Raw genomic sequence first — 144,179 nt, 5'->3', positions numbered from 1 at the left:
TGATCTTGTCTCAGCCAATAATCCAGCTTCGACAAGAACAAAGTATTTAATAAGAATATTTCATTCATTCAGATCTAGGATGTGTTATTTTAGTCTTCCCTTTATTTTTTTGAGCAGTGTATATACAGTCAGGTGCATAAATATTGGGACATTGACAGAATTTTCATGTTCTGGCCTCTATTCACCACCACAATTCGCTTTGAAATGAAACAAACAAGATGTGCTTTAACTGCAGACTTTCAGATTTAATTTGAGGGTAATTACATCCAAATCAGGTGAAGGGTGTAGGAATTACAACGGTTTCTATATGTGCCTCCCACTTTTTAAGGGGCCAAAAGTAATGGGACTATCAATTCAAAAGCTATTTCATGGACAGGTATGGGCTATTCCCTCGTTATTTCATTATCAATTAAGCAGGTAAAAGGTCTGGAGTTGATTCTAGGTGTGACATTTGCATTTGGAATCAGTTGCTGTCGACTCTCAATATGATATCTAAAGAGCTGTCACTATCAGTGAAGCAAGCCATCATTAGGCTGAAAAATCAAAACAAACCCATCAGAGAGATAGCAAAAACATTTGGTGTGGCCAAATCAACTGTTTGGAATATTCTTAAAAAAAAAGAATGCACCGGAGAGCTCAGCAACACCAAAAGACTTGGAAGACAACTGTGGTGGATGACCCCTTCACAACAGTTGGCCAAATCAAGAACACTCTCCAGGAGGTAGGTGTATATGTGTCAAAGTTAACAATCAAGAGAAGACTTCACAAGAGTGAATATAGAGGGTTCACCACAAGATGTAAACCATTGGTGAGCCTCAAAAACAGGAAGACCAGATTAGAGTTTGCCAAACAACATCTAAAAAAGCCATTACAGTTCTGGAACAACATCCTATGAACAGATGAGACAAAGATCAACTTGTACCAGAGTGACGGGAAGAGAAGAGTATGGAGAAGGAAAGGAACTGCTCATGATCCAAAACATACCACCTCATCAGTGAAGCATGGTGGTGGTAGTGTCATGGCGTGGGCATGTATGGCTGCCAATGGAACTGGTTCCCTTGTATTTATTGATGATGTGACTGCTGACAACAGCAGCAGAATGAATTCTGAAGTGTTTCGGGCAATATTATATGCTCATATTCAGTCAACTGCTTCAGAACTCATTGGACGGCGCTTCACAGTGCTGATGGACAATGACCCGAAGCATACTGCAAAAGCAACCAAAGAGTTTTTTAAGGCTAAAAACTGTAATGTTATGCAATGGCCAAGTCAATCCCCTGACCTGAATCCAATTGAGCATACATTTCACTTGATGAAGACAAAACTGAAGGGAAAATGCCCCAAGAACAAGCAGGAACTGAAGACATTTGCAGTAGAGGCCTGGCAGAGCATCACCAGGGATGAAACCCAGTGTCTGGTGATGTCTATGCGTTCCAGACTTCAGGCTGTAATTGCCTGCAAAGGATTTGCAACATAGTATTAAAAAGTGAAAGTTAGATTTAGGATTGTTTAGTTTGTCTCATTACTTTTGGTCCCTTAAAAAGTGTGAGGCACATATAGAAACCGTTGTAATTCCTACACCGTTCACCTGATTTGGATGTAATTACCCTCAAATTAAATCTGAAAGTCTGCAGTTAAAGCACATCTTGTTTGTTTCATTTCAAAGCCATTGTGGTGGTGAATAGAGGCCGAAATATGAAAATTCTGTCAATGTCCCAATATTTATGCACCTGACTGTGTATATATAATTATATATATATATATATATATATATATATATATGGAATTTGGGAAAGAGGAGTGCTTAATATTGCATTGTTGCATAAAAACTTTGTAAATGAATAACAATGTGCTTTTCTGCTCTCAATTGGTATCATGATTAAGGGTTGAAATCTAAAGACTCAACGTGTTTTGTCTATTCCATAGACTTTATGTAGACGGATAAGCAATTTTTTACTAATTTCTTCTACGTTTGCTAACTGCATTTCTAGTATTGATTCTTTTTTTTTGTTTTTATTGTTTAATAAATGTTATGTACTGTAGTTACATGCCTGGATGCCAATGAGGCTAAATGATTCAAAATTATGTTCTTTACCTTATGGTAATATCTCAGCAGTACTGGAAAATACACAGTATGTTTGGGTTTTATTTTTGAATTGTATATGGTAACAAGACCGTTGACTGACCCAAATGAGGATCGGTATATGAAGCAAGCACATCAGATAAGCACTTGTTTCATCACATTTTGTTACGCACAATTTATACTTGCACCACTATAAACTTTTCATGTACAGTAATAATGCACTATTAGGTGCTCCTCTTCTCCAGATTGCAGCAATACCATGGCTAATGCTGGGAGCGAGCTGCCACCCAAAAGACTACAGCATTAAGTTTGGAATAGACTCTTTTGATTTACTGGGCCCTGATTGCCATTTCTACAGATAACTTATATGGGACTATGGGCCTGATTCAGACCCGGTCGCAAGCGCTGAGTGCTCGAAACTGGGTCGATGGCGGCCCACAGCGCATGCGCACGACGGAGCCGGCTCCATCGTGCGCATGCGCAAGACCCGGCTAGCGACGGGCACTCCGTCGCTCCGGGTCTCGCACCAAAGGGGGCGAGCTGTCGATATTGAGTGACAGCTCACCCCCTTTGGTGGGCGGGGACAGGGGGTTGGCTGCCCAAACGGAGGTGTTCCCATGAGAACGCCTGCCATTTTGGGGCGACCCCACTGACATCACAAGTGATGTCAGTGGAGAGCTTCCGGCTCTGTTAGAGCCGAAAGCTCTCTGGGGCTTGCGATGAACGCAAGCTGAGGCCGCTTCAAAAAAAAAAAAAGCCTGACCCTGATTCAGAGGGAGCGCTCTTGTCAGAGCGAGCGGCTCTGAATCAGGCCCTATGATTGGTCTTTGTTATTGCCATATATTGAAGCACCACTAAGTTGACTAAATGAATAAGCTATAAATAACATTCACAAGCATGTGAGGAAAATGTCCTAATCCTTGACAGAACCTGAGATACTTCACATTGTACTAACATTTGCTGTGTAGCTGAGTGAAAGGTATTGTATGTTATCTGCCATTTCAGAACCTGGCAGCTGTGCCCTTAATTGGGATTACTGTACAGAGAATCTGTCCACATGTGCATTCCTGTACGAAAAGAGGCACATAACCTTACAAAGTCACATTTGTGATATGGGCACATATTTGTGCAGATTCGTAAATTACTCTTAATATATCTTTTTCCAGTTAGTCCAATTATTGGTGGTGTTACATTAGTAAAATAACATGCAGTTATGCAACAAGATGTATCCTATTGAGAGCTGCCCTGTATTCCATTCACTGTATGTTCTGTTGCTGTGCAACACGGATGGTTAACAGACTTTTTGAGACTCATTCAGAAATCACTTTGCACCTGAAAACTCTCATCAGGCCATGCTTTTCATCAAAGTGTCCTTGAACTGCTCTTTCTCACCTTGTTACCTTTAGCTGACCAGGGCAGCATCGACAGCACATTCCTGCCATAGCCAGATTAGTAGACAAAGACAATGGCTGTTTTGTTCAGAAATAGGAAAACTACACTTAAGACACTTCTGAGAATGCAGTTCTCATTGAGCGAACTGTTGTACTGTATGTAAAAATAGTGCTCTTGTTTAGACCTAGACATACTTTGCATACTTTGGAATGCTTAACTTTTGACATTTTTTTTTAAATATTTAGCATTTTTATCTTCCATCTTTGGGTCTTTTACAGCAACAATCCCATATATGTTTACATGCAGGGGCGTAACTAGGTATTTAAAGGCCCCATAGCAAGAATTTGTAATACCCCTATGTACTACCCAATGATGAAAAATGTATATATAACAAAATAACTTTGACAAGGAAGATGGGCCCCATAGCAGCTGCACCCCTTGAACCTAGTTACGCCATGTTTACATGGTTTCCCTGCTAGATTTACTTTCAAGCTATTATTAAAAGTAACAACATTATTTTGTTAGAGGTCTTGGACTGTTATAGATACTGTTATTTTAGTTTCTATGCAATATTCTGGCTTTCTTTTTCTTTTTCTCTATAGTTGATACACACACAGGTTTATCACTGTTGACCATGTCTTATTCTATTTTATATATACACCTGTTTATATCATGAAAACCTTCAATAAAAAGATCTTTAAAAAAACCAAAAACCTAAACCATATATTACACTTGAGATGGTGTAGGACCAGAGGCCATGGAGAGGGGAGGGACTAGGTTGCGTGCAGGAAAATCCACCCCCTTGTGTAGTGGGTTTCGCCTAACAAGTGCTGCTAGTACCATCTCTTTGGTGACATTTTCAATAGATAGAGCATATGCAAAAGATTAAGCAAAACAAATACAATATTGCAAGATTGCAAAGGCTCCTGTACCACGCCATCTTTTTATATATACATGGGCGAATTGGGCATTATTTAGTGGCTCTGGAAAATTTTACGAGAGTGGCTCCATGGGCAACAGCAAACGTTGGTGAGGTTAGCAGACCATTAGTCCTAGTACTGGCAGCATCCCAGTGAATGCCGTACAGCATACAGCACCTTCCAATGTTCTAGTAGTGGAGATTGGAACCTTTGCACATGCCAAACATGAAAAATGGGGCATGGCCGGGCATGAAATGCAGTACCTATGAGCAGTTTTCATCAGGCTGGGGCATGCCCAGCACTCCAGGAGCTGCTTGGCATGCCCCCAGTCTCTCTTTCCAGTGAATAGATGCCACGTACATGCTCATTGCATCCATTCACTGCTTGCTCTGTTAAACAGTTCAGGAAGTGAGGGGGGGCTCCCAACCCACCATGGGACATCACAGCCCATAGGCAGGTCTACCTGTACTCACTGTAGCCCAGCACACAGTAGTTGGGATAGCAGAGCAGTGCCCAAAAAGTGGGGTTGTTCCATCAAAATTGGGATGGTTGGAAGGTAAGCATACAGTACAAATACTATCCCAGTGACCTCCATAAAGTACAAAGAGCATCCCAGTGACCATCATACAATACAAAGTGCATTTCAATGACTGCTATACAGTACAAAGACTGCTCTAGTAACCATCATACAGCATAAGAGCACTCCAGTGACCTCCATACAGTACATTCATCATCCAATTGAGTAGAGCACAAACCATGATAAAAAAATTTAAATGTAATAAATTAAAGTTCTATGTCAAGGTCAGAAGCTGGATACTGGTTGGGGAGGGGATAGGGCCAGCCTGTGGGACCTGCAATATAAAGCCAGTTCAAAGGGTAGCAGGGACCAGTTAATAAAGCATCCACACAGCACAGCTGTGAGCCACATACAGTACACAGAAATAGACAATGGCATACATAGCATATGGGGAGTGGGTCTGAACTGTACTGGACCGAAGAGCTTACAGTCTGTTACTCTTGGTGACTTTCTAACCACTGTACACACATCTCTCTCTCTCTCTCTCTCTCTCTCTATATATATATATAATAAAGTCCCTCGTTTAGGGGGTCTGCCTGTTCATTTGTGCTAATCTCTTGAACCACCTGTTATGAAAAATCCTACTATTCAGTTTTTTCCACCTCAGCGAAACCTCAACACTCTAAAAAGCAATATAAGCAGAGGAACGGAGTATTCTTTGGATGGTGAACTACCAGGCAGTGTGATTCTCTCTTACCTCCCTACTCCTGTTGCTACTTTAAGTAATGGTGACATGGCCTCACAGTCACCTTCTATTTCCTATTCCGAGGTAGTCCATGCAATAAAAGAGACTATGGAGCTTCTTATGCAAGCTCAAGCTGAAAAGTTTGCTGCCTCCATTAAGGATCTCAAAGACCAAATGTCTCAAACATGTAAACATGTAGCCGCCAACAACCACTGTATTGGAGAGATTATACAGGAGATTTAGGAGCTCTAGGAGCTGGTTACCAAAATGCATAAATCTCACATTTAAATGCGGAGCAAGCTTGACAATCTGGAGAACCGGTCTCAACGTAACAATTTACATTTGATAGGCCTCCTGGAAATATTTAAAGGTTGGACTTTGCTTTCATATCTTCAAAAAGACTTCCTAATTGTACTAGGGGTGGCAGGAGGATTCACAAGCTGTGAGATGGAGAAAGCCCAGAGCTATAATCTCTTGGTGTCTTGATCTCGATCACATGATGATCCCTTTGGTCAGTTGCCCGTCAAGAGGGGAGAATCATATTGAAAGATGGTGTGACCTTCTAATGTTTCAAGACTATTTTATAGAAGTGGCAAGGGACAGGCGGGAAATGGCCCAAGCTAGCTCAGGCACACCATACATTTGCTGTGCTATTCCAGGCTAATCTGCACATCTATGGCAGCAAGGATTTCAGACTTGACTTTGCCAGCCAATGCTCAAGAACTCCTGATAGAAGAGGATATAGAATGCTCCACCTCTGCAGGGCATCTTTCCCCTTGCTGATTATGCTGAGTATATTTATCTTTGTATGGATTACAATGAACACTTGCATTGACTGTTTCATTTTATTTGCCATACCATGTGCCTGATTCAGAGGTGCACGCTAACTGCACACAATGCCAATATTCACGCAGTTTACAGATGTTGGAATCACTGTGCATGCGCCGGGTCACACCGAGCAAGCTTCCCAATGGTTACCGCAGGGGGACGCAGAATAAATTTGGATGCAAGAACTGAGGATGTTATTGGATATTCCTGGAAGGTAACAAGGGGGTGGATAGGAAGACGCAGTAGTGCTGACTCAGGATGCCATATTCAGACAGAAAACTGTATCTTCCACAGGGCTGGTGCAAGCTTCGATGGTGCGACCGATGGTGCAGTGATGATGTGCTAAAGACACAGCGAGACAGATTCAGTGGCAAACGCAGGATTTTTAAAGGGGGGTTTCCAAATGCATGTTTTTATGAGTGTGGTCAGTCCATGAAGAGGGCATAATCAGCACTTATCCAGCTTTAATATGCATCATACAAAGTGTTATGAACTTTTGAGTGTCATAATTCCAGCATATACAGAATCAGTGATCACACCAAACCCTTAAATGCATCAGTAGGGCCATCCTGTCTGAGCTAAATGTTTTTGTTTCAGATGTGGGCACCATTCCAGAGTATGGGAGCAAGTCCTGGAGTCTGGGGGAGCAGCAGAAGAACCTAGCACTGCCCTGGACATAAATACACTAGATAGTGTATTATTATATGGTATTAATAATTAACCCTATGGATGGTCTATAGCAGTGCACCCCTAACATTGCATGTTTTCTAGATCTCCTAGTTGATGCACAGGTGTATTTATTACTGGCTGACACATGTTAAAAGATCCACAGGTGGTGCTAATTATTTAAATTGTGATACTTAGAAGAACATGCATCATCAGTAATATTCTGTTATATTACTATTTTTATTGTGGTCATGGTGTGGGCTGGGGAGGGGGGTTTCCAGGTAACCGGAAACCCCCCCTGCGTTTGCCTATGAGATTAGCACCACTGCAAGTTGGGATCTCAGTAAGCTCAGAATCGGTCATGACTGCATCCACCTCTGAATCAGGACACATATGTTCTATATGTTTAAACATTTTAATTATGGAGCGCTTATCACTCCTTTACTTTTCAGGTGGCAGAAAGGTTCTCCTCTAAAGTTTAATGCCTTAAGGGTATAGTGCATCTTAAAATTGGTTTCTATTTAAAGTCCAAGTTAAACGTTTTCTGATGTGTCTCCTGCTTGTCCCCTTCTCATGCCCCACCTTCCCAAGTCTATAAACATATGTCTTGCCTCTATCTTTCTATGATATTTAGATTCTGTTTATGGGTCTATGATCGTGCTTAAAAGTATACTCATGGAATGTTAGGGTATTAATTCAGCTGTTAAAAGGAAGATAATGATAATTTACCATAATATGTCTCATGTAAAAATTGTTGTAAGAAGCACACTTTAGTGATGCTGAACATGCTAAATTGAACATGCTTTGCCAAAAGGTGTTAGCATTTGTCACGTTTAACTCAAAATCACTAGGAGCGGCTGGCTATATGATTGATAAATCTGGTTGGTTACCATTTTGATGCCAAAATTGAAGCCCACATATATATCATTGGTAATATTTATGCTTCCAATCTGTACCATAAATTCTTTTTTCTGAGTATTGGTAAATTATATCCTTATACTGACTCCCATATTTTGCTACTTGTTGACTTCAACATGGTGGCCTCCAATGACAAACAATCGCCAACGGCTGCCCTCCTCCATAAACATAAGATTGATATTTCATATATTTGTCATCAGTTAGGTTTAACGAAGTGGTTCTCAACCTCAACCCTCAATATTTCCTAACAGGTCATGATTTCAGAATTCCTGTCCACAAAACATGACCTGTTGCGGTTACTGGAGGACTGGAGTTGAGAACCCCTGGATTAATTGATATTTTGAGGTTTAGACACCTGACCTCCAATGAATACACATTCTTCTCTTCTCCTCGTGGGTCTTTTTCTAGGCTTGATTATTGACTACTATTTACTTACGCAGGTCATTGATTCTGGCCTGGATCCCATATTGATCTCATAGACATAAGTTAAAAAACATGTTTCTTTGAGCTTGGGATGCTGATGAACCCATATTATACTGGAAAGCAGCTAAGGCTTCATTTCATGGTGCCATTATTTATATCCTATGCATCTAAATACTGTACAAGATGACCTTATCTAGTTTTTCACTGGAAGCACAAGCCAGCTGAACCAATTCATATCAATCTATGAGTTCAAACCATCTCTGCATAATGTGCAGAATTATAAGGCATGTAAGACCCACTATGGTAATATTCTGAGATCAATATATGTATAGGGGTAGGTTTTTTCCATAAACATGGAAACAATAATAGGTTGTTGCTCTCTAACCTACTTCTTGGCTGTAGACACAGTGCAGATATTAAAGCCACAAGGACCAGTTGGGTAATTTAAAATGCAATGGGGATGAAGAGCCTGAGTCAATTGTACGCAATGCAGATGCTTTCACAAATGGAGCACACTGCTAATGAGGTACATTACCATAGTCTCCTGCTGCAAGTCTTTAGTCGTAGTGTGACAGGCAGGAAGTGTTTGGGGGAGGCAAAGGGGAGTGTCGGCTAAAAACACTGACGTGTCTTGACCATTTCGGGGGCATCACATCCTGCTTCAACCATCTCGCGTATGCAGGAAACAGGGCCCAGGCGTCTCCATTACGGTGGCCATTCCGAGTGACCATAGACTCACTCAAGAATTAAATGTATGCATGATCTGCGTCCAATGTTGCGTATGTGTATGCAGTTGCGAGCAGTTGCAATGGCTCCAATGGGCATCTTAGTACAAGTCCCGGCGGCTGTTCCATTAGCATATTTTTGCAAATCCTCAGCTGATAAAATGGCAGCTGCGGGAGCAATAGCGTACAACTCTGAGTCAGACTCGAAGTTACTGAACTCCTTATATGTTCTTATAGTGACCTATATGTTCAAGACACTCTAAAATTGAATAATAAAATTACAATTTTGGGAATTTCTTACCCTCTTGCAACTGTTTTGTTGTTAGACCCGCTAGTGTGGAACATATTGAGGCAGTGTTTAAGCTTCTAAAACCCCTCTGGTCCAGATGGTCTGACTGGTGATCTTTTTTAATTTTGACAACCAAAAATACTCTCCCTACAATCTTTCCTTAACGTTTTAATTCAAAATGGTTCTCTGCTACTGAATTTCAACACTGCTTTACTCCCCAAGCCTGGAAGAACCTGGATTTGTGTTTCTTCATATCGCCCAATCTCCTGACTGACTTGAAGATTTTTACAAAATTAATGGGTGAGTACCTGACAGTGATTCTCCCTATTGTTATTCACCATGACTAAACAGTGTTGAAATGGGGAATGCACTCATTCACGAAAATCCACGAGGTTTAGCCACCTTTCTCACACTTTATGGGGTCAAGTGGAGGCCATCTATTATAGCTGGATGCTGAAAAACATTTATTTGGCTGTCTGTGATCACCTCTCTGGGACCCACTAAAGTTTTGGATTTCCTACAACATACATTATAATAATACAATCCTTATGTTCTATTCCATTCTTCCTTATGCTGGCAAATGGTTTCTTATGTTCTTTTTGTGTGCAGAGGAAACCAGACAAGGCTGTCCCATCTCGCCTCCCCTCTATCTGTTTTATCCCAGCTACAATTGATACCACTTCACTGTTTGGATCGTTTGCCAGATTTTGGATTAATGTCCAGATATTCTAGATTCTTCCTCTATCCCCCTCTTGCCACTCACCTGCAGTGCTTCCCCTGTTATTGTAATTTAACATATCACCACATTCTTTGAAATATATAGGAATCCAAATCCCGGGCAATTAAATAACCTTAAATGTAATTTCTCTTCCATAATTCCAAATATTTTGACTCAATTAACTGACTGTATATATCTCCCCCTCTCTCTCCTTGGCAGGAATGTTCTGCTTATATGCATCTTATTCCCTAAACTCAAATATTGGGGATGATTCTTAGTCGCACGAATCTCTTTGCATGGGTGCAAGTGGCAAGTTTTTGCATTCAGCACAAATTTATGTATCTTTGCATATGCCATCCTATTCTGAGTTGGACATAACTTGGTCTGTCTCTGTGAGTTTTGGCATTTTGGGTCGGGAAACAGGTGACAACAATGCTGTTGATCATATGAAACCACTCTGACTTTGGTGTGTCCTTGGCATGTATCAAAATTTTTACTGTATATGGTTGTCACTGAGATCATCCTTGACCAGAGACCTGAATGAACTAGGGGACTCATCTGCCCTGTTTTTGCACAATGATACAATTCTGAAGTATTTGTGGTATGCTTGGCTGCAGGAGATCCATTTAAAATCACTGTGTGTGGCATATGTATCTCAAGGTCCCCTAAATCCTCTCAGTCATGGTTTTAGTAGTCAGATCCAAGTCAGGACCCGTGGACTGGGCTGACAAGGTATATAGGAACAGAAGAGACCAGATTAGATGCCTACGTGTGGATAGGACCAATATGGCATGTAGCCTAGTGTCATCAAAGAATTCAGAGATCCTTGGAAGCCTCCCAATCTACCCCTGGAACCAATTGAGTGAAGCTCAACCCCTAGTCCTGAACACAGGAGTAAAGGGCTGGAATCAGTGTTTGAGAACTCAGGGAGTAGAACAGTGAGTAGATTGTAAACTTGCGAGCAGGGTCTTCCTACTTATATATCTGTCTGTTATTACCCAGTTTTGTTCTATTAATGCTTACAATTGTAAAGCGCAACAGAATATGCTGCGTTATATAAGAAACTGTTAATAAATTAAAAATAAATAATAAATAATACAGATAATCAGTTAGCCCATCTGGAATCCACTAAAAGATAGGGCAAGCTGATTACCAGAGCTGAGTGCCTGGAGCCTACCCCCTCAAAGAGAAAAATAGATCCAGTACCCAGTCCCTAGCACCGGAGTGAATACAACCCCCAACACTCAGAGAGAGGACTCTCAGAACAACAACCACCATCAATGGTGATACCAATGATTTGAGGAGCAGAGAGCTCCAGAGACAGGCCTGAAGCTGCGATGCTGAAAACAATAGTGGTACTCACTGAGCAGCAATACAGTCTGGTGTAATTCAACAATAGTCCACTTGAACCAGCAATGAGCAAGCTAGTTATAGTCAGAAGACTTGATTGAAGTCAGGATAATAGCAGACTGAAGACATATATAGGATAAAGTACTATTACAATCTATAGGATAAACAGGATACTTCAGACTACTGCACAGGCTGGAACCAGAATGTAAGAAGCAGGCTGAACTGGATTAGATCCGGAATGGAGGATGCAGGCTGGAGGTATGCATGCTGAACCGGACTGGGACTGGAATGAAGGACACAGGCTGAAGATATGCAAGCTCAACTAGGTCAAGTGGAGAACAGCGCCCTGAACCGGACTGTAAACGAAGGAGAACAGTAGCTTGAACCAGACTATAACCAAAGGAGAACAGTAGCTTAAACCAGACTGGAACCAGAGGAGAACAGTAGCTTGAGCCGGACTATAACCAAAGGAGTACAGTAGCTTGAACTAGACTGGAACTGGAGGAGAACAGTAGCTTGAACTGAACTTGAACCGGAGAACAGTAGATTGAACTGGACTGGAAACGGATGAAAACAGTAGCTTGAACTGGACTGGAACTGGGGGACATCAGTAGCTTAGACTGGACTGGAACTGGAGAAGAACAGTAGATTGAACCGGAATGGAAGCAGAGGAAAACAGTAGCTTGAACCAGACTGGAACTAGACCGGTATAGAGGAGATCAGCAGCTTGAACTGGAATGGTTCTGGAGGAGAACAGCAGCTTGAATCAGACTGGGACCGCTGAAGGTATGCAGACTGGATACTAGCAATAGTAATATTCTGCAGAGTGGATAATATCACCTCACAGGCAGCAGTGAAGAAGCAGCTTGCAGAGGTCCAGTTGACAGGAGTGCAGGTTCAGGCAGTGGATCGGAGATAGGAGGTACACACTGGGGAAGGAGCAAACAGATGAGTTATATTCCACATTCCGACGGTGTGCTAGTGGAAGGTGCAGCTTTAAATAGTGTGCACTTGCAGGAGATAGAAGGCAGTCATGTGAGCACAGCAGGCAGGTAGTAACTGGATACTGGCACTCAGCTGATTAGAACCAATATGGCTGCGGCCATGACCTTCATGAATGCGGTGACAGCGCTCTAAGACAAATTGGCCCACCTTGATGAAGCACCGCCAGACTGAGTATGTATGACTAAGTCCCGGTTTTGTGACACTCTCCCATTGTTATTTGCTAATTTGATATTTGCCAATCCAATTCTAATTTCTTACACTTATTGTTACAGTTGGCAAGCAAATACTTTTACTTCAATGAACTGCACCAAGCTCCCCCTCGGTTAGTGAAGTAGTGGAGTTAAGGTTATACTTTTGGACCTTATTTTGAAAGGCATAAAACTTCTGATATGGAGAAAGGAGTTAAAAATTTCTATCAAAAGTGGAAACCATATACTGTATCTTAACTGTTTAATCTGCTATTTAATCCAGTAAGGTACAGTATTTGATTTAATTACATCATGGTTCTTGTTACTCTGAATCACTTAATATTCACCTTGAAATTCTCTCCCTATTTGCATCATCCAGGCTGTTGGCGATATGTTTTCTACTCGACTGTTATTTGAGGTTCTTGCACCATCCCCAAATATATCATGTGTATTCTATATTCTATCCTCTTTAAGCTCATCTGCCATATTTGATGTGAATTTGGACCTTCATTTCCCTTTTGAATTTCTGTACCCATACTAATGTATGTGGACAGCAAGCCACTTCGGAAGTGAACGGTAAGCAGGAGAAATCTGTGATATCTCCTGTTTTACCTTTTTGATGAATGGCCCAGACACTGAATTTCTCCAAAAGCAGGTGAAAATGTTAATTTTCACCTGCTTTTGTAGAAATTTAGTGATAATGTGACATATATTGATCTAGAAGCCCAAACTTCCTGTCCTAAAAGTTGTGTGGACTTCTGTCCACTCCTGGAAGTATGATGCAATCCTTCCCCCTCCCCCCTTTTGATTGAGAAATCTGACCTCTGACAAAAGAATGTGTGTAGAGGGACCCTTAATTAACACTGGACAAGGTTGGGGTAGGGGCAATCATGCATAGGGATAAAATGGCAGAAGACCTGTAATTTATTGTCCATTTCTGAGAAGAACCTGGCTAGGTTGAGATGCACCACCCCACTTCCAAAGGGAACTTATCTCACCGCAGTTTCCTAACTCATGGGGCTAACTGTAATAGACTGCGAGCCAGCATCGCTACGGAAATGCATGCAAGTATGGCCATATTTTTAAAGCGAGCATGTTAAAGGCTAAACCAACCGTTTAGCCCATAATCTGTAAATTAGAACTTCTGTTATTTTCTCTTTATTTCTTGAAACTATTTGTGTATATTAATCTGTGTCCTTTATTTAATAATTTTTGCATTTGTTACGCATTTGAGGATTTTGTATTCAGATTAAAGTTGAAGTTCTTTCCATGAACATATATGCCTGTAGGATTGCTAAAGTCTATGCCATTTATATGTGCGACATTATTGTTTGAGTAGTAATAATTGTGGTACTGTAATCATCTGGAGAATATAAGGGCTCCAAATGTAACCCTTGTATTGTGTTATTGATGTGCTGACGTAACCAAAATGTACAGCTCAAATTGCTGACAGTTCTTTTTACTGTGATATAATTAAGATAATATTGTGTTGACCTTTACCAGTGTGAATTGCTGGTCAGAGCCAAATCTGGTACACAGGGGATCAGTGTGATTATAAAAACAAATACTGGTAATCACCTAGCACTGAATTCTAGGCCTGACACTGCTTTCCAAGGCTATAGGAGACTGCTGGCTATCCACTCATGCATGGTTTGATTTCCACAATGCCAGGGGCTCATGCTACATAAATCTTCCTTTCTTTTGGCCTGCAAGTTAATTTAATGAAAGTATTTAACCCAAAATAGCCAATCTCTCATAGTGCCACATAAGGATAGGGAAAGTGCTTTGAGCAATAACTATCTGGAGAAACATCAAGGGAAAGGCGGAGGATAATATCCATAATTAAAAAATGTATGGACAAACTGGAGGAAGATTGCATACCAAACAATTCTAAGATGAATTTGAAGACCTTCAAAAAAGCCTTGCAGAGATGGGTTGTAACTGAAACTGGTATGATTCCAATGTAATTTTAAGGAGTTTCTCCTAAAACAATAGATGGCTTCAGGGCAGTAAAATTTATGAAATCTGACATCTGAGGTTTATTAGCACAGATGTGTTCTATTACAACCCATTCAAAACCTATATAAACCACCCACAGGCCAATTCTCTTGTGTGTGGCTGTAGTCATGAAAGTTTTTGGGAAGGCTGTGGAGCTTTTTTTCTGTGTGCTCCTCACTCAAAGTGACCTAAAGATTGCTTTCTATAGGTTCTCAGGACTACCTGGGAGTCATTGATTGATTGTAATCAGGTTGCACTGATAGCACTTAAATTGAAGTTGGAAGTATATATAAATCAGTATCACTTCCACTCCCTTAATCTGCAGGAGGTCTGTAATGCAAACTTCAAAATAATGAGTCTCATATCAGGCTTACCTGGGTCTGGTCATGTTGCCTATATTCTGTGGCAGTTAGCCATGTGGGACAAATTTGAGAGTGGTGAGATGCCTGAAGACTAGCTAATAGATATGTTTTATTTTATGTAACCTCTTAAGAATTACTTTATGTATAAAATTTGCAAGATGCTGGAACTAATGTCATCTTTTTGTTCATCTTTCACTTCAGGTGATTCAGGATATGGTTGTCAAACCTGGCTTATAACACCTCTGTTAAACCCACAGGGTTTGACTCACCATACATACAATAAGGCACATATTTCCATTAGGAAAGTGACAGAATGCACCTTTGGGATATTGAAAAGCAAGGTCAAGTACCTTGATAAATCCAGTGGTGTACTACTTAATGCTTCTGGCAAGGTTGGAGACATTGGAAATGCATGCTTTATGCTTCCCAATATTGCATATAGCCTTACAGTATGATATGACTGATCTGGGCAATATTGAGGCATACAGCAATGGGCCAGGGGCTCTTTTTACATCTGAACATGTGGTGAATACAGAGGCTAGAATGAAGATTAGAGACAGGCTCATCGAACATTACTTTACATGTAAGTCTCAATTTGTAACCAGTCCCCCTATGTAAGATGTTAGCCTCTCTTTTATGTTGGTGAGTTATTTTTTTTGTTTATTTTTTGCTCTGATAAATGGTTGAAGGGAAGTTTAATTTACAAATTTACCAGATGCATTGTAAATCATGTGAAATACCTGTTACCTTTTCAAGTGTTGAACAACATGTTTTATTGTTATGAGAAAAGGGTATGCTAAATTGTAATAAACTTTTACTTATTGCCAAATGTAAAAGTATAAAAAAAAAAGGTCATAATAGAAACTTTTTGGAATGTTCCTCAAGATCTGAATCCGCTTGACATCCTCTCTCCTCATACTCTGTATTGGTGAAATAGTTGCAACAGATGTTGGTGGAGTCTCTGGTTACATGAAGTTGACATACTTGGTTGTGGCAAAAGTTGTGTTTGACCTTGCTGAAGACTTGGAATTGCATGCAAAAAATTGGCTACTAACTAATTGTTGATTTGTGTTTTGTTCACAAATAATCTGTATGAGGTAAAGCATTTGTTTATTTGTTCAATTGATGGTTAGTCTTGTTTTGGTGAACTGAGATGCTGTATTGGCCAGTGCCAGTTTGCGTCTATTTGTGTTATGAATCCCCAAGCCTGCTCCATGTGAACCCCCTAAAACCCAGGCTAGCGAAGTCTTTCACCAATAACAGCCGCCCGTTGTCCCCTTAGAACTATAAAACATTCACGGTACTTAGGCAGCCGCTTGGTCTTATAACTCGGGGTAATATAGGTTCACACCGAAATGCAATGGGATTCAATGGAGAAAGGAACAACAGGAACAATAACTGGTATCCAGGAGACTTGAGAGTCGATGATGTGGCTGGTGAACCGATGGTGCGGCTAGGAGCCGATTGTAGAAGACAGTACTCAGTTGTTACGGCTTTGGTAGCCGGTGTTGCAGCTTGGAGCCAATTGTAAAAGCCTGAACTCAATTTATGTGGCTTTGGGAGCCGATGGTGCGGCCTGGAGCCAGTAACAGAAAAAAGCAATTGATGAGGCTTTGAGAGCCAATGGTGCGGTCTGGAGCCGATTGTAGAAGAAAGAAAGCAATTGATGAGGCTTTGAGAGCCTATGGTGCGGCTTGGAGCCAGTAGTGGAAGGAAGTACACAATTGATGCGGCTTTGAGAGCCGATGGTGCGGCTTGGAGCTGGTAGCAGAAGGAAGAATCCAATTGATGCGGCTCTGAGAGCCAATGGTGCAGCCTGTAGCCGATTGTAGAAGAAAGCCGGTACACAATTTAGTGTACAAGTTTGAGTTCTGAGATTTTGAGCCGATGACTGGTGCTACTGATGCGGCCCAGGAGCTGTGATAGAGACAGGTGAGCCAATGGCAGCACGGAAGCTGCTGGTGTGGCCAGAGAGCCGTAGGAGAGCCAGATGAGCCAATGGCAGTACGGAAGCTGAGCCGAGTGGATCTACAGGAACGCTATAGTCGGCAAGGCGGCAAAACTCCAATGTGTATAAATAGGAAGAACACCCAATCACACAGTGCCATGGATAACATGTGACGTCCTGAGGCGTGCCGATTTCCTAGTAAATTAGGAAACCGGAACAACCTCGTCATGCAACGGTGAACTTCTGTAGGGAGACAAGTCGTGACTGCGACTTGTAACAATGTGTTATTATGCACTTAATTTGCTTTGTGTGCTCATGCTTAAAGTCAAATGGCAGAAAGTCATGAAATGTCCTGTACATACTGCCCATTGATGGTTCTTGCTCTTGTGGCTGATGAATAGCCTGTTATACCTCTATGGCTTCATTTCTTTCTCCTTGGGGTCTCCTTTGAAGGCTGTTCTTTCATAAAAGTGAAGATGTCCTCCTGTTCCTCCTCCGCCTCTACTGGTGTTGGACGTCGCATGTGATGGACATGACAAGACAAGCAAATGTGTATGTATTACACTGCCCAATGTAACATTTTTGTGTTCAAATACTGTACATACAGTATGTACTACTGAGTTTGGTTTTCTTATTACTGACATAACATTCCTCTTTGGTCTGTACTCATAAACAAATCAAGGTTTAAAAAAAATGTCAAGCACAATCTAGAATTACTTTACAAAAACATTTGGACATTGCCTAAGGCTAGTCCTAAAATATAGAAACAAACAGGCATTTGACATTATTGTGATGTAATAACTCAAAATAATGGATTTAAAAGGCCATTTCCCAACCATGCAGGATGGCATATATTATTCAGAAAAAAAAACACAATAAAAAAAGGTTATATATGATTATTTTATATGGTCCTTGCTTTTTTGATATTTAAATTGTAATTTAAATTTTCTATATTTAAGAATTAATTGTATCAACACTATGTAACATATATTTTGCACACATTCATTTTAGGACTGCTTGGTAGACAGTGGTCTATCAGTGTCCAGCACATGAAGGCCAGGGAGGATCTCTGGTGAGAAGATCTGGTGCAGCTCTTCCTCATAAGAGCAGAACTCAATTTAGTGTGGTGGGCTGCTCCCAGTCCCAGCTGCTGTTCCATGCTCTTCTGCCAGCTTCTTTTTTAATCTGCACTTAATGCTGGAGAAATGCTTTTGACATTGCTTACTAAGTTAACAAAATTACAGACAGATGCCCACATGATTTCTTCCTGGGTAAGGATATTTTGTGTGCCAGATTTCCCAGGATCTGATCATAGACTGGCAAAATGCTGCTGACCAGGACACTATTTTCTTTGTAACTGAATCTAGCATTGCACCCTACGTTTGTTTTGCCAGGTGGGTTCTGACTTCTTCCCTCCTACTCTCCCTCTGCCTCCTCAGCTCTCTCTCCATTGTCCTTTACTAACTCTTGGAGGTCTCCCAACCTCATCTTACTTCTCACTAAATTATGTTAAAAGAGAAGCCTGCTACTGCACAGACTCCAGTCTTCCTGTTTTCCAGGGAGGCTTCATGTCCTGTCCCAAAAGTGGTAAATACTGAACATTTGCAGGGGCCATCTTGTCATTTTACTGTGTATAATGACATGGTGGGAGACAGAAGTCTCCTACTTAACTTCTATGAGAGACCTGGTTAATACCTGGATTTAAAGCTGTTCCAGCAGCCTGCACCACTAACCATTTACAGCATACACTCACCGGCTGTATAGAACCCTCCTCCGCTCAAGTCTGCTTAATTACCTGTGTGCATGTAACAGTGACTATAGCTGTACCTGCTATCTCTCAATAACCCAACACTAATGATTAAGTAACTGGGCTGTTCATAGTTTGAGTTATCCACTGGTTTGTGCTTACATAAGTCTGCAATATCAACTCCTGCATATAAATCATTTCCAACAAATTCAGCATCCCTTCTCCTTCCATTTTCAAATTATACACAAAACAAACAACATTTAACACAGAAAAAAACTAAACAGTACAAACAGACACTGGCACTCACACAAAAATAAAACAAAACAGACTAACAGACACAAAAGAAATGGACAAAAAGTAAGTTTAAATCAAACAAAATAACTAAACACACTAATGTACAAGGACAAATCATGCAGTATTTCCAGAGATACAGTATCAAATTGCACTTTCAGTGTTTGCTTCTCTGAATCAACCTACTCTTTGCTAGCTCTATCAGTTGACTTACCGTAAGGCTCAGTGTTAGGTCCTCTGTTTTTCTCAATCTATGCCACATCTCTTGGCAAGCTAATCAGCTCTTTCAGATTTCAGTACCATCTGTATGCGGATGATACGCAAATCTACCTATCCTCCCCAGATTTATCAGCGTCTGAATAGGTCCACATTACTGAATGTCTTTTTGCCAATTCATCACCTCAAATTTAATATTTAAATAATAGAATTATTAATATTTCCACAATAGTAGAAACCAACAGGATATATCCTGTTGGTTTCTACTATTGTGGAAATATTAATAATTCAATTTTTATACATATCACTGTTGATAAGTCGACTTTCAACCCTACCCCACAAGCTTGTTGCCTAGGTGTCATCTTTGACTCTGAAATGTCCTTTGTGTCCCATATTCAACCAGTCTCTAAATCATGTTACACACTGTACATACAAAAAACATATCCACTTTACATATAAAAAACATATCCAGAATATGGCCATATATTACACAAGACTGCAAAAACTAATTCATGCACTCATTATCTCCCACATTGATTATTGCAATATTTTACTTACTGGTCTTCCCCAAAACAAACTCTCACAACTACAATCCATTTTGACTGCAGCTGCGAGGCTGATCTTCCTTGCAAAATGTTTATCGTCTGTTCCTCCGCTCTGTAAGTCCCTTGATTGGTTACCTGTATTCTACACTAATTCAATATAAATTATTTTCCTTACACATAACGTTAATTACCATACTTCCAACCCGACGTCTCCGATCTGCACAAGATCTGTGTTGCTCATCCACATGCTTTACCTGCTCCCAGGACTTTGGGTAGCACCCACTTTGTGGAATGCCCTCCCAAGCACAATAAGACTGTCCTCTAGTCTCCAAACCTTCAAGCATTCAGTGAATACTCACCTCTTCAGACAAGCTTATCAAATTCCAGAATCACCGACAGAACCTCCATAAGCTATCTTATCCAATTAAATCCCCTCCATACAATCCATACATACATTTTCTTTTTTTCACTTTCACATGTCCCTTGGCCAACATTCCTGTGCAATCTGGCTGGGCCAGTATGCAATATGCAACAACTGTCTTGTTTATCAATGCCCTCTTACCTCTTTGTCTGGTATTACCCAGTCTTGTTTTTTAATACTGTTTGTTCCCAAATACAAGCGTAACGAACTATGCTGATGATTATATAAGTAACTGTTAATAAATAAAAAATTGCTGCGTATTACATCCAAAATAACCGAAAACTCATCTTGACTTCCTGCAAATTAGAAATCATCAGAAATGCATACTCTGTTACATTGGGTTGGGTACACGATCCCAACGCACACAATGTCGGCGGTCAGTATCTCAACAGTGTAATCCTGATGTTGGAAATTCCAACGAATGCAGGTAAGTATCATTAACCCTACCCCTAACCCTACGCCTCACCCTAACCCACCTTTACTGCAGCCTTACCCTCCCTTCCACAGCCTAACCCCCTCCCCACAGCCTAACCCTCCCCCTAGTGCCTAACCCATAACCCTAATACTTACCATCTGAATCACAGCCATTGGGATTCTGGACCCGGCATTCTGGACTTACCATCGAGATCATAGCCATCGGGATTCTGGACTCGGGATTCTGGACCCGGGATTCTGGATTTCAAGGTTTTATTTGTTTTTTCTTTAAAGGTTTTGTCAATAGTTCCCTCACTATAAAGTCATCAAAAAACTAACAGGAACATTTTTTGTTAACATAACTTGTGAATTTATAAAAGTTAATGAATTCTGCAAAACATTGATTTTACGCTACTGCTACTGCTATACAGTTCATGTATAAAATTCTATTGCACAGGAGTAGACTCAGAACACATGGCTGTTGAATAATAATGTATAAATGCACATTATAGCCTTAGAATAGTTTCAGAAACAAGACTCAAAACACATTTTATTAGAACTAGGAAAGTTTTCCCTTAAGGTTGTTTTACGTTTCTTACAAAGATGTTATGGTATGATGATATTTGGAACTCTATATTTCTGAGACTCCTCCTGAAAGCCCCTATCAGTCTCCACTTTCTATCATCAACCAGAGTTCCTCAATTTTAGGCACTATCTGCTACTGCCTTCCTGAAACCTGAGCCACACTTTCCCTCAGCCCACCTCAAAGTCTCTTTCTAAGGTTCATTCTCCGCTGTTTTTCTCTTTATTTATCCACACTAGTAAAGTTTAGGTACAGAAACCTTAATCCTCTATTGGAAGCTGCAGATCAAAGGCATAAAGTCATGAATCACTAGAATGACAGTTCTATTATCCACATGACGAATGATAATTATTTTGCTTTTTTTGCAACTTTCATGGTATTACCAAAAGCAGCAAAGCGGGTTTTGAAAATTGATACCGTACTTCCTTTGCTCTTGGGACAGAAATTGAGAAAAATGAGGTATGTATATCTCTGTGTACAGCCATAATACTTCTGCATGTAATTCAATGCAACAGCTAAGCAATGTGCAATATTGTAAAAAGTAATGCCATAAAATTCCCTCTCGGATATATATTAATCTGAGTAATTCTGAGGTAGTTTACTGATTTCAGATATTAATAATTGAAAGTACTTGTGGTTGGCTCTGTATAAGTTTAAACAAATCAGAAATGTTATCGCTTATGTGCTATTTTATGTGTGATATTTCGTTATTTGATCTCCATTTGCTTGTGTACTGTAAATATTTTCAGCCAAATTAAATATCTAATGTAAGCATGATAAATTCATATTGTTGGTCTCCTACAACTCATACAATACAGACAAACTCATACATATAGACAAACAATTGTTGTGTGAAATGCAAAAAAGACCTTCAACTTTTGATCCTAGTGGTAAGACCAAGAGGCCCTGTGACAGTAATTCCACCCATCTTGTTTACACATCATGGGAAGTAATGCAGCTGTAACTATCTATGACAGGTCAGCTATAGGATTTATGTACACACACATGCAAATGTATTCCATTAATAAATAGTGATATAAAACAATTGTTTAATTAACCTTTAAATGAAGCATGGACATTTTACATACAACAGATATATCTAGGTGGGCAACCCAAAACAAAGCATTATCTGTACTTTATAAATTGAGGAGTTTGTTTATTAGGTGTATATATAGGTAGTTTGATTCTGTATCTGAACACAATTAATTAACTGCAAAAGATAAATAAACAATACAATTGATTGAAGGTAGATTTTTAATTGAGTTGTAATGGTATATTTATTAAGTATGTATAAGTTGATAGTTTCATTCTACTGTATATCAGAACTACAATGTGTATATTTAATAGCTATGTTTAGGTTTATAGTTTTAGTCCTGACCCCTTTATCAGAACTACAATGTGTATATTTAATAGCTATGTTTAGGTTTATAGTTTTAGTCCTGACCCCTTTATCAGAACTACAATTAGATAACTGCAAAATATAAATAAACAACACAATTAATTAAAGGTACATTTTTAAATCCATGATATTTGTGAGTTTCTGAAAGGTAGAATTCTTCAGGGGCTTTCCCAGGTTCTTGAGGATGCTATAAAACAACAAAAACCAGCACCCCCTCAATACTCTTCATTAAATGTAACTTACACCCTGCAATGCCTTCATCTGAAGGTCTAAACACACTAGGTTAGGAATTCTCAGTGGCAAATCAGGGACACAAAACAGGACATATTGGAGCACAGCTAGAATTATTTTTATTTTACATTATTATTATTATTATTATTATTATTATTATTATTCCCTGCACATGTATTTCAAATGATAATGGTTTTGTAACAAACTCACAATATTGTTTCTATGTTCGAAAAGGTTTACAATATGTCAAAAATTTCAATGTTACAATTAATCACCATTACAAGCAAAGTATCTATATAGAACTAAGTATTTTGTTTCAAGCATTAAGTATTTATCAAGTGGCTAACTGCATATTTCAGCTCTGTGGCATTATCCACTGCTGGCCCACATCCAAGTATATGATCAGCGACTACTAATATGTAACAAAATGCTGCTCAGGGAATTTAAACAATTGCAATTTATATAATGAACTAAACAGAAATATATTTATATAGGCTACATAGAAATATAAAGCATTCAAAACATACTTGTGCAATTAGATACTGTATTATAAAGTATTATTATGCAATAATAAGGGGTATGGGGTAAGTACAGAGTATCTTGTCCCTAGTCGGTCTGGTGCCACCCCAAGATGTCCAATATATTGACTGCCTTTAATATAATACAGGAGATTTAAACCTAAGCCCGGGATGTATTAACAGAGAAAATGCGGTAAAACCCCCAAAAATGCAGTTTTCAGGGATTTTACTAAATTCCACAAATGTACTATGCACCGGAATGCAATGCATTCAAGTGCTTCGTTACCCAATAGAAGCCTATGGGCTTTTTAACTGAACACTGCCCCTTGGGAGGGATCTGATCGGATCCATCCCATCACACCCGCGCCCTTCTGAACATGCGCACAGGGATGCCAGAGTGACTTCTGGGTGTTAAACTCGGAAGTCACTCTGTCTGGAGCCAATGCAAAGGACAGCTCTTATCGGGAGATGATCTTGCAATATTCTTGGTACATACCGCGGTAATGAAAGTCGGTATGTACCCGAAGTCAGTGGGGATGTACAGCATCACTAATGCGATGCTTTGTACATCCCGCCCTAAGTCTTCAAGTACTTTCAACAGGTCATGTTTTCAGGATATTAAAAATGTTTAGTAGAGAGAAAAATAGATTCTTATAGAGCTAAGATTGACTACTTTTTAAAATAATTTAACTATATAATTTGTGATAGAATTAGACTATACCAAATATCTAGTTTGAACATACCAAATATCTAGTTTGAACCAATTCTTTTTAATAGCTGTTAATAAAAATAGCTATTGGCACATGTCATTACCAAAAGTCCTATTTATAGTGTTATGAATAATTACATATATTTAAATAGATTTAAAAAAAAATAAAATGTAGTGTTATTTGAAAACATTAATTATACTGCTATAAGCAATACTTCCAATTATGGGGCTGATTCATAGTTTGGAGCAAAGGAAAAAAAGAAAATTTGCACCTTGGCAAAACTATGTTGTACTGCAAGTGGGTCAGATTTAAAATGTCTAGAGAGAGGGACGTGTTCTAGCTGTCCAGTATTTGTGGGCTACTGTACATTTAATTGCAGGCAGTATTTACCCTGTATGCAACATGGTTTGTCCAGAACTAAAGTTGTTAATTTTTTTTACTTTGCCCCTAAATTTTAATCTGCCCCATTATATACAACTGAATTTATAGTCCTTGCTCACTATTCTACTAATGTTAAATACTAGAATATTTTTGGACCCATCCCGTACACTGGATCTGCTCAACCCCCGGACTGCTTTTACTGATACTGTATAATGCTCTGGTCTAGTATGTCCAAAGCAATGGAAGCTATTGGAGGAAGGGGGGCTTCCTTGCTTCTTCTGCACAAACAAGTCTCAGGACAGACCATAGTGCATTATTATATGTATTAGTGATTCAAGGAGGAGTGTTGTAAGACAGATACCTACAAATTCATGAAGGTAACAATTTATAAATATGATAATAATTCCACTGTCACACATTGTTGGTATTGGAGCTTTAGGATTTTAATCTATCATAATCACATGGTTATACTATGTTTTCTTATCACTTGAGTTTTAAATAATTCACTATGGATAATATTGTAATATGTGCATATTTATTGGTAAGTAATAAAGTTTTTGTTTTCATCACACAAGTTCAAATCCTGTATTAAGATATACAATGGAGTATAAATCGAAGCGGTACATTTATTAAGCAGGGATTGTGACATTTTTCCTGTGGGATTGCAGTCCAAAGAATTACCAAAGACAAAACTGCCACACTCCAAAAAAACACACTTTTGACCCACTAAAAATTATTCAAAGCCTAAATTTACTAAGTGTCGTGTTTAAAACCTGACACTGGCCCTGATTCAGAGCCGCTCGCGAGTGCTGTGCACCCGCAAGCGGCCTGATGTTGCTGCACTGCACATGCACCGCATCCAGCGTGCGCATGTACGAGCCCCGCTGAGTAGAGCCGTAGCTAGACTTTTTGGTGCCCTGTGCCAGAAAGAGCATTGGCGCCCCCCTCATTTTTCAAAGGGACATAATGCACCCAAGAAAGGGGAATGGCCTCATGGGGAAGGGCCAGGGAAAAGATGGGGAGGCCAGGAGATGCTGGGGACGAAATAAGAGGAAGCTACAAGTGAGAATGATAATTAACAGAAATTTGATAGGCCCAAACAGCGCCCCCTGACCTGTGGTGCCCTGTGAGATGGCACCGGCCGTACTACCTTAGCTACGGCCCTGCCGCTGAGTGACTGAAGTTCAGTTGCTACGGGGCTCGCAATAAGACAGGGTGGCTGTCAATGGTGAGTGACAGCTTTCCCTGTTTTGTGTGGGTAGGGGGGGTGGCTGGACAAATGCAGGTGTTCCCTTAGGAACGCCTGGCATTTGGTGGGAGGACTTACTGACATCACTACTGATGTCAGTAGTGGACTTCCTGCTCTATTAGAGCAGAAAGTCCACTCGGCCTTGCGGCAGCCTAGACCCTACAGTAGGGTCTCATCGCAAGGCCAATGGTCGCGATTTTCGCGATGGTCTCCTGGCCGCTCGCACAAGCTGTGGGTGGTCTCCCACAGCTTTGCGAGCGGTCGGAGAACAAAAAAATACGCCCACAGACCCAGTGAGTGGCCAGCGGCAGCGAGTGAGTCTGAATCAGGGCTACAGTACAGTACAAATCAATGACTTGCTAATGATAGTCAGATATTGGGCCAAAACACTGTACAGATCCCTAGGACCCATGCAGGCTTCTCTTCTGTAAAAATGCGAAAAATCACAAAGATGAAGAAAAAAATGGTGTGCTCCACCACTAATATCTTGCCAGACATAGGCATTGAGGCCTAGACTGGTAGTGGAAAAATTGTGGGTACAAAGAGCAAGGGGTCCTCCTAATTTTCCACTAAGCATCACTAAGCATTACCAGCCAGCAACGTTCTAGGCCAGTTGGTACCAGGGTTGGGTTCCTTATGGATCTCATGCTTGAGAAAAAACATGCACCCCCGCACACACATAACTATAGTGTCAATAGAGGTGTAGCAGTGGGTGGGAGGTAATAATGGTAGAAAAAATGTTTTATAACATTATGTCTGTGGTGCGCTACAGGTACCAGCATGGCTCTTTTCCCAAGGTGGCTGCAAGAGCATGCTGGCACTATAAGAACTGCACCTGTAGTTAACAAAATTTTTTTAATAAAAACACAGACAACTCATTAATACATGATAACACCTGATACACTGGTGTAGCCACGGGCAGTACAGGGGAAGTGACCACTTCCCCAGCTGAAGACAAGAGCCTAATCAGCCCCTCTACTGGTACCAGCTGTACCCACATCCCGAGTTCCTGGCTGCCGTGTACCTGATGTTAAGACAAGACGTTGTGATGCTGCCAGTCAGACAGGAAGATCTCCAAGTGCCAGCACTGCAGAACACTGGAGGGGACCGTGCAGTGGAATCTAACAGGACTGGAGAATTACATGCATGAGGTATGATATCATATGTGTGTGTGTGGGATGGGAGAGGGGTGTGTGTGTGGAAAGCACAGTACAAAACATAGAAATTATGCTCGGGGAGAGTGGGCAAAACAAGCAGGATCGGGGGTCAGCTCAGTACCGGATTACAGATGGGAGATGGTGGGGATACAATACAAAACACAGAAATGGGATGTACGATACATACAGGTGAGGGGAGGGGCACAGGCAAAATACACTGTACATGCATCTCGATGGTTACTGTCGGCGGACGCAGATTGAAATTGCATTGAGTTCCATGCAATTTTGATGGGTGTTTCTGTGTGGTAACTGGAGGGTGGCTAACAGGCAGAGGTGTATTGTGGGCATGTCGACATGATTAGCCTCCTCTAACCAGTGTCTCCAGTCCTCAAAGGCCCACTTGATGGCCAATAGCTCTCGATTGCCCACGTTATAGTTTCTCCGCTAAATCAAATTTCCGGGAGAAAAAGGCGCTCGGGTGAAGCTTGCCATCTTTGACATCTTTCTGCGACAGGATAGCACCTACTCCAACTTCCGATGCATCAACCTCGACAATGAAAGGAAGCTCAGGATTGGGATGCCAGAGACAGGAGCTGACACAAATGCCTCCTTCAAGGTTTTAAAGGTCCGAATAGCCTCAGGAGACCAATTCGCAACCTCTGCTCCTTTCTTCGTTAACTCCACAATGGGTGACACAATCAAGGAGAATTACTTAATGAACCTCCGATAATAATTAGCAAAGCCCAAGAATTGCTGGATGGCTTTCAACGTTGTGGGTTGTTCCCAATCCAAGATGACTTTTACCTTGCCAGGATCCATAGAGAAGCGTTGCGAAGAGATTATATAGCCCAAGAATGACACCTCCTTCACGTCAAATTCGCACTTCTCAAGTATGGCATATAGGTTGTTAGACAAGAGTCTTTGTAAGATCTGTCGTATGTGCCCATGGTGTTCCTCTACAGACTTTGAATAGATGAGGATGTCGTCTAAGTAAACCACTGCAAAGACTCCCAAGAAATCCCTTAGAACCTCATTGATGAAATCTTGGAAGACGGCTGGGGCGTTGGAGAGGTCAAACGGCATGACAAGGTATTCAAAGTGTCCATCTCCTTTTCTGATGCGAATGATGTTGTATGCGCCTCTAAGATCTATTTTAGAAAAGATGGAAGCCTCTTGTAGTTGGTCAAACAGAATGGAGATATGTATTTCTGACTGTGATCTGATTTAGTCCACGGAAGTCAATGCAGGGTCTGAGGGATCCATCTTTCTTCTCCACAAAGAAAGATCCTGCTCCCACTGGGGATTTAGATGGACGAATTAAACCTTTCTCCAGGGCCTCCTGAATATAGTCCTGCATGGCTTTGTCCTCCGGTATGGATAAGGCATATAATCGGCCTTTGGGAAGTCTGGAACCTGGCAGTAAATTAATGGCGCAGTGAAAGGCAGTGAGGAGGCAGGACATCGGCTTTTTTCTTATAAAAAATAGAAGGAGCAACCGCAGCAGCAGCTAGCCAGATAGGCCGAGACAAACATTGGGAGAAGCATGACGTGCCCCATTCCAGAATTTCACTGGTCTGCCACTGGATCACAGGGTTATGCTTCTTCAACCAGGGTAACCCCAAGACCACTGGAGCCATCGGACACTGCAAGAGCAAAAAGAAGAGTTCCTCATGATGGAGAGCCCCGACTGACAGCTGCACATGAGGAGTCCAATAGAGCACTGGGATTTTGGAAAAACTGGACCCATCCAATCCAATTACTAACACAGGCGTGGACAATGACAACTGAGTCAAACCCATGGTTTGGAAAAAAGACAAATCCATAAAATTATCCGCTGCACCACTGTCGACAAATGCTGGGACGGAGACCTGTGTGTTGGACAAATGAATGACCATGAGCAGGTAGAGGGTGAAGGGAATAAGATTTTATAGATGCCGGATAGGAGCTCAGAGAGGACACGTCCGCTTCTAATGCCTACCAGTCCACGCCCCCCATGAAAGCCACTTTTGTTCTAACATCACAGCAGTTCTTTTTACAAACAGGAAACCACAAAAACCCAAGTAAATGTAATTGGGGGACTAATATTCAGATCATGCAGTCTGCTAAAATATTCACGAAAATAGTTAGTCCCTTAGATAAAACTATGCTTTGAAAACTTACATTTGTTTTTTTTTATTTTCCGCAAGTATTCAAAATGTAAGAATTTATTTTGTTTAAAAAGGATATTTTAGAAATAAGACAATAAAGGTCACTTATAAGATGTCAAAATCGCATGCCTGCTGCACAATCGCATGCCTGCTGCACAATCCTGACGGCAGAATGCCAGCTAGAGATTTATGACTGACATCGAGATACCGACGCCTGTCATAATCCCGACACCGGAATCCAGGACGACACTGGCCCAAACGAGGTAAGTACTGTGCCCTCTTCCTCTTAGCCATGGGAGGGGAAGGCAGTTAGGTTTAGGGCACCCCGGGGGGACTTAGGCTTAGTCACCCCCCTGGGAGGGTTAGGCTAGGGGAAGGGGAGGTTAGGTTTAGGCACCCCCCGGTGGGGAGGTTAGAGTTAGGTTTAGGGTGCGGGAGGGAGGGATAGGTTTAGGCACCCCTGGGGGGAGGTTAGGGTTAGGCACTAGGGAGGGAGGTTAGGCACCCCTAAAGAAGGGTTAAGGGGGGAGAGGGAAGGGTTAGGTTACTTAACTCACGCTGTTGGGATTTCCTCCTGTCTGGCTCACAGTGTCAGGATTTACAATCCCATTCCTTTGACACATCAGGGTTGATTTTGAATTGCGAGCAGATAACAAAAAGCATGTAATACCCCTTTCAGAACAAGCTACTGAACCCGGGTACTTTCTCTGTGTGAAAGGTATACCTGGGTCCAAATTGCTGGGCCTCGACCCTGGTTCCTACCAGGGTTATCTCGGGTCCGACTCAGGTCGCCTGCAGTCTGAAAGGGTGTGACCCAGGTTATACCACCCAGGGTACAGTAAAAGTATATCATTGGCGGTCAGGAATGTTGACACTCACTTTTCATGACTCATCTTTGTGAGCCTGTAACAAAACGTCCACTTCTAATGACTCACACAATTGGCAGGGCTGACACGGGTTCTGTGTGAAAGGGGTCTATCCATGAATAACTCGGGCCAAGGTGCAGTGTGAAGGGGTTTTGGAGGTGTGACCTGGGTCCAACCCATGTTCAAAACCCCAGGAAAAAAAGCAGAGTTGAAGCCCTGACTTTGGTCTAATGGTGATATAACTTGTTGCACTGAAAGGGGAACAAATACATTTATGTATTTATTTATTACATGTAGGGTAAATATTGGCTGCTTTTGCATGTAGCCCACAACTGCTGGGCAGCTTTATTGTAACAATGCATTTTAGATTATAGTTTGAACACGCTTCACTGAAATCTAAATCTCTCTGCACATTTTACATCTACCCCACCCACCTACAGTGCAACATGGTTTTGTCAAGATTCAAAGTTAACTGCTTGTTTTGCTTTGTTCCTATTGCAGAATCAGCCCCATCATGCAGCTATTGTATTTATCCACAAATGTATCATTTTTTTTAAGATTTGCAGGCAAAGTTGACTACGACTGTGAGGGCTTAAAGTTTTGCATCTTCTGATGGAAGGAGCTAATGCTGGGTACACACTAGGAAGACGGATCGGTCAGCAGACCCATCCAGGGTCCCAGGGGCTGATTAGTAAGCTATATACACTTACCAACTGACCGCTCGATATGTCTAAACTGACATCACAACTGGGTGGGCATTTAAATTTGCCTTCCCAGTTGAGCTGTCAATGTCGGTGGTCCCTGCAGCAAGTGCGGTCAGTTTGTCGCTCGTATACACATATCCAGATATTGGCTGTGCTGCCGGGCCAGCCCAATATGTCTGTGAATGACTTAATTTATAGACATGTCAGGTGTACACACTCGCCGATGCACGCAATATATAATTTGTCAATTGAACTAACGATATATTGACAAGTGTGTACCCTGATTTTTCACTGTACAACAAATTTTATTAACGCATTGGTGGTGACCAGACCTTGACCTATACTTTCTATGAGATGCCTTTAACACCTTCCAGCCACACTTTTTATGGGAAAGTGCTTTTCACAACACACTTTAAGCAATAAAATAAATAGGCATTTTTCTATCAAACATTTAAATTAAAAACAATTCATGTTGGCAAGTGCACTTATATTTAAAGTGGTGTAAGGTCCTCATTCAGCGTGCACTGCTGAACGCAGATTCCCGATGATCGGGTATCTGCGCAGGCACCTGACCCGTTCTGTGAATGTGCAGAACAGGTTTGCGATCCCGCACGTATACTGGCAGCAGACTGTCATTGATTGACAGTCTGCTGCTGTTTGTGGGTGGGTAGGGGGCTGTGATGGCCTCAGTTTCCCGAAACAGAGGTGTGTCGCCGACATTGGGGAGGATGGAAGAGGTAAGGATCTCCGTCGGCTGATGGAGATTGACTGGTTTCTTCCTCTCATCTGCGGCACACGGCTGAATGACCCCATGGGTCACCTTAGCTGGCCGATGTTCCACAGAGTATCCGATGCTGCGTTAGGCTCGGATACGTAATGCAGCAGGAGCCGTGATGCCTCCTGTACTTTACCATATCTGCACAGACGGAATTGGAAAGCTGCTTGCGATCAGCTTTTGCAATTCCGTCCAAAGCTGAATCAGGCCCTAAATTCACAACTTCAATAGTAAAACTGACACTTTGTCACTAAAATGTAACTGCGATTACATCCTATTATTTAAGTATTATCTCATATGGAGAAAAGAGATCTAATTGTTTAATATATTTTTATGTCTGTATCTGCCTTCCTAAAATCTACATGTATCTAATATCTAGGCTATTTTCCATTATGTTGTTAAATTACATTTCCTTGAGTGAAAATAATTCTGTCAATTACCTATGAATGCCAAAATCAACTGTACTTGTCATTTGATAAAGTCTAGATAAGCTAATAAACATATTATATTAATATACGGTATAAAGCTTTCTAAACATAACTGGCAGCAACATGAGTATGGCATAAAACACAATGGTCAGTTTTACAGATAGTTGACATTCTTCTCTGTTTGGTAAGCAGTGATGTTTTCTCTCTAGATGGCCTTCGGATGGTTATATTACTTAGCCTTAGCCACCATCATTCAACCATATTTCAGAGTAAGCAGGACAGGTTCCCACTGGAGACAAAATACAACATTATTCCACATGAATCACAGTACAATTTAAATAAATGAAGTATTGAATCACATATAATTAGGCAATAGATTGCTTTCCATCCCATTTTAAATTCAATATTTGTCAAATTTACAAATACATTATATACAGATATGCCACACACAGTGGCGTAACTAGGGTATTTAGAGCCCAGGGCAAATTTGAAAAGGGAGCCTCCCCCCCCAACAGTACGATATGTGCGCGCGGGAAAAAATGGGCGTGGTCACTTAAAAATGGGGCATGTCAACATGACACACCCCTTTATTTTCACGCTGAACATTCCTATCCATATGCACCTTAACCCCAGTAGTACCCCTTATACAGTACCCCCAGTATGCAGTTGTGGTCCCTCTTATGCAGGCCCATAGTAGTGCCCTTTATACAGTATCCCCAGTAGTGGTCCCCCTTATACAGCCCCCAATTAGTTCCCCTTACTCAGTGCCCCCAGTAGTGGTCCCCCCAAATGCAGTGCCCTATGTAGTGTTCCCCCTTATGCAGTGCCCCCAGTAGCAGTCCCCACAATGCAGTGCACCCAGTAGTGGTATCCCCTTATGCAGTGCCCTTTATATAGTGCCCCCAGTAGTAGTCCCCCCCCCTATGCAGTGCCCTTTATATAGTGCCCCCAGCAGTAGTCCCCCCATGCAGGTTTCCCAGTAGTGGTCCCCCTTATGCAGGCACCCAGTAGTGATCCCCCCTATCTAGTGCCCCCTGTAGTGGTCCCCGCAGTGCCCCTAGCATAAAGCCCCTTATATAGTGCCCCCAGCAGTAGTCCCCCCCCTCCCATGCAGTGCCCCCAGTAGTGGTCCCCCTGATGCAGGCTCCCAGTAGTGACCCCCCCTATCCAGTGGTCCCTGTAGTGGTCCTTCCTCTTATTGCCCCCAGTTGTGGTCCCCCCAGTGCAGTGCCCCTAGTAGTAGGCCCCTTTTATAATGCCCCCAGTAGTAGTTCCCCCCAAGTAGTAGTCCTCAGTTGAGGTTCCCCCTCCCGATTAAGTGCCCCCTGTAATAGCACCCCCCAGTAGAGGTCCTCCCAATAATGGTGTCCCCAGTAATAGCCCCCCCCAGTAGAGGTCCTCCTAATAATGGTGCCCCCAGTAATAGCCCCCCCCCAGTAGAGGTCCTCCTAATAATGGTGCCCCCAGTAATAGCCCCCCCCCCAGTAGAGGTCCTCCTAATAATGGTGCCCCCAGTAGTAGCCACCCCCCCATTGTGCCCCCACCCCAGTAGAGGTCCCCCCAGTGGTAGCCACCCCCGTTGTGCCCCCAGTAGTGCTGACAGGTTTTTAAAAATATATATATAAAAAGTTACTTACCTGAATCAACGCTGCTGCTCCTCCAGTCCGCGACGCCGCTCCCGCCGCCGCCCGCCAGTCCTCCCGGGCTGGCGTGCTCAGCATAATGGGACAGACGTCATGACGTCATAACGTCTGTCCCATTACCCACTGCAGGAGCCGGACGGAAGTCCGGCTCTTGCAGTGGGTGCTGCAGCAGTTAATGAGAGTCTATCTGACTCTCATTGGCTGCTGTTTAACTCATGCATCGCCGCCAGCGCTGGCGGCGATGCGTGTGTTATGCACAGCCTGAGCCCGCCTCCTGGCGCTATTGGGCAAGTGCTCAGGGGGAGGGAACGGGCTCAGGTGTGCAGCACAGGACCGGCGTTGGAAGCCTAGCGCCGGTCCTGTGTAAATGTGTAGCGCTGACCGAACTCATTGCGGTCGGCGCTACACTGGCTAACTAGGGCGGGCAGGCCGGTACCGTGGCCAGCGGCGCCCCCCCGCGCCGCCGATCCAACGGCGCTCAGGGCACGACCCCCGCCCGCCCCCCCTAGTTACGCCACTGGCCACACAGCATCTATATACACCCCTTTTTTTTGTTGAAGTATTTAATACTAGTGAACAGGAAAACAAGGTACAGAATAGTGCAATACCTAAATTTATGAGTCTAATCAGTGAATGGTGAATTTTTATGGATATTATTCTGATAACACTATTAAATCCATTGCTTGGCTGGCCTTAATAACTCAACTAACAAATACATGTTGCAATTTTAAAAGATATGACATTTATGCTGGCATACACGGCCAGATAAAATGTCTGTCAGACCGACAGACATTTTATCTGGCAGCCTGCCAGCCGCAGATGTTGCCGTCATACACTGTGAGATTTCTCTCACAGTGTATCAGCCCGACAACTTTGCTCCGCCCCCGGGGGAAGAGACATTTCCCTGTTCCTTCCGTAGGAAGGAACACAGGAAATGTCTGTCTGTCGGCGCGGCTGGGCATACACTGCCCGATGCGGCCGACAGTTTACCGGGCATGCTGGACAATCCGGCATGCCCGACCGAGCAATATTTAACCCTCGGTCTCCCCCCCACATGCTACAATTATCGGGGCGATCTGCCGATATCAGGCGGATTGCCCCGATCATTGTAGCGTGTATGGCCAGCATTACTGTTGTTGGACAGGATCCAGATTGAAACAGAAACATTCTTACAGTTTCCCAAGGCTCCTGAGAAGACAAGATGTTTGTGCCTCCTGGCTGTCAGCTGGAGGTCCTGCAATGGGGACATAAGTCACAGTTGCCAGGGCATGCCAACTTCAGGAAAATAACTGATTTGGTTGTATGAGAGTTCTGTTGGACAACTGTAAGGAAGGCTGTTGCCTCCTTTGTTCGATCCTGTATTACTTTCACTACCAGCCCTCTACCTTTACAATGTGATAAGGAACCATCTTTCAACTTGAAACTGGTCCATCACCAGCAGTTTCATAATGCACTAAAGTACCATTGACCATGTAGTCCTTTAGTACATTGCCCATTGTACAGAGACCATTGAACAATATCTACATGGATTTAATCACCAACTTCCAAAGATACCAAGGTAACACCACAAATCCTTTTGGTAGTGAATTGCTTCCTCAACCAAGTCTCAATCACAGCCTTACAAAAAAACTGCAGAACTCTTCAATATCTGTAGCAAAGACTTCCTTAGGAAATCATCTCCAATTTAGGTGTCTAGATCATGTATGATACCGCTTTTATACCTAAATTCTGGGTCTGACCCGGAGGTTGGAACAGGGTTCCAAACCGGATCAGACCAGGAATTTAGCCGGCGCCGAACCAGGATATACCCGAGTCAGCGCCGTTCACACCGGAGCCGGGTCTGCAGTGACCCGGCTCTTCTGGCGTGGAAGTGGACGCTTGGAGAAGATGTCATCTCCAAGCGCCACTGGAGCCGGCCAATCGGCTGGCAAGCGACGTGCTCCAGGTCATCGTGACCCGAAACGCGCCGTTTACACTGCAGGGTTTCACGGGTCATTCCTGTGCTAACCCTGCAAGTTAACTGGGTTGGATTGCTGGGTCACTCGACCCGGAAATCCAACCCTGTCCCCTTTTACACCAAGGAGCTACCCGGGTTAACCCTGCAATAACCCGGGTTTTAGCAGTGGTGTAAAAGGGGTATAAGTTGTTGACAGCCTTCTTAAAGTGTCTGGGAATTTTACTTCACCTTTCATTAAGATAATAACTCCAGACAAATGGGCAGATGAAGCATGCAAGCCAATCCCTCAAGCAGTTTCTAATGTGCTTTTTCTCAGATGCTCAGCCCATACGCAGCACATGCTGACCATACCCTACCGCAAGCACTGCAAGCACTTCAGTGTAATATACAACCAAGTGACGTGTACTATGACGCTGCCTCTTAATTATGCACGCCTCTGAAATGGCGTTGAGACGCTCAGGCACGCCTGCGTTTGCACATCCACTCCCCCGTTTTTAATAGCCAGCCCCTGTCACCACCCACAAACGGCTTCTCCTGTCACTCATTCAGCCGGGCTGTCTATGCGCGACGAGCGAACGCTTCCCGATCGCTCAGACTGGTTGGCACACGCGCACTGCTATGTGTACGCATGTGCACAATGCAAAAATCGTCTGGCTGCGTGCTAACACTTCCTAGCGAGCGGGTCTGAATCGGGCCCTTAACCCCTTAACTGCTGAGGGATTTTTCACTTTTGTGCTGAGGTCATTTTTTCCCATTTGTGCTCGTCACATTCCAACGGCAATATCAATGATTTTTTTATGCAAAAAAAATTAAAAAATTAACCCAAATGGGCAAAAAAAATTATTATTGAAACGTCAAGAAAAGGAACTAAAACCAAATGTGATTTTTTTTTTCTGTCTTATAAACACCTTAAAGAAATAATTTGTGGTTCTTGTTTCGCCAGCAATCCACCTTTCCAAAATAGTAAAAAGCAGGATTCTCTGTGTAGGTTTTGACAAATAAAACCTGCACTTGAAATGAAAATGTAGGAATGCTAGTTGATTAAATAAACAATCTCTCGCATTAAATGAGGGATCACGTTTTTAATTTGATACAAGATGGGGGAGATATGGCCTTTATGTGCGGGAGTCAGTATAAGGGCCATCTTTCAAAATGTAATTTTTACCGTAGCGCTGGGCAATATTGTTTGGCGATCACAGATTTCCCTTTGTTCATATGTTGGTGAACTCACATTTTCAGATGTAATTATGGGTGTGATAGAAGTGAACACATATTGCCCCTCCCCTTTCCTATATATGGAAATGTCTGTTTTCCATCCTGCAGTGTAATATTGTCTGGTGATCACAGACAGTGGGCCATATATTTAAAATATTGGTGCTCACACAGATGCTGGTGTAATTATGGGGGTGATAGGGTACATAATGCCCACACCCTATAAACGGATAGTGTATGTTTTCTGTAGCACAAAGTAACATTGTCCAGTAATCACATGTGATCACCAGACAATACCTTGTATGGGGCCACATCATCCCTGGACTTCAACATTTTTTTGTAGTGCAGGGGGCTTTGCCTGGTGATCACACTGATTATCAGGCATATATTTCTATGATGGCACATAGGGCCTGATTCAGACCTTCTCGCTAGCAGCCGTCAGCTGCCAAAGTATGCAAATCCCGTGATCGCATGGCAAGGCATTAGCACGCCACTATGTCCTGGCATGCGATCGTGGTGTGTATTTAGATGCCCACCAGCCTGTCTTAAGACATCCAGTTTCTCTTAGTAACACACGTCATTCCAGGAAGTGTATGCAACAATTGGTAACATCGAGTAACAATGGACTCATACGCAGTACTTGTGGCAGACCATACCCTACCACAAGCACTGCATATACTTCAGTGTGTAAATCTGCCATGTGACGTGTACTATGATGCTGCATCTTAATTATGCACGCCTCTGAAATGGCTTTAAGACGCTCAGACACGCCTGCGTTCTCCCCACCACTCCCCCGTTTCCATCGACCAACCCCTGTCAACACCCACAAACGGCTCATCCTGTCACTCAACCTAGCAAGGCGTCTATGTACAAGGGGCGATCGCTTTGTGATCGCATGGACTGGTTCGCACATGCACACATTTCAAACATTGGCAGGCTACATGCGAATGCATCCTAGCGAACGGGTCTGAATCATTCCCATAGTTTGAAAGAGAGGACTCCTCTATTTCAAACAAGGATGCCCCCATCTTTGTAACATACAGTGGGGGTATAGAGGAACTTAACTCTCCCCCCATCGACGCACTTCAAGAAGGTCCCGGTGACTGTAAATTTGTCCTGTATGGTCATTCGGACGGATGGGGAAGATACATTTTGTTTAATTTTTTTTTTTTACCCCCCTCCCTGAAAGCAGATGACTAGTCCCGCCCATCATCCGCAGTTTTTGCATACATGCGAATGATGAGTGGGACTCATCATTTGCAGCAGAAGGGTTAAATAATGCTCATTTGGTATTAAATGACCTAATGTGTGCCCTTCCCCATTAATTCACAACCAACACCTGCCATAACCATTTATAAAGACAAAATGGATCCATAGTTTCATGATGTTTCTCTCTTAGATTTTTGTTTTTGCTAACAGTAATGGCCTGATTTGGAGATGGATGAAGTGTTGATGTTGGACACAGCGGAGAGATTTTTGGCAACTGCGCATGCGCCAAACCCACACTGCACACGCGCGGCAATGGGTTTGATATGGTGGTCACACTGAAGATTTTTTTGCAAAGTGAGTGACAGTTAGCGTTTGGGGGAGGTAACAGTGACTGGCTGCAAAAACGCAGACATGTCAGGACCATTTTCTGTGCGTGCCCTAATGAGCCTCTGCAAATTCAAACGCAGCTGCAGTAAGCTCCGACATTTTACGTGAGATGAGCATTATAAGACAGAATAGGATTGCTCAGATGCAGGGCAGTTTCTAGGGTTTGAGGCTCCCAGTGCGAGCAGTCAAAATGCGCCCCCCCCCTCAAAGCAGTAATATTGTGGAGTGCGCGTGGCCTCATCGTGAGGGGGTGTGGTATCACAGTAAGGGAGTGTGATCTCAAAAGACCACAGAATGACAGCCACTGTGACTACTGAGTACAGGGGTGGCTAACATGTCAGAAGCAAAGCGCTGAAAAATATATGTAGCTAAACAAAAGGAAGACAACATGCGCGCGCCATAGGCGCGCGCTCAAAAAATGGGGTGTGGCCTAGCTATCACAAGCCCACGCCGAATTTCTGTGTGCATGCCTTTGGTGTGACATTTGCAGAAGTATGACCTTGCATCACACTCGTTTTTAGTGCGTTGGGAGCGAATCCAGCACATTGAAAATACAAGCCAGATCCACATATAATACACTGCAACAAACCACTTCCACATAATAGATTGGAAAAGCCAGAGGCACATAAACTATGTTTTGAAACCACATCCACCTCAAATACATTATTAAATCCAGAACCACATAAAACACATTGAAAAAACTAGGGGTGTGCACCGGCCACTTTTCGTGTTTTGTGTTTTGGTTTTGGATCTGGATCTTTCTTCGTGTTTTGGATCTGGATTGGTTTTGCCAAAACCACCCTTCCGTGTTTTGGGTTCTGGGTTTTGTGTTTTGGATCTGTATTTTTTTTAAAAAAAGCATAAAAACAGCTAAAATCACAGAATTTGTTGGTTTCTCTGCTCCTATGCTATTATTAACCTCAATAACCTTAATTTCCACTCATTTCCAGTCTATTCTGAACACCTCACACCTCACAATAGTGTTTTCATGTCCAAAAGGTTGCACCGAGGTAGCTGGATGACTATGCTAAGCGACACGAGTGGGCGGCACAAACACGTGACCCATCTAGGAGTGACACTGCAGTGGCAGACAGGATGGCAGTTAGAAAAACTAGGCCCCAAACTGTACATAATGCAAAGAAAAAACAGAAGTGCAAGATGGAATTGTCCTTGGGCCCTCCCACCCACCCTTATGTTGTATAAACAGGACATGCACACTTTAACAAATCAATCATTTCAGCGCCAGGGTCTGCCACACAACTGTGGCTGAAATGATTGGTTCGTTTGGGCCCCCACAAAACAAGCTGGCAATTAATGTGTCCCTGCACAAACTGGCTCTACGGAGGCAAGATGTCATCCTCATCCTCCTCATCCACCGATTCCTCACCCTCTTCAGTGTGTACATCCTCATCCTCACAAAGTATTAACTCGTCCCCACTTGAATCCACCACCACAGGTCCCTCTGTACCTTCTGGAGGCTGGTCTCCCTGGAACAGCTGATAATTTATTTTGATGAACATCATCTTCTCCACATTCTGTGGAAGCAACCTCCTACGCCTTTCGCTGACAAGGTTCCCGGCTGCACTAAACACTCTTTCGGAGTACACACTGGAGGGGGGGCAACTCAGGTAAAATAGAGCCAGCTTGTACAGGGGCCTCCAAATTGCCTTTTTCCTGCCAGTACAGGTATGGACTGTCTGACATGCCTACTTGGATGCTGTCACCGATGTAATCCTCCACCATTCTGTCAATGGTGACAGTATCATATGCAGTGACAGTAGACATGTCAGAAATTGTTGCCAGGTCCTTCAGTCCGGACCAGATGTCCAAACTTGGTCCTGCCTGCCCTGCATCACCGCCAGCGGGTTGCTTAGGATACCTAAGTTTTTTCCTGGCAGCCCCAGTTGCGGGAGAAAATGAAGAAGGAGCCGTTGACGTGTCACGTTCCGCTTCAGCTGACAGTGTGTTCACCAGGAGGTCTTTGCACCTCTGCAGGCTTGTGTCGGCCGGAAAGAGAGACACCACATAGGCTTTAAACCTAGGATCAAGCACGGTGGCCAAAATGTAGTGGTCTGATTTCAACAGATTGACCACCCTGGAATCCTGGCAAAGCGAATGAAGGGCTTCATCCACAAGTCCCACATGCCGAGCGGAATCGCTCCGTCTTAGCTCCTCCTTCACTTTCTCCAGCTGCTTCTGCAAAAGCCTGATGAGGGGAATGACCTGACTCAAGCTGGCTGTGTCTGAACTGACTTCACGTGTGGCAAGTTCGAAGGGCTGGAGAACCTTGCACAACACGGAAATCATTCTCCACTGCGCTTGAGTCAGGTGCATACCCCCTCCTTTGCCTATGTCATAGGTGGATGTATAGGCTTGTATGGCCTTTTGCTGCTCCTCCATCCTCTGAAGCATATAGAGGGTTGAGTTCCACCGCGTCACAACCTCTTGCTTCAGGTGATGGCGGGGCAGGTTCAAGAGTGTTTGCTGGCGGTCCAGTCTTCGGCACGCAGTCGCTGAATGGCGAAAGTGGCCAGAAATTTTTCGGGCCACCCAAAGCGTCTCCTGCACGCCCCTGTCGCTTTTCAGAAAATTCTGCACCACCAAGTTTATTGTGTGAGCAAAACATGGGACGTGCTGGAATTTGCCCAGATGTAATGCCCGCACAATATTGGTGGCGTTGTCAGATATCACAAATCCCCAGGAGAGTCTAAGTGGGGTAAGCCACTGGGCGATGATTTCCCTCAGTTTCTCTAAGAGGTTGTCGGCGGTGTGCCTCTTACTGAAACCGGTGATACACAGCGTAGCCTGCCTTGTAACGAGCTGGCGTTTCTGAGATGCTGCTACTGGTGACGCTGCTGCTGTTGCTGCGTAAGGTGATACATCTACCCAGTGGGCTGTCACAGTCATATAGTCCTTAGTCTGCCCTGTTCCACTTGTCCACATGTCCGTGGTTAAGTGGACATTGTGTACAACGGCATTTTTCAGGACACTGAGGACACTTTTTCTGACGATTCTGTACAGTCTCGGTATCGCCTGCCTAGTGAAGTGGAATCTAGACGGGATTTGGAACCGGGGACACACTACCTCCATCAATTGTCTAAATCCCACTGCACTAATGGCGGATACCGGACGCACGTCTAACACCAACATAGCAGTCAAGGCCTCAGTTATACGTTTTGCTTTAGGATGACTGCTGTCGTACTTCATCCTCCTCGCTAAGGACTGTTGGAGGGTCAATTGTTTAGTAAAAGTAGTGGTGTTCCTACTTCCTCTCTGGGATGATGAACGACTCCCAGCAGCAGCAACAGCAGCAGCGGCAGCAGTAGGCGTAGCAATGCAGGATCCTCCAGAGGAATCCCGGATAGGAGAGTCAGTCATGCCAGTGACATGGCCTGCAGGACTACTTCCGATCCTGACTAAGGAGGAAATTGACGAGGAGGGAGTTGACGGTGTGGTTTGCAGGCGCTTGGATACAACAGGACAACGGGATTTAGGTGTCCCTGGACTGCTTACGGTCTTAGCCAAAGTTTCTGAACTTGACAGTAACTTTTTATGAACGCGCTGCAGGTGCCGTACAAGGGATGATGTTCCTAGGTGGTTGACGTCCCTACCCCTACTTATTTCACCTTTACATATGGTACATATGGCAAGACAGTTGTTGTCCGGATTTGGATAGAAATATTGCCAGACCAAAGAGGTGGAATGTTTGGTCTTCTGCCCAGGCATGACCGTGATGGGCTTTTTCATCCCACGGACAACAACTGTCTCCCACGGAGCCTGATTTAAACAAACCACATCACCATCAGAATCCTCCTCGCCAACTTCCTCCTCAGCGCCAGCTACACCAGTATCCTCATCCTGTTGTACTTCAACAGTGACATCTTCAATTTGCATATCAGCAAGTGGACTGTGGGTGCTCCTTTCAGCACTTGCAGGGGGCGTGCAAATGGTGGAAAGAGCCACCTCTTCCCGTCCAGTGCTGGGAAGGTCAGGCATCGCAACCACCACCACACTTGGACTCTCCTTGGGGATTTGTGATATCTTCTTAGAAAGCACAGTTCTTCGCTGTGCTTTTGCCAGCTTAACTCTTTTGATTTTTTTAGTGGGAGGAGGGCTTCCATCGTCATGTGAAGCTGAACCACTAGTCATGAACATACTAGGGATCGACCTTAGCCGTTCCTTGCCACTCCGTGTCGTAAATGGCATATTGGCAAGTTTACGTTTCTCTTCAGCTGATTTAAATGTCTTTTTCAAGGTCATTTTCCTGAACTTTGCCATTTGGGATTGTATGTGCCCTCTACTATGACATTGGGCATCGGCCTTGGCAGACGACGTTGATGGCATGTTATCGTCTATGTCATGACTAGTGGCAGCAGCTTCAGCACTAGGAGGAAGTGGTTCTTGATCTTTCTCTATTTTATTTTTATCGGAGAAAGTTTGGTCCTCCATTTATGTTATATCGATTTGATATATACGTGCGGCTAAACACAGAAAATAATTTTTTTTTTGGTTTGGACTGGAGTGTACTTTGGGGGTTACAGCACCCTTTAACGGTCAAGCCAGCCGGCCCTTTACTTATGACACAGGCGCACTCTTGGCACTACTTTGTTGATGCACGTGCGGCTACTGCGCACACAATTCACAAACACAGAAAATAATTTTTTTTTGGGTTTGGACTGGAGTGTACTTTCGGGGGTTACAGCACCCTTTAACGGTCAAGCCAGCCGGCCCTTTACTTATGACACAGGCGCACGCTTGGCACTACTTTGTTGATGCACGTGCGGCTACTGCGCACACAATTCACAAACACAGAAAATAATTTTTTTTTTGGTTTGGACTGGAGTGTACTTTGGGGGTTACAGCACCCTTTAACGGTCAAGCCAGCCGGCCCTTTACTTATGACACAGGCGCACTCTTGGCACTACTTTGTTGATGCACGTGCGGCTACTGCGCACACAATTCACAAACACAGAAAATATATTATTTTTTTAGCACTTGGGGGGAGCACCCCTGATGGACAGAGCACCCCCTGGACAACACTACAGCACTCCTTTAGGACTGGGACACTGCACAGGACTTTGGAGTGGACACAGCCCCTATGGAGAACTGACTGCACAACACAGTCCAGCCAGCCCCTATGGACTTTGAAGTAGTGGACACAGCCCCTATTAACAACAGCAGCACAGCACAACACAGCCAGCCCCTATGGACTTTGAAGTAGTGGACAACAGCAGCACTACACTACACTACACTACACAGCCCTAACTCCCACCCTCCCTCTTCACTGTCCACAGCCGAGTGAGAAAATGGCGCCGACGCGGGTACCTTATATAGGATCCAAAACCCGCGAGACTCGGAAGGCGGGATGATGACGTTTTGCCTCGATTTCAGATCCGAGTCAGGCGGGAAAAGTCGAGCCTGACTCGGATCAGACTCGGATCGGGGGGGCTCGGGGGGGTTCGGATTTCAGAAATCCGAACCCGCTCACCCCTAGAAAAAACAAGATTCACATAATACACACTTCATTCCAGCCCCCTCCCTTACCATTCCATGCCGACAGGTCTTAGGCTTCCCCCCCCACTGGCTCTCAGGCAAAAGTGCCCATTATGCAGTGCCCCCTGTAGTTGTCCCCATATGCAGTGATCCCTGTATATATGCCCCTTATGCAGTGCCCACAGTGGTAGTGCAACTTATGCAGAGCCCACAGTAGTGGTGCCCTTTATGCAGTGCACCCAGTAGTAGTGCCCCCAGGAGTGGTGCCCCCTATGCCATGCCACCATTAGTAGTGCCCCCATCAGTAATGCCCCCAATAGTAATGGTCCCTGCTGTAGTGCCCCAGTAGTATTGCCCGAAATATTAATGCCCCCTGTATTAGTGCCCCCAATAGTAATGCTCCCTTTGTAGTAGTGCCCAAAGTAGTAAAGCCCCAAATAGTAGTGCCCCCAGTAGTAGTGCCCCTGGGCCCTGAGTAATGCCCTCAGTAGTGGCACCTCCTAAGCAATGCCCCCAGCAGAAGTGCCCCCAGAGTATTGTCCAGGCTGCCTGCACATAAAAAAAAAACACTAATACTTACCTTCAGCCCCGCTCCAGCGTCCGCTCCGCTCAGCTGCTCCTTTGCACTATGGGAAAGACGTCATGACGTCCTCCCATAGTGCACACTGGGGGAGCCGGGAGCCGGAAGCCGGAGGCTCAGTCTCTCCGGCTGCTCTGCTCTGCCGGGCGCCCGCTGGTAACTGAATCTCAGCGGGCACCTGGCAGTTAACAGGCTGTTTCTGCTGGGCGGCGCGCCCCGTGCGATTGCACAGGTCGCCTACCCCTAGAAACGGCCCTGCGATGTTCCATGTGCGACCAATGTTCCTGATGTTTCATCTTCTGTAAACAAGCTGCAGATATGAGACAACAGAGGTGGCCATCTCTGTGCATATAGAATATGAAAATTACAGGCAATTTGCAGGTTCTGAGATACTCAAACCACCATGTCTGGCACCTACAATAATTCCACGGTCTGGTCAACTGAATCGCTTGACCATGTCTGCACCGGGTGTCACCAAAATGCTGCCTCCTCCTCAGTGACCGGGAGCCTGATTCTGCACTGTGATGTTATTGTGCAGCGCCCGGCTCCCAATCACTAAGGAGGAGCCGGAAGTGCGGGGAAAGTGTCTGGGAGCAGCCCAGCATCTCTTGGAGTGCTGGGCATGCCCCTAGAGTGATGAAATGGGGGTGCCATGAGGCCACGGCCTTTGTCTGCATGGTTACGCCTCCTTTTTGGGAATGCGCAGGGGGTCTATTGGCTGCATTGGGTGTCAACAACCACAGTGATGACACTGGATCAGTCTGCTAGGAAGAAGTGTCCTGACCTTTTTATTGCATTAAATACTATGATAGCATTCTGTCTTTGTGTCTATTAAATATCGAATAGGCTTGACTTTGAGTAATATGTTTGGTTTACAGTAACTCTAAATAAATGAGGTCGTGAGTGCAGTGTGGGATTATTCGGGGAGTAAATTAAAACTTTTTAAAATCTTAGCCAGCCAGTCAGGAGTTTGTACTTAGTATAGTGTGAGATAGCTATTATTTGAAATGGGGGGGTGGGGTGTAACAGTCTTTTTAAAAACTGTTGACTTTATGGCAAGTTTTCAAATTGCCATATGTAATAAAATGAAATTAGAGATAAAATTGTCAGAAATGTTTCCAGCTTTCCTTCAGATTCACAGTATGACCAATGTTGTTAGTAGACCTTTTATCCATAAAGGCTGAGCTTTTAATTTTTTAAATAATTGATATTTATACACTAATTTAAATCCAATTGTTAGGGCAATATCTTTCATCTGTGTACAGCACATAGGTTGAATATTAATGCAAGCAGAATTTTTTTTTTCTTTTCATATCTGCAGAAAAATAATGAATTATGAGTTTTTAAAATGTACTTTAAGAGCCTTTCAATGTTCATAATAAAAATACTTCCTGGAACAGTCGGTGTGTCATTTGCAATAGAGACAAATCTGTTCACTTTTTAGGGGGTTGAATACTTTTGCAAGCAGCTTTTTCAAATTCCAAGTTTTCTTTAATATCTATGCTCGAAATTCATATCTCTGAATTGTATAGTTTTTGTTAGTACATTTTTGCTTTTGCACAATATTTTCCCACCTATACAGTTGTGTGAGTCTTGACTCATTCTTTTAGGATCCTTTCTGGATAAACTGAAATATCCTCACACCATTATAGATGTGCCTGCTGTGGAGGAAACACAGAACAAATGCCTTAGGAAAAGCAGAACACATTTTGAAGTAAGTTTATCTTGAAAACTAAACCATTAAATATATGAAGCATTTAATGCAGGCACAAAATAGATGAAACATCTGAAATTAAGAGAAATTCACCTGATTCCACTTGTTTTCTACATGGACTTACCCTTTCTACAGGTATGGGTACAGGCGGTCAAAATCCTGACGCCGGCATCCTGGCAGGGTTAGGATACCGACTCCCGTCAGAGTATCCTAACCCTCCCCCTCTCCATACCCTAACCCTCCCTCCCCCCTAGTGCCTAAACCTAACCTCCCCCTCCCCGCACCTTAAACCTAACCCTCCCCCTCTCCATACCCTAATCCTCCCTCCCCGGTGCCTGAACCTAGCCCCCCTAGTGCCTAAACTTAACCTCCCCCCTCCCCGCACCCTAATCGTAACTCTCCCGCCTTAGTGCCTAACACTAACCCCTAACGCTCCCCCTAACCCCACTGCTTACCTTTGAAATGCCGGCGGTCGGGATGCTGGCGCCGGGATTCTGACAGGTGTTGTGATTTTGGCGCCGGTATTTTAACCGCCGGAATCCCATGTGCCGAGATACTGAACGTATCCCCTTTCTACAGTATATGAGGAACATATAGGGCTTTATTTAAAGTTGGTCTTGTGCACGTTGAGACTTTTTTCAGTCTCAACCTGTGTTGTTGTTTTTTGTTTTACTGCACATGTGCTTCTTTTCTCAATCCACCTCATTTTCTGCCACATGTTTGACTTGAGAGACTCTGAGCTTGATTCAGAGGTGGATGCAATGTCGATGTCAGGTGCAGTGGAGCTATTTTTCTCTACTGTGCATCATACTTGCCAACACTCCCGATTCCCGCGGGAGGCTCCCGTTTTATTGACCAGTCTCCCGCTGCCCCACAAACTTTATTAAATCCCCCGGATTCCCACTGCCCTGTTTTAATTCTGGACTGCGCATGCGCTAGTCCGGACGTGACAGGGGCGGGGCCTGATGTCATGATGCAAATTAGCCTGTCCCTGCACCGCAGGGTTGTGGGTAGTGTCAGCTGCCTCTCCCAGCAGAGCCTGCGAGTCATTAGTGCAGGCAGAGCCGAGTGACTGTGCAGTGTGCTTCTCATTCTCTACTGCATCAGCGGCTGGTACTTCTCCCTCCCCCTGCCATCCAGCCCAAACACATGTAAGTACTGTAGTTAATAGCAGTGCTCAGGGTGTGTGATTGGCTGTGTACCTTGTGGTTGAAGGTGCACTACGTGTAGCAAGATAAACGGGAGGGATAGGGAGAAGAGCAGGAGAGCAGAGTTGTTGGATTTGGACCTTACAAACAGAGAGCATTTTACACGCTATTACATCCTCTTTCTCCATACCCCTATACCCTGCCCATACCAGGGGTCACCTCAGGAGGCTATGCTTGCACCTCTGTAATTCCCATGTGCTATTTATCATGTGTCAGACAAGTGGAGTCCTACACTCCTGCCAGACATAGACTATACTCATCCTCCCACACACATCTATTGTGTACAAAAGTGGCACATCTCACTCTCGCACACAGATATTACATATACATATACTACAGGCTAAAGGTATGCCCAATGCAGGTACATTTCCTGAAGCAGCCCGTTCTGACAGCATGCCATGTTGCTCTTAGTGCGCACTACAGTTTTCAATTGCCACCGTAGGAAACACCCCCGAATGGCAATAAATACGCCCATAGGCGGAGCTTGACACGCCCCCTCAGCGGCAGCACATTCTGCTATCACCTATAATCTCCCTGAAACTGTTTTTTAAAAGTTGGCAAGTATGCTGTGCATGCCCCAAAGCCACGTCACTGCTCACGCGCAGTGATTAGTTAGTGCAGCCGGTTGTAGAGACTGACAGGTTGTGAGTGACAGGTATTCAGCATTTGGGGAAGATAATGGTGGGTGACTAGAAAAAAGCAGACGTGTCACCACCATTTTCTGGGTGTATCCTAGAGAGCCTCTGTTAGTAGTTGGAGAAGCCCAGGCAACTTAGGTAAGATGCTCATTCTGAGACAGCATAGGCTTGCTTAGAGATTCAATGTACGATCAATGTTTCTGATGTTTTAGCTTTTGTACATAAGTGGCAGGTGTGAGATGCTGGCAGTGGATGACAGCTAGGTCATTAGCATAATTTCGCATATCCACTGTGTTTGGGATTGCAGCAACGACGGGCATTGCATGCATCTCTAGAGGGCTGATTGAGGCTGGTTATGTGATCGTGGAAGAGGGCATGAATGTAACTGTAGTGCGGTGTGGTATGTCACAATGTCGACATTCATATTGTCAATACTGATGTAACCCCCCTTTTACCCTCTCTAGGGTCACCAAGTTACTAACGCCCTTGTTATCCAATGTACCCACCCTTCTCATTCCTCTTAGTGGTGTACATCCTTTTATCAGTGCCTCCACCCAAGTATTATAAGTCAGTCTGGGCCTACTTGGGAAAACCCAAATGTTAATAGGAATTAAGTAATTTGGGGTTGATAACCCAGTAAATAAATGATAATAGTAGTCTTGTTCAAATCCTGTCCATTTTAGGTTTGGTGTTCACCAATAACTCTCGGTGCTCTTCCAGCTAATTAACACACAAAGAGGGGTATTCAGTATGAAACGTTAACCTCGCCAGCGAGGTTTTCGCCGCACATCGGAGGTTTTGCCAGCGAAAAAGTATCGCGCGCGCTCCCGATTATCCCCGTATTCAATTTGAAATCGTCGAAAACGGGACCCGGCGATACTTGGATTGGCGAAAAAAAACTTGAATTTTCAGGAATTAATATTAGGAGCCCCCTTAAGATGTTCAGACCTCGGGGATCACTATGGGTACCCCCGTTTTTGCCTGCAGAAGAAAGTCGGGGTTTTTAAATAGCCGTGCAGGTGTTTTTTTTCCCGACATTGAAGAAGTGATGCAGAAGAGCACTTAGGTTTTTTTTTTCGTTTTGTAAGTGGTCTCATCAAATTTGGGGTACATGAAAATGGGTACTAGCATATTTTTAAGTCCCTAAAGGTAATTTTTAAAAATTCTGCAAAAATGCACCTGCCGTTACTTTGCGCAATGAAAAAAACACCAGCCCCATACTTGGGGACCCCACCAGAAATAATTTTTTACTTTGTTTTTTTTTTTACTTAATTTTTTTTTTTAAACCCAAATTTTTTTAAAATTTTTTTAGGGGTGTCCCGATTTTTTTTAGGAATTTTTTTTTGAACATTTCCTTTTAAGGGAACATTACCAAAACTACAGGCTATTTTTTATAAGCCTACACCCCCAAACCCCTATTTTGCATTTTTTTTCACTTGCTATAGTGCTTAGAATAATTAAGGAATAAAACGGGAATTATCGGGAAATATGCCTGGGACCCCCCTAAGGATGTCCAGACATGGGGGATCACTATGGGTAACCCCGTTTTTGCCTGCAAAAGAAAGTTGGGTTTTTAAATAGCTTGGCAAGGTGTTTTTTCCTGCCGCGGCTATTAGAATCCCCGACTTCCTTCAGTAGTTAAAAATGGGGGTACCCATAGTGATCCCCCATGTCTAGACATCTTTAGGGGGGTCCCTAGAATATTTCCCCAAAATTCCCGTTTTAGTTAACCTATAAAAAAGATTAGTAAAAAATTTAAAAAAAAATTACATAAGGTCCTCCCCCCAAAAGCCAAACCAGCCCCAGGCTTGCAGCCAGTGGTGGTTTCTAAAAATACGGGGAACAAAATGTGTAGGGTTCCACCGTATTTTAGAAACCAACACCAGGCTGCAGGGACTAGTGCTGGTTTTAAATATAGGGGCAAAAATGACATGGGGTACTCCCTATATTTAAGACCAGTACCAGACCCAACCGACCGGGGTGTAATGCCACAGCCCGGAGACCCAATCACCGGGGCTCCAGGTCCAAAGCATTACACCCCAAGTCGGTCAGCGCAAGCCAGTGATCTCGGGGGAGTTGGGGACCCCCAAAAAAGGGTCCCCCCTCTCCCGAGTACCGCAGGCTTATGCTGAAGCCTGGGACTCATCCCCATACCCCTGCAGCGGTGGGTATGGGGGTAATAGGGGGCCAAATAATGTAACACTATTGTACTTTACAGTGGAACTACAAGTGCCAGCATGCCTGCCATTTTGCATTTCTGGAACTACAAGTGCCAACAGACATGCGGCACCTGTAATTTCACTGTAAAATAAATAGTTAAAAAAAGACAAAACAAACACACCGTGCCCAGTATAAGTTTATTACATACACCTACCCATTCACACATACTTACCTATACCAGAAGTTTCTGTCCCCTTCTCCAGTAGAGCATACTTACCTACCTTTAATAATCTCTTCCCGGGAGAAGCCCGGGTAAGAGAAGCAGCAGGGGGCTGATGGGGGCGGGGCCTAATGATTTGCGTCATTAAGCCCCGCCCCTCGTGGCAAAACTGCAGCGATTGGGTAAAATTTACATGCAGAATCACATCTTAAGCCCCGCCCCTTCACGGTGACCCACGATCGCCGCGGGTATTCTCCTCATTCTGCCCACTTCACTAGGAAGTGGGCAGAATGCGGGAGAAATGCCTACCCTTCCGGTGGTGCGGGGGGTTACCTGAAAAATCGTGAGCCTCCCGCGAAAACCGGGAGGGTAGGCATGTATGCAGTAGAGATCCTTAAAACTTGGCCCTGTAAGGAAGATTTCATACTCACCTACATCCAGCGCTGGTCTCCGCAGTAATCCATGGGATTTAAAAAAAAAAAAAACGCATTTAGCCAAGCCACGCAACACAGCTATCTGTATGTGTGTTGTCACACATACATCTAGCTCCCGAATGGACGCAGCCGGCACTTCATGGGGCATTGCAGGCCCGTCGGCCAATCAGCGGCAGCGCTGACTGTAGAGCGCCCGCTGATTGGCTCCAGCAACTGACAGTTCCCACGTGGGTGAGTCAGCCATGTCGTTTTTACCCCCTATATTTAAAACCAGCACTAGTCCCTGCAACCTGGTGTTGGTTTCTAAAATACGGTCATAAATGCGACTTTGAAGAAAGTGGTGCAGAAGAGCATTTAGATTTTTTTTTGGGGAAAAATAACTATGCCCAGCAAATTTGGGGTACTTGAAAATGGGGGTCAGCATATTTTAAAGTTGCTAAAGAGATTTGAAAAAATCGTGAAAAACCCACCTGCCGCAAGGAGCTGCAATGAAAAAAACACCTGGAGCATACTTGGGGACCCCCCCAGAGTCAAGTTAGCTATTTTTTAGCTTTGTTCCCCAACATTTTTTTTTTTGGCACCCAAAATTCAAAGTGTTTTTTTTGGGGTGATTTCAAGGGGTCATTCTGAAGGGTGCAGGCTATTTTTTTAAGCCTGCACCCCTAAACCCCAATTCTGCACTTTTTTTCGCCACCTATTCAGTGGTGAAAAGTTAACCCCGTTTTTTTTTTCATAGACTTTTCGAACCTGTGAAAAGTCTTTGAAATTGAATACAGTGTAAAAGCAAAACCTGCGATAATGACGTCATAGGTGCGAAAACATCGCAAAAACTGAGTTTTCACTCCCATATTGAATACCTCTAAAAGATTATAAATCATATATCTTTATATGAATAAGTAATACCTAGGCAATAACAAATGTTTGCTATATACCTTAACTTTGAAATACAGATATATTCATACATTTTAACTGAACATTACATTTATTCCACATCAGAATAATCTATATAAAGATATATTGATCCGTAAATAGAAACTATGCAGAAATCTAGAATCTTACAGCAAATCCGACATCCCTGGAAATATGACAGTCATATACAGTTATCCATTTCCACTTGTGTGAATAGTCTCATACAGTAAAGTAGTTGGATCAGAGTAATAATGACGTTTCATAAAAGCAGCAGAGGAAGTAACCATAGAGTAAACTTATGCGCTGACCTATGGCTGTGACATCCTCTATACTATATCTGCAACTGTAGTAATATACTTATTTATCCCAACGAAAGTGTATATCCTGTAATTGGTAGTATTTCTAGTTGGAGCTGCTGCAAAGTTTAAAGTTGAATTGCTCTAACGCCTGGAATTAGCAGTTTTCCCAATGGCAGAATACCTGAAGGCCTGTCACTAAATTACCTCACAAAGTTGTTATATAGATGATACCTGAGTGAGGGGAAGATAGATTTCAATATATGCAATCCTCTGGCACAATTAATACTCCTAATATGCTCCCCCAGCTCTCCTCTCAAACTGAAGATTTCTTGGAAGTGCTGAGTGTAATATTGTGCTCCTATCACTCACTGCCTGTTCTCCTATCACTCACTGCCTGTTCTCCTATCACTCACTGCCTGTTCTCCTATCACTCACTGCCTGTTCTCCTATCACTCACTGCCTGTTCTCCTATCACTCACTGCCTGTTCTCCTATCACTCACTGCCTGTTCTCCTATCACTCACTGCCTGTTCTCCTATCACTCACTGCCTGTTCTCCTATCACTCACTGCCTGTTCTCCTATCTAGCTGACAGCTATAGTGAGCATTTATACAGTAGGTGAATGATATATCTCCTATGTCTGCCATTGGTGCTATGTGGGTGCTCACCACCTCCTATAGTAGCGGGGACTTCTGCTATCCAGGCTCTGCTCAGCTGTCAGACCCTTGAATTTTGCTAAATGCACTGTGGCCTCCCAGATGGCTAAATAGTCCAGCCCCTTAGGTGCTGCATTGTCTCCTATTACAGCCAAGCCCCCTCAGCTGACTGACTCATCTCAGCTGCTGCTGACCTCAACTGCTGCCTGCTCGCCTCCTAAACTGCAGGTGCACCCCCTCTCCTGGAACGCTGCCTCTTAGCAGTGAAGATGTGTTGCAACTCCACCTTCAATGTCAGCGGGGCACCTCTTGTCACCGTCAGTTCCCACCTCTGCTACCACACAGCTGTTGGCCACCACAATCACCTCTCTGGGCAGGGCAGGGTGAGTACCACTTCTCCCACCAGCTTCCCTGCTCCCTCTCTGACTCCACCCCCTTGCGCCCGAAACTGCTCGGGACACGGGGGGGGGTGACACTGTAGTGAGAGATCTGCAGACCCTGTCAGCTGTGCTGAGAGCTGTTCTCTATCTCCTGAAAACTGGACTCTCTTACTCTGACAGGAACCAACTTACTCCCAGCGGTATCACTCCACCCCCTTCCTCCACAGTGCATGTACATCCCACACACTGGAGCACATCCTCACCACAGAAAAAAGTACCACATCAACCCATATATAAATACATGAATCACATATACCTATTATACAGGAGTTAAATCATATATATGGTTTACATATTTGTATTTCTTTTACATATTTGTAGCAACACATACATGTTTACTAATATATGCAACATACTTTTACCAATTTTAACTAGTTAAATTCCCTCAAGTGTAAATATATGAAATATACATCCATATATACATTCTTATTAATTCAGTATATTTCTCTAACCCGTAACCTGGGTTACACTGATGTAATGTCGACGTTGTTTAAATATCAACACTGTGCTTTTGGTCTAATCTTTGCCTTACGCTAACCCTAACCCTAATGGAAATGTCAACATTATGACAATATTGACATTTCCAGTGTTGATATTCTGTAGATGTTGACATCATCAATGTCAACCTTATGCTGTCGACATTGTGAATGTCAGCATTCTCACTGGAGATTTTCTGACTGCAAATCCTGCAGTGGTCACAATGAAAGTACAGTAAGGGCGTGTTCTGGGCATGTAGTCTGAAGTTAAAACAAAATTGCTGCTGAAGTCTGAAACTGAGCCTCCTGGAGGGATATATATCTGATTAGCTACATATTGCAGATGCACCAATACACTTGGGTACTTTTTTTTGCTCTATCCGGCTATTAAGTGTAATGTGTTTTCATTGTGTACAGCATTTATGTATTGGCAGCGATGTCATGCCTACAGTCGCAATCCAGACTCACCAGGTATTACAAGGTTAGTGATCTGCAGCCATTGGGAGGAAGTTGTAACTTGAGATTTGCGTCTGAGACTGACTGTGAATAGAGATGTGATTTTTTTCAGATGGATTTTGAGAGTCTGCTTGCGTCCAACGCTGAATAAAGCCCACAGTGTACACGTGAAACTTAAAAAGAGCACATTCCAAGATGTATTATATGGCATACTACTTCTACTTATATCCCCATCCATGGCTTCTCGAACAACAGCTTAAACAAGCCAATTACATCCCTCATTCATAGCAGAGGCGTCACTAGGGTTGGTGTCACCCGGTGCTGTAACTCATGGTGACACCCACCTCCACCAAAAAAAAAAAACAGGATCAAGGTGCGCAGCTCTGTGCTCTCTCCCCCTTACCAGTCCAGCAGTCCAGTACTCACACTGCAGTGCTTCTCCCAGAATGCCAGGCGCACACGGCAGGCATGATGATGTCACACTTCATTCTGAGTAGAGAAGAGAGGAGGACGGTCTGACGGACTGGACCAACATACTGCCGCCGCCAGTCCGCCCACACCTTCCCACCCACACGGTTGGGATGGTAGTGGAGAGCGGACTGGTGGGTGCGGGCAGAAGTGTGGTGGTGGCAGCGCATGTGGGAGGGTGCGGGCACGCAGGGCTCACAAAAGAAATCTTGGACCCTGGTACAGCAACCTCCCGGGGATCCCCCGGAGAGGGTGTGGCCCTAGCATGTTGGCCCTAGCATGTTGAGAGAATGGCTGCACCTTTTAGGGGTTGTGTCTAGCATGTGAGAAGCACCCACTCATAGGAACATGACAGGTCAGCATTTTTTAAGAGCTGACCATATACTGCCCACTTGCTTTTTGGAAACTAATAGATTTTCTAACAGTGCCCAGAAACTGCCCCCTTTTTTTTGGGGATGCAGTTAGCAGCCCAGAAACTGCACCACTTACTGGCTACACAGAGGGCCCCGTAACAAACCACATGGCCCCTGACACAGAGAGTGGTCGCAGGCATCCCACTGTTCACTGCTGTCTGTTCCTGCCGGCAACAATGCGCCCTTCCTTTTACATTGAGGTAGGAATCTGCTCTGACCCGCCTGCCATTGTGACAATAAGTCTTAATAATAAGACGCGTGTTTTCTCAGTGCCCATTTCTCGGCCACATCAAAGTGCCAGATGGCAGAGGGATTTTGCTGGGCAAAACACCAGAGAAATTAAGTGTAGGGGGAATGCTGATATACATATAAATATCTTTATTTATCCATCTATAATATATATATATATATATATATATATATATACACTACCGTTCAAAAGTTTGGAATCACCCAGACAATTTCTTGTTTTACATGAAAACTGACTTTTATTTATCAAATGAGTTGCAAAATGAATAGTCACGACATTGGCAAGGTTAGAAATAATGATTTTTATTTGAAATAATAAATTTTGTCCTTCAACTTTGCTTTCTTCAAAGAATGCTCCTTTTGCAGCAATTACAGCATTGCAGGCCTTTGGCATTCTATCTGTTAATTGTTGAGGTAATCTGAATAAATTTCAACCCCACACTTCCTGAAGCACCTCCCACAAGTTGGATTGGCTTGATGGGCACTTCTTGCGTACCATATGGTCAAGCTGCTCCCACAACAGCTCAATGGGGTTGTGATCTGGTGACTGCACTGGACACTCCATTACAGACAGAATACCAGCTGCCTGCTTCTTCCCTAAATAGTTCTTGCATAATTTGGAGGTGTGCTTTGGGTCATTGTCCTGTTGAAGGAGAAAAGTGGCTCCAATCAAGTGCTGTCCACAGGATATGGCATGGCATTGCAAAATGGAGTGCTAGCCTTCCTTATTCAAAATCCCTTTTACCTTGTACAAATCTCCCACTTTACCAGCACCAAAGCTGCCCCAGACCACCACATTACCTCCACCATGCTTGACAGATGGCATCAGGCACTCTTCCAGCATGTTTTCACTTGTTCTGCATCTCACAAATGTTCTTCTGTGTGATACAAACACCTCAAACTTCGATTCGTCTATCCATAACACTTTTTTCCAATCTTGCTCTCTCTGTCCAATGTCTGTGTTCTTTTGCCCATATTAATCTTTTCCTTTTATTGGCCAGTCTCAGATATGGCTTTTTCTTTGCCACTCTGCCTAGAAGGCCAGCATCCTGGAGTCGCCTCTTCACTGTAGACGTTGACACTGGCATTTTGTGTGTACCATTTAGTGAAGCTGCCATTTGAGGACTTGTGAGGCATTTAGTTCTCAAACTAGAAACTCGAATGTACTTTTCTTCTTGTACAGTTGTGCACCGGGGCCTCCCACTTCTCTTTCTACTCTGGTTAGAGCCTGTTTGTGCTGTTCTCTGAAGGGAGCAGTACACACTGTTGTAGGAAATGTTCAGTTTCTTGGCAAATCCTCGCATGGAATAGCCTTCATTTCTAAGAACAAGAATAGACTGTCGAGTTTCACATGAAAGTTCTATTTTTCTAGCCATTTGGAGAGTATAATTGAACCCACAAATGTGATGGTCCAGATACTCAACTATCTCAAAGGAAGGCCAGTTTTATAGCTTCTCTAATGAGCAAACCCATTTTCAGCTGTGCTAACATAATTGCACAAGGGTTTTCAAGGGTTTTCTAATCATCCATTAGTATTCTAATGCACTTAGCAAACACAATGAACCATTAGAACACTAGAGTGATGGTTGCTAGAAATGGGCCTCTATACACCTATGTAGATATTCCTTTAAAAACCAGACATTTGCAGCTAGTATAGTCATTTACCACATTAACAATGTATAGAGTGTATTTCTGATTAATTTAATGTTATCTACATTGAAAAAAACAGTGCTTTTCTTTCAAAAATAAGGAAATTTCTATGTGACCACAAACTTTTGAACGGTAGTGTATGTACAGTATATATATTTATATTCACTCACACACACACTACACTTGCTGCACTAGTAACCCAGAATACACTGCAGAATAGCAATGACTAACAAAATGTTTTGCTATAGTATCTATAACCACAGTGTTACTCACTTATCCAACCAGCTACTGCCGTGGCCACCACCCAGGAAGAATATACCCACCCCCATGGCCTGCTGCCTGTCACTTGGCTCCCAGCAGTCGCAGCCACAGCCAGGAGCAGAGAGAGAGGGGACTCACGAGATGATGACATCATCATCTCGCGGACCTCACATCGGCGAGGTACAGCGTGCACTAACTATGATGGCATAGCCGCACAACACAACAGTAACAGTCCAGACCGGACATTGGACTGGCCCAGAGAGCATCCCCCCTGTGTGTAGCCACTGTGGCAGGGCTGTTTCTAGGGCCAGAGCTCCCAGTGCAAACATCCAAAATGCGCCTCCCCCCCACAAAAAAAGCTTAAGATAGTAAATTTGGTCTAACAATACGGGCCGTGGTCTCAAATCAAAAGACTACCTTACGAATAAATAACGTTAACATAACCATAGGATTAGGGACAGCAAGACCTGTTAAAATTTCCAAGGTACACCATCAGTCATCCCCTTCAAAAAACTACATTGCTCCCCAATAGAAGAAATAACATTGCTCAACCATGGAGATACATAACATTGTTCCCCCACAGAGATAAATAACATTGTTCCCCCACAGAGATAAATAAAATTGCTCCCCACAGAGATAAATAAAATTGCTCCCCACAGAGATAAATAACATTGCTCCCCACAGAGATAAATAACATTGTTCCCCACAGAGATAAATAACAGTACCCCCCCCACAGAGATAAATAACATTGTTCCCCCACAGATATAAATAACATTGCTCCCCCACAGAGATAAATAACATTGTTCTCCCAGAGATAAATAACATTACTCCCCCACAGAGATAAATAACATTGCTCCCCCACAGAGCAGAGATAAATAACATTGCTTCCCCAAAGAGCAGAGATAAATAACATTGCTCCCCCCCAGAGCAGAGATAAATAACATTGCTCTCTTGCAGAGATAAAAAACATTGCTCTCCCAAAGAGATAAATAACATTGCTCCCACACAGAGATAAATAACATTGCTCCCCCACAGACATAAATAACATTGCTCCCCACAGAGATAAATAACATTGCTCCCCCACAGAGATAAATAAAATTGTTCTCCCACAGATAAATACCATTGCTCCCCCACAGAGATAAATAACATTGCTCCCCCACAGAGATAAATAACATTGCTCTCCCACAGAGATAAATACCATTGCTCCCCCACAGAGATAAATAACATTCCTCCCCCACAGACATAAATAACATTGCTCCCCACAGAGATAAATAACATTGCTCCCCACAGAGATAAATAACATTGCTCCCCCACAGAGATAAATAACATTGTTCTCCCACAGATAAATACCATTGCTCCCCCACAGAGATAAATAACATTGCTCCCCCACAGAGATAAATAACATTGCTCTCCCACAAATAAATAACATTGCTCCCCCACAGAGATAAACAACATTGCTCCCCCACAGAGATAAATAACATTGCTCCCCCACAGACATAAATAACATTGCTCCCCACATAGATAAATAGCATTGCTCCCCCACAGAGATAAATACCATTGCTCCCCAACAGAGATAAATAACATTGCTCCCCCACAGACATAAATAACATTGCTCCCCACAGAGGAAAACTCCCACACAGAAATAAGTATGTGCCCCCAGCCATCCAGCATCCCCTTCTGTGTCCTCAGCAAGCCAGCACCCCCTTCTGTGTCCTCAGCCAGCCAGCACCCTCTTCTGTGTCCCCAGCCAGCATGCCCCATTCTGTATCCAGCCTGCCCCCACTTCTGTGTTGCCAGCCAGCACCCTTTCCTTATCCAGCCAGCCCCCACTTCTGTGTCCCCAGCCAGCCTGCTCCCCCTTTAGTGTCCCCAGAGAGCCAGCCTGCCCCCTACTGTGTCCCTAGAGAGCCAGCCTGCCCCCTTCTGTGTCCCCTGACAACCTGCTGCCTCTTCTGTGTCCCCAGAGAGCCTGCCTGCCCCCACTTCTGTGTCCCCAGCCAACACCCCCTTCTGTGTCCCCAGCTCGTCCCCTGTTGTGTCCCCAGACAGCCAGAACCTCCTTCTGTATACAGCCAGCCAGCCCAACTTTTGTGTCCCCAGCCAGCACCCCCTTCTGTGTCCCCAGACAGCCTGCCCCCCTCCTGTACCCAGCCACCCAGCCCTCACTTCTGTGTCCCCAGCCAACCTGCCCCTTCTGTGTCTCCAGAGAGCCAGCCTGCCCCCTTCTGTGTCCCCATGGAGCCAGCCTGTCCCCTTATTTGTCCTCAGAGAGCCAGCCTTTCCCCTTCTGTGTCCCCAGAGAGCCAGCCTGCCCCCTTCTGTGTCCCCAGAGAGCCAGCCTGCTCCCTTCTGTCCCTAGAGAATGAAAATTGTCTTTTACTGGGGACTACAGGTCCCAGCAGTCTGTCCTGCTTACCGTTACTCAGAGAACCACAAGTACCGACAATACCGGGCATTAAGGGCCTGCTGGTAACTGTAGTCCTCCTATAAAAGAAATAGTCGAAAAAAGACATTACACAGACACCGAATATTGTATGCTTTTATTACACATTCAAACACTCACAGTAAATGCTTACAGATTTTTTCAAAGGATGCACCTATTTCTTTTGAAAAAAAAATCAGTTTTATCAGAAGAAACGCGTCAGGAGGTTTGCTTGGGATATTTACAACCTATGCTGCTTCATACTATGTTGCAGAGATATATCGGACACCTCTTTTCTACAATAAGAATCAGTGGATACTGTTTTTCTAAAGCCATTGCTGGGAGACACAAGTCAGTGCATTACCACTGTAAATCCAGGAGGACACTGGTCTCTCAGTTTGTAAGTGCGACGCGGAGTGTGATTTCGGCCCCGTTGGTACAGGAGTGACCGCCGGAGGCAAGCAGTGACTTCTTGCACCAGAGTCTAAACAGTATGCCGCAAGCCAGCTCTGCTAGCACCCACATTAGGTAACATCACCTGGAAAATTAGCGGTGAGTGATCACTTTGGAGTATACAGCAGGCTACAAGCCAAATCCGTGGGTCCTGTTAATTATATCCAGGATAAATTCTTCCTTCAGGAGCTGATATTACAACAGTTACTGTGTATCATCTTTTAGGGGCCTATTCATGATGTTAATTATCGGGGTTAATTACCGTTAACATTTTAACTCGCCGCGGCCACCAGAGCAGTTCAGCATTGTCCAGGGCGGTGGCAGCTGATGTGAAATCGGCTGCCCCCGCGAGCGGCTTCACTGCTCCTTTCGGAGCAATGAATCTTTTTACTGCTCCTGTCGGAGCAGTAAACTTTTTACTGCTTTACTGCTCGGAGCAGTAAATCTTTTTACTGCTCCTGTCGGAGCAGTGACGGCGGTGCACATGCGCGACCTACAGGTCACGCATGTGCACAACAGCCCCGACGTCCGGCGAAAGAAGCTTGACAGGGGCGAAGGGATCCCTTTTCGCAACCCGGACCTTCTTCCCATAGGGAAGAGCAGGTAGCGATCCACAAGCGGGGGTATTCGCCATCTGAAGATGGCGAATGCTCCCGCAGTCAAGCTCAGAAAATATATTTTCGAAGCTTGATGAATTCTGTCCCCATACTAGTGTATGGGGACAGCGGGCTATTTCGCAAACAGAAGGTAAGTAGGAGTTATCTGCGATATCTCCTGCTCTACCTTCTTAATGAATGGCCCGAAAACTTACATTTCACAATTGCAGGTGAAAATGTGCTTTTTCGCCTGCTTTTGTGAAAATTAAGTGATGATGAATAGGCTCCTAAGAGTCATAAAATTATAACAGTGACTGTGTATCATCTTTTAGAGTCATACAATTATAAAAGTGACTGTGTATCATCTTTTAGAGTCTTAAAAACGATATCTAACTATATCAGTCTCCTGAACTGGGACATCAATATATATTTTGCAAATATTTATGAATAGGTTTTGATCAGATATAATTATATCCTCTGTTGTTTATATTATTATGCAAAGAAAACATTATACTGTGAAAGGATGCTTTTATTGCTATAAAGTGATATTTTTAATTGATGCAAAAACATAATGCAGGAACATACAGTATGACTGATTCAGCTAGGAGTGGGTTAATGCAGGTGGTGTGCAGTATCGGAGGCACACACCTGTACATACACTCAGTGGTGGCAGTGGAGTATATATGGACTGCAGTGTGTCTCTGGCACAGTCTCCCTCAGGAGACAATCAGGGGCATGTACTAGTTAAATGGAGGACAAAGAGGAAGAGGCGCGGTAAAAGCACACATGTGCAGCAGTGCATTAGGTCAGAGGTCGTGCATGTGACGACAGCGGACCTCCGTTACTATGCAGAACCAACAGTAGAAACAAAGAAACAAGGAAACAGCGCAGAGTACTCTCTTCAACAAACAATATTTTATATATATATATATATATATATATATATATATATATATATATATATGTATAATGTTCCAAATGCTCTATAGTTTCCTAGTGTTGGCATTGAGTACTCTTAGTATTTCATTAAGAAAATGTTTTGCCCTTAACTCAAAAACAATTAATATGATTAACTTTTGGATTTTTTTTCTTCAGGTGTGGGGACCTCTCCCAGAGTTTGGGAGATGAATGACTGCTGGTGTTATAGTATGACAGCAGAGATGAAAGGAAGTTCCTACTCCTTCTTTGAGCATCGAATATTGAGACCAGTTCTTTGGATGCTGACTGCTTACCTTGTCCCAACTGCATTTATTCTTCTCATAGTCTGCCCATCTGGTGAGTCTTTCAAGCCCCATGTACTTATGCACACGTGCCATGAAATCAGATGTTTAACACACATTCAGGACTGCAAAATGCCCTTTAATGCTGATAGCCAAATATGTAAGTGATTGGATCTGAACACGCACTATTGCTGACAAGCATTTCGTGCTATCATCATCATAGTTATTTAGAGAGCACCACAAGTTCTGCAACACAGGACAAGCAAAGGAAACAAATAAAATACAATAATACAAACTAAACATTAGATACATGAATGTATACGTTATGTAAGAACAGTTGCATGTGTAAACTCTCAGAGTAGGTATAATCGGGAAGCAGTCGGAAAGCCGATGGACGGAACCCGCCTGTCATTTAAGGGGTTAAATGACAGGCATCGAAATCCCGACGCCTGTCATTTTGCCTACGCTGGGAGCCCGACACCCGGGTTACGGGTCGAAGGTAATCCGGGCGCAAACAGCCGCGGGAAGGGGGGGGGGTTAGGTTTAGGGTTCCCGGGGGGAACTTAGGGTTAGGCACCCCCCCAGGAGGTTAGGGTTAGGCTAGGGGAAGGGAGAGTTAGGCACCCCCGGCGGGTGGTTAGGGCTAGGCACCCCCCCAGGGGACTTAGGTCTAGGCAGCGGGGAAGTGGGGGTTAGGTTTAGGCACTTAGAGGGGGGATTAGGGTTAGGCACTTGGGGGAGAGGTTAGGGCTAGGCACTTGGGGGGGAGGTTAGGGTTAGGCACCCCTAAGGGAGGGTTAGGGATAGGGAGTAGAATAGGGTAGGAAATACTTACCTTGGGACGATCTGTATTTTCACTGCTGCCGGGATGCCGCTGTCGGGATTTGAACCCAATCATACTGAATCTGTATAATCATAGTACAGTTAATAGTATGTGCAAATAAATATAAATCGCATAGAGATAGCACAAATGATGGACAATGCGTAAGTGGGTAAATGCATGGAGGACAGACGTGAGCAGGGGACGGCTTAAGCAGGGCCAGATTAAGCTCTGTGGGGGCCCCTGGGAAACAAACATGTGGGGGCCCCTATCAATAAAGGTTTTATATATATATATATATATACACACACACACACACACACACATATAGTACCCCTTCTGCAATGCCCCCTGAAGTTGTGCCCCTTCTCCAATGCCCCCAATAGTTGTGCCCCTTCTCTAATGCCCCCAGTAGTTGTGCCCCCTGCAATGCCCCCAGTAGTTGTGCCTCTTATTCAATGCACCCTGTAGTTGTGCCCCTTGTCCGATACTCACAGTAATTGTGCCCCCTGCAATGCCCCCAGTAGTTGTGCCTCTTCTTCAATGCTCCCTGTAGTTGTGCCCCTTCTCTAATGCCCCCAGTAGTTGTGCCCCCTGCAATGACCCGAATAGTTGTGTCTCTTATTCAATGCACCCTGTAGTTGTGCCACTTGTCCGATGCTCCCAGTAGTTGTGCCCCCTGCAGTCGTGCACCCTAAAGTAGTGCCCCCAGTATTAACTCCCCCTCCGCGCCCACACACCTGTGAAAAACTTACCTGTCAGGGCTCCCGGGTCCCACCGTCGCGGCTGCCGCTGCCTGCTGGATCTAACTAGATCCAGTAAATGCGCGCAGGCTCCTCTCATCGCACGGGTGCCGTCATGACGTCACCCGTGCAATGAATCACTGGGAACGCTGGCCTCTGAAGCGATCAGAGGCCAGCGTTCCCAGTTAGTTGGTCACGATCTACATGCAGGAGCTCTGCGAGCTTCTAGTAGATCGCGACCAACCTTAGCCAGACCTGACCTGAGGCATGTGGCCAGGGGTCGGGGACAGTGTGTGGGGGCCCCCTATGTGTGGGGGCCCCTGGACGACCGCCCCTGTTGCCCTGCCTTTAATCCGGCCCTGGGCTTAAGCAACGAGGGGACCTGTGTGTAGTCTCCATGCGGGCCCCATCCTGTCTCGTTGCAGCGCCATTTTTTTGGGTGATTTGTGCAGCGCTGCCAACATGGGATTCTTGAGAAGGAAGTATATTATGTGGGTGCAGGGTGTGCCCTCCTGGATCCCATGTGCACTGCACCCCCTACACCCGACATAAGATTCAGAGGGTTCTACTGTATGTCTGAGCACGTACAATCTCTAGAGAAGAGATTCCAAAACTCTGCTATTGCAGTCCAGGTTTTTAAGACTATCCATGTTTGAGCCCAGATGGTTAAATCAAATTCAATGAGGTACTATTTAAGTCACCTGGACTCAAGCATGAATATCCTTAAAACCTGGACTGTAATGGCAGAGTTTGGGAACCTCTGTTCTAGAGGGAGTTATCAGATAAGCTGCTTTTGTTGACTGATAGCAATACTATATATATTAGTGTCTGAAGATTGAGTGTGAAGTGACAAGAAGACATGCAAGATAAAATGTCAGAAAGGCATTCAGTGATACAGGTCAAAAGAGTGGGTGAGATATCCGGAGAGGATAAATATAGAATTGGGTATCGTTGTACATAGATAATTCTGGAATTCAAATAAAATAAATGTATTCATTTTTCCAAGAGATGTGGTATAGATACAGAATAGCAGTAGGCTAAGTACCGAGCCTTGTGGTATACCAACACATAGAGAAATCAGAGAGGAAGTGGAATCAGATACCTGAATGCAAAAGGAGTAGTTTAATGAGTAATGTATGATGAGAACTAGTATAGTACACTGCTCGGAAAGACCTAGGCTATGTAGTGTTATATGAGAAGAGAGGAGTCAACAGTGTCAAATGCAAACAGTGTCAAATGCAGCAGAGAGGTCATGGTGAATTAGAAACAAGTAATGGCCTTATTAACCACAATCTTACAGTCCCTGTGGGGTGTTGCAATTGAAAGCTTAACTGAAGAGGGTACAAATTGGTTGTGTGTTGAAAGGAAGTCTCTTAAGAAGCTTGGAGGGAATGGGAATTGAAAGATGGGTAGCCTGAGGGAGAGTTTGGGTCAGAATATAAGTAATTATTGCGGGCATGAATACTGATGGAAAGATGCCCGTACATATGTACGAGGAGAATTGAGTACATTTGTGGGTTCAAATGAACAAAATATCAATAAGGGTGTAGGATAGAAATCAGACCAGTTAATGCTTGTGGAGGGGGATACTTTTTATGTTGAACTTTGATCTTTGAAGACAGATTTAAATGTATTAAATAGGTGTTTGGGGTTAGAGCAGGGGCAGAACTATGGGAGACAATGGAGGCGCCTGCCGCCGGGCTCCAGCTCTGAAGGGGCATCTCCTCCATTGCCCACAACATATTCACCCCACTTAGGGCTGTAACTATGTACCCGGAGTGTACCATCACGGCTGCCCAATACATGGCACCCCATCCCGCCACGTGAGAAGCCACCATACACTAGTGGAGAGCTCCATGTCACACCATTTGCTGCCACCTTTGTCTATCTTTAGCCTGTCTGCATGCGAATTGCTACATTACAGTGTCAGCGGCTGTGACGGGGGAGGGGCACCAAATTATAACTTGCCTCTGGGTATCTGGGATGAATTTACGCCACTGGGTTAGAGGCATGAGAGACTGGAATTCTGTTTATTTTGCAGTGTCTGGAATTATAACATAGAAGCTTGATAGAGTACAGGGTGGTTAAGGCAGTGGAAAAGAGTTTGCAGGTGATCTTGTAATGGTTGGGAAGAGGAAAATGAGTGTTATTGAAATCAGAGACTGAGCAAAGAGTGGAGAAAACAAGATAAAGGCATTTGCCATCACATTGAGTAGAAGAGAAAGTCCTCTGAGAAAGGCCATGGGAGGAGATTAGAGACAGTAATTTGATGGCACAAGAAGAATGTGATTAATCAATAGGGATTTTGAAATCACACATGATGATGGTGGTGATGTCAGATAGAGAAAAGCTTGAAAATCCAGATAGCATGTACTACAAAAGATGGGAACATGAGTGACTGAATAGTTGAAAGAATCGCAAATGTGCAGTGAGGGTAAAGGTGTTAAACACCACCTCCTTATCTGCTTCCAGAGCTGGAGCATGAGTGACATGGAGACCACTGTATGAAAGGGCTACATGTGAGGAAGTGTCTAATTGTGCGAGCCATGTTACTGTTCTTGCCAGAGGGTTAATTTTGCTTGAGAGGAAGAAATCACAGATGAAGGTTAGTACAAACTGAGCATCTACTCAACAGGGCACATTTAACGGATTTTGAAAGTGAGAGAGGTGATGTGATTTAGGTTTGCTGGATTTCAATAGTGTCCTGAATCGGAATACTATGCATGGGAGATATTGAGGACATGGATTTGCCAGAACGCAATAACAATATTTGTAAGATTTATTTACTTTTTTTTCTGGTAATAATTTGAAGATATTACAATTAAGGAATTAAGATAGGAAAATAGTTTATATTGTTTAGGGTGGAGTGTAGTGGTGAGAAGACAATATGGATAAAAGGACATGAAGCGGGGGTTTAAATGATATTGCCCTTTGAACAATAATCCCATGGAATAATAACATGAAAAATGTGTAAGCATTGTGAGCTTTCATTGAGGTCAGAACATTGTTTCCCAAATCTGTTCCTCATGTTTCCCAAACAGCTCATGTTTTCAGGATATCTTTAATGATATACAAGTGTTGTACTGAGTCAGTAATTATCCTAACTGTTTCCACAGATAGAAATCCTGAAAACATGAGCTGTTGGGGTGCGTGAGGACTGGATGTGGGAAACACTGGGTTAGAAAATGTGTGGACAGGGAATAAGGCAAACCAGCAAAGTAAGTAATAAGTAGAGAGATCTGTACATTATAGGTTACATTGCCCAGCTAGATAAGTGAGACATGCAGAATCTGGATATACTGTAACAGCTGAAGACTGTTGTTTAGAATGATCAACGCTCATGTTAACCATTCAAATGTGTAATTTAACTGTAATATTTCCTACATTTAGGGGCCGATTTAGAGTCAAAGTTGGTTATAATTCTACCCGCATTTCATTCATTTCTTTTATTCTGCTCCTGGTTCTATCATGTTTTTAGACACTTTTCTTAGCAAATCCGTGAGTTGCATTCCTGGCTATGGAAAGTACTGGCATGTTGGTTTGATGGTCTAATGACTTCTATTTGTGTGTTTGGTTGTCTATTTCTGTGAAGGATCATATTTTTGCACTCAAGTTTGCCTTTAGTAAATCTCCAAATTGCAATATCAGGGGAAACTTGGACGGGAAAGCAATCTTGGCCAGACACGATTCTTAGTAAATTTTCCCCTTATACTTTCTTCTTTTGCCGCCAGTCCACCCTTACTTGTGCACCACCATACAAACGAATACTCACCTGATTTCTTAGGTATGCACAGTTAGATATTGTTTGATATGTGACTTCTTTGACTTTGAACTCATTGTTTTGGTTTTGTGCAGAAAAAATACCCTCTTTGTATACAAGTGCTGAGATTAGGCAGATAAAATCGTGCTAGTGCAGAGTCATTTATTATTTTATTTAAATTGCAGGTAATAGTAGGTGGGCAGAATGCCCCAAAAGTATGGAACCCTTGAAGCCATGTTTACTGTGTGATACTGACCCTGACAGTCAATCGGCCTACCCTCTTACCCTTCCTCATCTCCATAATTAGTTTAGTGCTTGGTGACCCAGGGTATGAACAGGAGATGAACACTAATGTTGAGCATATAACCTTTCCTACAAATACATGCACGGGTGAAACCAGGAGCGTAACCAGAACTTTGTGGGCCCCACAGCAACATTTTAAAGGGGCCCCTCCCCAATGCTTCTATAGAGACACCTATCTCAATGGTGTTTGTTCATTTAATGCCTTGTAGTATTGCTCTAGTTCATTTTATGCACTGTACAGTAATAGTGCCCTAGTTTACTGTATGCCACATAGTTATGCCCTAGTTCACATTATACCACATCGTGCCACCAGTTCATATTATTCCCCCAGTTCACAACATGCCACATAGTGCTGCCAGTACATATTATGGCACACAGTGCCTCCAGTACATTTTATCCCACACAGGGGGTTGAGATGAACTAGCTCCTACCTGAGGGGATACTGCAGAAAATTCCACTTTGAGTGGATATAGTCTTAATTTAGGGACACTGGACCTTATTCAGAGTCGGTCGCAAGCGCCGATGCACTTGTAACAGACTCGATGATTTGGCCTGCACACGCGCAGCAGCCGCACTGCACGTGCACAAGCCTCGGAGCGACAGAGAAGCTCTGTCGCTCCGGAGCTTGCTACTAAAGGGGCGACTGTCGATGTTGATCGACAGCTTGCCCCGTTTGGTAGACGGGCTGGGGGGGTGGTTTCCAAAATGGAGGCATTCCTTTATGAACGCCTACCGTTTTGTGGGCGGCCGCACTGACATCATCAGGGATGTCAGTGGGGAGCTTCCTGCTCCATCAGAGCAGAAAGCTCCCTGGGGCTTACGAGTGCCCAGACCCAACCTTGGGGTCTGGTCGTAAGCCCCGATGGTCACGATGGTGATCACCATCGCGACCATCAACCTGGTCGGTCGTTAAGCTATGGGTGGTAACCCACAGCTTAACGATCGACAAGGAGGCGGCCGTTCAGAATGCAAGCAGCCGCCCTGATTCAGTGCGACCACTTCCTACTAACGACCACCTCTGAATGAGGTCCACTGTCCCTTTCTGGGACCGTCCTAATCTCGGAGCTCAATTCCTGCCCCCAACTTCATAAAGGCTGTAAACAAGGAAGAGCCTTCTCTGCCACAATGCCGGGTTTACTGCTTAGCTCGGTTGTGTCTTTGAGCATAAAACAGGAGTGTGAGAGAAGAATCATATCAGTGCGGAGCTGTACTGAGAGGGAGAGACAGAGATCACCACTGACTTCACCCCCTTTTCTGGCCCAGTAATTTCAGTAACTTGTTAGATAGCTATATGAGCTGGGTCCGGGGCACCTAAGCCTCTGGGCCCCATAGCAATGGCACCCCTTGCACTCACTATAGTTACGCCCATGGGTAAAACACAAGTTTAATTATATTGCTTTTTATATAACAGAAATGTACTATAACTATTTTTTTTATTACCTTTGGTACTAGGGAAACATAGGCAGCCTTATCTTTGTACAGGAAAAGTAGTACATTGATGATGGCAGAGAGGCAGACCTGTTGTTAATGTTACCAATCCCTTTATCTATTTGGAAGTGGGTAAAGCAAACAGAGGGCCTGATTCAGAGCCGCTCGCTCTGACAGAGCGCTCGCTCTGAATCAGGGCTGGGCTTTTCTTTTTTTAGAGCGGCCTCTTGGCCGCTCACATAGCTGTGGGTGACCATCCTACAGCTATAGCGAGCAGCCATGATGATGGTCGCGATGGTCAAGACCATCGTGACCATCAGGCTTGCGACGAGTCCCTTGTGGTAGGGTCTCGTTCATCGCAAGCCCCAGAGAGCTTTTGGCTCTAACAGAGCCGGAAGCTCTCCACTGACATCACTTGTGATGTCAGTGGGGCCGCCCCCAAACGACAGGCATTCTCATGGGAACGCCTCCGTTTGGGCAGCCACCTCCCCGGCCCGCCCACCAAAGGGGGCGAGTTGTCACTAAACATCGACAGCTCGCCCCCTTTGGTGCGAGACCCGGAGCAACGGAGTGCCCGTCGCTAGCCGGGTCTCGCGCATGCGCACAAAGGAGCAGCCATCTTGTCCTTGCGGAAGGCCTGACCAGTCACAGCCTTGGGAGCTCTCCTGACACGCACAGCTGCATAGAAGATTGAATGGTCTAATTTATGCCCGTTCAAATGGACAGACACGCCTGCATTTTCAGACCACCGCCGTCACCACCCCCAAACGTTGAGAGCCTGTCACTCACTTAGCGATGGATTCCTCTGTACGTCCGTTGTTGCAATGCGATCGCTGCGCACACACAGTGCAGCTTATACGCATGCGAGATGGCAAACAATCGCTTGATCTGCGTCCGTAATCGCCATTGGGTCCAGCTCTAAATCAGGCCCATAGTTATTTTGGTAAAAATGTACTAATTTGCGCAAAAATAGGTGGAACACATACAAAATGGCTAATGAAAATTTGCCTTTCTGCCCCTTGTCCCATTAGCTCATGCTGCAGCCCATGGAGCATAATAAAAATATAAAATGTGTATAAAGACTGAAATTTTATAATGTCACTGCTACTAGCAAAAACATCAGCCCAATGCTTTCCTGTCAGTATATTACACTGAGGGCTGGATTCAATTAGAGGTGAAAAGCCACAATTGGCGAATTGTGTTAGCTGATGCAAAGTTTTTGCCACATTCCCGCATATCGCCCTATTCAATTCCAGGATTTTTTCGCATTTGTGCGAAAACTTCATAGGCAACAACAGGCGAAAAAGTTTCACCACCCAGGCAGGAGAAAAGTTGTGCAAAGTCCCTATTTTGGGCTAAAAATGTGGGAACTTGGTTCAGAACCCTTTGGGTACCCCCCTAATGACTAATTAGGCAAAAAATGAAAAAAAAATAATAATATATATATATATCTTAATTCCCCCTAAAAAAATCAAGTAATTTTTGATGTGAAAATGTTAAATAATGTTGGTAAATTGGTATAAAGTGCTGTATGGATGGGACAGGTGTTTTTAGGATTGCAGGTAGTCTTAATAATGCACTTCAGAGCCCCAAAAATATACTTGTACCCATTTAAATGTACCCCAATTTAACTACAGCAATTATTTAAAAAAAAAAAACTTGCTTTAGATAATTTTTCCACACTTATGCAAACATGCATATAACAGCCCTTTGACTCACTTTAAGAACCCAAAATACTTTTATTAGGGCTATTAATAAACTTCTATATTGATTTCCAGGGTCAGTTAGGCTTATTATGGAGTACAAATCTCCCCAAAATAAGCTGTCCTTTTCGCTAGTTTTCCCATTCGCTGCATTCGCACATATGCGTTTTCGCCTGTTTTGGAATTGAATAAGGCGAAAAGCGGGTACGCGCATTGTGAAAGTACACAAATGAGGTGAAAAGATTGCACCGGAGACTGCTTTTCGCTGGCCTCGACTTTTCACCTCTAATTGATTCGGCCCTTAGTCAGTGTTCACAGGGAGAAATCACCGATTCGATCCCTTTTCACAAACATTTTATGCAGTTGTTCACTGGTAGTAAATTGCTTAGATTTATAGAATATGGCTATAGACCTGTTAAAAAAAAAATACATTAGTTAAATCCAAAAATATCATTCTGAGCCAAGATTAATTATTTTCTTTCATCCTAGAACAAAAATCTGTTTTTTATCCCATATTTGTGATGGGCCCTTCAAAAAATATTATTTTAAAGTTGTTAGTAGCAGAGTAATGAAAAACATTATTTCAGAAGAGATTCTGAACATGCTGCCAGGACCGGAAACCAGAGACAGCAGATTAGAAGATAAAGAAACAAGGCGAAGTCATACAACAGGTTCAGGAAACACACAGGAACACAAGTTGCACAATAGGGCACAGCTAAAAGAAACTGGCAAAGAATTGAGACTAGATTAGTTTTTGGAATGCCTGGCTGAAATTCAAAGATATCTAGCACCATACAGTCACAAAGCAAGTCTAGAAGTAGCCACCTTGGGTCTCAGGGCCTGATTCACCACGCAACTGCGATTACGCACACAATCGGGCATTTGTTGCATTCTGCGCATGTGTATGCATCGCAGTGCACGTGTGCGAACTAGCTATTGCGATCGGGACTGCAATCGCAGAGGCTACGCAGACCCATTGGAGAGTGATTGACAGGAAGTGCCATTTGTGGGTGGTTACGGGGGGTTGGTTGGGGAAACGCAGATGTGCCAGTGTGTTTGCACGCCATTTCAGGGGCGTGCATAGATTAGCCACTGCGATGCCATATGCAGCCTGAGATCTCATAGCGAGAAATATCTAAGGTCAGGGCTTGTGCAACTGTGCGTGAGGCTGCGATGGTACTCGATTGTACCGATGGCTTTGCAGTTTTGCTAAGCAGTACTTATGTGTGTTGAGTAAAGCGGGCTACCCTGTGCAGTGCTGCGAGGGCATTGTGATCGCAATGTATTAGCAATGGATTAGAATACTATCGCAGTTCAACTACGTGCGTAATCGCTATTGCATACGCAGTCGCGTACAGTAGTGAATCAGGCTCTCATGCATTTGGTATGTAAGAGATTAGTTTAGAAGAAAAATTACAAAAAAGTTTTTTTTAGAACTTCAAAAATGCTTCATTTATGCACTAAATTAGCAACTGCATTTGAATGTGTAAAGAAGACTTTTGGTGTTTGTAGAAATCCCCATAAAAGGGGGATGTTCCTTCATGTTCGGGTTTCCTTCAAGCAATGTGTGTTTGTACTAGAAACAGTACAAATGTCACATTAAAGACCAGACTCCAAACTATTTCCATTTGCATGAAGTACTGTATAGTAGGGCCCAAAATTTACATTTTCACAATATTGCCACTGGAAGGTACAATTAATTCCACCAAATCATTTAAATAACCAAGAAAGGGAAACATGTTTTCTCACACCTTATCATAGTTTCATTTATATTCTGCAGATAATTTATCATTCCCTCTCCCCACGATTGTCTCTAGTCATTTCCATCTCACACCCACTTTAGGTCTCCAAAAGATGGTTCAGCTCCCATGGGCATAATCATTTTGAAGCTTTTCCACCCTTACTTCCTCTTCAACCTTGAAACACATTCTGACTGACACCAGGGGTGCAGGGTGGGGGTGGGGGGCGGGTACTTATTGCCTTGATCTGTGCTTGTTTAAGAAGCCTGGCAGGGGCTGGGCCAGCTGTGCAGTGGAAAAATGCACCACTCCTTGGCATGTATAGTGGTTAAGATCTATTTTTATTTTCCTGGGGCGGACGTGCCCCCCCCCCTCCCCAGGATTTAGCTATCTCTCCCGAGCCCATCATTGCTCTCTGTGGCCCTGGCTGGTGCAAATGTGTGCTGACAGTGATGATGACGTCTTTTACAAGCCGATATTTAGATTCAGTGTGGGATATAGGTGAAGATCCATATATTTTTTCGGGGCTGTATCTGCAGCTAATTTGTGTGCAGCCAGGAGCGAAAGTTCATACTATTATCCCGGAGGTGAGATAGTTGTTGGTTCCCACTCTGCTCACATTCACTACCAACACTCCAGACCCAGCAGCACTCACACACACTCCCCCTAAACCACATTCACTACCAACAGCCCAGCAGCACCCAGTCACACACTCTACTCCTCCTGCATTCACTTCCAACACCCCAGCAGCACCCAGACACACACTCTCCTCCTCCTGCACTCATTGCCACCATAGCAGAGCCCAGCCACACACCATTCCCCAATTATTTACTACTAACACCCCTGCAGCACCCAGTCACACACTCCCTTCTCCCTGCATTCACTGCCAAAACCCTAGCAGCACCCAAACACGCACTCCCCCCTTCATTCACTGCCAACACTACAGCAGTACCCAGACACACTCTCCCCCTTCCTGTATTCACTACTAACAACTTAGCAGCACCCAGCACACATTCCCCCCCTGAATTCACTACTAACATCTTAGCAGTACACAGACACACACTCTCCTCCCCTGCATTCACTACTAACACCTTAGCAGCACTCAAACAATCTCTCCCCTCCTGCATTCACTGCCAAAACACTAGCAGCAGCACCCAGACACACACTTCTCCCCCAATCAACTACCAACACCCCAGCACACAAACACTACCTGTTGCTACCACAACAACAGCAGAGACATGTGTGAAAAGGAAGAACCAAAAACGGAAGGAGAGGCCAGGCACTCCAGCCTCAGCCATTTTTATGAACATTGGTGCCATTTCCTTGCTGGATCTGGCTCCATACAATCCAGATCCGTCCCAAGAGACCGGACTCCGTGATGGGGACCCTGTTAGAGAGAGGACTGTGGCACATGCTCCCTGGGGTGTCTGCTTGCACATGCTGCCCTGGGGCCCCCACAAGCATTAATCCAGCCCTGAATCAGAGCCTGGGGCAAAGGAGAAGGTCAGTGTGCACCCTTCAGAGCTGGTGCCTGGAGACTACCGCCGTCCATTGTCTCTGGTATTTCCACCCCTGTGTGCAGCCCTCAATCAGCCCCAAATGTACAAATGTTTGTCATTGATTCCCATCAAAAGTAGCTAACCCACGCAGACATGGAATATATGGTTTGTTTTAAACAATCCATGTTTTATGGTTGTCCAAATCAAGTCCCATACTTTTTATTTTACACAGATCTGAAAATAACAAGTTAAAAAAAGTATAAACAGATAACAGAGTGGATAACATAAATCCATATTATTGTTTGCCTTTTGAAGGAAGGAGATAACTGACTCCAATTTATGATAAAGCCAAGTGTCAATGTTTTATCATAGAAGAAGGGCAACACAATGTCAACATCAATCCTTGTAGTGTAGAAGTCCCTTTACGTATCTTTCTACTGACAAGATAGCAGGTGTTTTCTCTATTCTCCATACAAAGAACAAAGATGAAGGTTATGTGTGTGTATATATAGATAGATAGATAGATAGATAGATAGATAGATAGATAGATAGATAGATAGATAGATACATAGATATAATATATATAATATGTATATATATATTTAATAACCAATTCTTCCTATATAAGAACTTGTACTTCACTTAATTGAATATAATTGCTAATTATTTTAAAAGTGTGCCTGGACTGAAATAATTTAATTTAATTGCACTCACTAAAATATATTGAAAATATTTAATCTATTTATTTTTGTTTGTAGAAATGATATCTGTCATGAGAAGAGAGGAAGTAGGTAAGATTATATTACTATCAAACTTGTATACATGTCCATCCTAAGAATAAGTAAACATTCGATAATTCTATGTTTTTGTTTTTAATGGTACCTCAATAGTATTCATATACTAATAGAGATGTGGTAAAATTGTAGTGCAATGTGAATTGTGTTTCCCAAAGACACCACACAGAAAATTAATACCCTTGCCTGGAAGTTTGTTGGTAATCCAGAAACACTTCCCAGATACTGTATCATCTAGATCACAAGTTCTCAGGACCCCAAACAGTGCATTTTTTCCACGTCTCCTCACAGAATCACAAGTGAAATAATTAACTCCAAATGTGGATCCTTTAAAATGTGTCAGTGAGTAATGATTACACCTGTGCTCCTGCTGGGTAACCTGGAAAACGTGACCTGTCTGGCGTCCTGAGGACCGAGTTTGAAAAACACTGATCTAGATAGTCGATACCCATACTATGAGTTAGTCTATTTATGGTCAACCTATGTGTAGAGTCTCTATATACTTTGATACTCTGTGCCACTGGGTCCTGCACAGGATAAGATTCTACTACTGCATGTTAAGGTCCTGAGTGTAAATGAGTACCAGTGAGTATGACGAGATATTAGGGATATGGCTGCTACAGGTGAAATCCATGGTTAGCTGGCTCTAGTTATTGTATCCATTATTCAGGCCTGAACACTGGTGACAAATGATGACTTTTCAACATTATTTTGGCATTATTTTTCTTTCTCTATGTAGCCCCTTATTAACATTGCTATGGTGGTGTAGGGCACATAGGGTCTGATTCAGAGTCGGACGCAGATCACACAGCTGCCGTATCTTTGTATGCAGCGGCTGTGTGACAATATACTAATGCTTCAGGAGGCGGCATCTCCTGCCAGCTTCTCTGATACTCAGCTGCACCTAAGGATGCAGCATTGGATCATCTGCGTGATCATCGGTCATGTGAGTAACCCTCAGGTTGCTCAGGATGCCCGGGGAACGCCTACCGTCTGGGTCCGGCCCCACTGTTAGAGCCAAAAGCACTCCGGGCTTGCGGCAGATGAGACCCTACCACAAGGGTCTCGTCGCAAGCCTGATGGTCGCGATGGTCTTGACCTTCGCGACCATCTTTTTGGCCGCTCGCATAAGCTGTGGGTGGTCACCCACAGCTATGCGAGTGGCCAGGAGGCCGCTCCAATTTGAGCTAGGACAGCCCTGATTCAGAGCGAGCGCTCTGATCAGAGCGTCCGGCTCTGAATCAGACCCTGGGACCATTCAGATACAGAGTACCTGGGAGCTCAGTTCTGAGCTGTAACTTCAGCAAGAAGCGACGCTGTACTGGCAACAAAGGGCAGTCAGGAAATGGAATTTATAGTGGAGGATTCTGAGGTATTGGATGCTGCGATCAGCTAGTCTGGGAGCAGCACTCTGAGTGGTGGAGGAAAGTCAGGTGACAGAGGCCAACATGGTTGCGCCCATACTGTTGTTCTGGAGGGAACTCTAGCGTGCAGTTTGTATACCATCATGCTGGGGAGGCACGTAGTGAGCAAGTGACTGCAGAGAGCCATCTCCATGCTCAGTGACAGGACACTGAGCAGACAGGGCAGGAATAGATCTCAGCACCAGCTGGTAGCGATGTGCAGTGTGAGCAGACCTCTGTGCTATCCGGGAGTGATGCACAGCGTGAGTGAACCTCAGCGCTAGCCTGGACAGGCAACGGAGAGGTAAAAAGGTGGTTTTAAGTGTCCGAAGCGTGACATTCTTTTTGCAATAACAGTGTTGTACTTAGGGCCTCATTCAGACCCGCTCGCGAGCGCTGAGCGCTCGCAAGCGGGTCGATGTTGCCCAAGCCGGCTCCATCGTGCGCATGCGCGAGACCCGAATAATGACGGCCAAGCCGTCGTTATGGGTCTCGCACCAAAGGGGGCGTGCTGTCGATGGTGATTGACAGCACGCCCCCTTTGGTGGGCGTGCCAGGGGCGTGGCTGCCCAGACGGAGGCGTTCCCATGGCAACGCTTACCGTCTGGGGCCGGCCCCACTGACATCACTAGTGATGTCAGTGGGAGTGCTTTTGGCTCTGATAGAGCCAAAAGCACTCCAGGCAGTGGCGTCACTAGGGGGGTGCGGGGGGTGCGGCCCGCACCGAGTGTCACCCTTCAAGGGGGTTACACCAAGAAGAGCAGCAGACACCCCATTCTGTGACATGTCCGCACGGCACACCCGCTTCCCCGGCACCACTGCACCCCTCCGACTACATGAGCTTTCTGCACGCCGCTGGTGACTGCTCCTGCACTCCGCCGGGGCTCAGCTGCTTCTCTCATGCGGCCAGCGTCCAGAGCCACACACAGGCACAGAGAATCTCTGTGCTTGTGTGTGGTTCAGGACGCAGGCCGCAATGACGTCATCGCGCACACTGCACGCCGGCTCCGCAGGTGGTTATGGGAGCCTGTGAGAGAAGAAGGAGGGACAACGACTTTGAGCACAGTGGCAGCCAAAAGGGAGGAACATTTATTGAACAAGTGCGCAACCCACCCGCACCCAGACAACCCCAGTGCAGACCATGTTGTGATTAGAGGTAAATACTGCACAGGGGAGGGGGCACAGCATAAGGGGCATTACTGGGGCCATTGAATAATAGGCACTAATGGGGGCACAGCATAAGGAGCACTACTTGGGGCAATACTGGGGGCACTGCATAAGAGGCATTACTGGGGGCACTGTTTAAGGGCACTACTGGGGCACAGCTTAAGGGCAATTGCTGGGGCACTGCATAAGAGGCGCTACTGGGGGCACTGTATAAGGCATACTACTGGGGGTACTGTATGACAGGCTATTGTATAAGGGGCATTACTGGGGCAGTGCATAAGGGGCATTACTGGGGCAGTGCATAAGGGGCACTACTGGGGGTACAGCATAAGGTGCTCCTTTAGAGGGGCATTGCATAATGGGCTCTTATACAGGGGGCATTGCATATTGGGCACAACTACAGGGGGCATTGCATAAAGGGGCACTACTACAGGTGGAACTGCATAATGGGCACAACTACAGGGGGCATTTCATAAGGGGCACTACTACTGGGGGCGTTGCATAAGGGGCACTATCACAGGGGGCACTGCAAAAGGGACACTACTACAGCGGTCATTGTATAAGGGGCATTGTGTATAAGGGGCACTACTGTGTGTCGCAATGTGAATAAGGGACACTACTATGTGGTGTAATGTGAATAAGATTATGCTGCTGTGTGGAGTAATTTGAATTGGGGATACTATGTGTGATTTCGGTAGGACAGAACCCACGTCCCTTACTGCGAGGTCGTGCCCTTTTTTTCGGGCTCGGTAGATAACAAAAGGTTTTTCGTTTTAAAATTAAAACTAGTTAGTTTTGTTAGGTGTTTATGTCACTACTATTGCCATTGCATTTAGTGATATTCAGGAATTATGATCTACAAGTACAACTAGTACAAAAACATTACTAAGCATTCAATGTGGTGTGATACAGGAGAAGGCCCATGGGGGGGAGGGGTGACACCATGAGTTACCACACCGGGTGACACCAACCCTAGTGACGCCTCTGACTCCAGGGCTTGCGGCAACGAGACCCTACCTTAGGGTCTCGTCGGAAGCCCGATGGTCGCGATGGTCTTGACCATCGCGACCATCATTTTGGCTGCTCGCTATAGCTGTGGATGGTCACCCACAGCTATGCGAGTGGCCAGGAGGCCGCTCCAAAAAGGAGGAGGGACGGCCCTGATTCAGAGCGAGCGCTCTGTCAGAGCGTCTGGCTCTGAATCAGGGCCTTAGGGCGCTATTGGTCAAAGTTTGCCTTCTAGTCTCTTCTAAGCACTCCCTGAAACTCGGAACCTTCCTCTTGGATCTTAGACTTGATTATATATCGGATACAGCTTACAATTGGCACAATCACAATGTAGGACAGTTCTCTCGCTCCACTCAATTGTTGTCAAAATCAAGGATATTAGACTCAATTCAATATATATTTAGGAGAAAGGAATACTCAACCCAATGTGACCCAGATTGTCCCAAACATCAGTATATATTTAGGAGGATTGAATACTCAACCCAATGTAACCTAGAACTCAAGGATCATAGATCTTTTGCAAAGTAAAAGTGTGTGTTGATTTAGCCACTGAGGGCCTGATTCAGAGATGCACGTAATGCCCGTAGCTGCTCTGGGCCAATTGCATCATTACTAAAAAATCTCTATAGATAATTAGGTTTAGTACTCGCATGGAGTTCTACCTAATTACCGGAGGAATTCATCATTCCTCCTCTCCATAAGTATCTTTTCCGAAAAGCTGTCATTTTTGCGATGACAGCTTTTCAGAAAATACAGTGCATCCGGAAAGTATTCACAACGCTTCACTTTTTCCACATTTTCTTATGTTACAGCCTTATTCCAAAATGGAATAAATTAATTTTTGTCCTCAAAGTTCTACACACAATACCCCATAATGACAACATGTAAAAAGTTGTTTGAGATTTTTGCAAATTTAAAAAAAAAAAACACTAAGAAATCACATGTACATAAGTATTCGCTGCCTTTGCCATGAAGCTCAAAATTTAGCTCAGGTGCATCCTGTTTCCACTGTGGTAAATTCAGTTGATTGAATATGATTTTGAAAGGCATACACCTGTCTATATATGGTCCTACACTTGACAGTGCATGTCAGAGCACAAACCAAGCATGAAGTCCAAGGAATTGTCTGAAGACCTCCGAGACAGGATTGTCTCGAGGCACAAATCTGGGGAAGGGTACAGAAAAATATCTGCTGCTTTGAAGGTCCCAATGAGCACAGTGGCCTCCATCATCTGTAAATTGAGTAAGTTCGGAACCACCAGGACTCTTCCTAGAGTTGGCCGGCCATCTAAACTGAGCGATCGGGGGAAGAAGGGCCCTAGTCAGGGAGGTGACCAAGAACCCAATTGTCACTCTGTCAGAGCTACAGCATTCCTTTGTGGAGAGAGAACCTTCCAGAAGGACAACCATCTCTGCAGCAATCCACCAATCAGGCCTGTATGGTAGAGTGGCCAGACGGAAGCCACTCCTTAGTAAAAAATACATGGCAGCCCACCTGGAGTTTGCCAAAATGCACCTAAAGGACTCTCAGATCATGAGAGACAAAGATTGTACTCTTTGGAGTGAATGCCAGGTGTTATGTTTGGAGGAAACTAGGCACAGCTCATCACCAGGCCAATGCCACCCCTACAGTGAAGCATGGTGGTGGCAGCATCATGCTGTGGGGATGTTTTTCAGCGTCAGGAACTGGGAGACTAGTCAGGATAAAGGGAAAGATGAATGCAGCAATGTACAGAGACATCCTGGATGAAAACCTGCTCCAGAGCGGTCTTGACCTCAGACTGGGGCGACGGTTCATCTTTCAGCAGGACAATAACCCTAAGCACACAGCCAAGAAATAAAAGGAGTGGCTTCAGAACAACTCTGTGAATGTCCTTGAGTGACCCAGCCAGAGCCCAGACTTGAATCCAATTGAACATCTCTGGAGAGATCTGAAAATGGCTGTGCACCGATGCTTCCCATCCAACTTGATGGAGCTTGAGAGGTGCTGCAAAGAGGAATGGGGGAAACTGCCCAAAGATAGGTGTGCCAAGCTTGTGGCATCATTTTCAAAAAGAGTTGAGGCTGTAATTGCTGCCAAAGGTGCATCAACAAAGTATTGAGCAAAGGTTGTGAATACTTATGTACATGTGATTTCTTAGTTTTTTTTTTATTTATTAAATTTGCAAAAATCGTAAAAAAAAATTTTTTACACTGTCATTATGGGATATTGTGTTTATAATTTTGAGGACAAAAAATTATTTATTCTATTTTGGAATAAGTCTGTAACATAACAAAATGTGGAAAAAGTGAAGCATTGTGAATACTTTCCAGATGTACTGTAGATACTTCTCCCTACCTGAATCCTCTGCCGTTCTCTGTCTCCCCGCCCCATCAGCTCTGTCCTCTGGCATTGTATCCGGCTCCCACCCCCAATGCCCGCTCCATCCACTTTCCCCCGCAACCCCAACCCCCGCCCCCCCAAGTAGGTTCTGCCCGGCTGTCATATATACTTATAGCGCACCAGCGGCTGGCGCGTAACCCCGCTACATACCGTGCTGCAGCCAGACCTCCGTTGGTGGGCCCCCAGTCTGCCGGGCTGTGACAGGACACAACTGGTGGAGAGATGGTGTGAGCTGGGCAGAGGGGGCTGCAGATTTGTTTTTTAATACTATCCTATGTTCACCCTGCCGCCGTTTACGGTTGCTGCCAGGAAGCATCTCCCCTCTGTCTGTTCCCCGGTGACACTTGTAAGTTCTTCTTCAATTAACTGTTTATACTAAATAAGGGGGGAAACGGTTCCCGGCAGCAGCAGCATACAACAGCTGCGGGGAGAACAAACAGGAGGGAGCGATGAAGGGAGCCGGAGGAAGACCTGCTCAAGGTGAAAGCAGGTGAGTATGTCCCGCTGCTACACAAGCTGTGGTGTAAATGGCTGCTTGTGAAGCCTTACAAGGGGCTGTACGTACAGTAATACCATCAAATTCCGAAAATACATCATTTTCAGAATTTGATTTATAGCCTAATTTCTACATCCCCATACTAAGGGCTCTATTTATTAATATTATTTTTACTAAAATAAAGTGAAAAATTGTGTTTTCACACCCGTTTCACATTATTTTAGTTTCACCTACAGTTACTATAGGGCAATTGGAGTAGAATTAGTAAAATTCTACTCCAACCCCTAAGTATCACTTATTATTAGTAATCAGATCGCATTTCCCATAATTGTAATGGGAAATGTGATCCGACCAAAGTTACTAAAAATGAATTGTAAAAAAATACCGGGGAGGTGGAGGTGGCGTTATACAGGGTCTCCCCTGGTTACCGGGCTCCTACTCTGCTCTAAAAGGCAGAGCAGAGCCCGGAGCGGGCCCCAGTGATCAGAGATACGCTGGGGATACCCCAGGGATACGCTGATACACTGCAAAAAAAAATAGTAAAAAAAAAATTCACTTACCTGACTCCTGCTGCACTGCGGCCCGGTTATCAGCTGACCGGGTCATGGTGCAGGATGGGAGATCAGCTGACCGAAGGACATAGAAGACATCACCGGAGGCCGGATCATGCAGGTAAGTGTAATTAAGGGAGAGGGGGGGTCGCGGGGGGACCGCGATTACGGGGAGCGGAGCTTAATGACAGGGGCGGGGCTTAGCTCCGGGCGGGGGGTATAGCAGCAGTGGCTTGTCGGCGCATGCGCGGGGCACTGGTCACTAGTGTGTGGAGGGGATTCGCAGGGACAGAGCTTTCTCGCAAGCTTTGTCCTTGCAAGGGATTTGTAGTAAATCCCTGTGATATTGCCTGAATTCGCAATGCGAATTCAGTAAGTAATATCACACTACAATCTGCATTACTAATGCGGATTGTAGTAAAAAGAGCCCTAAGTATGGTGAGTGTGGAAATTAACGCAGACAGACTTAACCAGGAGATATCTGTGATATCTCCTGCGTTAAGTGTGTTAATTAAAACAAAAAAACCCGGTAAATTAAGGAGAAAGGTCCTTAAAACCGTTAGTTTAGTGTTGATGAATAGGCCCCCATGCCCTAATTTGCAGGAAACAATGTAGTCCCAGTTTCTAATATGGTGCACAACGTATCAAGGTATCTTTATCACCTCGGAAATACCCGCCACAAGTGATCCGTGTACAAAGTACCCCAAAGGTAAATATGACATACCGCACTCACAATAAGTGCAGTCATTTTTCAACACATAGTAGTTTCTTTAGACCTGCTAGTAAGTTAAAAAAAAATGGAGGGTGTACCCTACTCACCATCAATGTAGCTGTTTGGAAGCTTATCAAGGTATCTTTGTGTAGTATTTGTTTGATCACTACTACAGCTTCTTCCCTCAATGTATAGTTGGAAACAAATGAACCCAAATGGATAATCCAAACCAAAATTTTTTTTATTAAAAAAGTCCCAAACAAAATGGGATATCCACACAGACCGAAAATAAGATCACTATGGATCCAATGAAAGTTACAATGTCCAATAATATCAACAGTAAAAAAACAAAGGAAAGTGAGATAGCAGTTCCTTCCATATAAATAAAAATAAAATAAAAACATCAATCAATCCATATTACCTAAAATTCATATGTAGTAAAAAGGCTGTTCACACTCTTGGCTGGTCGATGCGTTTCAGCCCTTTATCAAGACATGCCTGGAGTATATTTGTATATGCACTGATTCATATGTATTATTGATAGAGCGCCTATTTTATGAGTCACATAATTTCTAGCTTGCTATATCATATGGAACTTTGGTGATAAGTTTATTTGGTGCATCTAAATTGGACAGTCTCTTTGTGCGACAGTTACCAGGGATACATTTAGTTTATTGAATGTAGTCCCAGTGTTTCATTAAGGCCACGTGGGGCCAGTGTGCCCAATCTGTGTATCCACTCTGTCTCTAGCTATTAGTAATTTTTTAGCCCTGTCCCCTCCTCTAGATAAATATGGAACCTGGTCTATGATGCTGCATCTAACTGTGGAGAAATTGTGTTTTGCTTGAGCAAAATAACGTGCCACAGGTTGAACACTAATTACTTTGGCAATAGCTGATCTAGTGGCCGAGTGGTGCAAAGCCATACACTCTTTAAATTGTAGTTCAGTTCTCTGACATACTGTTGTGCACAAGGGCATGTGATGGTGCAAATGACATATTTGCTCATACATGTTAGATGTTAACAAATTTAAAATTTTTCTCCTGTAGCGGCATGTTATACAAATAGGGCATTTATAAAAACCAGGTCTAGGTTGTCTTAAAAATGTGAATCTAGGGGTCTTACGCATATTGGTAATAACCGTGCAGACCAAATTCTTATCCCTGCTATAGCAGGACATCAGACTAGTGTTCTTGAGAGGTTTCAGATGTGGGGCCATATGTATCAAGACGTTATTTACATAAAATTATGCAGAAACTGCAGGTTCTGCATAATTTAATGTAGTGTACTGTACCTATGTACTAAAAGCACAATGCAGGAATTTCACAGAAATCTCACCATTATTATCAATGGGGACTACGATCTGATCTGTACTAAACTACTAAAAGCAAAGCTTTTTGGAATTTAGCCACGGAGAAATCTTTCACTTCTGAATTTCCCACGGAGAAGTCTTTCACTTCTGTGAAAGTCTTCCACAATTTACCGGGCATATGGTACATAGCAGGGATATATTAATTAAAAATTAAAATATCCCCTGCGAGTTGGACCGATAATAATCGCGCCAGTACTGCTATTATTGATACATAAACCTCCTGGATCTGAAGTTAGTATGGGCCAAAGTTTTTTGACTGATTTGTTTATATGAGTGCTCAGAAGGTTAAAAGAATTAACCCGTGAACCTTGCTCCTGGTTGTTTCCTGTCTTTTTGTGTAAGTATTCCCTTGGAATTGCATCAGACAAATCAGAGGACTGGCATAATAAACTGAACACGTAAGTCGAAAGTTACATAAATTAATTAATTAGATTCAAAAAAGAAAAACGCCTAAAGGTTGATCAAGATTACGAGCATCAACGCGTTCATTGTTGGCTCACAGGTGCTTACCCAGGAGTGACAAAAAGACCTTTATTTAGAAAAAGACAACAGAGACATCATACTGAAACATCAGGAGATACTGCTACTTCTCTCAGTGATAGTGATTCTCAAACTTTGGATACAGGAAAATACTATGGTAAACACCCTTTAGGGGTTCGCACAAGGCCCAAATTTTCAGCCCAGAAGAAAATATACGTGCAGAGGGGGGCAAAACAGTTGACACAGGAAGAGGTTCAGAGAAACCACCAATCCAACACAGGACATAATTTTAAATTTATCTAGTAGACAACTGTCTCAAGAAAAGGTCCAAGGTACTTCAACGGGGCTTGTTGCCACTGCAATGTAACGTGCAATCATTTACAGTGGAGGATTGAGCTATTTAAGCTCAGCAGAAGCATTAAACTCAAAACATATTTTTCCACTCCCAACACCACACCATGCGCTAAACTTATTTCTTTTACAATCCAGATCAACATTTGACCCGAATAGTAATAACTCTTTAATTAAAACCTTTACAAGGCTCATTGATCAGCAAGTATCAGAGCACCAAGATACTAAAAAAACTAAATATTGAAATATGTCCATTAAAGAACATAAAGCTATCGTCTTTAAAAACATATGGGACATTGGGCCTGATTCATTATGGATCGCAACTGCAGACGGCCGATTGTTGCGTACTGCACAAGCGTATGCATCGCAGTGCGCATGCGCGAAGGCTCCACTGCGATCACACTGTGACTACGCAGACCCATCGCAGAGTGATTGACAGGAATTGACCATTTGGGGGTGTTGACGGGGGAAGGGGGTGTTGGTGAAATGCAGGCTTGTCAATGCGTTAGAGCGCCGTTGCAGGGGCGTGCATAAATTAGTCATTGCAATGGCATACGCAGCTTTAGCTTTCACTGAGTGCGATGAGGCTAGCAAATTCTAAGTAATGTCATAAATTTTGCAATTGTGTGTGAGGTTCCGATGGTGCTCAATGTTACCGATGGTTTCGCAGACTTGTATGGTATTACGAACATGAGTAAGGGGAAGTGGGCGTCGTTATGTTGAGCTGCGACGGCATTTGCGATAGCAATCATTAGCATATTTTTGCAGTGGGACTGGGTGCGTAATCAAAGCTGCGATCGCAATAGCGATCCATAATGACTCAAGCCCATTTTTATAAGGCAGGCTGACAAGGGAGGTTCCATAGTAATCCAAAATTTGGAGGACTATCACTGGGAAATACAAAGACAACTCATCCACTGATATTCTTACACGCAATATGTTGTGATATATTTCTATCATGTCTGTGAACTTTGCATTTTCTGTATCACATTATGGGCCGGATTCAATTAGACGCAAAAACGTTAAGTTTGCACATGTGTGAACTTTTCGCACCCTTCGCCCGAATGTGTCTCTTTTTGCCATTATCGTGTATGCGGGTTTTCGGACAAAAGACGTGGTGCAGCCTTTGCCCTAAAAAGTGCGCCTGAAAATTGTTAAATGTGCCTGTACCCCGAGAAAAGGTAAACTAACTTTAGGTAATTGTTTAGAAGTGTATTACTGGGCAGAATCAAAGGGTTTGGGAGTTTATTGTGTCAAATGACTGTTATATGCAAATGTTATATGGGTCAAATAAATGCTACAGTTAAATTAGGGGTACATAAAAATGGGTGCAACTATATTTTTGTGTAATTTTAGGGTACGTTTAAAAAAAAGATAAAAATACACCTGCTACAGCCACCTGCAATCCCAAAACACTTGTCCCATTCATACAGCTCCCAAATTACCTAACTCACTACTTTAAACTCATTTTCCAACACTTTTTACATTTTGACCCCAAAAATTACATATAATTATTAGGGATAATTAAGTTAATTAAATTTTTTTTTTCCTAATTAGTCATTAGGGAGGGTGTCCAATGGAACCAAGTTCCCACATTTTTTGTCCAAATAGGGGTTTTGCACATTTTTTCTCCTGCTATGAGATGGTGAAAACTATTCGCCGCTTTTAGCTGCACAACATGCGCATGTGCGAAAAGCTGCAGCTAATAGGATAGCACGATAATAATTTTTGATGAAAAGTTTGCTCAAGTGTAAACTTTTCAGCAAATCGCGGCTTTTCACTGCTAATTGAATACGGCCCTAAGTGCCAAAAGTTCTTTCCATGCTTTAATTTTACTTTTATTACTACCAAGTGTATTCAGGTGGTGGATTTTACACTGATTATTTTCTGATGTAGGAATCCTCACCGGGGGTGTATCCTTACACCAGAATGCACTGAGTGTTTGGCTATATATGTTTGTTCATTTTGTATAGCTTGTAACCTGACGAAGAACTAAAGTAAATGTTCTGAGACATTGATTTATAATCCTGGGCTTGGAGTATTTCTTAAAGACGTCTTGAGTGCCGTCGTTTGGTTCTATATCATTGGATGCCGTCCTGGTCTTTAGGATGGTTATTAGGGAGGTTCCAAGAATTTGCTCCTGTATGCATTATATATATATATATTGCACATACATACACACACATAGTGTACATATATACAAACAGACAAACATACATACATACATCAGGCTTGTCTACCCTCCCGATTTTGCCGGGAGCCTCCTGAATATTGGGTGCCGCTCCCGGCCCTCTGGAAAGGCAGGCAAGCCTCCCAACTGACCCATCCTCCCCCCGAACCCGATGGAAACCCCCGAAGCGGGGGGGGGTGGGGGAGTGACGCAATAATCGTGTCATCGTTGTCCCGCCCCCTGCTTCACAATGCCGTTCATCATCGCCTGGCCCACGCCCCCCGCAGTATACAGACATTCAGCTCCCTCCTGGAAGGGAGGTACTATAACACTCTAGTTCAGAGGTTCCCAGACGCGGTCCTCAAGGTTCCCCAACAGTTCAGGTTTTAGAGATATCCATGGTTGAGCACAGGTGTTTAAATCAAATTGACTGAGGTACTAATTAAGCCACCATGAATATCTCTATAACCTGTACTGTTGGGGAGCAATGAGGACCGCGTTTGGGAACCTCTGCCCTAGCTACTTGTAATGGGATGTGCTACCTAGCGGAGACTTAATACTACAACATAGATGGCTAAAAAGATGTTGGTGTATTGCTGTCGTGTTGCGGTCAGTGGCTACTTGTAAAGACACAATTGCACTAACACAGGTGGCCATGTTCAGATAGATAGTCTGCGCCTCCATAAGGCTGGTGCAATATTTGATGGTGCAACCAATGGTGTGTCTTAATATGCACAACAACGGATTAGCCATCTCTACAAATACCAATCGGCTGTGACATTAGCATAAAGACATTCAGAAAAGTGGACAGTTTGAATGTTGACATGGCTTTTTGCTTATTATAGCCTAACCCTAAACTTAACCCTAACCCCAACCCTAAACCAAAGACTAATCCTACACCTAACCCTAAAAATAAGCAAAATATTTGTCGACATTCTGGTGTCGACATGCTAAATGTCAACATTATGAACATGTCAACATTTAACCATGTGCTGAGATTTTCCTTTGAATGGCAATTAACTCAGTACTTTCAGTTACATGACTAACAAATGCAATACAGATGTTAACATGTACTAAAACACTGTTATTAGTGAAATATAATTCAATGGCAAAAGTATGCTTTAACAATGCTATGCTCTTCCCTGCAGATATTCGCTTAATGAATGGGGAGAGTCGCTGCCAAGGCCGAGTCGAAGTTCTGTACAATGGGACTTGGGGGACAGTATGTGATGATGATTGGGACATTGTAGATGCCAATGTGGTTTGTCGACAACTGGGTTGTGGCAACGCCATTACTGTACCTCACCGGCTCTCATTTGGCCAAGGAACTGGACCAATTCTATTAGATAATGTGGACTGCAAAGGGAGAGAAACAGCACTGAGTCAGTGCAGGAGCCTTGGATGGGGAATTCATAACTGCTACCACTATGAGGATGTTGCTGTCACCTGTAATGGTAAAAAGGTTTGGTTCCGGTCTGTCATGGAAAAGAATTAAAAGGTTATGTTGTACGTTTTTTACTAAAAAGCTCAAATGCATCCACTACACAAATGTGCACCAGTTATTTCCTTTTACCTAATATGTGGTGCATGATATTAATATACAATGTAAAAATATATCTTATTTTTTATGGGAATGTTTGTTACTTCTTCTATGTCTGTGAAGAAGTAAATTATACCCGTGCTAGGATGTCCTACTTCTAGTACTACATTAGCAAAACTCATAATGTTTAATGACTAATATTCTGTTACTGCGTGTTGTTATGTATTTATTTATTCAGAAATATTGCCTACACCAAGTAACAAGGGTATATCCACAAAAACAACCTCAGCATCCCTGCAAAATGGTCTACGTAAGTTAAAATTGTGCAGAGTGCAGTTGTGTTGTGTGTATGTGCATTGTTTGTTTCAAATTGTTCACAGTACATTTGGAAAAATTACTGGGCCTTGGGCAAAGATCACATGAGAGGTCTCTGCTACAGTATATTCATGCCTCTCCTCCCTACATCCCCCTCCTCACTTCTGTGCACACTTCTCTCTGCCCACTCTGTTCCTCTACTGGCTACTTTCTCACCTCAGCCCTGGTCTCCTCCTCTCACTCCCACATCCAAGATCTCCTGTACTGCCCCAATGCTCTATAATTCTTCCTCTCCCTATCAGAGTCTGTTACAGTATGCACACCTTTAAACAGCCACTTGACTCACCGCTTCATATATCCCTCTCAGCCCTCCTCATAAGTCATTACTCTCATCCTCTGATCCCACATACTTTTCCAGTTCACCCTCTTGGTGGGATGTAGTCGGCATCACAGCGTGCGGGATGCCGATGGTCTGAATACCGGCGCCAAAATCCCGACAGGACGGGATCCCGGCACAAATATCCCGACCGCCGGCATCCCGAGGGTAAGTATCAGGGTGTTAGGGGGAGGTTAGGGTTAGGTAACGTGGTTAGGCACCGGGTAGTGAGCGTTAGGATTAGAGTGCGGCAACAGGGAGAGTGGGTTAGGGTAGGGGTTTGAAAAATACTTATCATTACTTCCTATGGGTTACGGGATTCTAGCTGTCGAGATGCCGCTGTCTGTATTTTGACCAGCGGCATCCCGACAGCCGGGATTTCATACCCAACCTCATTTGGTTATGCCCCTCCTTTTAGATGCTAAGCCCTCATGGAGAGAACCCTTTGACATTGTTCTCTACTACTAGCACTATCCCTATCACCGGTGTGCCCCTGCTTCCTGTCTCCTATCCACCACCAGCAACTCTGATCCTGTGTGTAAACCTACTTGAATGTCAATTTATTTCTACTCCTCCCTCTCCCCCAAGCAAATTTTCACTATTGGATCTACCCTTCCATTACTTCTCCTATTAACTCCATCCAGCATTTTGTTGTATTGTTTTGTTATAGCTACAGTGGCGGATCCAGGAATCTGTGGGGAGGTGTAGTCATTGCTACCACCCTTCTCCCCAAAACACTTCTCACCTGTCCACTATACCTTGCGGCACCATATAAACAAAAGATAATAATAATACCCCTCCACCTTTTTCATGTAGCAATTTCATCAAAGGTTCTCTATAACTGTGGGTATAAAACCACAGGTTTTCCATATAACTCCCCCCACCACCTCCCACATGCACATCACCCTTCCTTATTTCATTGTATTGTTTCCAATAAATTATTTTTTCCGATAAATTTATCATTAAAACTATTTCCATCCCCAAATTTCTTATTACAGCATTTAATAGCCAACACATCATTCTAACAGAAAATCATATCAGTGTTGTAACCATAAGCCTGGCAGGCAGCCTGATAGATACATCATGCTGTCAAGGAGTCTGTAAATAGTCAGGAGTGCAGAGCAGCCTCCTCTCCATGATCTCACATGTGATGCTATATGGCACACAGACCATGGACTCACCGTCAGTAGCCATGCAGTCTCTTTGACTATATACTCTGTAGCAGGATATTTGGCGATTAAAATTAATACTAATAACCTGACTTGCAATAATGGAATTTGTGAAGCCTTTCACTTTGATGTTTAATAATAATACTACTACTAGTACTACTACTACTAATAATACTACTACTACTAATAATACTACTACTACTACCTTTAGAATGTAAGCTCTCACGAGCAGGGCCCTCATCCTCACGTGCTTCTCCTCCCCCTACTTATAGTATAATTTACTCCTAACTCCCTACAATGGCACCTACCACCTGGTTGCTCATGTCCTGCTGCTTGTGTTTTGCAGCTGAGTTTATAACCTTGTCCTTGTCCTGCATTGTTTTGTATTACTATTAACTGTTTTTCTTGTGTGCTCATTTATGTACTGTGTAAGGCGCTGCGGAACCTTTGTGGCGCCATATAAATAAAGGATAATAATAATAATAATAATGTAGTGAGCAAATAATGCAGACTTGTGCAATGCAATATTCTGTGCAATAAATGAGCTTCAGGTCACCATAGGGATTGTGAATGTGTTTTGGAGGGAGTGGAGAGGTTTTTAGGTACCCAGATTCCCCCCAGATTAGGAAATGATGTTGATAAAATGTTAAGAACAGAAATAATAAAATATGCAGTTATATTTATGGCCAGCAGGAGGCAGATGAACTTCACAAATCCAGTAAAATAATTGTGCAATGTAATTTCTAAACTATAAATATCTACACTTGTATTATTCATTTGTTTGTTGCATCTGACAAAACAGAAGGATGTAAATCTACTTATGAAAATCATTGTGCAATGTAATTTCTAAATTATAAATATCTACACTTGTATTATTCATTTGTTTGTTGCATTTGACAAAACAGAAGGATGTAAATCTACCTATGAAAATCAATGTACATACTCCGCAATATGTTATACATTTGTAATTATCCTTAGCTTGCCTCTGAGATTATTGTAGGTTTACATAATAGCCTGATAATGGCTAGTTTCTGCTAATTGTATCACATTACCTGTGCTCTACAATTACTGTAAATATTGAGTCATTTAAGTGGCCAATGACTGTTCATTTTTTAATTTCAGGAGATGGCAGCATCAGGTTGGTCAATGGAGCTGACGCCTGCCAAGGAAGAGTTGAAATCTTCTACAAGGGAAACTGGGGTACAGTGTGTGATGACGACTGGGGAATAAAGGACGCAAGTGTTGTATGCAGACAAATTAGCTGTGGTCAAGCCTTGGACTACAAAAGCAATGCTTATTTTGGTTATGGAACTGGCCTAATATTACTGGATAATGTGAACTGTGATGGGTCAGAGCCTTACCTGTCAGCTTGTTACAGCCTTGGCTGGGGAATTCACAATTGTGGCCACCACGAAGACGCTGGAATCATTTGTGCTGGTAAATTGCAGCACTGTTTGCTGTCTAATGTTCATTTCAATGATGTGACTAATGGAAATTACAATACCCTACTGTAGTTAACTATCAATCTCCCTTTGTTACCTATGTTATATACATTTCAGTAGAGGGTACTGAATCTACTCACAAAGAAAAGTGATATAGATGTAGGCATGGTGCACTTCACCAGAGAGCAGTCAGACCCTAAAGTCAATAAGACTGCTCAATGTTCAGAAATCGATGATATGCTTGCTGAAATTTAGCATGGTACATGAAAACATTGGCGTTACATGGAAACAGTTTATGATCCCTGTCTATTCTGTTTACATGTAGGGTGACTATGTAATACATTGTCAGTTATTGCTCTGCGATTCTAGGGCCTGATTCAGAGACGGACGCATTGGCGATTTTTATCCAGATTGAGCAATTGTTGAGGATCCATTTGCAAAGTGAGCGACAGGTAGTCAACATTTTGGGGGGTATCGGGGGGGAGGGGGGTCAGGAAAATGCAGGTGTGTTTTACCATTTAAACGCTGTTACATGGGTGTGCATGAATTAGCCATTGCGATCTCCTAAACAGCATAAGAGCTCTCTGTGTGTCAGGAGAGACGCGACTTCATACACAGATGAGAAGCCAGCAGTGGGCGTCCTTATGCTCTGGTATACTTTTAAACTATTAGCATATTCTAGCGGCTGTTGTTTCTTGCAAAATCGCAGCTGCGACAGCATTAGCGTCCATCTCTGAATCAGGCCCCTGGTAAATAACTTACAGTGATAATGGCTCATTTGGGTGCCATAAGGCAAATAGATCTTCATTAATAACACACTTTTCTTCCTCCTCAGTTTTATTTAAATAGCTGTTTTTTTTATGCATCTTTAGTGAACTGTCAGAGGATATTATATGTTAATGTACTATTGTGTTATTGTCCAGGGCTTGGTATCTCAACTACGACCCCAAACATCACTCCTGTAGCTGGAGACACTGCAGAGTCACTCACTGACACAGCAACAGGTATAAAATACATTCATTTTACCTCTATTCCAATAGAATTGTGTACAGAATGTAACTTGTGCTTTTTTCCCTGTGCATAGTTACATGGGGTGGAGGCCTGCATTTTCCTGAGAAAGATTTGCTCACCACGGCATTTTTTCAGCCAGGAAGAAAAAGTAAGTTTTAGTTTTCTGTTTATCATTACACCTGTTAAATTTGCATAATATTAAGTATTTTGTTCAATATTGCACAGGCAAAAAGAAGGAAATTTCCTTTTTTGGGGCACTCTTTATATAGATAAATCTTATGATATGATTGTAAATTATTAAAACATACCTTTTATTTAATGTCTTTAGAAAAATAAGTGACATAAAATCACGTCACTACATGGGTAGAAAATTATAAGGCGAACATATATACAAATAACACGAAATGAGATAGAAAAACAGTACACTCAAATCAGTAGTGGTTATGTATTGATAATATTTGTTTATTAACTGGGGAAAAAAATGAAGATGGACGGTCAAAATTATTGTACCATCTGTCTGTTGTCTATAGTCTACAAAGAGGGAAAAAATTTATATATATCTCCCTCTGTTGAAATTAACCAGTATAATCCACAAAATTGCACTTATCCCTGAAAAATAGCAGTTATATATAACACAATTGCACGTATCCCTGTGAAAGTGCTTGGTTAATTATTGTAAAACGTATCAATATTGCACGTATCCCTGTGTAATGGTTATTTAATCATACAAAGTGAACATTTTGACATAACGATGTTATCCAACATAATCCACACAATTGCACAATTTCCTGAAAAGGTTGCAATTAGATATTGCATGCTTTAATATTGCACGTATCCCTGTGTAATGGTTATTTAATCATACAAAATGAGCATTTTAACATAACGATGTTATCCAATATAATCCACACAATTGCACAAATCCTTGAAAAGATATTGCACGTATCCCTGTGTGGTAGTTTATTTAATCATACAATATGTAGATATAATAAATGAACATATGACACAATTGCACAGATCCCTGTGAAAGTGCTTAGTTAATTATTATAAAACGTATCAATATTGCACATATCCCTGTGTAATGGTTATTTAATCATACAAATTGAATATTTTGACATAACGATGTTATCCGACATAGGGGCCTATTCATCAACACTAAAATAACGTTTTTAAGGACATTTTCCTTAAATAACGTTATTTTGGTATTCATGAACAGACTTAACACAGGAGATATCACAGATATCTCCTTGCTAAGTCCCCCTGCGTTAATTTCCACACTCCCCATACATTAGTATGGGGATGTGGAAATTATGGTATTCATCAAATTCCGAAAATTATCAATTTTCGGAATTTGATGCAGTTACTATTCGCCACTGTGAGGTGGCGAATAGCAGAATCCACTTACCTGTATCCGCGTGTGCAGGTCCCCCGACGAGTCCCTCCGGCGCTCTGTTCCGTCCTCAGGCTCCGGAGGCTGGTCTGTCATGTGTGCTCCCCAGCAGAGCACAAGAAAGTTTAGAAAAAGAAAAAAAAATGTTTTTTTTTTTCTAATCTGTCATGTGGTCTGCAGGGAAACCACATGACAGACCAGCAGGATGGAGCCAGAGGCTGCTGCGCGGACAGGTAAGTCGGGGGGGGGGAAGGTGAGCGGAGGGGGGTGGGGGGGGTCGGGGGGGGGTACGAAACTTACCGCATCTGTAGGCAGTGCTGCGCATGCGCTGGTTTTACAGATGTAACAGCGCATGCGCAGCACTGTTTCCAGACGCGATAAGGTAGTGTAGAGAGGGAAAAGTATCTATTTTCCGAAAAGCTGTCATCGCAAAAATGACAGCTTTTCGGAATAGATACTTATGGAGAGGTGGAATGATGAATTCCACCTATAATTAGCTAGAACTCCATGAGAGTTCTAAAGCTAATTATCTCCATTGAATTTTTACGTTTAATGAATAGGCCCCATAATCCACTCAATTGCACAATTCCCTGAAAAGGTTGCAATTAGATATTGCACATTTCAATATTGCACGTATACCTGTGTAATGGTTATTTAATCATACGAAATGAGCATTGCACATATCCTTATTCAATTTATGGTCATTTGCATTAATACACCATTGAGTGTGGACAATACGAAAATTCCCACTTTTTACCTGCTCCCTAAAATACATAAAAATCTGAGAGATCCTCCTGGCAGACTGATAGTATCAGGAATAGGCAGCATTACTGAAAAAGCTAGCATATTCATAGACATGCATTTACGACATCAATTGACAGGACTTCCCTCCTATGTTCAGGATACCACTGATGTACTCAGGAAAATTAATGCTATCCAACTGAGTGATAATAACTTACTAGTCAGCATAGATGTAGAGTCACTCTATACCAGAATTGGTCATGATGATGGCATAGCTGCCATCAAATTTTTCTTGATGATGGAAGGCATGGATGATTTCCACAAATTTCTCTTGAAACTTCTGCATTTTGTGCTACACAAAAATTACTTGACTTTTAATGACCAATTTTTCTTGCAAACCAGAGGTACTGTGATGTGGGCAGCTTGTGCCCCCATGTATGCCAATTTATTTCTTGGGTGGTGGGAACGAGAGGTGGCATTTAGTGAGGCAAATTACCATTTGACTAAATACGTCACAACGTGGCTTCAATATATCAATGATATATTGGTAATCTGGGAGGGTACTTTGGAACAATTAGATCTGTTTATTAAGACCCTCAACAACAACAGTGTAAATCTTAGATTTACATACGAGGTCAGCTTCACTAGTATAGCCTTTTGGATTTAAGAAGTTATAGAAGTCAGAACAACATGATAGCCACAGAGCTCTATAGAAAACAAACAGCAACCAAAAGCCTCCTGCATCACTCAAGCTCCCATCTTCCTCCTACCTTGGAGAATATACCCAACGGTGAGTTTTTGAGACTACATAGGAATTGTTCTGATGACATAACATTAAAAACCAAAAGTGTGGATTTAACTAATCAATTAAAAGAAAGAGGCTACAGTGGTAGGACCATTAAACAAGCCCGTCATTTCGCTTCCCAAACCAAACGTTATTTTTGAAGGGAACAAAACTGTCGAAAAGAAAATACCTGACAAAATTAGATTTTTAGGCAATTTTTTGTAACAACTGGAAGGAAATAAGAAATTCTATACAAAGACACTGGTCCATTCTTCTCTCTGACTCAGATCTTGCAGCAAAATTAGATAAAACAGTAGCAATGAGTTGGAGAAGGTCCATGAACCTAAAGAATCACCTGGTTAGGAGTCACTATACTAAGTATCCTTCTAGAACACCAGTAACAACAGGAACATATCCTTGTGGGTCTTGTAAAATCTGTGATTACATTATAAACATCAAGAAATTTAAAGACAAATTTGGAGAAAACATCCAATTAAAGCACTATATCAACTGTCGCAGCAGATGTCATCTACTGCATAATGTGTACATGCAGGCGGAGATACTTTGGAATCACATCACGAATGCTCAAACAAAGAATTCTAGAACACTTGGGCAATGTTAGACATGCTGGATCATACATTAGTAAGATGAAGCAACTTACTAGGGTGGCCTGACATTTCCACATGAAACACAGCGGTTCAATCAAGGACTTAAAAGTCTTTGGTTTGGAAACTTTGAACCTTGGTATTAGAGGAGGGGATGTTAATAAAGAACTCTTGAAAAAAGAGACTTACTGGACGTTCAGACTGGGGAGCATTGCTCCAATTGGTATGAACAAAAATATAAATTTCAGTGTCTTCCTGTAATATCATTATAAATAGTTTTAGAGTATTTTTCACAGTAACCCAGCTAGGTTTTATTAACAAAAAATTCCCCTATTTTTCTTTTTCTTTTTTTTGTTTCACCTTTCACAAAAAATACTTTTCATCCAAACAATTTCACAGAGGGATGAACACTCTACACCTTAGTTTTAGCACTAGTGCACATCATCTTAATTTTTAATTTAGTAGCATTACTTTATAATCATTAATATTCATTTCTTTTCATTTCAAATATAATTATTGTGATTATCACTTTCACATTTCTGTTCATACTTTTTCTTCACTAGATTTCACTTCACGTACTACTTTTAAAACCCCTTAAAACAAAATATTTTCCTATATATATATACTGTATTTAAAAAAAATATATAGATTTTTTCATATTTGAGATTATGTAATTGATTTATTTACTATTACAATAATAAGATAGTGATATCACTATTGGGACAATATGTTCATAAATTCTACTAATTGCTGCTATAGAAATAATTTTTTAACAAATATATATAATAATATAATTTTTGAGTTCTCATGTTACACCTCTCTGATATATAAGTGCTTTTTCATTGATAACCTCAATTTTTTTAATTCTCTGATCATGCTGTATAATGTATTTTCTCCCTTTTCCCTTTCTAGCAATTGCTGGATAAGTTCCATTATATTATTTAATTGGTATGATAATCTGTCCATCACCAACTCTAACCTATTAATTGGTTTTCAGAGCCATCTGATTATGATTGGCTTCTAAGCCAGTCAATCAACCCCCCTGACAGCTGTCATTGGCTGACTTAGACCTTAAATAAAGACAACAGTGCTATGGAGATTAGGTCTTGTTTGTGAACAAGCCAATAGGTAAAACGCGCATCAAACTACAAAGCCCCACCCACCAAGGATCTGATCAGCTGACCTGCAGCATGAGCACATACTCTTTTCATTCCAGCTGTCCCTGCACTGACGGAGATTCCCTTCATAAGCATCAGCAGCTCGGCGGCTAGATTATAGCCGCATTTAGTGATACTGCATGGAGGGAGACAAGCAGAAACAGCTGACAAGCTGACCCGCAGCACAAGCACATGCTCCATTTACGATAGCTGACCCTGCATTGACGGGGATTCCCTCTGTTAGCACCAGCAGCTGGGCGGCCAGACACTAGCCGCATTTAGACCATCTCACAGGTAAAGTAAGCACTTATCTTTCCTTTTCCAAGTGTTGACCTGACTGATCTAGGGTGAATCTGGTCCCTGCAATACCTTTTGGCATCAGTGACTACCTAATACACTAGTGTGTTGTGAGCGGTTGTGAAGTGTGCCGCCTGACCGCCGGTCACATTATACAATAGCATGGCCCGGGCTGCCGCTGCGCTCCTCTGGGAGGCTCAGGCGTGCCCGGGCCATGAACTGCCTAGACGTGGCAGCGTGACATCACAGGTCATGCACACCGCATTGCCCGCCCACTCCACCAGTGGCCCAGCCAACTCTGCCCGCCCTGCCAGTGGCCCAGCAGTTACCCAGCCAGCTCTCAGTGACAAAGCCAGCTCTTCCCACCCGCCCTGCACCAGTGACCCAGCCAGCACATCCTGCTCGCAGCCAGCCAGCCCTGTGGGGTAAGCCAATATACTTTTTTTTTTCTTTCTGTGGAGAGCAATGTTTTTTTTCTCTGTGGGGGCCAGTGTGCTTTTTCTTTGTGGAGAGCAGTGTGGGTTTTTAGATGTGGGTGCCAATGTGATGGGGGTTTTTTCTGTGGGGCCAGTAAATGTGATTTGTTTTATACCTTTGGGGCCAATCTAGTGTGGTTTGATCTTGCAGGGGCCAATGTAGTGTGTTTTGTTCCTGCAGGGGCCAATGTAGTGTGTTTTGTTCCTGCGGGTGTTTGTTCTTTCATAGGTCGCACACGCTGCATCGCCGGATGGTGTGTCTTGGCAATCTTAAAATTTTGCGCAGTGTGCCTCGACTTGAAAAAGGTTGAAAATCACTGACCTAACTCCCTATTTAGATCTTTAACAACCCACTACTATACTTTAATTTCTGTGGACACCAGCTCTCCCACTCTCTCATCACTTGTCCAGTGCAAGGTCAGATGTACAACAAGTGAAAGCAGAAGTGGGGGACACTTTTGTGCCCTATTTTTAACTTATTCTAGTGCAAACAGCTATATAACCTGTGTCATTATTATTTTCTCTGCCTATATTTTAATGGAGTTAACAAAAATGCGCTCTGCCCAGAGCAACACATGATATTTATAAATATATCTTCAATATCATGATCTTTTAAACATTTACTAATAATCTAATTGAAGATATTATCACTAATCTATTTCCAAGAGATAAAAAATACAAGTCACTCTTTCAGTTTAAAATTAGGACAACAGATCCCCATTTATGTACAAAGTGCTGGATTTACAACTATATGGTCTTCTCATATGATCTTACATCTTTTCTTCCATACCTCATGAAATTGCTTGCCTCAAGGTTAATATTCAATTATTGTTCTTCTTTAGATCCGTGCAATACTTTTATGTCAAAAAATTATTATGTTATGAATACGGATACACAGGGACATGTGCAATATCTATATATTGTTTACAGCAATTCACACTTTGCAGGGATAGGTGCAATATTGCTATTGATAATTACCCCAATGGTTTATTAATGCAAATTACCATAAATTGAATAAGGATATGTGCAATGCTCATTTTGTATGATTAAATAACCATTACACAGGGATACATGCAATATTGAAACGTGCAATATCTAATTGCAAACTTTTCAGGGAATTGTGCAATTGTGTGGATTATGTTGGATAACATCGTTAAGTCAAATTGTTTACTTTGTATGATTAAATAACCATTACGTTTTATAATAATTAACCAAGCACTGCTATTTTTCAGGGATAAGTGCAATTTTGTGGATTATACTGGTTAATTTCAACAGAGGGAGATGTATATACATTTTTTCCCTCTTTGTAGAATATAGACAACAGACAGATGGTACAATAATTTTGACCGTCCATCTTCATTCTTTTCCCCAGTTAATAAACAAATATTATCAATACATAACCACTACTGATTTGAGTGTACTGTTTTTCTATCTCATTTCGTGTTTTTTTGTATATATGTTCGCCTTATAATTTTCTACCCATGTAGTGACGTGATTTTATGTCACTTATTTTTCTAAAGACATTAAATAAAAGGTATGTTTTGATAAGTTACATTCATATCATAAGATTTATCTATATAAAGAGTGCCCCAAAAAGGAAATTTCATTCTTTTTGCCTGTGCAATATTGAACAAAATATAACATTGTATTTTTTCTTGGGTGTACCAACAACACAGTATTATCTTTAAAGGAATTCTATATCCAGTAACATTATAATATTGTTGGTAATTTTACGTTTAAATTGAGTGACTACTTTATTCATCCTGTGTATTTAATCTATCCCCAATCCCCTTTTCCCTCATTTTTTTTTTATAATATTAAGTTTTTCAACTAGACGTGAAAATGTTACGTTTCAGCAGACAAAAACTTTGCGCACTGTTCCCCGAATGTGTGACTTTTTGCATCTATCGCATTTGCGCAATCCTATTGTAAAAGACATGATGCAGCATTTGTCCGAAAAAATACCTTGGCGTTAGCGGTGAAAAGTACTGCTGAAAATGGGGAAGTTTGCCTGTACCCCCAAAAAAGGTCAACTTAGGGTAATATTATAGAAGTCTGTTAGTAACCATAATCAAACAGTTTGGGGTTCTCAAATTGTGTGAAATTGCTGTTATGTGTGTTTTTCTATACAAGTGAAAAAATTGTTAGAAAGTAATATTTTTTGGGAAAATGTAAATGCTGTAGTTAAAATGGGGGTACATTAACATGGGTGTAAGTATGTTTTTGTATCATAAAAGTGCATTTTTGAAAAATGTTAAAAATACACCTGTTACGTGCACCTGTAATCCTAAAAACACCTGCCCCATCCATACAGCCCCCCAAAATACCAATTCCACTACTTTAAACCCATTTCCCGATAATTTTTACTTTTTCACCCCAAACATGGCATGTCATTACTCATTATTGTTCGAATTAAGCTAATTAAAAAAATACTTTGACCTAATTAGTCATTAGGGGGGTGTCCAAGGGGTTCTGAACCAAGTCCCAACATTTTTGGCCAAAATTAGGGGTTTTGCACAAATTTTCACCTGCTCTGAGATGGTGAAATCTTTTCACCACTTTTGACTATGAAGAATGCGCACATGCGAAAAGGTACGTAATAGGGTAGCGCGAAACGCATGATGAGCCCCTAACTGTAACATGGCAGTTAGGAGCTGATTGGCTGGTACTTTATCTCTCTCCAATTTATTACTCTCCAAGGCTTAGTAACATCTCCCCCTTGTTCTCAAAATTGTTATAAATGAAAAAGATATTTCACCTATTTAAGCAAAAACTGTAAACACTGTATGAGAAATGTAAAACTGACTTAATTCTGCTGCACCACTTACATTATTCTTTGTTCACCAGGTGGCAGCATTAGACTGGTAAATGGAAACAGCAGCTGCCAGGGCAGAGTGGAAGTTCTGTACAAAAACACTTGGGGAACTGTGTGTGATGATGACTGGAATTACAACAATGCGCAGGTGGTTTGCAAGCAGATGGGCTGTGGTCCTGCCATTGTAGCTACAACACTTAGTTATTTTGGCTATGGCAGTGGTCCTATCCTCCTTGACAATGTAGATTGTGTTGGTACAGAAAAAGACCTAATCGACTGCTTCAACCTAGGCTGGGGCCAGCACAATTGTGGACATCACGAGGATGCAGGTGTTATCTGTCAAGGTGTGTTTGCAAGAAGTATGAAATGCAGAATTTTCTTATTTAGCTTAGACAAGCTCTCTTTTATATGGCAATTGGCAAGTGTTATTAGTTAATAATTTGCTCATGTTAGATGTATTATTACACATTTAATGAAAAAAATGCACTCCCTCTACCATTCACTAAAAACATACCTATTATGCAGAGATGGATAATTAGTGGAGCAACTAGGACATTATCCTTGGGGCCCTCACAAACTAATTGGCCTCCTGTACCCAGGGCTAGAGTGGGTCAAGAATGTGATGAAAACCCATTCTGACCCTTTTTTTTTTTCAGACACAGGAAATGTCTTGTGTCAGGCCCTTGCCTTCCCCTGCTGTCAATCATTGTTACAGTAGAGGCTAGTGCCCCTTCATAATAAGAAAGTTCTAATGTCACTGTGACATAAACATGTCATGAGACAACTCCACAGATCACAGGTGAGGAAGGAAGCTTGTGGGGCACAAGCAGGTGAGAATGGAGCATGTGGCACAAACTGGTAAGGAGTGATTCTTATGGGTTAGTTAACTAGATTTTATTTCTATAATCTTTCGGTTGGAACCTAGATGGTCACGGGATGTAGTTAAAATACTGATGGCCGGGACGGCGTCTATTGAAATCCCGGTGTCGGAGTCCTGACCCAGGATTTAACGTGGGTGGCTAAATCCCGACGCCAGCCCTCAGACCGATGCCATAATTCCGACAGACTGCATCTAGATCGAAGGTAAGCCGAGGTGTCCTTAGCTGTTAGCCATGGGGGGGTTTAGGTACTATGGGGGGGCTAGAGTTAAGCTTTGGCTGGGGATTTGGTTTAGGCACCACTGGGGGGGGTTAGTTAGGCACTAAGGGGGAGGGCTAGGTTTAGGCACCAAGGGGAGAGGGTTAAGTTTAGGCACTAACGGGGAGGGTTAGGGTGTGGGTTGGGGATGGTTAGGATTAGGATACAAGAAGGGAGAGTTAGGGGGGACAGGGGGGAAGGTTAACATACTTACCCGACCCCTGTTAGGATTCCCAGCATCAGCATACTGCTATCGGCATTTTGACAGCAGGCATCCTGACTGCCGGTATTTCATACCCAACCCGGTGGTCACAACAGGTGTCAAATGGAATGTGAATGTGGATGTCAGGCCACACAGATGTCCTTAAGCAGGTTTATTGGTAACCGAAGTATACAGCGGTAGTACAGGAGTTATCATTGGTAACCGTGGTAATACAGTGATGTCTGTGGTAGCGGTAATACTCAGGGTAATAGCAGTATATGTAGGGTAGCACTTCAGAGAAGCTAAGTACTGTACGTCTGCACTGCTCCCCCCCCCGGCTCTGGTTGCATAAAACACATAACATTTACCTCACTTGACTATGTCAGGAAAGTCCTTTCTGAAAACATTTTTGGGGTCATACAATAAAACAATAGCATGAAAGCATGAAAGCATATCAACACATATCAAGTATGTTCCAGTCCACACTTCTTTAGGAACACATTCAGGAGTTGTGATATCAGTCTCTTTGTCAACATATCAGCGACATTATCCTCACTCGCTACAAAGGTAACACTGACAGATTTCACTAACTCACAGATAAAGTGATGTCTAATAGCTATGTGCTTAGACTGACCATAGTGCTTGATGCTGTAGGACAAGTCAACTGAACCTCTGTTGTCACACTCTATTTTGATAGTCTCATCCTCATACAAAAGATGTCATTCACATCTTAATTCACAAGTCTTTTTTAAGTATAGGGCTTTCTTAGCAGTTTCTGTAAGTGCCATGTACTCTGCCTCAGTAGTGGCTGGGCAACAGTGGTTTGCTTTCTGGTCGCCCAGCTGACGGCTGCACCTGCCAGTACAAACAGACATCCCATGTAAGGATGACTGTCACCCGCAATCTGATACCCAGTCAGAATCACAGAAATACTTTAGTTCAGAATTCCCATACTTTGTAAATTCTAATTTAAAGGAAGTTTAGAAATTTTAGAACTATTTTAATTCCAATCCAGTGTTGTTTCCCAGGATTAATGGCAAACTGTCTCACTTGGCTTATGGCATGTGTAATGTCTGGTCAAGTTCCAATACTTGCATACATTAAACTTCCAACAGCGCTCTGATAAGGAACCGTTTTCCTATCCTCAGTCTCTACTTTGCTTGTTGGTGACATGGTTTTTGTAAGTTTAGTGCCTTTGTCAATGGCTGTACTGACTGGTCTTGCATCTGACATTGCATACTTGTTATATACTGCTTCAATATATCCTTGGTGATCAACTTTGATCAAGTCAAGTTTTGCAAGATTCTTAAGGCTAACATGTGATGTGCAAGCAATAAGTCTTTCAACTTGAATTTCTGCTCCAGCAGATGCAAGACACTGGCTATGTGTTTCTCCTGACCTGCTAACAACAGATCATCCACATATTACTACAATGAACAGTTCTGCTCTATTATTTTGAGGTATAGACAGTAGTCAGTCTCTGAACATACAAAGTCCATCTACATTAGTACAGCATCTAACTTAATATACAAACAATGGCCACTTTGCTTCAGACCATATAAAGCTTCCTTTAACAATCACACACTTCCCTTTTGGAACATGTTCTCATCATAATGCTCATGAAGTTCCATATAAATATTTTCAATTAATTCTCCATTTAAGAAAGCTCAAAGTCAAAGTCTAAAGCTGGGTACACATTAGATGATATGTGTACCCAGCGATGCGATGGACAACCCCCTCCCCGACAGGCCAACATATCGGGCAGCCAGTACACAATAGATAATCCAGTGCCCGACCGCCCGATATGTTGGCCAATGCCGCACTCTGATGCATGGAGTCATTAGCCGTATTGTCAGGTTGGGCATGTCGTCTGAGAAATCGTCTATTGTATACCCAGCGTAACTGGTAGAGCTGATATAGCAATGACTATAAACGTATTATACTAGACATTGCCACAGGTGAGAAGATTTCACCGTAGTCAATCCTGGATTTCTGCGTTTATTCTTTAGCAACAAAATGGGTTTTGTAGCAGGCAACAGTTCCGACCACATTCACATTTTTACAGAAGACCCTCTTGTTCTAGATTGTCTTGCAGTGACTCAGCCTGTTAACAAGAGTTCACATATATAACTAATGCCATTTCGTTGTCTATTGCTGATTTCCATTCCTCCCAGTCATTGCTTGACTTTACCTCTTGGATATTGTGGTTCACTGAAAGAAATATTTGCAAACTCTTCATAATATATCTTGGGGGCTTTCCTTTATTATTTCTTACAGAACTCCTGTTTTGTGATTGGGTACCAGACACACTTCCAGCTGTTGGTATATCCAACAAAACAAACTTCTGCTGTGATTCATGTTCCAGCTGCACATTAGGTGGCGCTGTTTTACAAAATACTACATCCCTGTACTTTAAAGAGTTATTATTTGTAATGCTCCACAGTCTGTATCCCTTGCTTTCTTGGGAGTATCCAAACATAATACATTCCACTGACTTGGGATCCATCGTGTGTCTCTTCTCTTTAGGAATGTGCGCATAAGATCTACATCCAAAGACTCTGATATGATTGACATTTGGCTTACTCACACACCACATCTCTAGTATTGTTTTACCTTTTACAGCTACTGTGGGTGCATAATTCTTAGTATAATGCAGTAGACACTGCTTCACTCAGCATAGTCCGATTTCCAGTATTGTGTGGTTGGCTCACTCACTGAGTCCATTCTGTTCTGTCATGTACACAATGGTTAGCTGATGCTCAATGCCATTATGTCTTTAGGAAGATGGCTACATTTTTATTTTTGTATTCTACGCCATTGTCATATCTCATGATCTTCAGACTTTTTTAGTCTGCAATTTTGTTTACTACTTCACTCTTGGCTTTGATAGAGTAACTGTGTGTCATTCTTGGGTGGGCATTGATGAATGTCAGGAATCACTTTCATCTGCAACACATGTCTGTATGCACCAATGCCAATGATGCCTCAGCTCTGGTTACCCATTATACAGCTCTCACATGCCAGTTTCTCTGTATTGCTTACAGCTTGTCCCATCACCATTCCATCAAGGAGTTTCTGGACTTTATCATTCCCTAGATGGCCTAACCGTCTGTGCCACAGCTCCATAGACTGGCTTGTCTCAGAGTCTGTCAATGTACAACACTCTTCTGTGTCTAGGACGTATAGTTGCTGACACCGTGTTCTTGTTGCTATCACAGTCCCTCTTTTTTTTTACCGAAACACACTTGACATTGAATCCTTTTTCTCTAGGATAATTATGGAAATGAGGGTTGTCCCCAGATCTGGTATGAATAACACATCCTAGATGTCTGTGACTAATTCTCAGACGCACCATGATTGTCCAATTCCACTGAATGTTATAGGATCACACGTGCTGAACAATGTAAACCATTCTTGATTGCAAATGAAATGCCGCATGGCTCCTGATTCCATGTACCAGCAATACTTCCTATGACTGTCTGTTACATTTAAAGCTGACTTGTTCCTTTTATCACGCTTCTTCTGCATGCCATTTGAATCTTTCAGTCTGCATTAAAAGGCTTTATGTTCTACCTTGTGACAAATGAAACCCTTGTACTTAGGCCTTTTGGGCTCAGTGCCCTTTGTGAGTAAATCGGAGCTCTCAGCATTTGTCTCAGCTGGTATGCATCTATGGAAATGCAGCAGTTTAGCCCTCATGATCTCTATTGATCACTTAGTTATACTGAATTCTAAAGCCACAATGAAGAAATCAAATTCAGGCATTAGATACTGCAGGATTGCCATCACAACTTCCTCATCATCCACCTGGACTCCTACAGATGTCAATTGCTGAGATATGGATAACATCTTGTCCATGTACTCATTCATATCCCTGCATGCACTCAATTCGGTACCATACAATGTACGCCTCAGTTTTATTCTCCTCATGAGACCCTTGCTTTCAGAGCTATCCACATGTCATCTGCTGACACTTTCTTATGAATTATGGAATACATGTGCTGTTCCATAGCTAGGTCAATAGCTCCCAAGACTCTATCAACTACATCAGGATATGGATTATCCCCTGGATTATTTGCGTTCTTCCACAGCTGCATCTCCATAGCGAACTTTCATATGGCATACTTCTCTGAATCTCTTAGCTTGGTGAAGGTCATGCTTTCAGGAGCACTACTCATTTTTTTTGTGCTGATCCAAGAGGCCAGCTTCCTGTATATTTCACATTCGGGTGCCTGGTCCCATAACCTATTGATATAACCTATTTGGTGAGACCTGGGTGGTCACAATAGGTGTCAAGCAGAATGTAAAAGTGGATGTACAGTAAGGTCACACAGATGTCCTTAAGCAGGTTTGCAGGTTTATTGGCCTCAGCAGTATACAGCAGTAATGCAGTAGTTAACAGTGGTAAGACAGTGATGTGTGTGATAGCAGTAAAACTCAGAGTAAAAGCAGTATATGCAGAGTAACACCTGAGAGGAGCCAAATACCGTATGTCTTTACAGCACTGTTACACTTTACACAGTAGTGTGCATCACACCATGCATGTGCCAGGTCGAAAGTCATACCTTTGGGTCCTAGTGCTCAATTTGTATAACAGAGAGGAGACAGTGAGCCTGATTCAGAGCCGCTCGAAAGCGGCCGCTCATTCGTTCCTACCGATGTTCGCACAACTGTGCATGCGTACGGATTTTAATACGCATGTGCGAACCAGTCAGTGCGGCCGAAAATCGTGTGCTCGCTAAATAGCGAATGCCTGCTATTTTGAGTGACAGAATGAGGCGTTTGTGGGTGGTAACAGGGGAAGGTGCTTGAAAACGGGGAGTGGAGATCCGAACGCAGGCGTGCTTAAAGGTCAAAACGGGCGTTTTATGGGTGTGCATAATTAACAAAGCAGCATCATTGACCACGTCACTTGGTTATTTTATAGTCAGAACTGCTCGCATGATTGTGGTAGGAAAAACCAACCACAAGAATAGCGAGCAGTTCAGACGCCTTTCGATGTACTCGATTAAACTAATAAATAGCGGACATGACGTATGATGCGAGCGGCCAGGGGGCGTTTTTTTCAAAATTACGTTCGCATGTTTTGTTTGCTCGTTCAGACATAGAGGCGTGAACAGACCGCAAAGAGCGAACGGTTCATTTAAATAGCCAGCCCCTTTTTCTGAACGAGCGAGCGCAAATAGCGTCCGGCTCTGAATTAGGCCCAGTGTCAAGAGCATAGTACTCTCTAACAGGTTTGACTTCAACTTCAAATTAGTGCAGCTTGTACAGTATATGGCTAACAACATCCTAGTAAAATGAAGAAAACAAGGTTAGAAGTTGTAGGAAACTAGTTTACCCTTGTGTAACATATTTGAAGTATTTTTGAAACAAATTGGCTCAGGAGTTTGTCTTTTTCTATAACCATTATCCTAAAATGTCACCTTACTGAATTTACGAATTAATCTTTAATATTTTGTAAAATTTGAAATAATTATCTTATTGCAATTATTAGGTGTGAGAGATGCAGAATTGTTTTCCAAAGGAAGCAGCTTTGAAGTGACAACTGAATCTGCAACGCCTTCAAAAGATGGTTTGTATTACCCATATCTTTTACCTTTAGTGAACTTAACTTGAGTAACTGGCTTGGTATTTACTATTTATTATGGGAGATGTTGTCCAGCTACACCCAGCACGACATACTTGCCTACTTTCCCGTTACATCCGAGAGACTCACAAATTTTGTGTGACTCTCCCAGACTTTGGGAAGAGTAGGCAAGTTTTCCAGAACCTTCCTTTGCCACCCACTGAATGCCACGTTATGAGTAAAGTGGGCAGTCTGGGCTAATTGATTACATGATTTGTACTGAACTGTGTCATTGTGGACCCATGTACCCCCGAACCGCCCACCTGTCTTCCGGAGACCCTTGTTGAGAAGTTGGCAACACAGGTTGTAGAGCATTCTTTCAGGGTTGTATTTGGAATATGTGCCACCATAACTACTGTATAAAGTAGAGGTGGGCAATAAGCAGCTCCCCAGCTGTTGTAGAACTACACATCTCAGCATGCCCTGCAACAGTTTTGCGATTTGGCCATGCTAAAACTGTTGCAAGGCATGTTGGGATTTTAGTTCAACAACAGCTGGAGGGCTGCTTATTGCCCATCCCTGGTATAAAGGAAGGTATCCTAGTACTAATTACCCGGGCCCACGCTGCTGTGTGCTAGGCTGCACTGAGAGACTGCTCGTGTCTGCTAAGCATCAGGCGCAGCAGTCTCCTATGCCTGTGGGGGGGAACAAACATTGATCGCGCCCCCCCCGGCTTTGCACCAGGCTGAGGGGCTCACAGCGCCCCTCTTACCATTGGTAGCGGCAGTGCAAAAATAAGTTTTTCTAGCCTCCCGCGATTAGGCCACGTCCCCTTCCCTCCAGGCCCGGCGTGGCTCTTGACGTCCCTGACCACCGACACATTAACTGATCTACTGGGAAATGCCCTTGGTTGTACAGTACGCTGTGCCAATGTTTTTGCATGAGTCAAGATACATTACCGTAGTCGCTCGCAGTGAGTATTTATTCGCAGTATGATTTACAGTCAGTGAGCGTTTGGGGGAGGTAATGGGGAGTGTCGACTAGAAATGCTGGCATGTTGCAACCGTTTTTGGAGGTGTCACATCATGCATCTGCTATCCCTTATGCTGTAAACATGGCTCTGTTGTCTCATTTCCCGTGGCCATTCTGTGTGACCATACAGTTACTCAGGACTGTAAACATCAAATGATCTGCGTACGATGCTGCGTTTCTGTACGTAGGCGCTTGGATTTACAAAGATGCTTCTGAGCGCCACAATACAGAGGCTGAGACATTTGCTTATTTTCGCACAGCAGCTGTGTACGGGATAGCAGCTGTGGTGGGAATAGTGCACAATGCTGAATCAGGCCCCATGTGCATCAGACAGGCCTGTCTTACAGAGGGAACACACACACAAAGAGTTATACTTACCAAGGTCACTCTGGTCAACTTGAAGACTGTCCACAGCACCTGCAACAGAGCAAACAGCCAGCCATGGCCGCCCATATAATTATAGGTCCATTGACAAATTGTGATCCTGGATCCCTCTCTCTTTGAGAGATGAGGTTGGAAAACATAAAAGCAACAAATAAGTATCAGAAAATCTCAGCACAATAGCAGGTCCTGTATAGATAAACACAAAATAATAATAATAAAATATATAATTATGAAATCTAAAATTGTTGCTAAAATTGCAAAAGTTGCGTACAGTAGTGGGTCAGGCCCAAAGTGCAGAAATAGGAGTACAGCTGGAATGTTAGTCTCTAAAATTTCCAGCTGTATATTAACAAAATAGAAGGATAACATATGAGAAATGTTTTGTATACTGTAATTAGAGAAAAGAAAAAGGGGGAAAATCAGAGAGCATATAGATGTTCTATAGTTACAACAATGTACAATACAATCAGTTCAACACCATACAGTACAAACAAGTAAACATAATCAATGAGACAAAGGATACACCAGCAGCATTTCTAATTAGTGTGATTTTGGCGGGGAAGCAGGTGGATACAGCTTGTAGAACAGGACTGTACTTGGTCTTTGGTGAACTAGTTGGTGCACTAGAATTGGTGCCAGTGCTCAGCAAATGATTTAACTGTCCCCGGACACCTCTTCAGTGCAGTCAGTCTAACACTCCTTGTGTTGCCGGACAGCTCTTCAAGCAAATGACCCAGACAAAGGGACTCCTATTTCAGTGCTAGCAGTGGGGGAGATATTCCTATTGCCCAAGGGGGCCTCAAGGCTACCCATGGATCTACACAAGGTAGTGGTACTGGAAAAGGTAGGGCCTAGTGCCTTGTATCACATTGCCCTACTGAAGGGTGTTATGAAGACTAATACCCACACATCAACACAACAAGTGTGGTCACCTCCTGGCGTGTGTCTGGCCTATGTGTTGAGAAGGTGTATTAGGCTATTCTACACTAGAATATTAAGGAACTCATGGATTAGCATCCAAAACTTACGAAGCCCATCACTCGGTAGGTCTGATACCCAAACAAACACTCTCTGCAGCTTTTGTGCATAATGCCAACATAACTGTGCCCAGCTCTGAAAATAACTTGGGCCTCATGCCCACAATCATTGGAATTCATTGGGGCTGAAAGAAAGATATTTGCCCCACTGGGGCTTACCTGTTCTGGCAAACCTTGTCAGGTAACCCTGGGGTAGCTCTTTTTCAAGTGGTGCCCTTACCAACAGGGGTCCACGCATCTGCTATGTTTTTGAATTGCTATGCTCCTGCTGTCGCACACCATGCTTTAGCTCAGAGTGAACAATGTTCAGTAAGAAGCCAGAATGGAGAGAAACATTGTGGCCCTGGAAGGGTAGTCTAGTACTTGTCAGGAACTAGCACTAAGCGGTCAAGAGACATCCACTCAGTAGGTGGGTAGGCTATGTGCCTTCTTTCACTACAACAAACATTGTGAGCAATGAATGGGGACAGTGTTCTTCCTTATATAGGGCCGTATTCAATTAGAAGCGAAAAGTCCCGTGCTTTTTGCTTGCCGGACTTTTCGCCGACATAGCTGGTTTTGCATGTAAAAAAATATAGCGCTCGTCCCCGCTTATCCCCGTAGTTGACTCCAAAGGACGCGAAAACGCATCCCGGCGAAACTTAAATAGGCGAAAAGTGCTGGCAGTCATGGGGAAATCAGCCTGACACCCCCCAAAAGATGCAGTGACATGGGGGATCACTATGGATACCCCCAATAGTCCTGCTGGAGGTATTTGGGGTGCTTAAATGCTCTCAATAGTTGCTAATTAGCGTGGTGAAGAATAGCATTTTGCAGGTTTTTTTGGCCAAAATAAATAGTCCCAGCAAATTTGGGATACTTGAAAATGGGTGCAAGCATGTTTAAAATTGCTAAAGTGAGGTCTTAAAAAGCGTTAAAAACGCACCTTCAGCAAGCACCTGCAATCAAATAAAAACCTCCCCCATACTTGCAGACCCCTCCCAAAGTAAATTTCGCTAGTTTGTAAGTTTGTACCCCAACTTTGATTTTTTTTTCGCGCCCTTTATCAAAGTAAATTTTTGGGGTGTTCTTTTTTTTTTAACGCAGTTTACCTTTGGGGACCTGTCCTAAGGGTGCAGGGTGGTTTCCCCACCTTTGCACCCCAAAACCGAAATTCTGCACTTTTTTCGGCCAGCTAATCATATGCAAACTATTCCGCCGGGTACATTGCATTGTGTTTTCGCATCGGTGACAAGTCACAACAATTTAATACAGGGATAAGTTTCTGCTGGCGAAATGGCATCACTGGCGAAACTTTTTTGCAAAAAACGTCTTTTTGCCGCTAATTGAATACGTCCCATAGTGCACTAAAATGTCTAATTATTTCTTCAGGTGATTAATTAGAGCCACACCAGTCTTCCATTGTCCACTAATTTAAAATTGTGGCTAATCGACTATTTTAGGACACGATCAAGCATTACAGTATATGGCATGACAAGAATAAGAAACCCACTATTTACAGCAGTTCTATTATAGTGTATAATGGATCAGCTGAATTTCAGCCTGATTGTTTTTGTTCTTACTTAAAACTATCACTTTGATCCTTTTCAGTTATTAATTTGCTTTTCTTATATTACTGCATTGCATTCATGACTTGGCCCTCAGTTTATTGCCAAAATAAAACTCCTATGCGCTATGTCATTTTTTAATACACTTTTTATTTTTAGTGGAGTAGTTGCAATTGGTGAACCAGGGATAGCTATTGTGCAGTGTTAGGGATACAAATATTCTAATAAAGAGAATTCTGAATACATTTCCAGATATTTTAAACAAACAAGATCTAGAATATCTGTAAGACAGAGTTGACATTTTACTGCTTAGTTATGGGTAAAAGTTAGTTTTTCTAAAACCAAATAAAATCGGTAAATGGCAACTTCAATTTTCTTTTACCAGGGTCAATCCGCTTAGTGAATGGAAGCCACCGATGTGAAGGTCGTTTGGAAATATATCTCCTATTGCAGTGGGGAACCGTGTGTGATGATGCATGGGATATGAAAGCTGCAAAAGTGGTGTGTCGATCCTTAGGCTGTGGAGGAGCTTTAAAAGCCTGGGGAGAAGCATGGTATGGGCAGGGAACTGGCATTATATTCATTGATAATGTTAAATGTCATGGCAATGAGAGTTCCCTGCTGCAGTGCTCCTACATCCGCTGGAATGTCCACAATTGTGACCACTCAGAAGATGCTGGGGTGAAATGTGGACTCTTGTGAGCAGCACGTTATTAGATATAACCTGAACATATGTAAATGTATACATTATGTACATAATTCTGTATCTTCTTTTGACTGTAATTTTGCACTTTATTAACACATTTAAAACCAAGAATAGTCATATATATATATGATGTTAAATGGATAAAAGTCTAATATGATTAAAAAAAATGTTTTCCTTGCTTTTAAGAAATAGGTATCTATAGCACGCAAAAATGTAATTATACTCTGACCTATAAGCACAAACTCCTTTATAAATGAGATCTGCCAATTCCTAGTTTTCAAAGCAATGGAACCAGAATGAAAAACCCCAACTTTTTACATTTCTCCAGGCCCAATTGTTTGAAAAATATTTTAGGGGAAGTTACCATTTAAGAGTGAGACCCCTCATATATTGTAGGTACTATAGAGAGTGAATACATATTATACATCATTTAACAATTTTTAAATGTTTCCATAGTCAGTAGTAGCAACAACACAACCACCAACTACAAATGATGGGAAACTCTACATACATTTAACAGAACACGACATCTCTCTCTTTGGGTTCTTTTTTTTTTTTTTATATCTTATATCTCCAGTCCTCCCTCATCAGGACCAGTTTTATTATGTAGGTAAGACTACAAGAGGTCACATAAAGCTTGAAATAATGATAGTGTTCAGCTATTCAATAATGTTGCTGTGGGACAATATTAAACCGAATGAGTGTCAGGATGTTTTATGATCATTGTAAATAAAAATAAGTTTCTTATAATATGTTCTTATTAAGTAATTGTAGTGTGTTTTCTATAATATGAATCATATTACACGTGATATACCCGTAAACAGTATTAACCTGTATTATAATATTATATATAAGGTACATGTTACACAAATAGCTCCCTTGCTTTTTTTTCTGGAGTTCGATAACATTTTATTAAAAGTACATTAAAACAGAGATAAAATGAAACACCGGAAGGGTATGTATATGGGTTGGGCATGAAATCCTGGCTGTTAGGATGCCGCTGGCAGAACCCACGCCCTAAACCTAACACCCCCCCCAGTGCCTAAACCTAACACCCCCCCCAGTGCCTAAACCTAACCTCCCCCCCCTAGTGCCTAAACCTAACCTCCCCTTCCCCGTAACCAAATCCTAACACTTCCTACCCGGTGCCTAACCCTAACCCGCCCCCTAATGCCTACATCCCATGTATACTAAAGTATGTACTGCAGTTACTATACGAAAACATAATAAATCATGATGAACAGACAGACTCCTGTCAATTTTGGCACTACCTTCTATAGGGACGAAATCTAAGGCAGCAAAGGTGTTCGCTAGAGCTCACTGCAAGGCGGGATGGACTTGCTGCTCATCTGAGCCTATAGAAGGTTAGTCGAGGAAGATAATCAGAATATTGCAAAATGGTAATTTCTATGAATAACAATGTGCACTGGGGGTGATTCAGCACAGTACGGAATTGCAAAACAGCACACAAGCAGCTTTGCAATTCCGCCCTTGCAAATATGCAAATGCAGCAAGAGATGTTGGACACCCCCTGCTGCATTTGCATCCCAGCACTGCGACCAAGGTCGCAGGCTGGGATAACCATTTGCGACCATCAGTGGACAGCGCCAGCCAGCTGAGTAAACCTCAGCTTACACAGGCTGGGCGGCTTGCGAGGTCAGGAAACTACATCCATGGACGCAGATTCTGGTCTTGCCACTCCCAGAAAATGCAGACAACACGCCCCCTTTTCCGGAAACGCTGGCCGTCCACACCCCCGCACTGCCACCTTTAATGCCTCTGTCTGTCAATCAGGCACAGGCATAGCAGGGGCGGCATGCGGTCACGTAGGACCCATTCTGCACATGTGCAGAACAGGTCCTGCGCATTGCCGGATTTCCGATTTTCGGGAATCTGCTTTCAGTATTGCACTAGTGTGCAATGCTGAATCGGCCCACTGTACACACAAACACAAAGTTATTACTACACTGCCAAATTAAATCTAAACTACCTAAGACTTATACTACAGTACCTAGTCAAAACTGTCTAACTGAAGCTAAACTAATCTAAGGAATGGGAACTTATTACTACCAAGTCTAACAGAATCTAACCTAGTCTATCTACCTAACACCCAGCTAAACTATTCTAGGTAACTGCAAAACAGTCTAAACAGCATGCAGCGATGACTCTGCAGAATGGAACATAACACTGAACAAAATACAACATATAAACACAGGAAAGATCATCATATATGTGTAACACAACACAAAAGATGAAAGAACAAATGCAGTAAGGAACACTGCACACAGTCCTGCAAATGAATCGCATGGAGAGCTACTGTCTAATCAGAATAGGTGCAGAGGATAGATCAAACTGACTGTCTACCCAATTGCACCTGAACAAAGATAAAGAAGCATTAGGGACATGGATTATCTAATGTACAATACCAGCTCTGTAAATGATGACAGCTGCACACCTACAGTGTGTTTGGTTGCAGAGAGAAGGATCCACACGGGAGGCAGGGTAGAAATTAGCAGACCACTAGGAACCATGAGGATCAAAAAGCAATGGAGTCAAGAACAAAAAGTGTCTGTATAAGTGCAAAAATGGTAAGCTAAATCCAAGGTTTGAGACCTGATTCTCTGGTAACTAGAAGGTGATACAGGAGGAAAACAATAGGCTGACAATAGGGCACCGCATTATAACACATTTTCCTTTATAACACATTTTAACCCTTCACTGTGTGTGTTTAATATATATGTACTTCACTTTTTTTATTTTCATTCTTCATATGCAGCTGCAGCTGCTCCTAACTATCTCTTTACACTGCACTTTTCTTACTATGGTGGTGCCCTGGGGCAGCTTGGCTGGGCCAGTTTTGGGGGGTCCTGTGCTCTGGATTTGAACCCTAATATGTTAGGGACCTACCCGAAAGAGGTTACCTGGATATGGTAGGTAGGCCCATAACCTTGACCATGATTATGCTAAGAACCTCTATTGATTGCAAAATTTTATTGCATTTATATATATTATTCATAATTTGGAGTTGTGCACCTGAGATTTGTCTGTTTCTGTGCCTTGCACTTCAGTTCTACCCATGGGTCCCGGGCTGGATCTACAGAATACTAAAACTGTGACAACTTTCATGAATCACAGCGTCCTAGAATATCAGCATTTTTTGCACCTGCAGGCCAAAAGTTTCTTATTGAGAAATTTAAGTAAATGTACTCAGTTAAGTAACTTGTGCTTACCTGTTATCCTTAGGTTCACTTGTGGTGGTGAACAAGGTTGTGCTTATGACTTGGAGCCATCAGCACTGGTTTAGCCTATCACATGGACCATAAATATATTGATTTGGTCCTGGATCATCAACCCATGGCACAGCTGCAAGTGCTCCAGGGCACTCCAGGTTGTCATGGCATCCAGTTTGGAAACCACTGCTCTACACTTTGGCTTTGGAAATTGTGACTATCCAGTTAAAGGGTTTGCATAATTAATAAGGAACATTTTGAAACCATTTCATTAGGAATATGGTAACTCATAGCATTGCTACCATAATGGTATACAGAGGAGAGTAGTCTACTACCTTCTGCCCTTAAGCTGGCCACACACTAGACCAACTTACATCCAACCAGCCAACTAGTTGATTGGTTGGAATGAAAATCTGGTAAGGTATGAAAGCAAATGACAATCAGCAATTTGCTCCCAAACGCCGGAAAATGGACAAAAACTGTTGTTTGTTAAATGTTTGATCTAAACAATTTGTTCAAACTTGTCTAAACGACCAGTTGGATGGTTGGATGAAAGTTGGTCTAGTGTGTGGCCAGCTTTAGTCTGCAAGTGTCAGTCATTGTGCTCCTTTTAAAGTGATTTTTTGAGATGATGCAGATGATTGCTATGTCATACTGCACTTCCTTCACAAATGAGTTATGTCTAGACTATTCTCCAATGTGTTATGTCAGACTATTGTGACTGGATCTGCTGAGAAGTGACAGGAGATGGGAGGCGAATATCACAGCAGTGATGGTGAACCTCCAAACAACATAAGGGGTTTGGACATCCTAACAAAGAGAAATACTATAAACATTTTATGTGTGAGTTGCTTTTTAATACAGTACTTACTAAAGTTCCAAATAGTTGTGTTTTATTTATTAATTATTAGCGACCCACCCTGGCTTCGCACAGGAGTAATTTTTAATTTGCGGCGATAGTCTTTTTTTAAACCGAGTAGTTTTTCCTCCCAATTTCAACATGAAAAGATTTATTTTTGACGTGACACACAAAAGGGCCACATAAAGTTCTCCATGAGAAAAACTCCACTTAGGCCAACTCCATCCATGTTAAGTGTCTGTCCCTGTGCTTTATTTATAGTCATGCCAAAGCAGACTCTTACCGGGAATTAAACTTATAGTATATCTGAGGGGAATAGAAGAGGGGGATGGGGAAGATTCCTGCACAAGAGAAATTTATGCACTGGTTCTAAATCAGTTTGCAAATAATCAATTAGTGATGATAGTAGACCACTATATACAATATACAGGAATCAACCTATGGAGGTGCTCCCACGAGCTAACACAATTGTAAGTACAGAAAAAAAAGAAAAAGATAAAGGGGCACACTCCAAATGACACTGATAAATATTAATATTATAACATGCTCAAGTGTATTCTGAGTTGTGTTAAAAAACATACACCTGGTATCAATATTGAAGAAAAAACATGAACTGGTTCAGAGAAGATTAGAAGTTATAATGATGGATAGAAAATAATCAACACAAATTATATAGTAAAAAAGAAAAAATGTGTAGAGGCGAAAATTAAGAGACAGACACAGATTAAAAGCATGGCACAACGATTCCTCTAAATAACGCGAGATGGTAGCTTATGTTATGATACCTCAAAATCTCACAGTAAAAGAGGAAAATATTGTATGTGCACTTATGGGTTCAAGGATCTGCTATCTCTTATGTGCCATGCAGTGAATAAGGAATGAGAGTCCTTGCGCCAGACAAAGTCAATAAAGTAAGGTCTGTATCTGCTGTCAGGTTTCTGACGGCTGATGCAGTAATTGCATTGCAGGACTGCAGCGCCGATTAACTCCTGATGAGAGTATAGAGAGTTGCAATAGAGGAGTACTTGATAGTCACTAATGAGATCAGCACAGACGGTGTAATGGTTTGCATTACTGCCTCAGAGCACTGAGGTCATGGGTTCGATTCCTATCACGGCCCTAACTGTGCAGAGTTTGTATATTCTCCCTGTGTTTGCGTGGGTTTCCTCCGGGTGCTCCGGTTTCCTCCCACACTCCAAAAATATACTGGTTGGTTAATTGGCTCCCAACAAAATTAACTCTAGTGTGTATGTGTGTGTGCGCATGTGATAGGGAACATAGATTGTAAGCTCCACTGATGTGAATGGCCAACTATTATCTGTAAAGCGCTGCGGAATATGGGGGTCATTCAGACCCGCTCGTGAGCGGCAGTACGCTCGCAAGTGGGTCGATGTCCCCCACTGCGCATGCGCACGACGGAGGGAGCTCCGTCGTGCACATGCGCGAGACCCGGAGAGCGACGGGCTCTCCATCGCTCCGGGTCTCGCACCAAAGGGGGCGTGCTGTCGATGTTGATTGACAGCACGCCCCCTTTGGTGGACGCCCACGGCACGCCCTTTGGTGGGCGTGCCGTGGGCGTGCCTGCCAGACGGAGGCGTTCCCATGGTGATGTCAGTGGGAGTGATGTCAGTTCCACTAGTGATGTCAGTGGGAGTGATTTTGTGAGGCCCTATGGAAGTTCGGGGTGCAGCGGGGCTCTCTTGTGCGCACAGAAGCACCCCCTGGGCAGGACCACAACTAGGGGGGGCTAGAGGTGCACGTGCACCGGGTGCCGGAATGCAGGGGGCGAAAAAGTGCTGACTCAGCCCCTGCACACCCCGCACTTGTAGTGCGCGGTCACTTGGGGGCTGCAGATTCCATGTGGATCAGCCATCCGTCCAAAAATGGCCACCGCCAAGGAGGAGACAGATGCTAGAGGTCCTACTGACCTCTGGTGTCTGTTAGGCCAGCTCAATGCACATAGCGTTCCCAGAAGTACCGGAAACACTGGCGCTGCCGGGAGAAGATGCAGAAAGCTGCATCTTCTCCCGTGAAACCCCCTGGCAACGAGCATGAAACCCCCTGGCAACGAGCATAAACCCCATGGCAACGAGCATGAAACCCCCTGGCAATGAGCATGAAACCCTCTGGCAACGAGCATGAAACCCCCTGGCAACGAGCATGAAACCCTCTGGCAACGAGCATGAAACCCCTGACAACAAGCATGGAACCTCTGGTAATAAGCATAAAACCCCTGACAACGAGCACGTAATTTTAAAGTAATTAGAAGCCTTACTGTGGGGCGTAAAATGGTGTCGGGCAAATATGTAAGTGGCACTTTGGTAATAGGCATTACAGTGGGTGGCATAATGTGTAATGGGCATTATGGTGTGTGGAATAATGTAAGTCACTATACCAGGGACGTCTGACTAGTGGACAAAACCCAGGTATGGGAAGGGAGAGGGGGCGCAAAATTACTGCCTTGCATCGGGTGACAGCTATACGAGTTTCAGCCCTGACAGGGCCGCAACTAGGGGGGGCCTAGAGATGCACATGCACCGGGTGCCGGAATGCAGGGGGTGAAAAAGGGCTGACAGCCCCTGCACACCCAGGGCAGTCTTGTAGTGCACGGTCACTTGGGGACTGCAGATTGCATGTGGATCAGCCGTCCGCATGGGCTCTGCTGAAAACGGCCATCCAAAAATGGCCGCTGCCAAGGAGGAGACAGATGCTAGAGATCCTACTGACCTCTGGTGTCTGTTAGGCCAGCGCAATGCACATAGCATTCCCAGAAGTACTGGAAACGCTGGCGCTGCCAGGAGAAGATGCAGAAAGCTGCATGTTCTCTCATGAAACCCCCTGGCAACGAGCATGAAACCCATGGCAACGAGCATAAACCCCATGGCAACGAGCATGAAACCCCTGACAACAAGCATGGAACTTCTGGTAATGAGCATAAACCCCCTGACAATGAGCACATGATTTTAAAGTAATTAGAAGCCTTACTGTGGGGCATAAAATGGTGTCGGGCAAATATGTAAGTGGCACTTTGGTAATAGGCATTACAGTGGGTGGCATAATGTGTAATGGGCATTATGGTGTGTGGAATAATGTAAGTCACTATACCAGGGACATCTGACTAGTGGACAAAATCCAGGTATGGGAAGGGAGGGGGGGCACAAGATTACTGCCTTGCACCGGGTGACAGATATCCTAGTTTCGGCCCTGCCCTGGGAGAGGATACAATGTGAGCTTCACCGGGGGCTTTGTCAAGAAAGGAATTGGACTTGTTTGAAATTAAAAAATCATTTTTCATATAAATTAAATAAGAAAGGGAAAAAGGGAAATACTAAGTTTGTATCAGTAAACAGGGCTTACATCAATATTTCTGGATTAACCAGATAATATGTACCAATCTCTACATGGTATAAAATAAAGTCCATTGTGATAAATATCTAACGGTTTAGGCAGCGCAAGACAAAAAAGCGCTTGGACGTCCGTTTTTTTCAATGACTTGTTTCAGTAAAATCATCACTGCTCCGCTCCCTTTTGTCCTACATTAATGTTTCATATGGAATCGGTATGTAATGCTGGCTGTCGGGATACCTACTGTCAAAATACTGACAGTGACATCCCGATGGTGGGTATCCAGACAGTGGTCGGTTAAGTATACATACCTTCCCCCCTTCTCCCCCTAACCCTCCCTTCTTGTAGCTTAACCCTCTCCACACCCTAACCCTCCCTGTTAGTGCCTAAATCTAAGACTCCCCGTTCATGCCTAAACCTAACCCTCCCCCCTTAGTGCCTAACCCTAATCCCCCATATTGGTGCCTAACGTTAACCCCCCCAGGGGTGTCTTATCCTAACCACCCCCCCAAAAAAAAACTGACACTAACACCGCTATGCTACGTAAACCTAATTCCTCCCCTCCCCCCGAAGCTAACAGATAAGACTCCCCGGATATACCTGGTTATTAAGATAGGTGTTGTCACGATCCGGTGTAAGAGTTCCTCTGTGGAGGATGGTGAGCCGGGGGGTATGGATGACTAGGGGAGTGACAATCCTAGTTCCCTTAATAAAGGTCAAACCCAGGTGTTGATGAGACCTAGCCAGAGGTGCAGAGTCTAACCCACTCGGTGGTCTTCACCAGTGACACCTCTAGTCAGGATTTGGGTTTTGCTGCACCAAGAGGGCAGGTCGCGGCCCTCTGGACAGGTACCTGGGAATGGCAGAAAGACCAGAACTAGATTAAATGAATATTATATAAACTAATACTGGAATCCTGAAGATGAGCTGGATACTTGAATATTGGAGATGCACAGAATGATTGAAGACTGGAAATGCACTGAACACTTGAACACTGGATATGAACTAAATACTTGAAGACTGGAAATGCACTGAACACTTGAACACTGGATATGAACTAAATACTTGAACACTGGTGATGAATGGAATACTTGAACACTGGTGATGAACAGAATACTTGAACACTGATGATGAACGGAGTACTTAAACACTGGCGATGAACGGAATACTTGAACCCTGGTGATGAACTTGAGAATTTAGAGATCTTAGTTGCAGGCTTGCTTGAAAACACAGGGAAATGTACTGGGAACTGCAACAAATTCAGGTGCTGTTTTGCACAGAGAGACACAGAGAGAAGTGGACACAGGCATGTACTGGGGTTTGGTATAGATCCAGCTAAGAGCTAACTAGAAATTAACAGGAAACCTGACACCACAGTAACACAGGGAAGCTGCAGGAGAGCTAGCAGTGCACTACAAGACACACAGGAAAAACAACATAAAACACTGGACTTCTAAGAGAGAACTAAAGTCTCAGACTGAGAATTAGCATGGGAGCTAATACAAGAAATACTGGAGAACTGTGAGTAGGCTGAAGCAACACTCCGAAGGAAATAGCACAGAGCAACACTTGGTGAGTATCACAAGTCACTGGAACAGTGAAGTTGAACAGCAGTTTCCTGTTCCTGGAGTCAGACTTAAATACTCCTAGGTAGCTGATCAGAGGATTAGCTGAGTGACCACAGTACTACCATTGGGAGAGACTAGTCAGGTGATATGAACCAACATGGCTGCGCCCATGCCCGGCACCAATGAAACCAGGACACATGCAACAGAAGCCCTAGCAGACCCCAGGGAGAATACTCAGTCACCACTCACCTCCACTCCCAGCGACTAAACACCTAACCCCAAGGACACCGGTGCAGAGGTGAGTAGCAGCTGATCCCAGGCTGCATCCCGACAAGCGTCAGTATTTTGAAGCCTATATTAAGTCCAGTGGTGGACTTCGAGCGTCGAGATTCAGACCGGTGGCATGCTGTCCGACGGTCTGCTAACTACATCCCGTTTCATACACCTAAACCTTCCTCGACCAATGCTCTAACTGCATCAAAATCCGTCCAGTGGTTCTCAAGATTAGCCCAAACAAACAGACAGACGCCTACCAGGGACTTTATTTTATATACAGGATATGATTCAGCATGGATTGCAATTGCAACAACATATGCAGATTAGCCCATTGTTGCATACTGCGTGTGCGGTGATCACACTGCGATTACGGATGGACTGTGGAATCCATCGCAGAGTGAGTGACTGGCCGTGAGTGTTTGGACATGGTGATGCGGGAGTGGTTACAGAAACGCAGGCTGTTGCATGGGCGTCAATAACTTAGCCACTGCGATTGCCTACGCAGCCTGAGTACTCACTGCATGCGACAACACTTGCAAATTCTGAGACAGGTCAGAGCTGCTGTAATTGTGTGTGAGGGGCCAATGTTCTCCGATGTTACCGATGAATACGCAGGACTCGGAGGTATTACGGATGTGAGAAGGCAGTAGTGGGTGTCTCTGTACTGGCTGAGCTGTGGCAGACATTAGCATATTTTCGCAGTTTCATTGCGTGCGATTATGCAACTGCGATCCATACTGAATCTGGCCCAGAGATAGATTTGTTAACATTATACCAGCAAACTCCGCAATGCATTACAATTAGAAGCAATCACACTAAAAATATGGCTGGATATTAACAAATAGACAAAGAGGTAAATGGACCCTGCTGACAATCTTATAATCCATAAAAAAAAATAGGAGGTGCCCCATATTGCATATTAGTCCAATTGGTTTGGTGGAAAGTCAGTTATTTAAACATAAGATGTTATGAATAAATAGTTTGGATTGAATGATGTAGGGGAGGGGAGGTGATTGTGTGGATTAGCCTAGTGAGATTAAGGCATAGTTGCCGACATTCAGCTCCCTCCTTCCGGGAGGGAGCTGAATGCCTGCAAACAGTGGGGGGAGTGGCCCGCAATGGGTCTGTTTGGGGGAGGGACCAGGGGCGGAGCCTCATGATCGCGTCATCGTGGCCCCGCCCCTCCTCACAATGCCGAAAATAAAGGCATTGTGAAGCAGGGGGCGGAGCCACGATGAAGCGATTCAGCGCGAATCACGTCATCGGTCCCCCCGCTGCGGGGGGTTTCTATTAGGTAGTCGGGTGGGGGGCAGGCGGCAGCCGGTGGCTTGCCTGCCTTTCGGGGGGGTCGGGAGCGGCACCCGATATTCGGGAGGCTCCCGATCAAATCGGGAGGGTAGGCAAGCCTAGATTAAGGAGTTTGAGAATTTGATGAATTTGCCTAAAAAAGTGAGTTTTCAAGTAACACTTGAAGCTTTGGAAGAAATACTTATTGTGCTAGGGAATGAAATTCACAGAGAAGTCCCGCAACTGTGTATGGGAGCAAATACTGTGCATAGTGTGGATAAGATGGCAGAATAGATGTATGTTATGGTTTGGTCTTTAGATAATATATTGTAATGGTATTTTAATAGAAATATTTTGCATTGCTTTCTAGAGTAACCAATATAGGGACTGACAGAATAAAGCAGCAGTAGAAGATTGTTTTGCAAGGAAAATTTGTTTAGCTGCTACGTTCAGAATAGATTGTAGTGGTAAAATATATATGGTTCACTTCACGTTTTTTTTTTGTTTTTTTTTAGAGATATGTGGCATACAGCCTACACTCCCGGAAGTCGCGGAGGCTCAAATTTTTTCAGGTAAACCCCCGCACCCCGGAAGTGTAGGCAGATCACCCGCATCCTGCCAACTTTCCTAGTGAAGTGGGCAGGATGGGAGATTTAATGGGGTTTTCGCAGGTCCCTGATGAGGGGGAGGGGCTGAATGACACGATTTGCGTCATTTAGCCCAGTCCCCTCATCGCAGACCTGCAAATTGTGGACTTTTCCGGGGAAAGGGGCGTAGTCTAATGATATCATCAGTCTGGCCAAGCCCCCCTGATCCAGCCTGCTCCCGGAAAGCTGTACTACAATGTCGGTAAGTATGATATGCGGTTCTGTTCTCCAGAATGTGCGTATGTGTCACACTGCGCATGCTCAGAGATTACCAGTGCTGACTGACAGTGAGGGAGCATTTGTTAGAGGTTACGGGGGGAGGGAGCGGTGGCAGGGCAAACACAGGCATGTCAAGACCATTTTGGGGCATGTCTCATTCACTGGCTGGTTTACTTGCAACGTACTTGCTTTCTTTAGAAAATGCATTTCAGGAAAATTGTGAAAGCATCATCCACAGTATGAGCGCGGCGGTAAAGTGGACGTGTACTGCTACATCTGAGAGGTGTGTCATAAAACTGACTTACATCCAAATGTAAATGAGCCCCAAAGCAGTTAGTAAGATCTACATGTTGATGAAAACACACTAATACTTCTCAGAAAATGCATGTAGCCACAGGGATCATTGGCCCTGATTCAGAGCCGGACGCTCTGACCAGAGCGCTCGCTCTGAATCAGGGCCCACCTCCATTAATATGGAGCGTCCTCCTGGACGCTCGTATAGCTGTGGGTCACCACCCACAGCATATACGAGCGTGCAGGATGATGGTCGCGATGGTCTTGACCATCGCCACTGCGAGCAGAAGCCTGTGGTTGAGTTTCTCAACCGCAAGGCCAGGAGTGATTTTGGCTCTATCAGAGCCAAAATCACTCCCACTGACATCACTAGTGATGTCAGTGGGGCCGGCTTCTGACGGTAGGCGTTCCCTTGGGAACGCCTCCGTCTGGCAGGCACGCCCCCGGCACGCCCACCAAAGGGGGCGTGCTGTCAATCAACATCGACAGCACGCCCCCTTTGATCAGACACTACGAGCGAAGGAAAGTCCTTCGCTCGTTGCATCTCGCACATGCGCACGACGGAGCTCCCTCCGTCGTGCGCATGCGCAGTGCAGACCATCGACCCACTTGCGAGCGGACAGCCGCTCGCGAGTGGGTCTGAATCAGGGCCATTGTGCCTTATAACAAATGCAGGGAAATGATACTAATGATCCCATTTGAATGCATATATATCTGGGTTTTTTAATATAACAGCTACATAATGGGGGCAAGGTGCAATCAGGGAGATTACTAAACTGTTCAGGGAGTCAGGGGGATTGCTACTATTTCAGGGAGTCTCCCTGACAATCAGGGAGAGTTGGCAAGTATAACTTGCAGCAGACAAACTGAGTGACTATAGGTTGCTCAGAAGATCGATGGTGCGACCGATGGTGTGTCTTTGTACATAAGTGGCGGATTTGAGATGGTACTAGTGGGCACACATTCCTATGGCTGCGATATTTGCATATTTTTGCATAACCGATGTGTATTATGTAATCACAGCTGTGGCGGGATTTGCGCGCACCTCTGAATCAAGCCTCTAGTTGCAAAATGTACAAATTAGGCCAAAGTTTCAAATAAAGCACTGGCTTACATGTATATACATGTATATGATTAATGCCACCCTACTGCTCATGCAAGGTCAGCAGATCACGCGTGCACAGGCACCCATTGCCGGGGATGGATCCTAAGGATCTATCTTCCAGTAAATTTTGGGATATGTGTTTCCTTTAGCTACAATGACTAATGCCATCTAAAGATTGTTTTAGCTATCAGGGCCAATCTCGGGAATGCAAAGCTTGGTAAAATTCATAAATAGCAGCCCCCATAAAAACTTATGGGGGCTGCTACTGCTATAGAAAATGAGGAACCACAGCACCTGCGAGCGGATACGCGCACTGCGTACGTGACTGCGCCTCCATATCAATGCATGATTTCATCGCAGTGCGCACCATAGTGTACCGTAGCATTTGCAGGTGCGGGGAATCGCATGGCTCGATGTGTGCACATGTTTGTGGCGCGATCAGCCTCAATATAATTGGGCACATCTGTAGATACATTCAGAGGATAGGTGCCGGAGATGCGTACTGCCCTGTGTGCAGTGCTGGCTCCCTCACTGTGTCAGGAGCCGAGTGCTGCAATTAATGCTATAGTGCAGCACCCGGCTCCTGTCACTGAGGGGGAGTCGGCACCACTAAACCCAGTGGCGTAACTATAAATTTTGCTCCACCCTGCCAAAAAAGTTTCTGCCTCCCCACCTAAATCCAACCCATAACCCCAAAAATCTAAAGACTACATTTTTTGACGAGCTCCTCTGACATGCGTACTCCTAAAAAGGTGGTGTTCTGCCCATATGCAGTGCCTGTCGTTGTGCCCATATGCAGTGCCCCTGTAGTTGTTCCCATATGCAGTGCCCCCTTTAGTTGAGCCCATGTGCAGTGCCCCCTGTAGTTGTGGCCAGTTATGCAGTGCCCCCTGTAGTTGTGTGCCCCTTAAAGTAGAACCCCCTTATGCAGTGCCCCCCAGTGCTTACTTGACCCCAGTATTTACCTGACCATGTTGGGCATTGCTGACTCCACACGGCTGCCGTCCATGCATTCGCTGCCACGCTAACTGGATCTAACTTGATGATCCAGCAGGCGCGGACGCGCAGGCTCCTCAGAACATGGGTGACGTTGTGACGTCATTCACGCACTGCATCACTGGAAATGCTGGCCTCTGAAGTGATCAGAGGCTTCTTTACCCTCTGCTCACTTCAGAGGCCAGCATTCACAGTTGCAGTGGCATAACAATGGTCCCCGGCGCCCCCAAACCACCGCGGGGTCTGTGGGGGCCATTGTTACGACATTGACTGAACCCAGGACAGAGTTTGCGAGAAAGCTATTTCCATGTAAATCCCCAACCTGCACTTCTCAGGTATTTTTTGCAAAAAGTACCCTCAGAATGTGTCCGTGCATGCGCTGGTCCCCCATCCGCTGTGTCCTAGGCTCTTCTATGCCCCTACCCCCCAGATCCTTATGTGCTGCTGCTCGGCTTCCGGCCTCCTTTCCTGCCTCTCTCCCATTTGTAATACAAAATAATAAAATAAAACTGACCTGCAACCAGGGATTGATGAGCTCCTTCTGTGACCCCCGAATAGCTGATCTGTGATGTCAGCTGTGATTCTGGCTGGGACTTTCACTGCACCTCAGTGACCTGATTAGAGGGACATAGAGAGCTGGGTTGGGCCCAGGGGAAGGGGACGTGATCTAATTGCAGAAGGGGTGGCCACGCCTCCTTCGGGGAAAAAAAACTTTTTTACAGCGTCGGACTGCGCGCTGGGGAGGGTGGCGCTGAGAGTCCCTCATCCCAGCGCAAATCCAGGGGGGTCGCAATCGGCCAGGTCCAGGTAATTAGTACCTGCTCCCCCCCCTCTCGGCGCCCCTGCCTGTCCGCACAGATCAGCTGACAGGATCACAGAAGGATCTCACCGATCACTGTGTGCAGGTAAGTTTTATTTTATTTATTTTGTATTTTAACTGTTTATTTTCTCTGTGATGAGCCTGTGGTCTATAGACAACACAGGCTCATTACAGAAGCCAGCTCCAGGCTCTGTCTGTCAGCATGCAGGAAGGGCTGAACAGGAGTAGGAGAAAGAGAACAAAACCTGCATAATGCCATCTGAAGACGGTGTTATTTTAAGAAGGCTTCCTCCGGTATTGTTTTACAATTTGTATTTACTAAATCTGAAACAGATCGCATTTCCCAATACAGGTATGGAAATTGTGATCTGCATGCTAAAAATATGAGAATTTGAGGCCATGGAGGAAAATTATGCGAATTCTCTTCCAGAAGCCCTTTTACATTTAAGTGATACTAAAGTAATGTGAAATGAATGTGAAAACACCAGTTTTCATATTATTTCAGTTTTAAAAAATATATATTGATAAACATGCCTGTTAGGATGAAATGTTCTAACTGCTTTTTTTTTTGGTGATTTGCAAATCCCTACACATCACCAGAGGTTTACAGCTCTAAACAACAGTATCTACTGTACTATCCTCTACTTTTAGAGGGTGAAAACCCAGACCACTGTTAATTTTTCTTTTAAACCACTAAACTGCTTGCGTTTTAGACAAACCATATGTGGTTTAGGCATAACTTTCAAAATTTCCAATCCATGACTCGGGACAGGGGTTACTAGGGTTAACTTAAAATGTTAAAAAACAGTGTACCTGTGGGTGCCACCAGGCTTGCTCTTGTGAAGACACAAGAGCGGCCTCCCTTAGGAGAACACAAATTTTCCCCCCTTAATAAAATAAATATAGATATATGCCTCTTTTTAAAATAAATATAGATGTGTTCCCTTAATATAATAAATATATCTGTACCCCTGTAGTACATATATTTATTATATGAAAGGACCACATATCTATATATCTCTGCCCTTAGGAGGTTCCATTTTATTTTATTTCCAATAAGGGAGCACAAATAGTTTTTATTATTTTCCCAAGGGCGCTGACACTTGTAATTGCTGCACACTTTAGTACTATACATGCCCCATTAAATTTACAGTAAGTTAAACAAATACTTTCCAGGAGTCAGTTGCTCTATAAAGGAAGAATTTTCCAAGAATACACACATAATAAGCCAGTTTTAAAAAGGCAACCATTTAACAGTTTTCTTTAGTCACATAAAAATTGGTTTAGAAAATTAATTTTGTAGTGAACCTATCATGATTAATATGTTACCATCAGCAACATTAACAATAGATGAAACATTTTAAACACCAGAATGATTGACATCGTATCGGCACAAATTATTTCTTTTATGGTTTTAGAAAATAGATCTAAAAGACTTGTAATGTAGCTGTATATTTAACCTCCCACAGGTTTTGTGACACCTCCTCACATGTATAATACACACTGAACAATAATGATACCATTTACAGCTAATGTAGTATTTAAATGGGACAAAAAAAAAAAAAGTTAAATATTGCATTAATACATGTGCATTGTTTTTCTTGAATAACTTAAAAATGTAATATTACACTCAATAAAAGAGATCTGCATTCTCATAATTATTCTTCGTCACATTTTCAGGCCAAACCCATCTTAAGTGGCAAGGGAACCATTTGGGGTCACAACTATTAAAGGCGATACATTTCATTTATAGGCTATTTCTTTGGGTTTGTTGTTTTTATAGGGCTGTTTAATAACATATCCAATCAAAACTATGCACTACTGTATAAATGATGGCTCTACATAAGCGTAAACCTCTATTATAAAAATCAACTACCAAAAAATGTCTGATACTCTCTGTACAAAAAAGCTATTCAGGGAAAGATAGTTTATTCCTTACTTTCTGATAAAATGTAATCAATTATAAAACCACTGACCACTGATATGACTATTCCTAATTTGTACAGTTTATTAACCCCTATATTTAAATATCAAGTGGACCACCAAAACATGTGCCCAATAGATGCCATTTATCCAGTGATCAACCCGCAGTTGTAACCTTGACATTTATCATTATTTCTACCCAGTATATTAGATAGTAAATAAAAAACGAGGCAATCTTATTTATTACTTATTTCCCAACTTGAAACCCATTCTTTCTAACCAAAACAGACTCCAAAAACAAGGTGTTTTTCTGTTATTGTCCATCTATTAGTTATGGCACTACCATAGCCTGAAGCAGGGGCGTATCTATAATGGGTGCAGGGTGTGCGGGGAACACGGCCCCTTGGGTCCAAGGGGGCCCCGCACCGCACACCCTGCACCCATAATATTACTTACCTCTCCGAAGTCCCACGTCGGCGCGGGGGTCCGGCGTTGTAAAACAACTGGAAAATGCCCGCAGCGGCCATTTTCCAGTCATTTGCGCATGCGTAGTACAGGGAAAATGGGCGCCGCGGCCATTTTCCCGGTGACCTGTGCATACACTATAGACTCTGGGCACATTCTAGTGCCCAGAGTCTATAACTCCGGCGCTGGCCGCACACAGCTCAGTGTGCTCCCGGGCCGAGAGGAGGGGGTCCATGTCAGAGACTGCACACGGGCCCCCTCCTCTCTAGAAACGCCCCTGGCCTGAAGGTAAATTTATACTATATTTTTAATAATTTTAATTTTGTGCCTTAAACAAAGTTTGTGTACATTGAACCATCAGAAAGCAAATGTTTCACTATCTCAGTCATGCTATAAATATTCCGTATTTCGGAATGTTCCGTATTTCAGAATATTTGGATATGGGAGACTCAACCTGTATATATTAGGGGTGTGCACCGGCCACTTTTCGTGTTTTGTGTTTTGGTTTTGGATCTGGATCTTTCTTCGTGTTTTGGATCTGGATTGGTTTTGCCAAAACCACCCTTCCGTGTTTTGGGTTCTGGGTTTTGTGTTTTGGATCTGTATTTTTTTTTAAAAAAGCATAAAAACAGCTAAAATCACAGAATTTGTTGGTTTCTCTGCTCCTATGCTATTATTAACCTCAATAACCTTAATTTCCACTCATTTCCAGTCTATTCTGAACACCTCACACCTCACAATAGTGTTTTCATGTCCAAAAGGTTGCACCGAGGTAGCTGGATGACTATGCTAAGCGACACGAGTGGGCGGCACAAACACGTGACCCATCTAGGAGTGACACTGCAGTGGCAGACAGGATGGCAGTTAGAAAAACTAGGCCCCAAACTGTACATAATGCAAAGAAAAAAAAGAAGTGCAAGATGGAATTGTCCTTGGGCCCTCCCACCCACCCTTATGTTGTATAAACAGGACATGCACACTTTAACAAATCAATCATTTCAGCGCCAGGGTCTGCCACACAACTGTGGCTGAAATGATTGGTTCGTTTGGGCCCCCACAAAACAAGCTGGCAATTAATGTGTCCCTGCACAAACTGGGTCTACGGAGGCAAGATGTCATCCTCATCCTCCTCATCCACCGATTCCTCACCCTCTTCAGTGTGTACATCCTCATCCTCACAGAGTATTAATTCGTCCCTGCTGGAACCACAGGTCCCTCTGTACGTTCTGGAGGCTGGTCTCCCTGGAAGAGTTGATAATTCATTTTATGAACATCATCTTCTCCACATTTTGTGGAAGCAACCTCCTACGCCTTTCGCTGACAAGGTTCCCGGCTGCACTAAACACTCTTTCGGAGTACACACTGGAGGGGGGGCAACTCAGGTAAAATAGAGCCAGTTTGTACAGGGACCTCCAAATTGCTTCTTTTTCCTGCCAGTACAGGTACGGACTGTCTGACATGCCTACTTGGATGCTGTCACCGATGTAATCCTTTAACAGACAGACGCACGCTTGTCGCTGCTGCTTTGAGGATTCAAGTGCGGCTACAGCCCACACAATTCACAAAGACAGAAAAAAAAAAAGAATATTTTTATTGTTTGTGGAGCACACTTTGAGGGTTACACCACCCTTTAACAGACAGACGCACGCTTGTCGCTGCTGCTTTGAGGATGCAAGTGCGGCTACAGCCCACACAATTCACAAAGACAGAAAAAAGAAGAAGAATATTTTAATTGTTTGTGTAGAACACTTTGAGGTGTCACCACCCTTTAACAGACAGACGCACGCTTGTCGCTGCTGCTTTAAGGATGCAGGTGCGGCTACAGCCCACACATTTCACAAAGACCGTAAAAAAAGAACAATATTTTAATTGTTTGTGTAGAACACTTTGAGGTGTCACCACCCTTTAACAGACAGACGCACGCTTGTCGCTGCTGCTTTAAGGATGCAGGTGCGGCTACAGCCCACACAATTCACATAGACAGAAAAAAAAGAACAATATTTTAATTGTTTGTGTAGCACACTTTGAGGGTGTCACCACCCTTTAACAGACAGACGCACGCTTGTCGCTGCTGCTTTGAGGATGCAAGTGTGGCTACATCGCACACAAGTCACAAACACATTAAAAAAATAGTTTTTTATTTTTTGGAACACTTTGAGAGTTACACCACCCTTTAACAGACAGACGCACGCTTGTCGCTGCTGCTTTAAGGATGCAGGTGCGGCTACAGCCCACACATTTCACAAAGACTGAAAAAAAAAGAACAATATTTTAATTGTTTGTGTAGAACACTTTGAGGGTGTCACCACCCTTTAACAGACAGACGCACGCTTGTCGCTGCTGCTTTAAGGATGCAGGTGCGGCTACAGCCCACACAATTCACATAGACAGAAAAAAGAAGAAGAATATTTTTATTGTTTGTGTAGCACACTTTGAGGGTGTCACCACCCTTTAACAGACAGACGCACGCTTGTCGCTGCTGCTTTAAGGATGCAGGTGCGGCTACATCGCACACAAGTCACAAACACATTAAAAAAATAGTTTTTTATTTTTTGGAGCACTTTGAGAGTTACACCACCCTTTAACAGACAGACGCACGCTTGTCGCTGCTGCTTTAAGGATGCAGGTGCGGCTACAGCCCACACATTTCACAAAGACCAAAAAAAAAAGAACAATATTTTAATTGTTTGTGTAGCACACTTTGAGGGTGTCACCACCCTTTAACAGACAGACGCACGCTTGTCGCTGCTGCTTTGAGGATGCAAGTGTGGCTACATCGCACACAAGTCACAAACACATTAAAAAAATAGTTTTTTATTTTTTGGAACACTTTGAGAGTTACACCACCCTTTAACAGACAGACGCACGCTTGTCGCTGCTGCTTTAAGGATGCAGGTGCGGCTACAGCCCACACATTTCACAAAGACCGAAAAAAATGAACAATATTTTAATTGTTTGTGTAGAACACTTTGAGGGTGTCACCACCCTTTAACAGACAGACGCACGCTTGTCGCTGCTGCTTTAAGGATGCAGGTGCGGCTACAGCCCACACATTTCACAAAGACCCCAAAAAAAAGAACAATATTTTAATTGTTTGTGTAGCACACTTTGAGGGTGTCACCACCCTTTAACAGACAAACGCACGCTTGTCGCTGCTGCTTTAAGGATGCAGGTGCGGCTACAGCCCACACAATTCACAAAGACAGAAAAAAGAACAATATTTTAATTGTTTGTGTAGCACACTTTGAGGGTGTCACCACCCTTTAACAGACAGACGCACGCTTGTCGCTGCTGCTTTGAGGATGCAAGTGTGGCTACATCGCACACAAGTCACAAACACATTAAAAAAATAGTTTTTTATTTTTTGGAACACTTTGAGGGTGTCACCACCCTTTAACAGACAGACGCACGCTTGTCGCTGCTGCTTTAAGGATGCAGGTGCGGCTACAGCCCACACATTTCACAAAGACCCCAAAAAAAAGAACAATATTTTAATTGTTTGTGTAGCACACTTTGAGGGTGTCACCACCCTTTAACAGACAAACGCACGCTTGTCGCTGCTGCTTTAAGGATGCAGGTGCGGCTACAGCCCACACAATTCACAAAGACAGAAAAAAGAACAATATTTTAATTGTTTGTGTAGCACACTTTGAGGGTGTCACCACCCTTTAACAGACAGACGCACGCTTGTCGCTGCTGCTTTAAGGATGCAGGTGCGGCTACAGCCCACACAATTCACAAAGACAGAAAAAAGAACAATATTTTAATTGTTTGTGTAGCACACTTTGAGGGTGTCACCACCCTTTAACAGACAGACGCACGCTTGTCGCTGCTGCTTTAAGGATGCAGGTGCGGCTACAGCCCACACAATTCACAAAGACAGAAAAAAAAAGAACAATATTTTAATTGTTTGTGTAGCACACTTTGAGGGTGTCACCACCCTTTAACAGACAGACGCACGCTTGTCGCTGCTGCTTTGAGGATGCAGGTGGAATCTAGACAGGATTTGGAACCGAGGACACACTACCTCCATCAATTGTCTAAATCCCACTGCACTAATGTCGGATACCGGACGCACGTCTAACACCAACATAGCAGTCAAGGCCTCAGTTATACGTTTTGCTTCAGGATGACTGCTGTCGTACTTCATCCTCATCGCTAGGGACTGTTGGAGGGTCAATTGTTTAGTAAAAGTAGTGATGTTCCTACTTCCTCTCTGGGATGATGAACAACTCCCAGCAGCAGCAACAGCACTAGGAGGAAGAGGTTCTTGATCTTTCCCTATTTTATTTTTATCGGAGAAAGTTTGGTCCTCCATTTATGTTATATTGATATATATACGTGCGGCTAAAGCGCACACAAACACAGAAAATATTATTTTATTTTTGCTGGAGAGAAGTGCACTTTGTGGGTTACACCACCCTTTAAGAAATGAGCCAGACGGCTCTTTACTTATGGGACACAGGCGCACGCTTGGCGCTGCTCCTTTGTTGATGCACGTGCAGCCACAGTGCACACAATTCACAAACACAGAAAATAATTTTTTTTTTGGTTTGGACTGGAGTGTACTTTCGGGGGTTACAGCACCCTTAACGGTCAAGCCAGCCGGCCCTTTACTTATGACACAGGTGCACGCTTGGCACTACTTTGTTGATGCACGTGCGGCTACTGCGCACACAATTCACAAACACAGAAAATAATTTTTTTTTTGGTTTGGACTGGAGTGTACTTTCGGGGGTTACAGCACCCTTAACGGTCAAGCCAGCCGGCCCTTTACTTATGACACAGGCGCACGCTTGGCACTACTTTGTTGATGCACGTGCGGCTACTGCGCACACAATTCACAAACACAGAAAATAATTTTTTTTTGGTTTGGACTGGAGTGTACTTTCGGGGGTTACAGCACCCTTAACGGTCAAGCCAGCCGGCCCTTTACTTATGACACAGGCGCACGCTTGGCACTACTTTGTTGATGCACGTGCGGCTACTGCGCACACAATTCACAAACACAGAAAATAATTTTTTTTTAGGTTTGGACTGGAGTGTACTTTCGGGGGTTACAGCACCCTTAACGGTCAAGCCAGCCGGCCCTTTACTTATGACACAGGCGCACGCTTGGCACTACTTTGTTGATGCACGTGCGGCTACTGCGCACACAATTCACAAACACAGAAAATAATTTTTTTTTTGGTTTGGACTGGAGTGTACTTTCGGGGGTTACAGCACCCTTAACGGTCAAGCCAGCCGGCCCTTTACTTATGACACAGGCGCACGCTTGGCACTACTTTGTTGATGCACGTGCGGCTACTGCGCACACAATTCACAAACACAGAAAATAATTTTTTTTTGGGTTTGGACTGGAGTGTACTTTCGGGGGTTACAGCACCCTTAACGGTCAAGCCAGCCGGCCCTTTACTTATGACACAGGCGCACGCTTGGCACTTCTTTGTTGATGCACGTGCGGCTACTGCGCACACAATTCACAAACACAGAAAATAATTTTTTTTTAGGTTTGGACTGGAGTGTACTTTCGGGGGTTACAGCACCCTTAACAGTCAAGCCAGCTGGCCCTTTACTTATGACACAGGCGCACGCTTGGCACTACTTTGTTGATGCACGTGCGGCTACTGCGCACACAATTCACAAACACAGAAAATAATTTTTTTTTTGGTTTGGACTGGAGTGTACTTTCGGGGGTTACAGCACCCTTAACGGTCAAGCCAGCCGGCCCTTTACTTATGACACAGGCGCACGCTTGGCACTACTTTGTTGATGCACGTGCGGCTACTGCGCACACAATTCACAAACACAGAAAATAATTTTTTTTTAGGTTTGGACTGGAGTGTACTTTCGGGGGTTACAGCACCCTTAACGGTCAAGCCAGCCGGCCCTTTACTTATGACACAGGCGCACGCTTGGCACTACTTTGTTGATGCATGTGCGGCTACTGCGCACACAATTCACAAACACAGAAAATAATTTTTTTTTTGGTTTGGACTGGAGTGTACTTTCGGGGGTTACAGCACCCTTAACGGTCAAGCCAGCCGGCCCTTTACTTATGACACAGGCGCACGCTTGGCACTACTTTGTTGATGCACGTGCGGCTACTGCGCACACAATTCACAAACACTGAAAATAATTTTTTTTTTGGTTTGGACTGGAGTGTACTTTCGGGGGTTACAGCACCCTTAACGGTCAAGCCAGCCGGCCCTTTACTTATGACACAGGCGCACGTTTGGCACTACTTTGTTGATGCACGTGCGGCTACTGCGCACACAATTCACAAACACAGAAAATAATTTTTTTTTTGGTTTGGACTGGAGTGTACTTTGGGGGTTACAGCACCCTTTAACGGTCAAGCCAGCCGGCCCTTTACTTATGACACAGGCGCACGCTTGGCACTACTTTGTTGATGCACGTGCGGCTACTGCGCACACAATTCACAAACACAGAAAATAATTTTTTTTTTGGTTTGGACTGGAGTGTACTTTCGGGGGTTACAGCACCCTTAACGGTCAAGCCAGCCGGCCCTTTACTTATGACACAGGCGCACGCTTGGCACTACTTTGTTGATGCACGTGCGGCTACTGCGCACACAATTCACAAACACAGAAAATAATTTTTTTTTTGGTTTGGACTGGAGTGTACTTTCGGGGGTTACAGCACCCTTAACGGTCAAGCCAGCCGGCCCTTTACTTATGACACAGGCGCACGCTTGGCACTACTTTGTTGATGCACGTGCGGCTACTGCGCACACAATTCACAAACACAGAAAATAATTTTTTTTTGGTTTGGACTGGAGTGTACTTTCGGGGGTTACAGCACCCTTTAACGGTCAAGCCAGCCGGCCCTTTACTTATGACACAGGCGCACGCTTGGCACTACTTTGTTGATGCACGTGCGGCTACTGCGCACACAATTCACAAACACAGAAAATAATTTTTTTTTAGGTTTGGACTGGAGTGTACTTTCGGGGGTTACAGCACCCTTAACGGTCAAGCCAGCCGGCCCTTTACTTATGACACAGGCGCACGCTTGGCACTACTTTGTTGATGCACGTGCGGCTACTGCGCACACAATTCACAAACACAGAAAATAATTTTTTTTTTGGTTTGGACTGGAGTGTACTTTCGGGGGTTACAGCACCCTTAACGGTCAAGCCAGCCGGCCCTTTACTTATGACACAGGCGCACGCTTGGCACTACTTTGTTGATGCACGTGCGGCTACTGCGCACACAATTCACAAACACAGAAAATAATTTTTTTTTTGGTTTGGACTGGAGTGTACTTTCGGGGGTTACAGCACCCTTAACGGTCAAGCCAGCCGGCCCTTTACTTATGACACAGGCGCACGCTTGGCACTACTTTGTTGATGCACGTGCGGCTACTGCGCACACAATTCACAAACACAGAAAATAATTTTTTTTTAGGTTTGGACTGGAGTGTACTTTCGGGGGTTACAGCACCCTTAACGGTCAAGCCAGCCGGCCCTTTACTTATGACACAGGCGCACGCTTGGCACTACTTTGTTGATGCACGTGCGGCTACTGCGCACACAATTCACAAACACAGAAACACAGAAAATAATTTTTTTTTTGGTTTGGACTGGAGTGTACTTTCGGGGGTTACAGCACCCTTAACGGTCAAGCCAGCCGGCCCTTTACTTATGACACAGGCGCACGCTTGGCACTACTTTGTTGATGCACGTGCGGCTACTGCGCACACAATTCACAAACACAGAAAATAATTTTTTTTTAGGTTTGGACTGGAGTGTACTTTCGGGGGTTACAGCACCCTTAACGGTCAAGCCAGCCGGCCCTTTACTTATGACACAGGCGCACGCTTGGCACTACTTTGTTGATGCACGTGCGGCTACTGCGCACACAATTCACAAACACAGAAAATAATTTTTTTTTTGGTTTGGACTGGAGTGTACTTTCGGGGGTTACAGCACCCTTAACGGTCAAGCCAGCCGGCCCTTTACTTATGACACAGGCGCACGCTTGGCACTACTTTGTTGATGCACGTGCGGCTACTGCGCACACAATTCACAAACACAGAAAATAATTTTTTTTTTGGTTTGGACTGGAGTGTACTTTCGGGGGTTACAGCACCCTTAACGGTCAAGCCAGCCGGCCCTTTACTTATGACACAGGCGCACGCTTGGCACTACTTTGTTGATGCACGTGCGGCTACTGCGCACACAATTCACAAACACAGAAAATAATTTTTTTTTGGTTTGGACTGGAGTGTACTTTCGGGGGTTACAGCACCCTTTAACGGTCAAGCCAGCCGGCCCTTTACTTATGACACAGGCGCACGCTTGGCACTACTTTGTTGATGCACGTGCGGCTACTGCGCACACAATTCACAAACACAGAAAATATATTATTTTTTTAGCACTTGGGGGGAGCACCCCTGATGGACAGAGCACCCCCTGGACAACACTACAGCACTCCTTTAGGACTGGGACACTGCACAGGACTTTGGAGTGGACACAGCCCCTATGGAGAACTGACTGCACAACACAGTCCAGCCAGCCCCTATGGACTTTGAAGTAGTGGACACAGCCCCTATTAACAACAGCAGCACAGCACAACACAGCCAGCCCCTATGGACTTTGAAGTAGTGGACAACAGCAGCACTACACTACACTACACTACACAGCCCTAACTCCCACCCTCCCTCTTCACTGTCCACAGCCGAGTGAGAAAATGGCGCCGACGCGGGTACCTTATATAGGATCCAAAACCCGCGAGACTCGGAAGGCGGGATGATGACGTTTTGCCTCGATTTCAGATCCGAGTCAGGCGGGAAAAGTCGAGCCTGACTCGGATCGGACTCGGATCGGGGGGGCTCGGGGGGGTTCGGATTTCAGAAATCCGAACCCGCTCACCCCTAGTATATATATATATATACATATATATATATATATATATATATATAAATATATATATATATACACACAGTACCCACAGGACCACGTCCCTTTCGTTTTTTGGGCTTGCGGCTTCGGTACGCACAAAGTCCACCAAGGGGCTCCAAAATCTATATTCGCTTACCAAAATCATTAGTCTCGGGCCGGCCCAGTGTTCACATCATCTTCTTCATGATAACAAGTGGGGGGAGGTGACAGATACTAATATGAATGGACTATGGTAACAATGTTAATTATTAGGAAAATTTGTTTATGTTTATCTAAAGTTTCTAAACGGATGTTTTTGTTTGTTTCACAAATATACAAACTTTTAAAAAGCTAACATAAGGACCACTGTGAGTAGGTACAACACAGGATTCATGTGAGTGCATGCAAACTAGTAAGTATCTCATGTGGCCATTATTTTTACACATTATTTTTAGGCTGCTTATTCATATGATGTTTCAGCATGGTTTATGTATGTGATGACAGCTATTTGGTGTCCATTAAGTTATTTATTCTTTTTGTTCCTTTGTGTACAAAATACTCACAGGTGATCTCTCCATCTGACTCCTGAGATTGGACTCTTGTATATGCTGATTTATGCCTTCTTGATGGACCTAGTGTAAATTGTAGAAGACAGATTCAAAATTGACCTGGTTATCAAATCTGTTGTTCATCACCAACAGCAAAATAGTAATGACAGCACGGACTAACTTGCATGTTATCTGGGACACCAACAGCATTTTTTTTTTTTAGTCATTTGTCACCAGAAGTATGGTAATTTCATTTGTAAGTTATTATTAAGAGTCACTTTGTTAGTGTACAGGAATCAGAAGTATGGACATTTATTTTCTAAGGCATTTTTAAGTTCACTTTACCTTTTTTGAACACCAGAACTTTACTTATGTGATTCTTACCTCTTAAAGTTTCCTGATTCAGGGCTGGACGCAGACGCTGATTCTATTGCCGGTCGCCTGTGTTTGACTTTATGCAAATGCTGCTACAAAGACCTTCCCTTGTGTACATCGTGCATCTGAATGTGCAAGGGTTGAGACACCCACTGTCAGTGTCCATGCAGGCAGTAATGCAGATTGGTATATCCTCAGACGCCACCATTGGTTGCACCATTGAAACTTAAACCAGCCCTATGGTAGGTGCAGTTTCTCCGTCCATGTACGGCCTCCTATGTGAGCAATCGAGCATCACCAACATGCCCTTGACACTCAAATAACACACCCATAAGATGCACCTTCTCCATCCCTATGCATGCGGTAAGACACCTCCCTGTCACCACCCAGGAGGACCCACTACATTTTCAATACACTTTGTCCTACGTGCACTTGAAATTAGAACTGAACTGTGCCTCTACATGGACACAATCGGGACACATGCACAATGCAACTTACTGTAGACACAATCATAGAAGCAAAAAAATCTCCCAACTACGTCCCTCATCAGCAGTGCGTCCACCTCTGGCAAAGGCTCTATGACACAATTTACATTATCATTATTATGAACTGAAATTAAATCACATAGATTGATTAAATGTAAAAATATTGTTGTTATTAGCGGTGAATGGGTTCAGATCTCAGAGATCCGAACCCACCCGAATTTCGGGGATCCGGGGCGATCCGAGCGACGCTCGAATCTCCCTGCCTGCCCCGTATCCCTCACCCGAGGGAAAACCTTGCGATACCGTTGACGGCTCTCGCGTGGAGTTTACAGTACCTTTTAAATGCTGTATGAATTTATAACCACTTTTAATTAGGGATGAGCGGATTCAGTTTTCACAGAACCGAACCCACCAAAATTTCGGGGATCCGGGGCGATCCGAGGAAAGCTCGGATCTCCCTGCCTACCCCAGATCCCTCACCCGAGGCAGAACCTCGCGATCCCGCTGACGGGTCGCAAGGTTTTGTATTGAGCGGACTTAACGCTAATTGGCTGAGAGAGTCGTCTGTCACGGCTCTCAGCCAATCAGCGTTAAGCCCATTGAAAATGAACACTAAAGAAGAAGAAGATGGCGCCCACCATCCCACGCCGCCTGACACCGCTGGCACTCCCACTGGCAGCATCCCCCACTGCCGACACCACCACTGCCGACACTGCCGGCACCCCTACACTGCTGCCTCACGTGCTGAGGACACCATCAGCAACCCCCACACTGCCGACACTGCCGACACTCCCACACTGAGGACACCACCAGCACCCCTGCACTTCCGACACTGTCAGCACACATGCACTGAGGTCACCGCTGGCATCCCCGCTCTGCTGACTCCGCCGGCACCCTGCATTGAGAACACCCCTGCACTGTCGACATAGTCAACAAACCTGTACTGACGACACCGCTGGCACCCCCGCTCTGCCGACCCCGCCGGTACTCTTTACTGAGAACACTGCCAGCACCACAGCACTGCCATTCCATGTACTGAGGACACCGCCAGCAACCCCCGCACTGCCGACACAGCCAGCAAACCTGCACTAAAGACACCGCTGGCACCCCGCATCTGCCGACACAGCCAGCAAACCTGCACTAAAGACACCACTGACAGCCCCGCACTGCCAACATCACCAGTACCCTTCACTGAGGACACTGCTAGCACCGCAGCACTGCCATTCCATATACTGAGGACACAGTCAGCAACCCCGCTCTGCCGACACTGCTGTCACAGTTAAGTGCACTATTGGTGTATCAAACCCACACTGTATAACACACTGTATCCATGTTGGAAATTAGAAGCTGAACTGGCACATGTTAGTGCCGCCCACTGTGTCACTTAGCTTAGTCAGCCAGCTAGCTGGATGCAACCTTTTGGCCTTAACTAGATGAAGCAAATAATATTGTGAGGTGGTCAAAATTGATTGGAAATTACTGGAAATAAATGTTTTTGATGTTAATTATACTGTAGGAACAAAAACAGGCCCATTTTATGTGATTTTAGCTGTTTTTATGATTTTTTAAGAATAAAATCCATATCCAAAACCAAAACACAAAAACAAAACACGGAGGTGAGGTTTTGGCAAAACCAATCCAGATCCAAAACCAGGGGGATCCAGATCCAAAACCAAAACACGAGGATCGGCGCACATCTCTAGAAGTTATATTATGGCAATACATACGTGTTTTCTTTTAATACAATTATTACATCATGATGTGTGTGCTTACCAGCCTCAGACAATGCCCGCTGCCTGCCATTATCTGTGACGTTTAACCCTTCCATTATCTTTGGGGGCATTATTTGCTTGAAATCCTCCTCATAGGAGGTATAATGCATCCTTAAGGGCAGCCCATCGCCTGTACCTGTACGTGCAGCTGTTTTTACTTTAAACATCTCTTTATGTCTGAAAATGTTCAACATTTCTGGCAACAGTTTCTACAGCATTAACTCAACTGTTTTTTCCTGGGCTGTGATGTTTTCCTATGAAGCCCAAGATACGGTCGTATACAGGAACAATGGTTGACACCAGGGGGTAAATTTACTAAAGTGAGAGTTTTTAGAAGTGAGTTTTAAAAGTGATGTTGCCCATAGCAACCAATCAGATTCTACTTAACATTTAATTAGCACCTTCTAGAAGATAATAGCTAGAATCTGATTGGTTGCTATGGGCAACATCACTTTTAAAACTTCTAAAAACTCTCACTTTAGTAAATTTACCCCCAGGGCTCAATTTTCCTCATGATTAAAGAGGATATTGCACCCACTGTTAGTTTTCCCTGGCGCAGGATGACTTCCTGTTTTCCCGCAGCACCCTGAGTTGTTGGGGTGCTGCATCTTCCTGCTCTTCCTCACTCTCCCAATTTACTCTCCTTCCACTCTCCATCCTCACACTTAACACAAAAAACACTCAAGACACAGAAGACATAAAAATAAAGGACAAAACTAACACAAATTCAAACAGACACCACTTACACACAAATATGACAACATGGACCAGAAATAAAAAGACAATACTTCAAATATTTAACAGACAGATAAAGAACAGGAAAAGTTAATGACACACACAAAACTATCACAAAACTATCGGAAATCCCAATTTAGACTTCCCAAATCCAAACTCCGCACCAAACCAACGCCACTCCTTACGTCTACCTCTTTCCTACTAAACCCTTTCAACTAATAACAAACTCCTACAACCATAGGGCTGATGACGCTAAATCACCAATTTTACACTTTAACCAAGAAAAAATATAGACGTCGCCATGCTTTCAGTAAGATCCTGGTGGATCAGATGCATTTTCTGCAGGTGTAAAGTCGCCACAAATCGCTAAAGCCAATGGCAATTTGCTTAATAATATTATTAATGCCAAAGTCTGAGGAATCATGCCACAATTTTTGGTAACTTTAAATTCATCAAAAAAGTTCCCATCTCCCTCAGAGCTCTTAGTGGAAGCAAGCATGCACTTTATCACATGTGAGCACACAAGTCGTACATTAGTTGAGTTCTGCTGTGTCGGTTCTGAAGGGAGGTGGTGCTCTCCTCTTTGGATTCCTTATGCATCACAAAAGCGGGATGTGGATGGGGCTTGAGGTGGTGTGTCTATCACCTGGCTCTATCCCGTGGGAGTGGCTCTCCAATATAGAGCTAATGTCATGCCAGGGGACATGGGTCCTCCAATCACAGGGCAAGGAGAGAGCAGGTATGGGATGTGAAGTCATTCCCCATGTACTCCCTATAAACACGGGATGCAGAAAAGGTAGAAATGCGGTTAAACCCCCAAAATGCGGGTTTGACTGCATTTTTCATATGCACCAAGCCCCAGAATGTGGTGCACTTCAGGGCTTGGCTGCGGTGAGTAACGCCATCTTCCTGATGGCGTTTCCCTATAGAAGCCTATGAGCTTCTATCGGAGAGTGCTGTTAGAGCGATCCAATTGGAACCCTCCCAGCACCCCTGCAGCGCATATGTCCTTCTGCGCATGCGTAGAAGGATGCCAGAGGGGCTTCTGGGTCATAGACCTGGAAGTCCCTCCATTGCAAAGTGCCTCTCTTACCGAGAGAGCGGTCCTATGTGGTGTTTGTCATGCATACCGGCATTGCTAACACCGGAATGCATGCGAAGGCTGGCATCATGTTCATGATATCAGACCTAGACTTATTATATTTTGAAAGACACTATTCTCTTTGATATTGAGAAAGGGGTCAGTTACTTTTAAGCTAAGTTGAGGCCTAATATAAATTTGCTTGATGGAGCTAAAAGTGTATGAAAGTGTTTGAAACCTCTGGATAGTATTTATTGAGACAATAATAAATTATGAATTAAAATAGAGAATTTTAGCAGATGGTATCCTACATACCAGTGTCTATGATTTGACTTCCATCATTTGGGTTCCCCACCCCTCCACCTTGCCTACAGCCATCAAGATAGAAAAAATTCTATAATTATGATACTGACATCAGATAAGAAAGATTGTCTTCTTTTTCCTTTCCTCTTCCCTTGTGTTTACTTGTTTTTTTATACTTTATCTATATTGGTTAGTCTATCCTTAAGCTCGCATGTAAGGTTTCACATTGCTTCTGGCCAGTGCCCTGACAGTTGCACACATTTATGCTCTGATTCACTACAGCACTGTGATGGGCTCTATTTAAGGTTATAGTCTCTTAAACAATTATTTAGAAATGCTTTGAAATTTCAGATGGATTTACAATCACATTGTATTAGTCCTGTGTTCTTTACTCTTTGATTTTATTGTTAAAACTTCAAAACAGAAATGTCCAACAAAAGTACAACTGCATCAGCATCCTGCATCATATTTTGTTTATTGTAATCTGTAAGATAAATTAAACAAATTGTGACATTGTCCAGGGCAATTTGATAAAGTATTCATCATTCAAGTTGAAAAAATTGCTAATAACATGGAATATAAATGAGGTACTTAGGGCCTGATTCAGCGCCGGACGCAATTAGCGCTCGCTCGTCCAGAAAATAGGGGTGG

General features: G+C 43.6%; 1 protein-coding gene across 1 annotated transcript; it reads left to right on the top strand.

Annotated features, from left to right (window-relative positions):
* The first annotated feature begins 61,583 nt into the window (after positions 1 to 61,583).
* On the top strand, positions 61,584 to 113,040 carry LOC148502643 (scavenger receptor cysteine-rich domain-containing group B protein-like). Its single transcript, XM_088449493.1, has 10 exons — positions 61,584 to 61,734; positions 74,433 to 74,465; positions 87,710 to 88,015; positions 88,340 to 88,411; positions 91,084 to 91,398; positions 92,327 to 92,407; positions 92,488 to 92,562; positions 100,709 to 101,020; positions 107,513 to 107,590; positions 111,970 to 113,040. The coding sequence occupies exons 1-10, from the start codon at positions 61,584 to 61,586 to the stop codon at positions 112,284 to 112,286; spliced, it is 1,740 nt and encodes a 579-aa protein (XP_088305619.1). The 3' UTR covers positions 112,287 to 113,040.
* The last annotated feature ends 31,139 nt before the right edge of the window (positions 113,041 to 144,179 follow it).

The sequence above is a fragment of the Taudactylus pleione genome, unplaced genomic scaffold (genome assembly GCF_031769625.1).
Source record: "Taudactylus pleione unplaced genomic scaffold, aTauple2 ptg000487l, whole genome shotgun sequence".
Classification (NCBI taxonomy): Eukaryota; Metazoa; Chordata; class Amphibia; order Anura; family Myobatrachidae; genus Taudactylus; species Taudactylus pleione.
The sequence above is the reverse complement of the archived record's forward strand: the minus strand, read 5'-3'. Positions and strand labels throughout refer to the sequence as shown.

What these genes read in the sequence shown, in the direction of transcription:
- LOC148502643 (XM_088449493.1), top strand. Translation starts at nt 61,584, where the DNA reads ATGAATGACTGCTGGTGTTATAGTATGACAGCAGAGATGAAAGGAAGT. An exon ending in TCTCATAGTCTGCCCATCTG is followed by an intron (nt 61,735 to 74,432) that starts GTGAGTCTTTCA and finishes TTTTGTTTGTAG; the next exon opens with AAATGATATCTGTCATGAGA. An exon ending in TGCAGGTGTTATCTGTCAAG is followed by an intron (nt 101,021 to 107,512) that starts GTGTGTTTGCAA and finishes TGCAATTATTAG; the next exon opens with GTGTGAGAGATGCAGAATTG.